We start from the raw sequence: 144,179 nt of genomic DNA, 5'->3' as shown, positions 1-144,179 counted from the left end.
CACCCCACCGCCACCCTCCACACCTGGACCACGGTGACCACCGAAGACACAGCCGCGCGATGAACACCATCCACTCCGGATCTCCGACTGACCCCTGCCCCCACCACGTCTTCAACAAGGCCGACTCCACCATCGCACCCCAACTCCGAGACATCATCAACACCTCCTTCGACACCGCCACCTTCCCGGAGAGCTGGAAGCACGCCGAGCTCAGCGCCCTACTGAAGAAACCAACAGCGGACCCCACCGACCTCAAAAACTTCCGCCCCATCTCGCTCCTCCCTTTTCCTGCCAAAGTCATCGAGAAGATCGCCAACAGACAACTTGCTGCCTTCCTCGAGACAAATGGATCCCTCGACCCTTCGCAGTCCGGTTTCAGAGCCAACCACAGCAACGAGACCGCCCTCATCGCAGCCACCGACGACATCCGAGCCCTTCTCGACAACGGGGAAACAGCGGCACTCATCCTCCTCTTCAACGTCTACATGAGACCTCTCGCCACCATCGCACGCCAACACAACCTCAATATCATCTCCTACGCCGACGACACCCAGCTGATCCTCTCCCTCACCAGAGACCCCGACACCGCCAGAACCAGCCTCCACGAAGGGATGAAAGACGTCGCCGAGTGGATGAAGAACAGCCGCCTGAAACTGAACTCAGACAAGACGGAAGTCCTCATCCTGGGACCATCAACCTCCGCCTGGCACGACTCCTGGTGGCCCCCAGCCCTGGGCACCGCCCCCAAGCCTACAGACCATGCACGCAACCTGGGCTTCATCCTGGACTCCTCCCTCTCGATGACCAGACAAGTCAACGCCGTCTCCTCTTCATGCTTTCACACCCTCCGCATGCTCCGCAAGATCTTCCGATGGATCCCGACTGAAACCAGGAAGACGGTCACCCAGGCCCTCGTCACCAGCTGACTGGACTACGGAAACACCCTCTACGCCGGAACCCCAGCCAAGCTACAGAAAAGACTCCAACGCATCCAGAACGCCTCCGCCCGACTCATCCTGGCCATCCCCCGACGCAACCACATCTCTGGCCACCTGAGGGACCTGCACTGGCTCCCCGTCAACAAGAGGATCACGTTCAGGCTCCTCACCCACGCACACAAGTCTCTCCACGACCTGGGCCCCAAGTACCTCAACGACCGCCTGACCTTCCACACGCCCACCCGCCAGCTACGGTCTGCCAGCCTCGCCCTCGCCGCCGTACCACGCATCCGAAGAGCCACCACCGGAGGCAGATCCTTCTCCTACCTGGCGGCCAAGACATGGAACTCCCTCCCCATCCACCTTCGGCTGACCCAGGACCACCTCGCCTTCAGGAGACAACTCAAAACCTGGCTGTTTGAGCAGTAGCGGACCCCTTCCCCAAGCGCCTTGAGACCCTTCCAGGTGAGTAGCGCGCTATACAAGTGTCATGATTGATTGATTGATTGACACATAGCACACACAAAAATATTACAACACAATTACAACATAGAAGGGCGCATCAAAACAAAACAGTCGAAACAGAGCACAACACAACAATTGCAGTATGAGACAACACAATCAAATGACAGTAACGCAGTATAAAAACACAAGAGCATAAAAAAATACACCTCACCACCACAACTAAAGTCCACACAGAAATTATGCACAACTGTTCTCACCACACATTTCCACCTCGGAATCCTGTTTTCAAAATACTGTGGTAAAAGATGTCTGTAGCAAGCACTGCCTTATCTTATCTCCGAGGACAAGAAAGAGCGCCAGTAAAAAATGTTTGTGAGTTGACCTTGTGTGTTGGGCATCCGGGACTGGATTAAGGATTCTTGACTTTTGTGGACTATTTTCCTTTCACAGCAGGGGGTCATGTAGGTTTAAGTGTCTCTGGTATGAGGGTGAATGAAATCCTCTGCATCTGTGTATAGAAGCTGTGCTGAGAGCTGTGCATCACCCCCATCTGGTAATTATTATTATGAATTAGATAATATTTGTTTATTATATATCTTTTTCAGCATTGAGAAAGCAATCTGTCGGATAGTGACATAGGTGCTGGCTGAAGATATTGTGAGATGTGTTTGTCTATCCCAAACTGATGTTACAAACTCCTCAATGAACTCACTGAAAGTATGAACCTGAATCCCAGCTATCAAGAGGGACGTTGCAAACTAGTACTCTACAATTCTGTTTACTATTTAATTGTGAATATGCTCTGGAGGGAGGGCAGGTGTAGGTGTGCGCTGCACACGCCGTGCCACCTTACCTACACCCCTTGCATTTTAGCTGCAGCTGTGCATATCTTCAAACACTACAATGCTACTGGTTTCAGGTGAGTGGACGGTGCTTGTAATACACAGCATCATAGAACGCTGAAGACCTCAGGACATCACAGTGGGACTGTCTATTTGTCAGTGAAATATGTGTGGAAAAGTACACTATATACAACTTCATTTGATCACCCACCAAAGAAAGAGGTATGAATGGACATTTAAAAGATGGGGGAAATAAATATGAAGAAACATTCACTCAAAGTACAGAAGAGTTTCTGCAATGACATTGTCTAATATAAAACCCCAGCAGGAAAAGGTAGAAGGCTGTTATACACAGCTGTGCCTAGTGACACAAGGGCGGTGTGGGTCCTGATGCAAGCCAGGAAATATTCTCTCCCCCTTCTCCTGATTGGGCAGGAAAAGAGAGACATTATTGGGATTTAGTGGACCCCTTCCTCTCCTGGGTCCAGTGTCACTGCACCTGCCGCACAATTGATAGATACGAGCTGTGCGTGTAAACAGCGGAACTAATGCTGCTTTGTGGTTTCCCAAATGTCCTAGACACAGACCAACAACAGGGAAGAGGGGAAGTGGACTGGTCGTGGGGGGTGGGGCGTGGTCTGCTACTGTGGGGTGGGGCGTGGTCTGCTCCTGTCTTTACACTCTGCCCTGCAGGCTGGAGTAGTTTACTGGAAGGTGTCGAGCTCTTCCCAGAAGCCCTGGAGTTCCCCTTTAGGAGGGCGAGTCTGTAGTAGAGCACAGGACACTTCTCCGATAGTGTGTGGGCGTCGAAGGAGCCAAGAAATTGTTTAATTAAAGGAAAGCACGTGCCACGTCTCAATTTACTTCAATCGACAGTATCTGTGCAACGCAAGGGCGGGTTTGGGAATCTTGTCAGACCACAATCCTGGCCCTCTGACTCAAAGTAATTGTAGAGCCTGCAATGGCTGGAAAAATAAGCACTTTACTACCATCTGCCAACTCAACCTCATTCCAACTAATGTGGAAACATTGGGGGGGGAGGTGAGTACACTGACTCTCATCCCAGCACAGTTCACCCCATTGCATCCTGGTAAATGCAGTACGCTTACTTTCAAAGTTGCTGTTTACTCCCTGATGAGTATGTAAGAAGGGCCGGGATCTGAGATTCTCAGGCAGGAGAGTCTCTGCCTGAAGAGACACCACTGATATGTTATTCCTACTAGGTGAGATTTTTCCGGCAGAGCATCCGCTGATGGTGGTTCACCACCTCCACCAAAAATCTAAGGGCTTGCAGTTACCACCCACCTCTCATTCAGCCCCTCAGGCTCCAGCCTCATCTTTGCTCTGTGACTGTGGTGACTCCCTGCTGCTGTCCTTTTGAATTCTGGCACTGATTTAGGGCAAACGCAGTAGCTTGAATATAGTTCTACACTTCTAATACTTTAATGCATAGTTTATTAAATCCATTACAATGAATGCCACCTTACTGGAACTCTTGAGTTCTGGAGTAGCACAGGAGCAATGCACAAAAAAGTGCAAAAAGCGAACAATCCAACTAGATGGTCCTTAAGGGGTGGATAGCTAAATTTAGAATCAGCCGTGTCCAATCATTTTTAGGTCTCGGCCTGCGTAGGCTGCGCTTACGCAGTCTCGCCAGCGAGATCATATGTCTCTTGGTGTGGGGGCTTGACCCAGCCCCTCTTCTCCATTGGCTGGCTTCCTAAACGGAGGCCAGCCAATGGGAAGAGGAGAGAACAAAAACACGGCCCTCAACCCGAAAATTACGTGCGTTTCTCCGAGGCTTTGCAGCTTCGCCTCAGATAAACATGGTGGTGTTCCCATGTTCATGGCATGGGAGCGGGTGAGTGATCGGAGGACGGGTCTGGTCTTCCCCCCGCCGTACTTCGGCTCTTTCTGGAGCTGCTCGGCTACGCTCGCCTCCCCCTTCCCTCTGCCCGCAGCCCTCCTCCGTCCCGCTCTCGCCTCACCCACACAATATGGGTGCAAACAGGCTTCAGGCTGCACTCTCTGAGCGGGAGATTTCTAGTTTAAGCATACTTGCTTAGCCCTCCAACTTGTGCTACTCGGAGTTTCCTTCCCTCTGTGCCCGTGCAGCATCGGCTGCAATGCCCTGTCCTCTCCTCCCCCGTGTGTATGTGTCTGCGCTCCTGGGCCCTCGGTATTCCGGGACTTGTAGTGCGATTGTGGACCCTGCAGTTTTCCGCCTGCGGCCAGCTGGCGGCACTAAATACATTTCCCGGTAGCGTTCCGGGGCGGCTCTCATACTCTCTCGGCTGCTTCACTGCTATTTCCCAGTGTCTCTGCAAAGCTCCTCTGGCAGTGGCGCCGTCTGACCGGCAGAACCAGGGGCCCTAAACCCTCCTGTAAACCTGCGGCCACCTGGAGCGGTACCCCGCCCCAGGGCCGCCTGACCCCCGGGGTGCAGGAGAAGAACCGGGTACAGGTGCTTACCTCCACCCCGTACGAGTCTCTCAATGCCCCCAGAGTGCCGGGGACCCATACTGCGGTACAAAAGGGGGTGGTGATGGACGGAGCATCTGAATCAATCAAACACTCACACCCAGTCAAAAGATCTGGGTTTAATCCATCACCGTTCTTCAGCCCACTCTGCCACCCCAGTTCAGACATGGCTATATGCAAATCAGTCTGACCCTGTGCCTCATGGGAACAGTCCAGCCCGAAATGCCAAGCCATGTCTTCCCTGGACCGGAAGTGAGCAAGGGACTCACGTCTGAGCATACCCTGCCACACTTACTACTGCCAAAAGCGGTACAAAAGGGGGTGGTGATGGACGGAGCATCTGAATCAATCAAACACTCACACCCAGTCAAAAGATCTGACTGGGTGTGACTGGGTGTGACTGGGTGTGAGTGTTTGATTGATTTAGATGCTCCGTCCATCACCACCCCCTTTTGTTCCGCTTTTGGCCGCCATAAGTGTGGCAGGGTATGCTCAGACGTGAGTCCCTTGCTCACTTTAACACTGGATTTAAGCAAGCCGGGCTGAAGACGGCTGGAATGCCAGAAACCGGTCCTCGGAAGCTTGTTTCCGGTCCAGGGAAGGCATGGCTTGGCAGTTCGGGCTGGACTGTTCCCATGAGGCACAGGGTCAGACTGATTTGCATGTAGCCATGTCTGAACTGGGGTGGCAGAGTGGGCTAAAGAACGGTGATGGATTAAACCCAGATCTTTTGACTGGGTGTGAGTGTTTGATTGATTTAGATGCTCCGTCCATCACCACCCCCTTTTGTTCCGCTTTTGGCCGCCATAAGTGTGGCAGGGTTTGCTCAGACGTGAGTCCCTTGCTCACTTTGCCACTGGATTCAAGCAAGCCAGGCTGAAGATGGCTGGAATGCCAGAAACCGGTCCTCGGAAGCTTGTTTCCGGTCCAGGGAAGGCATGGCTTGGCAGTTTGGGCTGGAATGTTCCCATGAGGCACAGGGTCAGACTGATTTGCATGTAGCCATGTCTGAACTGGGGTGGCAGAGTGGGCTAAAGAACGGCCATGGATTAAACCCAGATCTTTTGACTGGGTGTGAGTGTTTGATTGATTTAGATGCTCTGTCCATCACCACCCCCTTTTGTTCCGCTTTTGGCCGCCATAAGTGTGGCAGGGTATGCTCAGACGTGAGTCCCTTGCTCACTTTGCCACTGGATTCAAGCAAGCCGGGCTGAAGATGGCTGGAATGCCAGAAACCGGTCCTCGGAAGCTTGTTTCCGGTCCAGGGAAGGCATGGCTTGGCAGTTCGGGCTGGACTGTTCCCATGAGGCACAGGGTCAGACTGATTTGCATGTAGCCATGTCTGAACTGGAGTGGCAGAGTGGGCTAAAGAACGGTGATGGATTAAACCCAGATCTTTTGACTGGGTGTGAGTGTTTGATTGATTTAGATGCTCCGTCCATCATCACCCCCTTTTGTTCCGCTTTTGGCCGCCATAAGTGTGGCAGGGTATGCTCAGACGTGAGTCCCTTGCTCACTTTGCCACTGGATTCAAGCAAGCCGGGCTGAAGATGGCTGGAATGCCAGAAACCGGTCCTCGGAAGCTTGTTTCCGGTCCAGGGAAGGCATTGCTTGGCAGTTCGGGCTGGACTGTTCCCATGAGGCACAGGGTCAGACTGATTTGCATGTAGCCATGTCTGAACTGGGGTGGCAGAGTGGGATAAAGAACGGTGATGGATTAAACCCAGATCTTTTGACTGGGTGTGAGTGTTTGATTGATTTAGATGCTCCGTCCATCACCACCCCCTTTTGTTCCACTTTTGGCCGCCATAAGTGTGGCAGGGTATGCTCAGACGTGAGTCCCTTGCTCACTTTGCCACTGGATTCAAGCAAGCCGGGCTGAAGATGGCTGGAATGCCAGAAACCGGTCCTCGGAAGCTTGTTTCCGGTCCAGGGAAGGCATGGCTTGGCAGTTCGGGCTGGACTGTTCCCATGAGGCACAGGGTCAGACTGATTTGCATGTAGCCATGTCTGAACTGGGGTGGCAGAGTGGGCTAAAGAACGGTGATGGATTAAACCCAGATCTTTTGACTGGGTGTGAGTGTTTGATTGATTTAGATGCTCCGTCCATCACCACCCCCTTTTGTTCCGCTTTTGGCCGCCATAAGTGTGGCAGGGTATGCTCAGACGTGAGTCCCTTGCTCACTTTGCCACTGGATTCAAGCAAGCCAGGCTGAAGATGGCTGGAATGCCAGAAACCGGTCCTCGGAAGCTTGTTTCCGGTCCAGGGAAGGCATGGCTTGGCAGTTCGGGCTGGACTGTTCCCATGAGGCACAGGGTCAGACTGATTTGCATGTAGCCATGTCTGAACTGGAGTGGCAGAGTGGGCTAAAGAACGGTGATGGATTAAACCCAGATCTTTTGACTGGGTGTGAGTGTTTGATTGATTTAGATGCTCCGTCCATCATCACCCCCTTTTGTTCCGCTTTTGGCCGCCATAAGTGTGGCAGGGTATGCTCAGACGTGAGTCCCTTGCTCACTTTGCCACTGGATTCAAGCAAGCCGGGCTGAAGATGGCTGGAATGCCAGAAACCGGTCCTCGGAAGCTTGTTTCCGGTCCAGGGAAGGCATGGCTTGGCAGTTCGGGCTGGACTGTTCCCATGAGGCACAGGGTCAGACTGATTTGCATGTAGCCATGTCTGAACTGGGGTGGCAGAGTGGGCTAAAGAACGGTGATGGATTAAACCCAGATCTTTTGACTGGGTGTGAGTGTTTGATTGATTTAGATGCTCCGTCCATCACCACCCCCTTTTGTTCCGCTTTTGGCCGCCATAAGTGTGGCAGGGTATGCTCAGACGTGAGTCCCTTGCTCACTTTGCACTGGATTCAAGGAAGCCGGGCTGAAGATGGCTGGAATGCCAGAAACCGGTCCTCGGAAGCTTGTTTCCGGTCCAGGGAAGGCATGGCTTGGCAGTTCGGGCTGGACTGTTCCCATGAGGCACAGGGTCAGACTGATTTGCATGTAGCCATTTCTGAACTGGGGTGGCAGAGTGGGCTAAAGAACGGTGATGGATTAAACCCAGATCTTTTGACTGGGTGTGAGTGTTTGATTGATTTATATGCTCCGTCCATCACCACCCCCTTTTGTTCCGCTTTTGGCCGCCATAAGTGTGGCAGGGTATGCTCAGACGTGAGTCCCTTGCTCACTTTGCCACTGGATTCAAGCAAGCCGGGCTGAAGATGGCTGGAATGCCAGAAACCGGTCCTCGGAAGCTTGTTTCCGGTCCAGGGAAGGCATTGCTTGGCAGTTCGGGCTGGACTGTACCCATGAGGCACAGGGTCAGACTGATTTGCATGTAGCCATGTCTGAACTGGGGTGGCAGAGTGGGCTAAAGAACGGTGATGGATTAAACCCAGATCTTTTGACTGGGTGTGAGTGTTTGATTGATTTAGATGCTCCGTCCATCACCACCCCCTTTTGTTCCGCTTTTGGCCGCCATAAGTGTGGCAGGGTATGCTCAGACGTGAGTCCCTTGCTCACTTTGCCACTGGATTCAAGCAAGCCGGGCTGAAGATGGCTGGAATGCCAGAAACCGGTCCTCGGAAGCTTGTTTCCGGTCCAGGGAAGGCATGGCTTGGCAGTTCGGGCTGGACTGTTCCCATGAGGCACAGGGTCAGACTGATTTGCATGTAGCCATGTCTGAACTGGGGTGGCAGAGTGGGCTAAAGAACGGTGATGGATTAAACCCAGATCTTTTGACTGGGTGTGAGTGTTTGATTGATTTAGATGCTCCGTCCATCACCACCCCCTTTTGTTCCGCTTTTGGCCGCCATAAGTGTGGCAGGGTATGCTCAGACGTGAGTCCCTTGCTCACTTTGCCACTGGATTCAAGCAAGCCGGGCTGAAGATGGCTGGAATGCCAGAAACCGGTCCTCGGAAGCTTGTTTCCGGTCCAGGGAAGGCATGGCTTGGCAGTTCGGGCTGGACTGTTCCCATGAGGCACAGGGTCAGACTGATTTGCATGTAGCCATGTCTGAACTGGGGTGGCAGAGTGGGCTAAAGAACGGTGATGGATTAAACCCAGATCTTTTGACTGGGTGTGAGTGTTTGATTGATTTAGATGCTCAGTCCATCACCACCCCCTTTTGTTCCGCTTTTGGCCGCCATAAGTGTGGCAGGGTATGCTCAGACGTGAGTCCCTTGCTCACTTTGCCACTGGATTCAAGCAAGCCGGGCTGAAGATGGCTGGAATGCCAGAAACCGGTCCTCGGAAGCTTGTTTCCGGGCCAGGGAAGGCATGGCTTGGCAGTTCGGGCTGGACTGTTCCCATGAGGCACAGGGTCAGACTGATTTGCATGTAGCCATGTCTGAACTGGGGTGGCAGAGTGGGCTAAAGAACGGTGATGGATTAAACCCAGATCTTTTGACTGGGTGTGAGTGTTTGATTGATTTAGATGCTCCGTCCATCACCACCCCCTTTTGTTCCGCTTTTGGCCGCCATAAGTGTGGCAGGGTATGCTCAGACGTGAGTCCCTTGCTCACTTTGCCACTGGATTCAAGCAAGCCGGGCTGAAGATGGTTGGAATGCCAGAAACCGGTCCTCGGAAGCTTGTTTCCTGTCCAGGGAAGGCATGGCTTGGCAGTTCGGGCTGGACTGTTCCTATGAGGCACAGGGTCAGACTGATTTGCATGTAGCCATGTCTGAACTGGGGTGGCAGAGTGGGCTAAAGAACGGTGATCGATTAAACCCAGATCTTTTGACTGGGTGTGAGTGTTTGATTGATTTAGATGCTCCGTCCATCACCACCCCCTTTTGTTCCGCTTTTGGCCGCCATAAGTGTGGCAGGGTATGCTCAGACGTGAGTCCCTTGCTCACTTTGCCACTGGATTCAAGCAAGCCGGGCTGAAGATGGCTGGAATGCCAGAAACCGGTCCTCGGAAGCTTGTTTCCGGTCCAGGGAAGGCATGGCTTGGCAGTTCGGGCTGGACTGTTCCCATGAGGCACAGGGTCAGACTGATTTGCATGTAGCCATGTCTGAACTGGGGTGGCAGAGTGGGCTAAAGAACGGTGATGGATTAAACCCAGATCTTTTGACTGGGTGTGAGTGTTTGATTGATTTAGATGCTCCGTCCATCACCACCCCCTTTTGTTCCGCTTTTGGCCGCCATAAGTGTGGCAGGGTATGCTCAGACGTGAGTCCCTTGCTCACTTTGCCACTGGATTCAAGCAAGCCGGGCTGAAGATGGCTGGAATGCCAGAAACCGGTCCTCGGAAGCTTGTTTCCGGTCCAGGGAAGGCATGGCTTGGCAGTTTGGGCTGGACTGTTCCCATGAGGCACAGGGTCAGACTGATTTGCATGCAGCCATGTCTGAACTGGGGTGGCAGAGTGGGCTAAAGAACGGTGATGGATTAAACCCAGATCTTTTGACTGGGTGTGAGTGTTTGATTGATTTAGATGCTCCGTCCATCACCACCCCCTTTTGTTCCGGGGACCCATACTGGGCGCCTTCACCATGTCCCCTCAGCTCCAGCGCAACCCCCCACCTCCACACCGACCCCCATCACCACCTGAAAACTCTACTCATCGCCCCTCCCCGATCCCTGCCTTGCTTCCGGGTTGGGGGGTCCCTATGGAGACGGTCGGGGCGCAGGGCTCAGCCCACCCGGACGTGCCGCCCAGGCAGGGGAGTCTTGACATCCCGTGCGTGGAGCGCATCCCGAGCCTCACCTGTGCAGGAGTGCACAGAGTCCCTTAGGATGAGGAGCTTGGTACGAGCGGGTGCGGGCTGTAGAGTCATCCGAGTCACGATCTCTGAAGGGACTAGACCAGAGGAAGGGAGCGGGCTAGAACACTCCCGGGAATTAGGCACGGACGGCCATGGATGCGGGGCTGATGGCAGTGGCACTGACAGAACCCACACTGCTAGATGTGTGTTTCTGAGAGGAGTATACAGCTGTGCTGGGTGTACCCGGGACTGTGAAAGGTGTACCAAAGTAAGGTCACGGGCAGCCCTGTGGTATAGGTCTCCTTCAGTTGTAATCTTATGAGGTCTTGGGGATGGCGAAACCTATTTTAATCAGATGATGTCCAAATTGTGATAGGATCTATACTAGGGGATGAACAGTCATATGTTGGGGGTAGCGGTTCTCATTGGGGGAATCTGAATCACTGTATGTGTGGTTACTCAGTTTATTGGCAACATTATGCTGGTTACGGATTACGTGTTTTTTTTACGGCGATACAAAGAAAAATAAAAGGGGCGGGCGCGTTTAGTCTTTACCACCCCCGTCCCGGCTGCTTGGTTGCATCCTCCTCTACGGCTGGCTGGGTTAGATGAGCCGCGTCCGCTGGTGACCCATCTGCGTGGGGGTGACTGCAGGGGCAGCGGCGTTGCCCGGAGAGAGCTTTGTGCCCCCTCCCCATGATTACAGCATGGTAAAGTGACCGCGACCAGTCGACAACCCCGAAAGATGATGTGCGCCACAGCTGCGCCACCGCCACCCCCACCCCCACCGCCCCCAACTGCCACCACCATTGGACCTGGATTCTTCCCCTTGCACCCACATCCTTCCTCTTCTTGTAGCCCCGGGCTAGTCATGGGCTCCAGGGAGGGTGGGAGGGGGGGGGTATCGGGTCACAGGCCACCGACTGCCGGAGTCGTTACCAACTGCTGCTGTCGGGCCGGGCCCTGGCAGATAGGTACCGGCGGATATACACGGCGGCACTCAGCGACAGGGACCAGGGCGGCCACGCCAGCAGGTAAGATGCGCGTCACTCTGGTGGGTGAGGGTAGGGGAAGGAGGTTCCCTCGTTGTGATCGTTTTTTCTTGCCTCTGTTCCCTGTGTGTGGCTCTTTGTGTATGTGTGTGTGTGTGTTAGGCTCTGTGTGTGTGTGGCTCTCTGTGTATGTGTGGCTGTGTGTGTGTGTGTGTGGCTCTGTGTGTGTGGCTCTCTGTGTGCGTGTGGCTCTGTGTGTGTGTGTCTGTGTGTGTGTGTGTGTGTGTGTGTGGCTCTGTGTGTGTGTGTGTGGCTCTCTGTGTGTGGGGGGGTTCTGTGTGTGTGAGTGGGGGCTCTCTGTGTGTGGGGGGGCTCTGTGTGTGTGGCTCTCTGTGTGTGTGTGTGTGGCTCTGTGTGTGTGTGTGGCTCTCTGTTTGTGTGTTTGGCTCTGTGTGTGTGTGTGGGCTGGCTCTCTGTGTGTGTGGAGGGGCTCTGTGTGTGTATGTGTGGGGCTCTGTGTGTGTGTGTGGGGCTCTATGTGTGTGTGGGGGCTCTCTGTTTGTGTGTGGGGCTCTGTGTGTGTGTGTGTGGCTCTGTGTGTGTGTGTGTGTGTGTGGCTGTGTGTGTATGTGTGTGTGTGGCTCTGTGTGTGTGTGGTCAGGGGCGGCCTTAGGCATGTGCAAGTGTGCACCTGCACAGGGCCATCAAACCCCAGGGGCCACCACGCCAATATATATCCTTAATATATCAATCCCCTGAGGATGGAAACATATTTGCGTGGCGGCCCCTGGCAGGGATTTGGCGGCCTCCGGCTCTGTTCCACTTCCAAACACCCTGATCCCCCCCCGCCCCCCTCTTCACTAGCTTCCGTGCTCCGCCCCGCCCGATCCCCCTCTTCCGGGGCCCCCTACCTACGCTCCCTGCCCAGGGCCGCCCTGAGCCTAGAGCCGCCCCTGGTGTGGTTCTCTGTGTGTGTGTGGCTCTGTGTGTGTGTGGGGGGCTCTGTGTGTGTGTGGGGGGGGGGGGCTCTGTGTGTGTGGGGGGCTCTGTGTGTGTGGGGCTCTGTGTCTGCTAATACTCTCTACTACTCTCTAATGATCACCTATTGCCATTGTAAATGACAATACCATTTATTTATGTTTAAAAAACAAAATATGAAAAAATGTCATTTGCAATGCCAATAGCTCTAACTTTAACAAAGCCGAGGCCATTGCATTGTAAGTGCTTGTTGAGGAAGGGACCAGGATATCATTTTTTGGCAACCACTGGGGGGCCCACAAGCCATATTTGAGGACACACTGGAAAAGAACTTAGAAAGTGGTTTCGTGTTACCTTTGACATTAATTACCTCACAGAAAGTGGCCTTATTGGAAGAGCTATCACAGCAAAGGTCATTCAAACTGGTCGAGAGAGAGAGAGAGAGAGAGAGAGAGAGAGAGAGGGATTGTGTGTGTGTGTGTGGGGGGGGGGAGAGTGAGAGATCTGGTTACAAGTTTGAAACATCATAAAATTGCTGAAGGAATCGTGTTTCTGCTGCAGAACATTACATATGTCATGGCTGTCACAGATGTATATTTTGGATGAGGTAGCTCATTGACTTAATAATGTCACTGCAGAGATCCTTGGATCATTTGCAGGTGACCAATTACTTTCCTGGTATAATGGCTGTGAGCGGTGCACTGTTTGCAAACAGGTGTTGGAAGCTGCAAGGTATACTTTGAATTTTGGAGGTTCTATTTCACTCTTTTGGTCTTGTTATGTGGCTAATAAGGGATTCCTTAAGTGATAATAAGTATTTATTTCAGGAGTGTGAGGATCTGATCTGTCTTGAGAGCTTCAGGGAAGAAGCCTTGACTAAAGGGGGCGTTGACAATGGTGAAAAGAAGTGACAAAGCTTCTCTAGAGAGGGCTTTGATGGAGGATGGAGATAAGGGACCCTCCTCATAGGTGTAGGTTTTGAGGGAATGTGGGATGTTAACGAGGCCTTTGAGAGACCAAAGACTGAAGGATGATCATTGGACGGTGCAGCGTGGAGGAGCGTGTTTCAGAGGAGAAGCGCGTTTGACATTATTCGTGTACAATTGGATTAATATATTGTTATTTCTGGTGTGTGGGGTAGGAGGGGTTATGAAAGGTGACGTCATGTCTTGAAGAGCATTCTGCTTCTGATGGCTGCTTTTAGGAATAACAGCGGTAGCACAGACAGGTGGGTGCGTCTACGCACTCAGGTGATGGGATGGTAGAGAACAAACATATGCTTGGGATGCACTGTGGGAAGGGGCTGAGGTGTGGGTGTAAGAGCATCAAAGTGACAACAGTGCTAAGAAGCAAGACAAGAGAGCCCCTATACACTAAAGCCGCGTGCACGATAGAAGCATTTGGTAGGTGCAATAGTATGTGGATTATCACTCAACAGTGGTTGAAATTGCAAACCTTTATACTTCGGGCAGTCTGCATTTGTTCCAGTGCTGCTTGCAGAAGTCAATTTCCACAAACGCTTTTTGTTATAAAAAACATTTTCTCATATAAAAACGTTTTTATGAGATAATTTTCAAGGTACGACGTAGTTGTGTTGCAGTTTTACCCCTGCAAACTTACATTTAGCCATTTATACTTTCGCCCTTTATTTTACATTTGTGAGGTCCATAAACATTACGATTAAAAGAACTCCAAGAAGCAGGGTGTAATGAGGTAAATGCTAGAGTCAGCAGGACTGGCATGAAGGAAGGTGTGCCAGGTGAAGCAATAAAAGGGAATTATAAGTCTGCATCCTGGCTTCTCAAACAGATTGTCTTAGTGTAGGAGAACTTCTGTTAACTCATCATCAAAAATGATTTGTGAAAAATAGCAATGAAATGTGCTAAGCAATGAAAAATATCACAAAGGCACCCGCGGAGCAAAGTTCCCCAATATATGAATTTTGGGTGCCCCTTTAATTTCGATCAACCCAGTAGAAGAAGTTATGGGGCCCATCATAATTATGAATTCAGGGAGAGCAGCACTGCTCAGTTGTATTGCACCGGTAGATATCACCTTCTGCAAGCAGGAGACATCTCTGGGTGGAATACCTAGGGAGAGTATGCAGGGATCGGTACAAGAAGTCTGATTTACGCGTGTTATTGCCCCAAAACTCATATTCCCTGTTATTCCCCCTCAGAAACTCCTGAGACCCTGGTTAATGTGGGAGACGTAAATAGTATATATGGGCCACACGTAAAAAGGGCTTGTGTGCTCTATTTACAGCTGAGATATGTTGTGTCCGCTCCCTGTTGGAGACCAGTCTTCCTACTGAATTCAAGACCATCTCCAGAAAGAGCCAGGGTTTGCAGCCGAGGTCGACCATTTTGTTCAGTGTACAGCCGTTTTGGATTTCATGTGGTGCTAAATTACCAGTGTGCATGTTTAGCTGTTTGCTTATGCATTCTTGTTAGAAGAATGTACCAACTACTTGGGGATTTCACTGTGCGGAGCCCCTAAAGTGTTTATTTTAAAGATGCAGTTGTTAGCATGCGTAATGTTTTAGTTCGGGGGTGGGCAGGGATTCAGCCTTGTTTTAGAGAAAAAACGAATTGTGTCTGGGGCTCAGATTCCCTGTGTGCTAGGGTTATATATATGTGGGGCAGAGCATTGGACACGACACGTGTACCTGTTGCACCAGGGCCCAGACACACCTGTGATGCCAGTCTGAAAGTATTAACTAATGTGGCAGCGACTGGTGAGAATATAGCATGTACCTGGAACAAACATTGCCTGACAGGACGTGCTTTGAGTTTCCTTCCGATCTCACTTTTTAAATGTGAAAGTGAAGTCACAATCATCGGTAATCCATCCAAGGTGATTTGTCTTTCTTTTCACTTACATCTTCCTCCCTCGTAGGCGTCCCTCCTCTTTGTCAGTGCCTGGCACGCTCGAGTTCTGTAGTTCGCCTGCTCCTGTTTTCTTCGGCCAAGGAATGCTCCCGAGCCTGAGGGTTTTCCAGCAGTTGCAAGGGTCCCGTAGACTTCCCTGGCGGAAGGGGGTTTCCCTGTGACTTCATCAGTCCTTAGTGCATTCGATGTCGGATTCCACACATCACAGACGGGAGTGTTGGGCAATGCCCACGTGATCTCCTGAGGGATCCTTGCTCCTTTTAAAAGAACGTGCGCGGGGAGTGGCTCTCTTCAGGGCTGCAGTGACCAGAGGAGAGTCAGCACTGTGGGTGGATGCGACGCTGCGCCTCGATAGCGCCGAGACACTCCCGCGCATTCACGAGGCGCTGCTCACCAGATGAAGGAACTGAAAGAACCTGACGCAGCTCCGGCCCTCGGATGTATCCGGTCACTCCGCAGAGAGCTTCCCTTTCTGCAGTTATCTTATCACAATATTTATTGGTGTGAATAGGGCCGTGGGGATTGTACCTGACTACAAGGCGCCTGTGCCACTTGGGGCAAAACGTAACGCCATGACAACAGGACGAGTTTTTGCCCAACCAAGAGCCCGTTGTTGTTGACGTTTTTAACGCAAGCACAGGACAGCAGTGATGACGTCGCTGGAGACTGGCAGTATGGCTTCGGTTCTGAGCATTTCGGGCAGGGGCCCATGAGCTCAGATATCACTTTAGTTTGTTTAGCATCTTTCTGCGCTGTCAGCAGAGCGGCCTGTAATGTTTACTCCTTATCAATGATGGCACTGTGCTGCATGAGTAGTAAATTAACTTTATTATTTTAAGTGTAATGTGACAGAGGAGCGCCGGCCGGCGCTTCCGATCGTTATCTCCTCTTCGCGCGCTCTGCCTAGGCTGCGCGCGCACCTTCTCACATTGCCGTCGCACGTCACGCCTACGTGACGTGCAACAACTAGACGGCGTATGCTACATATCTCCCCCTTTTTATTAATCAGGAAAGAGTCACTTACAGTTCATCGTCCAATTCAAAATCTCGGTATCTGGAAGGTCTTACCACCTGCCTTCCACTCCTCGTGACCTTGACTGGGTTCCCCATAGACTCTTGACTCAGAGTCCCAGGGTTTACTGTCCCCTCATTCTCAACTCGTCCTTCCTGCGTGCTTCTCTCCTGCCTGTCCCATTCAAATCCTAGACTACCATTTTTCCTTTCTTCTCCGCTTTCCGTTCCGGCTCTCTCTCCAACTTGCTGTTCCGCAGCTGCTTGATCCGTCTCCACTTCGGGGCCCTCCATGTCTTCCCAGTCGGCGCTCTGATGTTCCCAGCCCAAAACTTTGTTGCACCTGGCCATGCGGTCTTGGGACCACACGTTCCCGTCGCTTAGTAGGGCAGCCCGATCATACACTTCTACCACTTGCAACGGCTTGCTGTACTTGCTGTCTCCCTTCTTCTGCAGGGTGGCCAATCTTACTCTTACCCACTCTCCTTGTTCCAGACCTGTGCCTTTGACATTCCTTCGTTTGTTGTAGTGGTTGCTGTATATTGTCTGTGCTTTCTCCAAGTTGGCCCGCACCACCGCGGGGGACCATTCACTGGTGATGAGCTTTTCCTTCCAAATTCTGTTGTCGTGGGTAAAGGGCTCACGTCCTCTCAGTATTTGGAATGGACTATACCCCGTTCCTGTAGGAGTTATTCTGTAGGCCCATACCATGTTCTCTAGCGCCTTCTCCCAGTTCTGTTCGCTTGAGATGGCCGCTTGTATGGCTCCCATCACTACCCTGTTAAATCTTTCCACTAAACCGTTTCCGGCCGGATGGTAGATTGAGGTGTGTTTGACGGTGACGCCATTTCTGTGCATGAACTTATTCCATTTTTCTGACGTGAACTGGGGCCCATTGTCACTCAAGATTGCTTTAGGAATTCCTTCCCTCGTGAAAGTCTCCGACAGAAACTTAAGGATGTTCTCCGTGTCCATGGCTTCATCCACTCTCAGTTCTGGCCACTTTGAATATCGGTCCATAAGCACACACACATATTTCTGTGTGCCTTGGTCGTCTAGGACCGGTCCCAAAATGTCTATGGATAGTTCTTCCCACGGGTTTGAAGGGGGGTCAAACTTTCCTATCGCTGGCCTCAATGGTTTTAATGTCTTGTCCGCCCGTTGACATTGGGGACACTCTCTGACATGCCTTTCAGCCCTTATGTCCATGCCTGGCCACCAGTAGTTTTGTTTAGCGCGTGCATTGAGTTTCCCTATGCCCAGGTGTCCCTCATGTAGCAAGTCCATCAGTTTTGAGGTGAGAGTACTTGGGGGAATCACCTTATCTCCTCTGTATATGAAGATCCCTCTGTCTCCTATCGACAGTTCTTCCCGCACTTCGAAGTACGGCTTGAGGTTTGCTCTCACGTTCCTTTTATCCGGCCATCCATGTACGATGTATTCCTTCACTTCCTTTATGTCGGTGTCTTCTTCATATGACCCTGTCCACTCTTGTAGACTGATCAACTTCTCTTGGTCCTCTATTAGAGCTACCAAATCCCCACTGCCGGCGGGGTCTTCCTCTCCTGGCTCCATGGCGGCTGCCCTGCTCAGATAGTCCGCTACTTTGTTCCGGCTCCCCGGAATGTACTCAACATCATACCTGAACTCGAGCAACTTTAGAGACATCTTGGATATCCGAGGGGTGGCACTGGCATGTCCGCTCGACGTCAGCACCTTCACCAACGGTTTGTGGTCCGTTCTGAGTAAGAAGCGTGTTCCCCACAGAAATTGCCGGAATCTCATCATGGCCCATACGACCGCCAGCATTTCTTTCTCGATTACGCTGTATTTGCTCTCTGTATCCGTCAGTGCTCTGGATGCAAAGCTGATGGTTTCCATCTCCCCTCTGCCTCTGTCTTGCATGAGTACAGCACCCAGGCCTTTGTCACTGGCATCTGTCGTCATTATGGTGGTGCCTTGTGGGTCATATCCCTTGAGGGGAACAGCTCCTGCAACATCCCTTTTGATCAATTCAAACTCTGCTTGGGCTTCCGGTGTCCATTGGAACACTGTGCTGTCTCTGGTCAATAGCCTCAGGTTGTGGGTCTTGGAAGCGAAGTGTACCACGAACTTGCTGTAGTACTCCGCCATTCCCAGGAACGACCTGACCTCTTCCTTGTTCCTGGGCGGCGGTGCTTCAGCGATGGCTTTGACATTTTCCGACTTGGGGGTAACGCCCTGTCGTCCGATCTCGTGACCTAGGTACGTCACCGACTGCAGTCCCAGACGACACTTCGACCACTCCGCTGTGAGGCCTTTGTTCTCTAGTGTCTTCAGCACCTTCCCCAGCTTTTGGTCATGATCTTGCTGGTCTCGCCCCATCACCAAGATGTCATCCTGGAAATACTGGACATCCTTGCAGTCTCTGAAAAGTTGGTGCATCATTTTCTGAAACACCGCGGCCGCTGAGGCCAGCCCAAAAGGCATCCGACAAAATTGGTAACACCCAAACGGGGTGATGAAGGACGTGAGTCGTTTGCTGTCCGGGTGTAGTGCAATTTGGTGATAGGCCGAGGTCAAGTCGATGGTGGAATACCACTGCACCCCCCTGGTCTTGGTCAACATTTCCTCGATTCTGGGAAGGGGAAATTTCTCCACAACGATATTCTTATTCAGTTCTCTCAGGTCCACACAGAGCCGGACCTTCCCATTTGGCTTTGGCTGACATTGTTGAGCCATCCCACCGCGCCACACATAAGTAGACGCTGAAGGATCCAATGTCCCCTTTGGCCAGGGGTTTGGTTTTCAAAATATAATATTGGCACAGGGTTGCAATGACAGTGATTTACTGTTGATGGAATTATAACTGTTGTTATCAGTATGTTTTGGGCTACGTGGGTTATCATTGGACAAGGACTTCATCATACCCCCTCTCTTCAGCTACATTTGAACTTTAAGGTAATGTATCTGAGAGCGATGCCTAGAGGTGGGCGAGTCAACAGATTAACAGGGAGAGCTGAGCTAGAGCCGAGCTAGAGCCAAGTGAATGGTCTGGCTCTGCTCTTAGAGTCTGTGCACAAGCCCAGGCCTGAAAATATTTGGTTTGTAAATCATACAACAAACATCACGTAAAAGATGATAAAGCCTCTTCAAAATTAAAAAAGGGTATTTCTTTAACAGGTGGAAGCTTTGATATTAATAGGGCACATTATAGCAATGGAGTGAAAAGTACTTATTAAGAGTGATTTTTTTTTACTACTGTTTGTCTGAACACACACACATTTGAAAGTGCTTTCATGTGTGATAATGAAGAAAAAAGGTTTTAGTGAAATAAAACACTTGCCTAACCTCACAAAATTTGAGCTGGAAGCTTAGATTTATCTGTTTTCTGGTTTCATTTTCTACAAATCAGTGAGTAAATGGATTTTAATTTGTCTTCCCCTACGTTAGGGCTTTCTTTTTACCTCTTGGTTAATTTTTCTGCAGTTTTCCAAACATAGCCAAACTCCACCCAAAGGAATTGGAGCACTTCAAATGAGCACCAGTCACATAAACAAGGTCACACACATCATTTATGAGGAGATTAAGTGAATTGTCCAAAATCACAGGATGTTGATCTGATGCCAAGACTCAAACCTGGTTCTACAGTAACACAGTCTGCAGCTCTGGGCCGAATGCCACATCCTGGGCAGATAGAGGAAGGCAGGCAGAAACCACGTGAAAGAGCAGCTCATGAAATGTTTGAGGTTCCAACAGAGCCACAAGCTGAACCAGAGCCGGCTTCAGGCTCAAACCTAACTTGAGCTTTCAGCGTCTCCCCCACCTTTAGTAATGCAGCAGCATTGATGACTGAAATAGCTTGCATTAATCTTGAAAATTGCAAAATTAATAGAAATTGTAACAAACATTTTTTTCTGGGAGGACATTACATACATGGAGTTAGCTCGGCAAATTTTTAGTGTTGTGAAAAGAGCCACTGTTGTGGTACAGTGAAAGCACAGGGGTACTGACCAGGCAGGAAAGTGTCTCTAAGTAGGGCAGACTGGTGGACTGCGCTCCAGGGTATAAATCATGGCCACCCACAGGTGCTGCAAAACCCTCAAATAACAAATAATGAAGGTAGAAGCAACCCCAAAGGAAATAGTGTTAAAATAAATTAACAAATTGTAATATTAAAAAAGTATATACATCACATTTTAATGTTAGAAAATAAATGTAAATTATAAATAAATATTAATTTACTTTACATAATATAAATGATAAATAAATATTTTACTTCAAACAATTCAATGACCTTTTGTCAATTTAAAAATAAATGTAAATACATTTTTTTGTAAATTTTAATTACATTAAATGTACACATAACTTTTAGTAAGTTTTATATGTGATAAATAGCTATAACAGTTTACTTTTGGAGGATTACATTATTATACTTATTAAAAATCATAAAAAATAATTGTAGGTTAATTTAATACACTTAAATTGATCAAAAATGAATTTAAAACTAAGGGGGTCATTAGGATAGCGGACGGACCTACATCCGTCCGCCACCCCGAGGTAGATGGACTGTCCGCATGGGCAGCGGCGGTCCCTCCATGCAAATTAGGATGTGACCGCCACCCTGGCGGTCACATCCCGTACCTTTAACCTTGCGGCGGGTGCTGCTTGAAGCAGCACCCGCCGCAAGGTTAAAAATGCATATATTGCATTTACATGCACAAAGCGGTAGGCACCGTGCGGTGCCTGCCGCTTTGTGCATGTAAATGCTGGGGGGTACCATAGGTACCCCCCCCATGTGCATCCCCCACCCCCTGACACCCTGGGGGCCCGCAACGGGCCCCCAAACACCAAAGACCACATGCTTTTCCACGGCGGAAAACCCGCCGTGGAAAAGCATGTTTCCGCAGGCATCCTAATATGGCTGGCGGTGTCTGATAGACACCGCCACGATATTAGAGCTTTCCCACCGCGGGACCGTGGTGGAAAAGCTGCGGACGGTCTTCCCGACCCCCCTGCCATCCTAATCTGGTGGGGGGTCTTTTCAATCACCGCAGCAGTGAATCCACATCCTCCGGGCCGGCGATGGCTTCCGCCGGCCCGGAGGATGCGGATTCACCGCAATCCTAATCGGCCCCATAGTTATTAGTGCAGTATCAATTTTCTAAATTAAAACACGTAGATAAAATAATTTAACATTAAAATGTAACATACAAAAATGTTTCTTTATTTTTATAAACTTTAATACAATGTTTTAATTTCCCTATACTTTACCAATGGGGGAACTCTGTCCTTAATTGCAAATGTGTCCACCAAGTGTGCCAAATTTTAAATACATTTGAAAAATCACTACTAGTGGTAACTTTACAGTCATATTTCATAAAGTCCTTTGCAATCACCCTGGACAAAAACATGTAATTGAAGGACCACATCAACAACTCTGCCAAAGGAGCGCTTTGCACACTAAAATACCTCAAGAAAATCAAACCATTCATTCCCCCTGATAATTTTAATATGGTAGTGCAATCTCTAGTCCTCTGAAAACTGAATTATGGCAATGCCATCTTCACAGGAACTACAAAAATTCACATTGCCCCCCTTAAAACAGTTCCTAACATGGTTGTCCAGCCCCTCACATGTTTTAAATGGTTTGAGCACATCTCACTGGCCCTCAAGAACCTCAATTGGCTTCCCATCAAATAAAGATGTATCTACAAAACTGCTTGCATCACCTGCTTGCATCACCCACAAAGCCCTTCCCACTCATAACCCCAACTATCTAGATACTAAGCTTTCGAAAGCAGGAAGAGCCAGGACACTGAGAAGCGCCAATTCACTTCTTCTCATACCACCCAAACTGAAAAAGAAATCCTCCCAGAAACGCTCATTCTCTGGAAATGCACCCAGGATCTGGAATTCACTCCCTAGAGATCTCCGCTGCAGCCCCTTCTTTTCCTGCTTCAAATGGGACCTTAAATACCTACTGCTCAACAAATACTTTAATACCTACGCAAACTGAGTTAGGTTCCCAAACCACACACCCAATCCGACTAGACCAGTTGCAGTGGTCGATTTATCATTTCAGCTGTCTACTATGCCATTCACTCCATTCACTTATGCTGTTCTAATGTCCTCATATTATAACTATCTTGATTGCCTAACAATTTTCTTTCTCTGCATATATGTATGTACTACAATCAAACGATCTTTGCATTATATGAAAAGTGCTCTGATACCTTCGGCTCTAGCTAGCACTATATACAACCTATAAATAATTACATATTTAATGTCTGCACTGAATACATCCCCTAATTCAGCGGGCAGGAACATGTAAGTCTACACTGGGTATATTTACACTTATTTTTTTTTTAAGTTCAAGAAAAATGTTATTGATAAAAATGCAAAGTACCATAAACAATATAAGAGTAGTAAAGGGGGATTAGAGGAGGGAAAAAACAAAACAAAACAAAAACACTCAGAGAAAATATTACAATAAAGTCAATGGCAAAGAACAAAGCATGGGCAATACAATGAAGCATAAATAATATGATGGTTATACATATATCAAGTAGAATTATTCAAATAACAGGTGAAAACGAAGGTAAGAAGGAATGCGAAGGGTATTCAGGGTGGTTTGAGGACTTCTTGCTGGGTAGTTTTTGGACGAAAAGAACGTAGAGCACAATTGTCTAGGTACAACGTAATAGGAAGGCATAGTTCAGCACGCTTAGCAGCCATGTTAATAGGGAAGACAAAAGTAGTGTCTAACCTATGGTTATGGCAAACATTATACCACCATGCTTTAAAGGAAATGCCGGAGGAAGCCTTCCAATTAATAGTGATCTGCTGAAACGCTACAGCTAGCAATAAGTCAACAATACGAACAACAAAGTCAACATCAGTCCAACAAGATAAGAGGCTTCCCAAGAAGATGTGAGCATAGGAGAGGGGTATGTGAGTACAAAAAATGACATTAATTTGAGCCCACACCTGTATCCAAAACTCGTGAACAGACTTGCAAGTGAACAGCATATGAAATAGGGTAGTATGCAGGGAAGAACAGGACCAACACACATCTGGGATAGCGGTAAACCTCTTACTGAGGGTGAAGGGCGTGTGTAGCAACCTATTGTAAATGAAATATAGAGATTGCGTCAAGGTTGCTGCTCTGGACGATTTACGGATCTTGGTCCATATTTTGTCACACACGGGGATTGCCCAAGTAGTGTCGAAATCCTGTTCCCACTGTTCCTTCACCCTGGACTTGGGTCTAATGGAGCCATGAGCATGAAGATATTTGTAGAGAGCTGAAGCCTTGGGGGCAGTACGGAGAAGAGAATGGAGTAGTGTAACGCATGTGGAGGAGGGGTGAGGTATCTGTGCTTGCAGGAGCTGGGTATAAGAAGTCATCACCGCTGCTTTGAGTAAAAGGTACTTGGGAGCGAATGATGCAGGTAGATCAAAGGAAGAGCACAGAGTCGAGAAAGGGAAAAATGTCGATTGTGAAAATAATTGCGAGACCCAAACTAAGCCTTTTTGTCTCCAGGACTTCCAGTAAAAGGGTTTATCATGAATTAGAAGATGTTTGTTATGCCATATTGTGGAAGAGAGAAGGTCAGCAATAGAATTAGGAGGGGAGGGCTTGGAGGAGAGAAGGAGCTTAGTGGTAAATTTGTGGATAGGAGTAGGAATCGAAGAAGGCTTGCGGGAAAAGGGCAAGTACTCCGCAAACGAGAAGGGAGAAAGAAAAAGGCGCTCCTCCTTAGCCCACAAAGGATAAGGAGAGATAGGGTCCTGTAACCAATGAGAAGCTTGGCGCAGCAGGAATGCTTTTTGATATGCTGGGAAATCTGGGAAGTTTACTCCGCCCTCAGATGCAGGATGAATCAATCTAGAGAGGGACATCCGGGGCTTCTTGTCGTTCCACAGAAAGGAAGACAGGATCTTGTTAATTTTCCTAAAGAATTCAGAGGGAATAGGCACAGGGATATTAGAAATGGTATAAAGGACTATAGGAGACAGCATCATCTTGATGGTGTCGAGACGACCCCACCAAGACAGGTAAAGAGGGTGCCATCTGGTGGTTAAATCCGACAGCTTTTGAATACATTTAGTCAGGCAGAGGGATACCGTATCGGAGATGGAAGGGGTAATGTGGAGACCTAGGTATTTGATATGCGTTGGGCTCCAAGAGAAATTGGAGGCACTGAAGTCGGTCTTAAAGGTAAATTTCGTCAGGGGCAGGTAAATACATTTTTTTGTAAATTTTAATTACATTAAATGTACACATAACTTTTAGTAAGTTTTATATGTGATAAATAGCTATAACAGTTTACTTTTGGAGGATTACATTATTATACTTATTAAAAATCATAAAAAATAATTGTAGGTTAATTTAATACACTTAAATTGATCAAAAATGAATTTAAAACTAAGGGGGTCATTAGGATAGCGGACGGACCTACTCCCCCACAAATCTAGAACACCCCCAAACAGCCCCCAAAAAACATGCAATACTGGTATATTCAAAACATGGCAAATTGCGCTGTTCACAAAACATTGCTGTTTTCAGCACTTCCACTACTTTGATCCTCTTGAAACTCACCTGGACAGTCACTTGTTCCAGCAATTCACAAGCATCTCAGCAAGGCAGAACAAAATCGAACCACTGCGCTCTTTGAAGAAGAAGAAGAAGAAGGTCTACGACTAGTTTTCACTTAGTTTTCACCCAAACACACGCACCCGCAAAACACCCAAAAAGGCCAAAATTCTGCCAATTCTAGACCAAAGAACACCAAACCCCCCTAAAACATTACCAACATCATTATGAACGAGCCTGCATCGGGCCCGAGCCCTAGAATCAGCGTGAACCATACCAACTTAAACCCAAAAACCCTAGTAAATCTCACTGAACCCTAAACCGTAGATATGCTTTGTCTGTCTGTGTCAAAGAGCCTAGGTAAGCTACATCAGGAGGATGGTTCACTCAGTGGTGCCTGCCTTGACCGTCTGCATGGCCCTGCCGCAAGCATGGGCCAAAAATCAGTTCCGCTCAAGAATTTGCTATTTTTCGGTACTTTTGCGAGATTTGCGAAATACCGAAAAACAGCAAATTTTGCAAACATAACGGATGTTTGGCCCAAGCTTGAGGCAGTGCCATGCAGAGGGTCAAGGCAGGCACCACTGAATGAAGCAACCTGATGTAGCATACCTAGGCTCTTTGTCAGACAAAGCATATCTAATTGTATGCAGCAAGCCACATAGCCCCAATTTTACATGAACAGCTGTCTGGAGTGGACTCTGCCTTGCATAACAAGAACAGTACACTGCCTCGCCCTCGACCAATACGTACCACGAATAGACAGACATGTAGTCCTGCTGTAGTAGTTGTTAAAGACTGGTTTACCTATTTGCCACTCAAGAATTGGCCATAGTTCTTCTGTAAATCGACGTTGATGATCCATCCATCCCAGTGAGTGACTGTAAAGAAAAAAGATATATTATTTAATCAATCATCATGGTATATTGGCAAGTGAGTCCGCTCCAAGTACATTTTGCATATTTTGTGAAATGCAATATAGTGGCCCCTGAATTTGAAGTACAATTTTAATTAAACAAGGAAAAAAAAAAGAGTAGTTGACATGAGTTACAATTACTGTGTGAAAGATTAAATAATAACTAAGACAAGACATATGAATCATCATTTCATGCACAAAAAACAAACAGCAATTTGTTTCATCAGAGCCAGACAGCCATTGCTGTCCAGTGCATGCCATCTTCTCAATTATTCATTACCTGTTCTACTTTTTGTCCCCATCTTCTTTCGAAAGTGAGGGCCCACAAGGCAGCCCTCCTGTCAATATCAAAAGTAACTCTGTCAGCAATCAGCAAGCATGTAGTCAGTCAGGTAATTTCAGTCCCACTTGAGGGGACTCGGCGTAATCCATCCATCTGCCTTGAGTGAAATGGATAGGGGGAGTCTGGAGGAGGAGTATAAAGGAGCATGACTGAGTTGTGAACTTGTGAACCTCAGGAATGCAGACTGCGGCACCTTCAAATCAATAAGGAATATAAGATGAAGACAGTGCTGCTGATGGACTTGTTGTGATTAGGTGATTAGAGTTTTGTTGTGGTAAATGTTGCAAAACAAAGAAAAACACACATGAATAAAAGTGAATAAGGACGAAAAAAAGGAAGTCATTTTCAGGGCTCGGTGTCAGGGAAGTAGAGCTCATCCTCCAACTCCATGAATTGAGACGGGAGTAGGTCAGGTAACAGAGAAGAACTTCTGTCACCTAAGTCGGTGTCCTCTTCTTCCTGCGTGCATTCACGTACTTTGTAATCTGGTGGTATCAAGTGCTGATTCATCTTGATCAGTGTTAACCTCTCCACATTTTTGGCAGAGAGGCGGGTCCTTTTTGAAGTTACAATGGCACCAGTAGCACTGAAAACACGTTCAGAAGACACGCTTGCGAGTGGGCAAGACAAATAATTTATAGCCAGGTTGGTGATCAGTGGCCATAGAGCCATTTTCCTGTACCAATACAGCAATGGGTTCGTATTAACAAAGACCTGTGTTGGGTCATCCAGATAGGCCTGCACCATCAACTCAAGGTTCTCCACGGTTGCTCCACTTTGCGTACCATCTGTGGCCTTCTCAGCAGTGGAACGAACAAACCCTTGATGAGTTAGCCAATCCGCTTCCGACAATATTATGGGTGGGCCTGGTGCAGGTGAGGATGATGATAGGGTTGCTGCTGGTGTCGTTAACGGCTATGAGGGAAAGTTACTCCCTTTGCCCACAGATTCAGAAGTGGAACTTGACGCTGGATCGTCTGCTGATTCAGTTGGACTTCTGACGGCTCCTTGAATTTTCTGCTGATCTTTTTTGAACCGACTGGCTGACACAGCTATCCAATGTTTTTACTTTGAAACATCTGCCTCATCAAAAGCAATGAATGCTTTTCTGGCCACTGCCTTTTTGTACCGTGAATACAGAATAGTGGCACAAATATAATGTTGTTCTGTATGTATCTTTTGAAGCCTTTCATTGGCAACTAGGCGTCTCAATAAGTTCTCCGCCAACAGATATGCAGCTTGCTTTCCACCATCATCTCTCAACGTTGAAGACACCGCCTTCAGTTGGTGCTCTAGCATGCACAACAATGGGATAGCTTTGCTCAAAGAACAGTCCTCCCTGCTGACTTCACGGGTGAAGACCTCAAAAGGACGAAGCATGTCTGCATGTCTGTCAGGCTTTTAACTAGCTGCCATTCCTCCAACTCTAGCCTCATGTCATTAATAGCAGAACCTACTGTGAAGATATAGTAATTGATTACCATGCACTGTTCAAACAGACGCTCAGACAGAGGGGCATATTATCAACAAATAGCGATATTTATTGCTAAAGTAGGGTAAGCGGCAATTTTTTTATCGCCGCGCATCACCGGATTTTATCGCTGAGATAACGTGCTATTAGCAACGTTTATCTGAAAAGCGATAACATTTCCGGCGACAGCGGCGAAATCCGTGAATATGGCGATATTCACGCATTATCGCTAACATGGTCTTAGCCATTATATCCACCTCCCATTGGATATATTAGCTAAGAACTGGTCTGAGCAGGCGTTAGTTTTTGGAGATATTCGCGCATAGCGCAAATATTTCCATCGCTACGCCTGTGTTGGTAATAGGCAATAGCGATGTTAGTAACTGCTTTCAGTCGCTAACAGGTTGGGTATGCCCACTTTGCATGTCATTTGCTTTGCGATAAATATCGCTGACATGCAAAGCGGGCCCCAAACCGCTCGCTATCGCCTACAAGCTGTCGCTAACTGCTGTTAGCGACAGCTTGCTAATAGGGCAATAGAATTATCGCGGCTTAGTTGCCGAAAACGGCAGCTAAAGCGGTGATAATTTCCTTGGGATTTCCTTTCAAGGATAACACTTGATTTGCCCTAAACTTTCAAGGATAACACTTGATTTGCCCTAAACGTTGACTCAAAGTAATGCATAGTAACTATATGTACTTCTTAAGTTTTTTTGCATCAATGGCGTTTTATATGGGTGGAACACAAACATTCCAATGCAACCAGCCATGGTTATCAATGCTATCTAGTAGCAATAATGTGAACAAATAACACCTCTTTGATCTGTTGCCATTTAACAGCAATAAAAAGGAGATATGTTTTTATTTTCTGTCTTTATGGGGAAATGTACTAATTCTTGATGCAACACAGCTTTGCTACACTATGTTGCATCAAAGGGAAAGAGATAAAGAGCAGCATATCTACTAAGAAATGGTAAACAGTTAACCACAAAACTTTTTTAGCGCAGGGAATCACAACGCGGTCGTTACAACGACCGCGTTTTGATTCTGCATACCATTACTCCGCAAGTCTGAACAACGACGTGCGGGGGGGTTGGATTTAAAATCCAACACCTTCCCTCGTGCCCGCACAGACTGGAGTTGGAATAGTAAATTATACTATTCCAACATCCAGCGCCCTCCCTCCGCAAGTCGTTGTTCCCACTTACGGAGTAAGGGTATGCGGAATCACAACGTTGTCGTTGTAACGACCGCGTTGTGATTCCCTGCGGTGGAAAAGGCTGCTGAATAACGTCATAGATTCCTAAGAAACGGTGCTATATTCCTCTTCTCTCGCGCTGTCACACTTTAAGCTGCTATGCACCAGCACACACCCTTGCACCATAGTGTGTTATTTGTAGCCTACATTTTGTACTGATAAAGGATCGTCCCAGTACAAAAGCTATGTTTTAATACTTTCCCAACTTCTCTATGTGCTGTACAATGCAGCACATATGCAACGTTTGGAGTACATGGAGAAAGTAAATAATTTCTCCTCCATTACGCCTGCCTTGAGGTGGTGTAAGGTTTTTGAGCAAATTCCTGGTCACAATTGTGAGTATCTAGGAATTTACAATAAATTCCATGGGTGGGTGCATGGTAACGCATGTGCGTCATTGGTGTCTGAGCATAGAACAGTAAGGGGCATATTACCAAGGGCATTATCGTCGCATTAGCGGGACTTTTTCACGCTAATGCGGCGATAATTTTATCGCCCTATTACCAAGCTGTCGCTAACACCAGTTAGCAACAGCTTGTAGGTAATAGCGGGCATTTAGGGGCCCACTTTGCATGTCAGCGATAATTATCGCTAATGACATGCAAAGTTGGCGTGCCAAGATGTTAGCGAGAGCGTGAATATCTCCAAAAGCTAACGCCTGCTAAAAGCAGTTCTTAGCCATGTTATCCAATGGAAGGTGGATAACATGGCTAAGAGCATTGTCACGATAATGCATGAATATCGCTGATTTTTCAGCGATATTCATGCATTTCGTAGGATTTTTACTGCTTTTGAGATAAACCTTGATAATATCAAGGTATCTCAGCGGTAAAAATCCTCGGTGTGCGGCGATATTTTTTTCTCGCTAACCAAGCAATAGCGATAATTATCGATATTGCTTGGTAATATGCCCCTAGGTTTCCTTGACAACAAGTATTAGCAAAGCTCCCCTGAGGTGGCTGCAGAAATCCTCTTTGCACTTCGCTGGCTTGTCTACAACATCCCAATAGAATCATCCAACCTATCGACTTTGCCAATGCTTGTTACTGTTGTTTGCCTATACTTCGTCTTAAATTGTACAGGCAAGTAACTGAGCATTTAAGTAACATATTTTCTTATATGGTTCTACATACAGAGAGATAACTTGGCATTTTAGTAACATTACCTTAAATAACAATTGCAATCACTTGAATTAACATAGAAAGATAAATGACTTAGTCAATCCACCAAGATTTTTATACACTGATCACTGCTGCAAGATAATTACCCCACTGAGCTATCTTGCATGTTACCGAATCTTATCTTAAAGGCCCATTATATTGTGTCTAGTACTCGACTTTGAAATTAGCATGGATTGGTGTGGACAAACACAACCTTCAGACATGCTGCATGTTGAGTTTGGACACTGCCCACTTGCTGTGCTGTCAGCGAATTGCAACATAGATTAGTTTCACTAGAACAGGCTGAGTTGGACAATATTTCACAATGTTCAATTGGCTCCTCAAACACGACCTATGACCCTGGATGTCTATTTATGCCTTCTCTGGTGAGCCCTTTGCAAGTGTGCAGCAACCAGACTCCAGAGCTGAGGTAAGGGGTAAATAGTGCTTATTATACTATATTTATTTGGAAAGGATATGTACAGGAAAGCGTCTAGGCGCTGTAGAACATAACAGATGACCCTTACCAAATAAAAAGAAGAAAGGGTAAAGGTAAAATGGGAGGGACGTCCTCTAGGGTAGAGTGAAGGGCTATTTCTTAAATCGCTAGCCCTTGCAGAATTTTTCCAGCCTAGCTTCTGTATGGAGTTCCACAGAAGGTCATCCCAAGGTCTTGGTTCAGCCACCAAAAAAGCTCTGCTACTGTATGCCACCATTTTTTTTTGTTTTGGGCTTATCTGTGGGAACTGACTTGTAAGAACATAGTAGGATTCTTACTTTGGGCCATTTCAGCTTGGGAGCCCAACATTTGAGCGTAGATTAGTATAAGGTTCAGTGGGAAAGCAACATTGCCTTGAACAAATCTTTGCTCCATACAGACAGCAACTGTCTGTATAGTATAAAGGGAATAATTGAGTCTCTCCAAGACAACCCTGATGAAAGGCAAGAAGCTGCATTCTGGTCAAACAGAATCCAATAGAGTAGTTTGATGAGAAGTTCCTTAGTTGGCATTACCATATTCTAGACTTGACCCCATGAGGGCATTGTGCCCTTTGAAAAACTGGAGATACTGTTTTCAATGTTTTTACTTGTGAGAAACATGTTACTAAGACTCTGGCCATGTTGGGCTCCAGAGACAGGTTGATGTCAATAATGATGCCTATATTTCGAACTTTTTTGAATGAGCCTGGAAAGGGGGGGGGGCTGTACTCCTATGCTAGATGGACGGGTCCTGGGTGCCCTTTCGCCCTTGGTAACAATACGTTTTATTAAGGACAGACTACGGTTAAGGACGTTCGTTGACATCCATGATTGTTGGTAATGTTTTTTAACATAGTTCGGAAATGTTTAGTTGGTTTTTAATTTAATTTAGTTGTTTATTGCTAATTTTAGTGTCATACCGGGTTGCGGGTTTTGTAGCTGCATAGAGTGGGTAGTGCTTTAATCATAATTATTTGACAATTAATATAAAATTCTTAATAAATAATTATGTAACTTGAGTAATTAATTTATTTTTGGTGTTATGTTTTAGGTGTGGGTTTTGAGTTTTGTAGGTGTACAGGGTGGGAATTAAATTAATTGTAAATAATAACAAATGTTTAATTATTAATTATTTCATGCTACTTAATTAGGGATGTGTGGGTTGTGTTTATATGGGTACAGGGTGGGAAGTATTATAGTTAATTATCAATTATTTAAATTATTATTCATTATGTAATTGATAATTAATTATGTAAATTGTGTAATCAAGAGTTTTTTTATGTGTCAGGTGAGGGTTGTGTTTTTTGGGTTACCGGGTGGGAAGTTACTTAAGAAATAATTTATTGATAATTAATTATTGTTTTATCAATAATTATTTAATTGATAATTACGTTAATTGTGAATGTATTATATTTGTTACGTTTATCGAGAAATTTGGTGGAAGCTATTAAGCAATCATAAATTTAAAAATATTCATTTATTTAAAAAACAAATATATTAATATTTAATATGTTAATTGTGTTATACTTTGTTTATTTACGTTACATTTTAATTGCTTGTGGGAATATAGGGGCCTGATTAGGATGTCGGGTGAACCAACAGGCCGTCAGTGGTGGTCGGCTCGACATCCATGCCATCGGTCCGACCACTGCATTTCAATGCAGGCTGTTGGGCCGCAGAGGTCGGGGAGAAAGACCACTTATTCCAACAGGATCCAGGATCCTGTTGATGCAGTGGTGAGAATTGTATCCCTACCATAGGGCGAGGCCTGCGCAGGCACTGTGGTAAGGATTACAATGCCCCTTTCTGACTCCCTTTTCATGGCGGTCCAACCATCATGAAAAGGCAGCCGGAAAGGGACTTTGGGGGCCCCAAACAGGCCTCTGTCACCTAGGGGCCCTGAAGGCACATGTAGTGTCCCCCCACATCCATGAATCGTGTGCCACAAAGAGCATGGATATGCACAAAGTGGTTTTTCCACTGCCGCTTGTGCTGCACCCCTTATCATGGGCTACAGCACAAACCCCAGTGGAAAAAAGAACTTTCCGACTGCCACCCCATTGGTCATATTGTATTAGGGTGGTCAGACCACCAACAACTTGTTTGGTGGTCTCTTGACCGCTGCAACAACGGTCAGCGGTCTGACTGCCCGTTATAGGAATAGGAGTTCAGGTGTTAATTATATCAATAATATTTGTGTTAATTGATTGATAATAATTATTACAAATTTTAATATTTATGTTATTTTAATTTTTTTGTTAAAGTTAAGACATTTAATATTGATATATGGAATTTTAGATTTTTGATATTTAATAGAGTTGTTTAAATACGTTATTTGTTTGAAGTGAAGTACTCTCTATGTACTGCACCAGTGAATGCAGTGGGAATAGTAAATTTTACCCCCACGTTTATTTATTTTTATTTATTTGAAAGATTTCTAATGTGCACAGCTACCCCAGACAATAGAATAACCAGATCTTCAGGTTCTTACGGAAAGCAAGTAAGGAGTTGCAGTTCCTAAGAGCTACCGGGAAAGAATTCCACAGTTTAGGACCTGGGTAGGCAAAGGAGCAGCCTTTCATGCAGGCTTTACTGAACCTGGGTATGGAGAACAGCAAAAGGCTTGAAGATCTCAGCGGTTTGAGAAGCAAATAAAGAGTCACCAGTTTGCGAATGTATGACCACACTAGGCCATGTTTGTCCTTAAACATACAGCACAATGCCCTGAACTCAATGCATTTAGAGACCTTGAGCCAGTGCAGTTCCTAAAGCAGAGGGGAGACTGAGGCACGCCTCAGTAGATGAAAAATCAACCGTTCAGCCACGTTTCGAATAGTCTGCAAGCGTTGGATGGAAGTCTTATCCACGCCGAGGTACAGCACATTGCCATATTGGATGTGAAGAGTGCCTGAATGACAGTTCTCTGACCCGCTAAGGGAATTAAACAAAGGATCTTTTTCGCGCAGGGTGTTGTTTCCTTGACCCCGTTTCCTTGCTCCTGGACGCTTCTGCCCACGTTCGTTTCGTTGCTCCTGGCTGCTTCTGCCCACGCTCCTGTCCTGACTCCGGAGGCTGTTGGTTTAGTGCTCCTACCCGCTTCTGCCCACGCTCCTGTCCGCTTTTGGCATGTAGAAATCCGTGGTCTGTCGGTTTGGCGCTCCTGTCCTGCCCGCTTCTGGTCACGCTCATGTCCGCTCTCCAAGCACTTTACTACTTCACTAACATGGCGGACCCGTGATTGTGATGTCAGCACGCGTTAAACGCACACGCCCACCTCAGACATGGAGCTACTTCCAAGGGACTACTTTCTGAAAGAACGTACTTTTTCCTTCTAAGGTATATTTTTTTATGGTATATCGCCTATGTCCATCTGCTTACCCTGACGTTTCCTATGATGTATTGGGTGTTTTGATTGGCGCTGTGGTTCCCGAGTTTACCTGGCTCAAAGGTGTGTGTTCTCTCTTTATAATAGTACTATAGATTAACATAGTTTTAATTATGTTGTTTACTGTCTTATGTATAATGAAACTAGACAGATTTTACATATTGTTCAGCTTATTTGGTACATTTATTGACTTTTTTGATGTGTAAATAAATAATATATATATATATATATATATATATATATATATATATATAATATATAGTTGTAATAATTTGTTTATTAAAAATAATTAGAAAATTAAAATATAGATCATATTTATTGTTTGAAAATAGTTTTATATTATATATGTGTATATATGTACACATTCATATATATGTGTGTGCTTGTTTAAATAAGTTTGTATTTATATATGTTTTAAATATTACTTAAACATTTATTTACATTATATTAATGTTATATGTCAAATAAATAGTATTTAGTTTTTAACTATATATAGACGAAATATATATATATATATATATATATTTATATATATATAATATATATATATAAAATATATTATAGTTAGGACCTAGTTACCATAGGAAATTCCGAACATTCTATTGGGAATAACTTTGGTGCCGATTGAGGGATCTGCCTGTAATTTTCCTAAAATTTTTCTCGCTGCGCTCCGATCCTTCCCTAGAAGTTGCGGGGGGATTCGTCAAGCGGGGGCCGAGAAAAAAGGGGGGTCCCAAAACGTGTTTTCCCCATGTTAATTTCCATAGAGACATTCTGACAGGACTACAGCTCGAACGGCTGAACAGAATTATACCAGATTTGGCAAAATGGTAGGGACTGGTATGCAGCAGTGCCTTTTGTATGTTTGGTGTAAATCCCTCAAGTAGTTCTTGAGAAAATTGAATTTGAAATTTTTCAAATGGCATTTTCTAAGGGACCTTTAGACATGGCTACAGCCCGAACGGCTGAACGGAATTACACCAAACTTGGCCAAATGGTAGGGACAGGCATGCAGTAGTGCCTTTTCTATATTTGGTGAAAATCCCTCTAGTAGTTGTTGAGAAAATGATTTTGAGCAAATTATATATCTATATGCGCGCAACATTCTATTGGGAATAACGTTGGCGCCGATTGAGGAATCTGTGTGTAATTTTCCAGAATTTTGGCCATCTCCGCTCCGCTCCTTCCCTGAAAGTTTCGGGGGGCTTCGTCAAGCGAGGGCCGAAAGGGGGCTCCCAATACATGTTTTCCCCATGTTAATTTCCATAGGGACCTTTAGACACGGCTACAGCCCGAACGGCTGAATGGAATTACACCAAACTTGGCGAAATGGTAGGGCCTGATATGCAGATGTGCCTTTGCTATGTTTGGTGAAAATCCCTCCAGTAGTTCTTGAGAAAAATGAATTTGAAATTTTTCAAATGGCATTTTCTATGGGACCTTTAGACACGGCTACAGCCCGAACGGCTGAACGGAATTACACCAAACTTGGCAAAATGGTAGGGACAGGTATGCAGTAGTGCCTTTTCTATATTTGGTGAAAATGCCTCCAGTAGTTGTTGACAAAATTGAATTTGATAAAATTATATATCTACATGCGCTCACCGTACGCGTACCGTACGCGTACATGCGCGTACCCTTACGTGCGCGAGCGAGTTTCTGATTGGCTGGCAGTCGACTGTCAACATTCCAAACTGTCCAAACCAGGAAGTGTTGGCCACCATCTTGTTTTTCAGGAGAACTGAGGCACAAGAGAGCCCAAAACAAGAGTGGAAAACATGAAAAGGGGGCAGGGTAGAGACCCCCCAACCCTCTAGCCCTTCTCAGGGGGTCCCAAAAGGACCCCCAAGGGCAATTTTTTTTTTTTTTAAATTGCGGGGTACGCGCACCGTACACGTAGGGTAAGCGTACCGTCCGCGTACCCCGCGATTTAAAAAAAAATATTTTTTTTTGCACTTGGTCCTTCTGGGACCCTCTGAGAAGGGCTAGGGGGTTAGGGGGTCTCAACCCTGCCCCCTTTTCGCGTTTTCCACTCTTGTTTTGTGCTTTCTTGTGCCTCACTTCTCCTGAGAAACAAGATGGCTGCTCAGGTGGTCCCAGAAGGATAATAACATATATAAACGTTATCCGCTAATAGAATTAGCATTTACAAAACCTTTGAAATTTATTGAAAAAAAATATAGGTTTCACGCCTGATATAGTTAGGAATTAGCATTTAAAAAACCTTGCAAATTCACAGAAAAAAACATAGGTTTCAAGCCTTATATAGTTAGGAATTAGCATTTAAAAAACCTTGCAAATTCACTTAAAAAACCATAGGTTTCAGGACTTATATAGTTAGGAATTAGAATTTAAAAAACCTTGCAAATTCACTTAAAAACCATAGGATTCAGGCCTTATTTAGTTAGGAATTAGCATTTAAAAAACTATTGAAATTGCTCCTATATAGTTAGTTGTACTAACTATATTTCGCGCACCCGCAATTCACTGCTGATGATGTCACATATTACATCATTCATGACATGGTGAGTGACATCACTGATGACATCTCAAATGACATCACTGATGACATCACTGATGACATCTCACTTGACATCACTGATCACATCACTGATGATATCATTCATGTTATAATACGATGTACCTCGTCACACTCTAATATAACCTTTGATACACCCAGTGTTAAATACAGACTACCATTCTTGAAACCATTGATACACCAATACCAGTTACTACATACTCACTCACTGATTCCAAGGTCTACACACACATTCACTCATTCACCCATAGAATCACTCATACATACAGTCACTCATAAATACAACACTATCATATGCACTCATACACCTATACAGACACTCACACACTGCCACTCATCCATGGAGTTACTCACACACCTAGTCAGTCATGCAAAGAATCAATCACACTTCCATTTCCTCAACTATACAGTTATACACACAACACCTTACACTACACCAAACATATGCTAACACATATTTACTCTCTTATACAATCACTGATACAAGTACACAATGATCCATATAGCCACTCGCACATTCACTGGCTCTCATGTATAGTCATTTATATATGCCAACTCTCACATGCACTGTGTTTTACATATGTACTTACTTGCACATGTAGCACTGAGATATCCATTCACTCACCAACACACCCATGCACACAGTCAACCACCCATATAGCTGTTTCCACATGCACTCTTGAACGGTATTGCACCGTTACATCGCAACTTTTACAACGGGAGTCTATTACAACGCAACTTTTACAACGCTGGTTCCATTACAATGCATGCCTTTACAACGCATGTCATTACATAGCAGATGCTATTACAACGCATGCCATTACAACGTAAGTATAGGTAAGCATATAATTTTTTTAAATTTTATTTAATATTATTTAATTAATTTAATTAATATTAATTATAAATAATTATATTTATTTATGTTTTTTAATATTATAAATTAAATATATTAATTTAAGTAATTTTTAAAATAAGTATGAGTATAGGAGTATATGTTTTGGGGTACTGAGGTATATGTTTTGGGGTGTTTGGGTATTTTTATGTTTTAGGGTTGGGTTTGTGTTTTGGGGTACAGGGATATTTTTAGGTTTTAGGGCTGGGTTTGGGTTTTGGGGTATAGGGGTATTTTTAGGTTTTAGGGCTGGGTTTGGGTTTTGGGGTACAGGGGTATTTTTAGGTTTTAGGGTTGGGTTTGTGTTTTGGGGTACAGGGGTATTTTTAGGTTTTAGGGCTGGGTTTGGGTTTTGGGGTACAGGGGTATTTTTAGGTTTTAGGGTTGGGTTTGTGTTTTGGGGTACAGGGGTATTTTTAGGTTTTTAGGGCTGGGTTTGGGTTTTGGGGTACAGGGGTATTTTTAGGTTTTAGGGCTGGGTTTGGGTTTTGGGGTACAGGGGTATTTTTAGGTTTTAGGGCTGGGTTTGGGTTTTGGGGTACAGGGGTATTTTTAGGTTTTAGGGCTGGGTTTGGGTTTTGGGGTACTGTGGTATTTTTAGGTTTTAGGGCTGGGTTTGGGTTTTGGGGTACAGGGGTATTTTTAGGTTTTAGGGTTGGGTTTGGGTTTTGGGGTACAGGGGTATTTTTAGGTTTTAGGGCTGTGTTTGGGTTTTGGGGTACAGGGGTATTTTTAGGTTTTAGGGCTGGTTTGGGTTTTGGGGTACAGGGGTATTTTTAGTGTTCAGTTTTTTTTAAAATACGACTTTAAATAAATTAAATTAATTAAATTAAATTAAATTAATTAAATTATATTAATTACAATTTATAAAATAATTCAATTACATTAATTAAATTAAATTAATTAAATTACATTAATTACAATTATAACATTTATTAAATTAAATTAATAAAATTAAATTAAATTAATTAAATTACATTAATTACATTTTTAAATTAAATTAAATTAAATTAATTACAATTTTAAAATTAATTTAATTATATTAGTTAAATTCAGTTAATTAAATTAACTTAATTACATTTTTTTTAAAAGATACACTTACCTATACTTACGTTGTAATGGTATGCGTTGTAATAGCATCTGCTATGTAATGACATGCGTTGTAAAGGCATGCATTGTAATGGTTCCTGCGTTGTAAAAATTGCGATGTTACAGTCTGCGTTGTAAAATAACGCGTTGTAACGTCATAGATCCCTCTTGAACTCATACACCTAGTGAATCAACTGCTCACACATCTATGCACAGAGTCACACACCTTCCAGTCACACACACACACACACTCAGTCTCCCATTCAAATACTTGGGCAACCAATCAATAACCCATATAGCCACTCATATAGCTACTGAGCAACACATGCAGCAGCTTACACAACAACAGACATACTGATGCACACCTTCAGACAGTTTAGTCACTAACCCATGCATTTAGTAGGACACATTTAATCACTCACTCATAGTCAGTCACACACCTACTAAATCCTTCATCCAGACACTTATACATCCACTCATTCTTCAATATGTAAAACATATTTAAACTTTACAGAAACAAACAGTCACTGAATGATCTCATCAGTTATGTCATCAGTGATGTCATCAGTGATGTAATTTGAGATGTCATCAGTGATGTCATCAGTGATGTCACTGACCATGTCATGAATGATGTAATATGTGACATCATCAGCAGTGGATTGTGGGTGCGCGAAATATAGTTAGTACAACTAACTATATAGGAGCAATTTCAATGGTTTTTTAAAAGCTAATTCCTAACTATATAAGGCCTGAAACCTATGGTTTTTAAGTGAATTTGCAAGGTTTTTAAAATGCTAATTCCTAACTACATAAGGCCTGAAACCTATGGTTTTTTAATTGAATATATTATATATATATTTTTAGTGTAAAAGGTTATTTGTTTTTGATATTTGTGAACTTACCATTATGAGTATAGAAGACAATATTTTTGTGATTGATATTTTTGACACAATATTTCTGTATCACAATATTTTTGATTTCAATATTGTATCAGTGATCCTGCAAAAATCCAGTCTTACCCTTATATTGCCAAGGAAGCCGGAAGAATGGGTGAAATCTCAGTCTTTAGAGAAGGATTTTTCGCAGTGACTAAACATTTGCTGATTTCCAAATTGTTGCAAAGAACCCCTGTGTGAACTAAATAATATATATCATTAAGAGTCACAGTACTAAGTAAAGATATAGGAGCCTCATGAATCTTGTGTTTTATAAATTGCTCAGCAATCCGGAGGAGGAACCTTTTGTTACTGGAGCTATTAATTCAATACCTGTAACGGTTGTAAAATGACTCATTGGTGTTGGACTCATTCTTATGTGGTGAACTTGATTTCAGGGTGAGCTCGAACGTCTTCCAGAGTAATACGGTTCCAGACCCTAAGGATCTTCTCACACAATTGCACTAAACCTTACCATAGTTCATTGAAGGGCATGACTGGGGTCTAGGTGCCTGGGGATTGTATAGTTCTTCATTGATTCATTAGCCAAGCTAGGAGCCTCGCTGATGCAGTTGGAATTAAAGTCTTTTTTTATGCTATTGATTTTTGCTATGTATGTTATAATAATAATAGTTATAATAATATTAATTATTATAATAATAATGCGATTTGTAAGGCACTTGGTTACACCTCAACTGTGTACCCCTGCACTGGCTATAGCAGCGTCATATTTAAACTTCAGTTCCACAGTGTATGGTTTTCTCCACTGTCTTTCTGTTTGGTATCCCTCCAACTTTAGCTCTGCTAGATCACCAGTGGACCTATCTTTTGTTTAACTCTGACTCTCATGGATTTTATTGGAGTTTTGAGCCAGAAGAGTTGTGTCTTAAATTTGAGTGAATATGGTGTTAAATGCCTCTATTATTTCATCTGTAATGGGGTCTTTTAACTTTGTGTTACATTTACCAAAGGCTTGAAGTAAGGTGATGGTAGTTGCCTCAAGACAAAATGTTACCCAAAGTTTCTCTCACTGACTCAAACTCCCAGTTGCTTAGCAGCATCTCACACATGGAATTGAAATAACTAAAAGGTGTCCTGCAGTAAATGCGGTTTGTTGGCTAGTGAGTTGAAGGTTGAATGCTCCCAGAGCCTGCTATTTCCATTTTCAGATGCCAACTACATGTACAAGTAATAATAAATATCCAGCAACATTTATACATATTTTATTTGCAGTTGAAATCTACTGTGGGGGAGGCTTGACATGCTGTTGCCAAATAAAACCCAGTTAGCATTGGAGTTACATGAGTAATAGGCGTTTCTGTCACTGAGTGCCATGTTCTGGGAACCCCTTGTTCCGAGTTAGCCAACCAATCTTGGGGGTCCATTACGATGACGGGCGTACAAAGTCCGTCCGCCACCGCAACTGCCAAAGAGACCGCCCGCCATAGGTGCGGCGGTTGCGCCTTACTCATTAGGATGCCCCCGCCACACTGGCGGGCGCATCCTGCATTTCTTACATTGCGGTGGGCGTTGCTGTCAGAGGCACCCGCCGAAATGTAAGAAATGCATGTCGTGCATTTGCATGCACAACGTGACAGGCACTGCGCAGTGCCTTCCACCTTGCGCATGCAAATGGTACCCCCCATGTGCCCCCCCTGCTCACCCCAACACCCTGGGTGCCCGCAATGGGCCCCCAAAAGCAAAGACCGCATGCCTTTCCATGGCGGCAAAGCCCCATGAAAAGGCTGATTTCTGCCATCATCCTAATATGGATGCCGGTGCCTTGCAGACACCGCCACCGTATTAAACATGTTTTCCGCCCGGTTGACGAGTCGACTGGTGGAAACACGGTGGAAGGTCTTTCCATCCGCCGCGGACCCCCAGCCATCCTAATATGGTGGACAGTCTTTTTGGTATGGATGGCGGGCGGATGGCCCTGCCGGGTCAGCGTTGGCTACTGCCGGCCGGGCGATCCGCCCGCCATCCTAATGGGGCCCTAGATGATTACGTTGGATTTCGTGGATTTTTCCTTTTGAACTATCGAGGCAGAATTTACTCACTCTGATTTCTCTCACTCTGCCACTTTCCCACTTTTTGCAAATGTTCTCTAAGCTAGTCAACTTGAGGATTAGCAAGAATGTCCAAAATAAGAGGTTAATTTGCCTTTGTACCGTTTGCCAAGGAAATTGGATGATTCTTAGTGGAGTGGTGTGGCTCACTGGTTAGAGGCGGCAGACCCGAGAGCAGAGAACGGCCCGGGACCAGGGTTCGATTCCCGACGCGGCAGGGTCTCGGACCAGGATCAGCGGACTCGATAATTCTCGCCTCGGTGCCTACTCCAACCAGAGAACACACTCGGCAACTCTGGGCATTAGCTTGCCTCATCTCCACAACGGCCCCTCACAAATGCCCGGGATGCCTGGTTTCACCTTGGAGACTCCCAGGAGGGACTATCTCACAGGGAAAGCCAGGACGGGTTCCCCAGCGGTCTATAGCGCTACGAGGCCTGCGGTACGGGTAGAAGTGCGCTTTATAAGACACTTTCAATTTCAATTTCAATTTCAATTTCTTATGGCTCTTGAAATCTCTATGTTAGGACTAAGTCCAAAATATCTCCAGGACAGACTTACTCTATACCTCCCTGACAGGAATCTAGTATCAAAAAGTCAACTTCTGCTATATCCTCGGCGCATTTGTGCATCAAAATATGGAGGCTGGGGCTTTTCCTATGTCGCCCTCACCACTGGAATAGGTTCCCTCTGTTTATTCTCTGTAATTTGCCCGGGAAGAACACAGCAAGTCACGCTATAGGTGGAAGATGAGGCCTGCACCACTGCCCACCAGCTGTACGGAAAAACCGTGAACGGTGCAGTGCTGGAGAGAGACGTGGTGGCCTGGTGATTGGAGCTTCCCAGCCCACTCACACTGTGGACCAAACTCTCTGCCAGCAGGAGGACTGAGCCCGCACCAGCTCTGCAAGTCTAGACAGGCACTGCCTGCATAACCCTGCCATCCAGCGCTAAGCGGGAAATACTGTCACCATGGAAAAGCAGGAACGGAGGCTGCAGCTACCCCGATCGGCCAAAATAATCTGCTGCCACGTGTCGATCCAGGAGGACTCCATCATAAGTAAGGAGTGTCCAGATGACCCCACAGAGCAGGGAGAAAGCCATAACCCTGCACCCCACCAAGTCTGAGGCACACCAAGAGGTGTGTCAGTCCTCCCACAGCCTCCCAGCCTGACCCGGTCAGCAGCGCTCCGCCCCTGCCTGCTGACCCTCTACCTGCAGCAAAGAAAGGGAACCAGCACCACATACTCACCCCACAACCTCTGCCTCGCTCGCAGCAACCCACTGTGTGACCCTGCTTGACCATGTCTGTCTCCATTAGCGCCCACGAGGTAGTGACGAGGGTGCCCACCGTGCAGCACCCTTGGAGACCGCGGGAGAAATTGCCACCCTGCATCTCTCCAGGACATGGACAGCACAGGAGCAAACGTGTCAAGCACCACCAGCCCCCACAGCATGATGCCTGCAGTGTGAGGAATTTGCTGGGCCTGTGCTGGGATTAGCATTGCACCGCCACCTAGTGTCTCTCTCTCTCTCTCACCTCTGAGGGGAAACTGCCAGCCGTGATCCTGGTAGAAACAAAAAGAGATATGCGGAACACAAGTGGAATCATCAAGCAAGGGACATAGCCTCATCAAGAGCTTTGATTCACCTGTTTTCCCTCCACACCATGGGTACTCACAAACCTTCTCTCGTGGGCCAAATTTACAGTGTGGTTTGTGTCCGAGGGCTGCACCAGTAGGGGTGGGGTCAGTAGGGGAGGGGCGGCGCAAGAGCTACAAAAAAACTGTGACCATGAGGTTGAACACAAGTCCCTGCAGCGGACACCTTCGTCCATTGAGCCACCGGGCCTGGTATACACACAACTCTCTCTCTCTCTCTCTCTCTCTCTCTCTCTCTCTCTCTCTCTCTCCCTCTATCTCCCTCTCTATCCCTCTCTCAACCTCTCTCAACCTCTCTCTCCCTCTCTCCCTCCCTCTCTCCCCCATCTCTCCCTATTTTTCCCTCCGTCTCACTCAGGCTGTCTCACTCCCTCTCACTCCCTCTCACTCCCTTTCTCTCCCACCTCTCTCTCCCTGACTCCCTCTGTCTCACTCACTCTGACTGTCTCACTCTCTCTGTCTCCCTCTCTCTCTCTCTCTGTCTCCCTCTCTCTCTCTCTCTCTTTGTCTCCCTCTCTCTCTGTCTCCCTCTCGCTCTCTGTCTCCCTCTCTCTCCTTCCCTCTCCCTCTCTGTCTCCCTCACTCTGTCTGTCTCCCTTACTCAGTCTGTCTCCGTCTGTCTGCCTCCCTCAGTCTGTCTCCGTCTGTCTCCCTCCCTCTCCCTTTGTCTGTCTCCCTTTCTCTGTCTACCTCTCTCTGTCTCCCTTTCCCTCCCTCCCTCCCACGCTCTCCCTCTGTCTGCCTCCCTTTCCCTCCCTCCTTTCCTTCCCTCCCTCGCTCTGCCTCTGTCTGCCTCCCTTTCTCCTTTCCCTCCCTCCCTCGCTCTCCCTCTGTCTGCCTCCCTCTCCCTCCCTCCCTCCCTCGCTCTCCCTCTGTCTGCATCCCTTTCCCTCCCTCCCTCTTTCTCCCTCTGTCTGCCTCCCTTTCCCTCCCTCCTTTCCCTCACTCCCTCGCTCTCCCTCTGTATGCCTCCCTTTCCCTCCCTCCCTCGCTCTCTCTCCCTCTCGCTCCCTTTCCCTCCCTCGCTCTCTCTTCCCTTCCCTCCCTCCCTCGCTCCCCCTCTGTCTGCCTCCCTTTTCCTCCTCGCTCTCCCTCCCTTTACCTCCCTTGCTCTCCCTCCCCCTCCCTTTCCCTCCTTCCCTGTCTGCCTCCCTCCACCTCCCTCCCTCGTTCTCCCTCGCTCTCCTTCCCTTTCCCTCCCTCCCTTGCTCTCCCTCTCTCTGCCTCCCTTTCCCTCCCTCCCTGGCTCTCCCTCTCCCTGCCTCCCTTTCCCTCCCACCCTCTCCCTCCCTTTCCTCCGTCCCTCACTCTCCCTCTGTCTGTGTCTGCCTCCCTTTTCTTCCCTCCCTCGCTCTCCTTCTGTCTGCCTCCCTTTCCCTCCCTCCCTCGCTCTCCCTCTCTCTGCCTCCCTTTCCCTCCCTTCCTCGCTCTCCCTTTCCCTCCCTTCCTCGCTCTCCTTCCCTCCCTCTGTCACCCTCTTCATCGCACCCTGCCTGTGTGTGCCTGGGCTGAGACAGCTTCCGGGCACACACACACAGAGCTGGGAGAACTTCACAGGTCTTTAAAAGACCATTTGTATGTTAATGAGGCTTTCGTATTTCACCTCTTAGCGCCCCTGCAGCTCCACTCTGACTATCACTGGAATGCCCGGGCCCCCACGGAGCAGGAGAGTCTTGGCGCGCAGTGTTTGCAGACACACTTTAACTTTTTTTTTTTAAACACGGGTAAATTGTCTGAAAGGTCCACGGGCCACCAGGGAAGGCTTGCCGGGCCGCTGGCGGGTCGTACTATGAGTACCCGTGCTCCACACCTACACAGTGTTCCTTCCCAGACCGGCACCTCGAACGCCCACAAGGTCTGCAGCACTCAGGAACAGTTGCAGTGGTCTCCTCAATGCCCGCAGTGCCACCTAGTGGCCAGTATAAGGTACCACGTCTAAAAAAATATACATATATCTAAACGCTTTTGCACAAGACTGTCCAGCAGCACTGATAAGGCTGCAGCGGCCCAGAGTGACAGCCAACTCAACACTGAAAAACCAAAGGGGATGATGGACGGAGCGTTGACAATACAAACACTCACCCTAGTCAACTGATCTAGGTTTAATCCCTCACCATTCTTTAGCTCACTCCGCCACCCCAGTTCAGACATGGCCATATGCAAATCAGTCTGACCCTGTGCCTCATGGGAACAGTCCAGCCCGAACTGCCAAGCTTTGTTCGCCATAAGTTGGCAGGGTATGCTCAGACGTAAGTCCCTTGCTCACTTTGACACTGGATTCAAGCAAGCCGGACTGAAGACGGCTGAAATGCCAGAAACCGGTCCTCAGTAGCTTGTTTCCGGTCCAGGGAAGGCATGGCTTGGCAGTTCGGGCTGGACTGTTCCCATGAGGCACAGGGTCACACTGATTTGCATATGGCCATGTCTGAACTGGGGTGGCAGAGTGGGCTAAAGAACGGTGATGGATTAAACCCAAATCAGTTGACTTGGGGTGAGTGCTTGTATTGTCAATGCTCCATCCATCATTTCCTTTGGTTTTTCTTTGTTTGCCATAAGTTGGCAGGGTATGCTCAGACGTGAGTCCCTTGCTCACTTTCCCACTGGATTCAAGCTAGCCGGGATGAAGACGGCTGAAATGCCAGAAACCGGTTCTCAGTAGCTTGTGTCCGGTCCAGGGAAGGCATGGCTTGGCAGTTCGGGCTGGACTGTTCCCATGAAGCACAAGGTCAGACTGATTTGCATATGGCCATGTCTGAACTGGGGTGGCAGAGTGGGCTAAAGAACGGTGATGGAGATCCCATACATCTCCACAACAGCAACGGAGCACAAAGGGGACAAAGGCACCACAGTGTCCTCCCTCACACTGCCTGAAGAAGGAGTTGTCAGTGACCCAAGGCTGACAAGAGGAGAGTCGCACACCACAAGTGGCCAGCCGCCATTTCAGCTCTCTACTACTCGTGGAAGCCATTCCCTGAAGAGGGCACACACGGAGTAGGAGCTTCAAGAAGCTGCCTGAAGAAGGAGCACCCAAATTGAATGGCTGCTCACCACGCAGCCAAGAAGAGTGGCAACCTGCATGGTCCAGAGACCATTGAAGTTAAAAGGACCTGTTGGCCTTGTTGGAACTTGGTGCCTGTCACTGCACCCGGAGAAGAAGCAAAAAGAAGAGTGACAATCCTGTCACCTGGAAGAGCTGGACATACACAGGCGCGCCCAGGAAACAAGAGGAGAAGCACCAGGACTCGTAGCGCCACCCCGCCAATAGAATTCTCCAAAGACACCAGACAGCCACCAAGGCAGACCAATGGCCCTGGAGACAGCACCAAGGGAGAATCAAGTGTAATTCGTAGCAAGCGCAAACCGCGAAGCTCCCATCGTTTCACAGTGCGACCGTCCAGCCCTGAGCGTCGGCAGTCAGAGTCGAACAGCATCCCTGCTCCTGACCGCAAATGCCAGAGGTGAAAGAACAGATTCAGAAGAGGCAAAGTCACATTGCTACGATGTCCCTCCAGACACCTCCTCTACTAGCTGATCATCGCCACCTGTCGTCCAGGCCCAATGGCAGCTACGTCATCAGTGTCATGTGCATGACACCGCACTCAGCAAGAAATGTGGAAGTGTGACCGGAAGGTCTACACCAAGAATCGGACAACCAACTGAGGTCAGAAGGGGAAGTTGTGAGTGGCAGGGCCGGACAGTGAAGAGAACCTGAGCTACAAAAGGAGTGAGTCCTGACCCAGCGACAGCAAGGGAAGAGGGTGATAACCTGAGTAGGAACTGGCAACCGCACAGCGGAGTCTGAGAGTAAGATGCACAGCCTGCACAAACCGAGTCTCAAGCCTTACGTTTCTCACCGTGTCTATCACTCGCCTGTCATCAACGTCTGAACAGCCCAAGAAGTTCAAGTGATCGGATGCAAGTGCCTCCTCTAAAGGACATGGAGGTACCTGGCTACTCCCTACCTCAGGTGATAGACTCCAGAATGAATGTCTTCAGCCATCAAGACAAGTCATCACTCACCATCGTCCAGATTCACCACAAGGCTGGCAATGCCACCATTCCAGACCTCATCAAGTGTGTCCACCGACACCATCTTGAATAAAAATGGATTGGAACTCTACACTGTTGCCAAACCTGCTGATAAGCAAAACCCTGCGGCAGCGAGAGCATGTCCTGAACAAGACCCATACACCCTTGAGGTTTGTGCAAGAGACTGGCTAGTGGCTCCTCAGCGGTTTTGCAGCCCCCCCCCAGTCGGCACACACACAGCCCCAGCGCAGCCTACCAGCAGTCCTGTGGTAGGCCTGACCCAATGGCCTCCCCAGGCAGGAGAGGTGGAAGAGACAATGCCCCACCGACAGGTCACCAGACCCAGCAAGACAGTCTAACAAAGCCTTCGGTCGACCCTGCAACGATTCAGTGAACTTTCACCAACGGACTCCAATCATAATCTTGACGCACCCAGTCAATGAACTGTTGTTATCCACCACATACCATCCTCCATGTCAGCAAAAGGAAGATACTTGGGAATAAAGGACATGCTAACACCGGCACGTTAATAGTGCGTAGCTTACATCTCCAAGCAAGCGTTTGGAGGAATGTTGTGTCCTGCGAGACATGTTCTAGTGTCTCGACAGGAACAGTTAGTAGCCACTCCCCTATGGGAGTGCGCACACTTGCACCTCCACATGCATACCTCACAGGTGTCACGAGTGACGTAAGCCTGTCAATAAAAGGGCACATGCTCGTGGCCAGTTCCAGCACCTAACCACTGTGTGTCCGTGTACCATTATTTCTCAGCATGTGGGCCTAGGGCCCACGCCAACACAACACCAAGAAATATGACCACACACTATGTGAGTATCATATTTACTAAGAGACTGCTGTCATTTGCAGTTTCCGTGGTCCAAAAAAGCCCCAAACAAAATAATCCAAAATATACAAAAGAGAAGTTACAACTCTTAGAGGACAAGCAAAGATGAATTTTACCTGTTAATTTGACTAATTACAAAGAAATATGGAATTCCACCCGATTCCTTGCCTTCTAAGTCATCGTGCTAGAAATTAGGAATAGCTTAACAGCTAAATTTGAAAGGAATCAACATTTCACTCGTTCAAAAAGAGTAGATTCTAGTAATGAATACATATAAAGAATATTTATGTATCAATACCACAGAGGTGGCGATAGCAACTCAGCATATTTGGATAATTCCAAATTTGTATTGAATTTTTTTTTTCTTACTATCTTTAGCACTGTTCGACGAATGTGCATGAAACATCCATTACGTTTCTTCATCAAGCATGGCCTAAAAATAAAGGGCAGGAGTTCCACGAGTGATATTTGTCATTTTAACTCACGTAAAATTATTTGCTCCTTCTTATAGAAAGAACAGCTGAGTGGAATTACACCAGACTTGACATGTAACTAATACTTTACTCAAGGAAGTGAAGAGAAATTATTGTTTAAAACATGTTCAGGCTTGGACATGAATGGTTACATTTGAGAGATATTTTGTCTTATTATCATGCAGATCCCATGTGAATGCGTGAAACCACGGCGACGCCACTGCAACAAGTGAAAGCACAACATTGGATTTGGGAGCTTTTCTCCCGTCGTCCATCGCAAATTCAAGAATTAAGCTGTGGGTGCAAATCCATTGTGCTCTAATTAGTAGGCCATCAGAGAAAATGTTCTGTTGCAGCTGACATTACCCAACAAAGTGCATTGCTGAAGGCCATGAAGGGGTTGGCCACCCCGTTGACTGCAGGATGGGGCCCTGTGTCAAACCAAAGGGGATGATGGACGGAGTGTTGAACATGGCAAGCACTCACCCCCAGTCAACTGAACTGGGTTAAATCCATCATCATTCTTTAGCTCACTCACTCCGCCACCCCAGTTCAGACATGGCCATATGCAAATTAGACTGACTCTGTGCCTCATGGGAACACTCCAGCCCGAACTGCCAAGCCGTGTCTTCCCTGGACCGGAAACCCCTGCAACTTAAATCTCTCTTTCTTTGTTGTATATTACAGACTTGCTGTCCGCAGAGCTCCGACAACACTTAACTCACTCTCTCTTTCTTTTACGTTACTGTCATAATTGCTAAAGTCACATATGCGAGCGCCCCTAACTTGCACTCTCTTTTGTTTTATATTACAGTATAGTCGTGAGCGCTCTCTACCGGCCAGTGACTGAACTATGCATTCCAGGTCTTTGGCTGTGGCTTTGGTCCTGATTCTTGGGACAACGCTTTCAGGTGAGTTCCGAACATGTTCTAAATGACTGAACTGATGGAGGTGCAGAAGCCTGGAATTGGCCAAACACTACCAATTCGGAGACAACCCAATAAATAAGTACTAATGTCCTGGTTTGCCAAAGTTTTTTTCCTGGCTTAGTGTGCTAAACCAGGAAAAAATGTCCCTCATTAGTCTTAAGACCCTCTGATATCTGAAAGGGAGACCTGTGTGGCGAAGAGTTTTGCCCTGCCTTCAAATGGTCTTAAGACTGCTCCTCCAAGCCTAAAACAGTCTTAATCTGACATTTGAGGCAGAAGAAGGTTTAAAGATTGCTTAATTTAGGAAGTCGTTTTGGTGCCTTAATCCCTAATAGTTGTATGATGTATTATCAATAACAAAATATTTTGGTTCAACTATGTCTTTGTAAAACTAGGGGGCAAGGTTTTGGCGCTGCCCCATGTTTATGTGATATCTTAAATCTAGGGCTGCACCAAGGTCCATGGGTGTTGTGGGGGAACACCCACCACCATGCCCATGGAACTCCTCTTTGACGCAGAGTAAGGGAAGGCATTCACTTGCGCTGCTTTGCTTACTCCATATCTACAAAGCCACGAAAAGTGTTGCAAAGTGACTTTTCGTGGCCTCGTAGATATGGGTAAGCACAGTGTGCTGCCTGAACGTCAAGAAAAGTGACGTTCCGGCAGTTCTAAATAAGCCCCAGAGTGTCCAGATTTTCTAAAGTTGATAGGGCAGAAAGACAGTTGCACATCTTTATTTTAAACTACAAGAAGTGACCAAGGGCCTCATGTACAAAGGGTTTTGAGAGTTTGCAAACCCTTTAATTTGGTAAATTAGAGGGTTTGTGAACCCTAAATTCCTTTTTCAAATGTACCAAACCCATTTAGCAATTTGGAACCGGTTTACTGAATTGCTAAATGGGTTTAGGAAGCCATACTGAATAAGGCGTGTCTAGGACGTCCCTTCCGAAGACCGATTTCCTATGCTCGCAAATTAATTAAGGGACTAATTTATGAGGAATTGGAGTAGGGCAGAGCAACAAGACTTCTTGCTGAGCTGCACTATGCCAATTTGAAAGGGTAGGAATTCACCCTATTTCTGAAAGACAGTGCATTCCTGTCCTTTCTGCCTGTGCTGGTGCACAATTCGCTGCCTAGCACAAACGTAGGCAGCCTTGCGCCATGGTGCAAGGGTGCCTCTTTTGCAGACAGGATTGTTTTGTGCAGAAAGGGGCATTTTACTCTTGCTATGTGGGCTGTAGAATGCAGCACACATGGAAAGAGGAAAAAACTAGCAGAAATAAAAATATTTCCTCTCGTTACGCCTGCTCTGCGGAGGTGTAAGGTTTTGGCGCTACTCCAGGTTTATGTGATTAAGTAAATCTGGGGCAGTGTGTGAAAACCCGGTGCAACGCCCACGGAATGCCTCTCTGATGCAGAGTATATGGACAGTTTTTTATTTCAGTTTCAAAATTTGAAAAGTTGTTTGTAATTAAAGTAGAAAAGGATTATTTATCAACAAAAGTGTTAATTGCGAAACTTCACTAAAAACTTCATTCGGTTGGTATTTCACCCTTGATATAATAGGAAAACATAACAGTAATACGTGTTTATTAATAATGCTGGATTACTTAATTGTACTCTTCACTAACCTTATTTCTAGGCCTCATATCCCTTTAGCAATGAGCTGAACCTTCACTCAGTTATATCTGCTGTTTTTGCCTGTACATATCTTCGCATGTGTTTGTGAAAAATTACAGAGGCTCCATTTTTTTATCAGAAAGGGATTTGAGAACTTCCTGTTTCTCCCCTCTTAAGTTCCTGATAGATAAGCAGGATGTAATTCAATCTCTGATTGCTGCGATTCGTTAGGGAGGTGGGGGAATCAGTGCTTAATCTGTAAAAGAATAAGGTCCACATGCATGAAACAATTTTGCATTCGCAAACGGTTCAAATCGCAAAATTCGGCTGTTTGCGAATGCAAAATAGCCTTTCATAACGTATGAAAGGCTCTGTAGTTGAACTTTTAGGTAATCACAAAAATTGCAATTACCCAAAATTGCGACTACAAATAGGAATCGCAAATTGAGATTCCCTAAGCACATGTACCAAGCATTTTCTAAACGCAAACAAGCGTTTATGAAATACTTTTACCATCGACTTGATGTCTTAGCAGAAGCAGACCTCTGTAGGTGGATGTCGAACACACTAGACGCCGTCCTCCCTATGAGATCGGCAGGAAGAAAGGAAAAAAGACTACACACCGCCCCTTGGTACACACCTGAGCTGAGGGTTATGCGGAGGGCATGCAAAAAATTAGAGCGTGCCTGGAGGAAAAACTGGGAAGTAGCTAGTAAGACGGAATACCGAACGGCAATGAGGAGCTACAAGCTCTCCATCCGGCTAGCTATAATTAGTTTTTTGAAGAGAAAATTAGTAATGCCTCCAACTCCTCAAGAGAAACTTTCTTGGTGGTTAAAGAACTTTTAAAGGTTCCTACACCTTCTGCTCCCAAGGAGAATTTGGAAGACAAATGCAATAATCTGGCACAGTACTTCCATACAAAAATTGAAAAAATTCTGATCTCCCTTCCCCAATCCAGGATAGGACTTGAGCCTTTGGAGGATGAGGGCCTACCTTAGAGGACCTTGGAATCCTTTGGGCCAGTCACTAAGGATGAAGCCCTTAAAGTCTTACGCTCTATTAAGAGTGGCTCTCCCCGGGATGTTGTCCCCATGAGGATTCTTAAACAGGTTGCCCTTCCATTGTGAAGCCCATTACCTCAGTTATCAATGCCTCATTAGGCGCGGGTATAGTCCCACCCAATTGGAAGAGTGCAATAGTAAAAGCCCTCCTAAAAAAACCCAGCCTAGACCCCCTAGATATGGCTAATTACAGGCCCATCTCGCTCCTCCCAGGACTTAGTAAAATCACGGAAAAATTGGTTAACTGTCAGTTATCCAATTTCCTTCAGTCCAACGTGTGCTAAGAAGCTCCCAAACAGGCTGTCGCCCGGGCCAAGGCACTGACACCGCCTTGCTGGCAGTCACGGAGGAGGCACGCTGCATTTTGGATTCGGGAGGATCAGTGGCAGTGATCCTCCTGGACCTTAGTGCAGCGTTCAACACTGTTAACCATCGAGTGTTACTCCAGCGACTGTCAGACGCCGGAGTGAGGGGGACATCGCTGAACTGGCTCAGGTCATTCCTCAGCAAAAGATCTTTCCAGGTCTGGGAAGGGGGCGCACGATCGTCATCCACCCACCTCCATTGTGGTGTGCCCCAGGGCTCTTCCCTGAGTCCTACACTATTTAACGTGTACATGGCCCCCTTGCAGGATGTGGTGGCTCCATTTAACATCAAGATCGTGAGCTACGCCGACGACACCCAACTGGTGTTCGCCCTCTCCCAATCCACGGACAACTCCCAGATACTTCACGCCTGCCTCTCAAAAGTCTATTCTTGGATGGGGGACTCAGCATTAAAACTGAATGGGTCCAAAACGGAGATAATGCTGATGGGACTAAAAACTCCCTCTCTCCCCTGCTCGGCCTGGCCCAGCTGCCTAGGACCCCCTCCCGAACCCAAGGCTGAGATCAAGAGCCTGGGCATTTGGTTGGAACAAGACCTTTCCTTTAGGACCCAGGCCTCCAAACTAGCGGGTGTCTGTTTTGGCCTCCTCCGATTGGTACGCAAAGTACTGCCTTTGATTCCTTTTTTATCTCGGAAGCTCTTAATCCAGGGTCTGATCATGTCCAGGTTGGACTTCAGCAATGCGATCTACCTCGGTGCCCCTGAGATCACTCTGAACAGACTTCAACAAGTTCAGAATGCGGCAGCACAAATGCTATACAACATCCCCATGTCTCGTTCGGCCAAACCAGCACTGAGAGCGTTACACTGGCTGCCAATACGGGAAAGGGTCAAATTTAAATCCCTCTGCCTTGCGCACAAAATCTTGCAAGGCAAAGGCCCTCCCGTCCTTCAAAAGATGGTGATCCCGTATAAAGCCAGCAGAACCTTACGCTCAGACCAGCAACATCTGACCGTTGTCCCCAGGATTAAAAAGGCCCGATCAGGAGGAAGGAGATTCTCCGTTAATGTCGCTACCCTTTGGAATGCTCTCCCCCTAGGTCTACGCGCGGAACCATGTCTTTTGCGTTTTAGAAAACAATTGAAAACTTTCCTCTTCTGCTGATCTTTTCTGCCTCTGCTCTCTGCTAGTAATACTCTGTTGGCAAAGCGCTGGGATGCTCCAGGGTAACCGTGCGCTGTATAAAACCGATCTAATAATAATAATGATAACCATGTGCAATTTTAAAAAATGCACCCAAAAAGCATTGTTTAAAGAGCCATGTAATGCACACATGCGCTCGGGCATGTCTGTGCTTTATATGTGCACATTTGTTTTTTGGATTGCTTCAGGGGGGCCTGGGTCCCGGGGCACCCTTGGGTTTGCAGTACCTAATTTGCTTAATAACACATAGGTAATTGCAAATTTGATAATGCAAAACCATTCGCATCTGTGGGCCTTTAGGCGCATAGGAACTAACGGAGTAGTATTACCTATAAGCGATTACCTATTTGCGATTGCGAATCTTAAAGAATTGGTATTGGGTGATCACTACTTTCTCACATACCATTTTGCATTCCTTAAATAGAAATGTCTTAAAATTCGCTATTTAGGGAACGTGTCCCTAAGTGCTGGGGTCCAACAGTTTGCTCAGAAGCCTGAAGCCAGTGCTTTGAAGGTCAGGGTGACGAATAGCAAGCCTGCATCGTCATGTTTGCATGTCATGCTTCTTTTATCCAACACCAGACACACCCCGCCAATTTATCTGACTGTTTCAAGTTCTTGTTCATCACTGATTTCTTTCTTTGTTACTGTTTTACTGTCTGTTTCTCCCTCCTCCTCCTTCCCCTCTCTTATGTTTTCTCTCTGTCATTTTTTTCTTCATTTAAAATCTTTATTTGATCTATTAAAAAAAGATCATAAAAGCACAAATGCATTATATCAAACCGTTAAAAAGACCGTAACACAATTTACAATAATAACATTTTAGGTAAGCTTTACAGTAATTCAAGTTAGTGTGCCCATTGACTTTTTTTTTCTCATACAAGCCCACAGAAAAGATGCTACTGAGAACCAAAGTTTAGAAATAGGGAGACACTGCCAACATGCGATCAAAGTTTAGAATTAGGGAGACACTGCCAAGAGTTCAGGGTTGAGAATTGCTTGCGCTTCTCAGTTAGGACTGATGCCTCAACTTGGCCTTGCCAAAAATTCCCTAAGAACAGACTTGATCCTCAGCAGACCCACAGGTAGATAAGCGTATATTTATTGTCAGGGTGGCAGGCTAGAAGATGTCGGATTTCAGTGGCCAGCCCTCCTACGAAATATTCACCTAGCTCGGTCATTTTATCTTTTTAAGTTAGAGATATTTTATTTGATTTTGAAAGCGAAATGAGGAAACTTGTCTTATCAAAAATTACAGCAACGGTAAATTGATAGATTTGCACATTTCTAAAATAGTAGTAAAAACATAATTAATGTAAAACCCTTTTATGAATCTTGACTTAAAACTGTCAAAGATATCAGGTTTTTGCCTAATCTGTGCCAGATCCAAAGGAAGTGATGCACTTTTTCTATCGCCACCAAATACAGTGGAGCATGAGAGCTGGTGGTTGAAGCAGGGATCGGAGAAAGAATTAGAGAAAAATAAGAGACACAGGCCTCCACATTGAGTCTCGTCACTTCCGGTGTCAAGGAAGGCTGCAGGCTGCAGTGGATCTCTATAAAATAAAGAGATATCTTAAGTAATTCCTCAACAGAACACTGAATGTACGTGTAATGTTGAAATGATATTGTGTTATGGGGTTACGCTGTGAGAACTGACTGTTTCTTGCCATAAAAGTTTCTTTAATGTAGATGGTTGACATATAAATACGAACCCACGGCAACACAGCAAGCAGGCAGACAAGCGGAGAGTAACTGACTCTCACTCGTCAACCAGAGCTCCAAATTCTATCAACCAGAAAGGTGAGGCATAAGGGTTCGGACGGAATTAAAAGATACAGAAACAATAAACTCATATACATAACCTACATACCACATCACCCCGCTTTCCCTGCAAACAAAAAAACAATTAGTCCAGAATATAATCATCCATCAATTTAGATGGCAGCCTGATGGTGCGATGGCTGCGAGAAAGCCGTCCCTCAACACCAACTTGTGAATTTGGTTGAGAGGGCGAGCCTCCGAACAACACGTCCAACAGGAGCACAAAAAGAATCAGAAGCAGCAGGTACAATGGGATCATTTCCAGAACCAGAAGACTCAAAGGGGATGCCAGGATGAATACCAATTGTTGAAGAAAATTCATTGTTTTCATCTCTATCATCATAAACTTGTTTACAAATCTCAGCTTGTTCATTTGTGAGTTTCACCACTCGATCCTTATTCCACCATCCCCTCCCATCCAACAGAAGAGAAGGTTTACTTATCTCATTACGCGTACAGGAAGAGGAAAGGTAGATTGACCTTTAGACACTAAAGGTTTCTTAATGAGAACCTAATCATTTACTGAAAAGTTCTCAGGTTTGACTCTAGAGTTGCTGTCATAGTACTTTTTTTGCTTGACTTGTTTAGACAAAACTCTACTTCTGATGACATCACGATCATCACTCTCAAACCTCTTACCAATCAAATAGGGACCAGCACTAAGATTAGAAAACCAATCACGGATCAATTTTGAGCTTGCTTCCCTACCTCTGAGAACTTTGAAAGGAGTGACTCCAGTGGTGCAATGATGTGAAGTGAGATAAGCTCAAACTTTCTCTTGCAAGAAATCAGCAACTTCAACATTAGCTGCAACAGCAATCTGAATACCTTCCCTGAGAATGCAATTTGCCCTCTCAACAAATCCATTAGCGGAAGGATTGTACAATGCAACTTGGTAGTGTTTAATATCAAATGTATTCAAGAAATCCGTCATATCCTCAGAGACAAAAGAAACACCATTGTCCGTAACAATGGAACTAGGTGCACCTTCAATTTTGAAAATGTTCTCTAAAAAAGAAATGACAGAAGCGGAGTTAGCCACCTCAACAAAAGAGTAATATAACCAGTAGAGATAAATAGTCTATACCAACAAACAAATATCTAATTCAAGATGGAGGAAGATTGAAAGGCCCAGAAAAATCAAGACCAATTTTCTCTCAATGCATCTCAGGAAAAGGAACTGAAAACTAAGGTTTTTTGTAGAGTTTCTAGTGTTTATCTGAGACAACACACTAGGGACATTTCAAAACAAAATTGACAACCATAAAACCCAAACCTGGCCACCAGTAAACCTGTTTGATTTTCTTTGTAGTAGCAGACATACCCATATGCCCCTCATGAGCAATGGCAGCAATCTTGACCCTTAATAAATGAGGAGGCACAAATAATCTGTTGCAAATGGAAATGCCAATTTTCAGAAGATAGCTCCTCGCTTACCTGTGCAAAAGACCTCAACTCACTAGATTAGGTTTTACTAGTGGGCCACTTGTTTCTAACAAAAAACTTGACTTTCTTCAAAATTTCATCTTTTTCCATTGCTAGGACCCAATCTTCATGTGAACATTTACTACCACTTGCAGGTACTACATCAATGACACCAACAACACAGTAATCATCAAGGTCATCTAAAACACTGAAATTGCAAGGTAAAGGGATATGAGATAAACAGTCAGCACAAACATTCTTTCCACCTTGGATATACTTGACATCTAGATCGTATTTTTGTAATTTGGAAAGAAGCCTGACCAGGGATTGCAGGCGCCTTACCCAAACCATTACCAGCTAAGAGAAACACCAAAGGTTTGTGATCAGTACAAATATCACATTTCGTCCCCCAAATGTAGGTTTGGAATTTTTGCTCAGCCCAAACAACACCCAGGGCTTCCCTCTCAATGGTGCTCTAGTGGCACTCAACTTCAGAAAGAGATTTAGAAGCAAAAGCAATGGTATTCTCTTGCCCATCTGTCCACTGCCCAAAAACAGCTCCTAATCCTTTAAGACTAGCATCAACAGTGATAAATGAATCACCAGAAGGATCAAATGAGCATAAAGCACAGGCATTGACGACAAAAGATTTGAGCTTCTCAAACGCTGTAGACATGGAGTCACTGCAGACAAATTTCACACCTTTTTTAAGTAAATCTCTCAAAGGTTGCCCAGCAAGAGAGTAACCAGGAACAAACCTGGTGTAGTATTTGCAAAGGCCAAGAGAAGAACGTAAAATATTCTTATCAATACGCGCAGGAGCATTTTTAATGGCCTAAAGGTTACAGAATTTTGGCTTGATCCCTTCTGCAGAGATAAGATGTTCCAACCTTATTACCAAAATGTTTGCACTTGTTGGATTTGACTGTCATGCCAGTGGAATTAAGTACATTAAGTACCTTACATAAGGGTTGAACATGTTCATCTTTGGACTCGGTAAAAACAAGAATGTCATCTTGAAATGCCTGAACATACGGCCTATCCCCAAATAACCCATCCATGAGCTTTTGGAAGACACTTGCCGCGGATGAAAGTCCAAATGGAAGTCTGAGATATTTAAAATCACCACATGGAGTTACAAGCACTGAAAGAGGTTGAGATTCTTCAGAGAGTAGAATCTGGTGATATGTCGAATGTAGGTCAATGGTGGAGAAGAATTTGGCATTACCAATATTGGCCAACATCTCCTAGATGTGTGGAAGAGGATGGCAATCCACAAGAATGTTGTGATTAAGAGATCTGAAATCACCACACAATCTGAGATCCCCAGTCTTTTTTGCTGCCTAAATACCCAGAGAAACCCATTCTGAGGCATCAATGGGTGCAATGGTGCACTCCGATTTGAGTTTATTCAACAAATGTTTGAGGTCCTCTCTAATACTAAGGGGAACAGGTCTCACTTTGTGGACAACAGGGGCAGCACCACTGTTAAGTTTGATGCAGTGCTCAAACCCCTTAACAGAACCCACAGCATCTTTGAATACACCATGGAAAGAGTCAACAAGGTGTGAAACAATATCATCTTCTGAGTCTAGGAGCAGAATGTCCTTATTAAGAGGACCTAGAGTGATAGGAGGACCTTGCCCAGGATACAAAATAATTCCTAAACATGCAAGATCTTTCCACCCAACAATATCCCTGACATTAACAGCTATGATGGGTGGGAGGGAGTTCTCCTACAACGCAGCCAAGACCTGGATCCCCTGTCAACCTCAGACGCCCCCCAACATTGCACACATTCAGGAAAGACCTCAAGACCTGGCTTTCCGACTGATCCAGAGCAGATTTCCCCCCCAGCGCTTTGCGACCCTCGCGGTTGAGTAGCTCGCTTTCTAAAACAACGGATTGATTGATAACAGCAACATAGATTTTGGTTTTGGTGAATCTGTCCAAACATTCCACCAGCCCCCAAAAGAACCTAATAAGTTGATAGCCTGCTCACTAAAAGCCTTAGGATTGATGTCAGGGGACAACAGAGAAGTACCAGGTGACCATGATTCATAAAATGTACGGTCAGCAAGAATAGTAATCGGGGCAGCAGAATCAGCCATGACAGAGATAGATCTCTCATCGACAATTGCATCAACAATGGGTCCCTTAACGGAGGTGACATTGGAACAATCAGTGATATCCACAGTGAATAAGACATTTGTAAATTTCTTCTCACATTGTTGTACTTCAAAGTCAGTATCATCCACAGAAACATTTGAAATTTTGACTTTGCTTAAGGAAGAGCTAGCTCCACCTCTACATACACTTTGGAAGTGACTAAACTTGTTGCAACACTAGCACTGCTTACCAATAGCAGGACATGTTGGATTGTTTCCAATGTGGTTCTTAGAACCACAGCGAAAACAAACAAGCTGTTTGCGAGGAGGTTGTCCCCTACGACTAGTTTTTGTCAGAGACTTGTTTGATGCTAACTGCACAAACAACATCATCGTCACACACAACATTGACAGAAGAAGGAGAGGGAGCAGAGTGGCTGGGTAGAACTTTGGAGGTGACAATGGACCTTTCTATGCTCAAGGCAATATCCAATACTTCAGTAAGGGTAGGATTACGACAAGTAAGTAAACGCTCTTGAATTTTTTTAGAAGACTAGTAAAAAACAAATTGGTCTCTAATATGAGTGTCAATGTTAGCACCAAATTTGCACTTTTCAGCTTGAAATCTGAGAGAAGCAACATTGTCTTCTATGGATTCATAGGAGGATTGTTTGCACATAGCAAAGTTGAAATCTTTCTAATAAAACATTTGACACATCAAGATATTGTTTCCTTGTGTGTTCTTTTGGTTCCAAATAAACGTTCCAGCAGAGTCTTCAGAGGTTGGAGCTGGAGAACGAGGAAGATTAGGAAAAATTCTTTGACTAGCAATTCCTAAATGGTTGAACAGCATAGCCATGTTCCTCGAAGGTGTATAACCTTCATCATCAATGGCCGCTAAATAGTTTTCAAAAATACGAAGCCATTCTAGCAATTTAATATCTGGTTTACCCACTTTTTGTAATAAGGGTGGTGGTTAAATGAGACCGTGATTACTAGCCATGAAGCAGAGAATATGAACAAAAATGAGAAAATTGGCACAACAGATGTGATAAAGATGAAAAGAAAAACGTGTAGATAAATATGCAAATTACCAGAAAGTTAGTGTAAAATATGTGCCAATTAGGCGTAAAATAATGTCCCACACAACAGGTGTGCGGATCACCGAAGTAGTAAGCAAACAACTATGAGCACCAATAATGTGCCACACAGCAGTTGTGCGGATCACCGACGTTGTAATGTAGCAGAAATGAATACCTGCACGTAAGGTGTACAGATCATCGAAGTGTAATAAATGCCATTGGAAATTTTAAGGAATAATGAAAGGAAGAAAGAAATGCCAAAACAGATGTGTGGATCACCGATGCTACAACTAGGGTGTAGACGCCAAGAAATCAACAGGTATCGCACAGCAGGTGTGCGAATCACAGAAGAAACTGAGGGGAATATTACCAAGGGCCTCATCGCTGCTTTAGCGGGAATTTTTCCCGCTAAAGTGGCGATAATTTAATCACCCTATTACCTAGCTGTCGCTAACACCAGTTAGCGAGAGCTAATAGGCGATAGCGGGCATTTAGGGGCCCACTTTGCATGTCAGCGATAATTATCGCTAATGACATGCAAAGTGGGCGTGCCAAGATGTTAACAACTGGAAACAGTCGCTAACATCGCTATCCCCTATTACCAACTTTTGAAAATAATCGCGCTAAGCGCGATTATTTCCAAAAGTTAACGCCTGCCCAGAGTAGTTCTTAGCCATGTTATCCAATGGTAGGTGGATAACATGGCTAAGAGCATTTGCTCGGTAATGCATGAATATCGCTGACTTTTCAGGGATATTCATGCATTTTGGCCGATTTTTATCGCTTAGGGGATAAACCTTGATAATATCAAGGCTCCTAAGCGATAAAAATAGGCGAGGCTCGGCGATATAATTTTGGCCGCTAACCAAGCTTAGCGATATTTTTCGCTTATGCTTGGTAATATGCCCCTGAGTGAGAATAACACCAACAGGCTCTTGAAGCTTAACAGTGCGATCCTTACTCAAGATGGCCCCCAACGTGCTGCGATAGCACGCACAGTCAATCAGCCAATGAATTCTCAGAAGCGTAGTGTGCTGGCTCCCACAGCAGTGTGACGAATAGCTGAAGCGAAGAGAGTGGCTGGAATGATGGCAATGCTGTCACAGGAGCGCGAGTAAGCACTTTGAGGCAGAAAAAGGCAGAGCAAGGCCAAGGAAGCAGATTGAGGCACAACAATGCCAAGCAAGGCCAAGTAAGGAGCATGAGGGCTGGCGTGTGTAGGCGTGGGTAGGCATATAAGTACAAACCCACGGCCACGCAGCAAGCAGGCAGACGAGGGGACAGTATCTGACTCTCCCTCGTCAACTCGAGCTCCAATTCCATCAACCAGAACCCTGAGACATAAGGGATCTGACAGAATTAAAGATACTGAAACAATAAACTCATATACATAACCTACATACCACAACAGGTAAACCTTATAAATGTCTCTGCATAACCAACTCTACATGCTTTGACACAGTAATGGGAATTCCTGAAAGTTAAACATAAAGGGGCGGATTTACAAGCCCCATGCTCCACTTTTGCGCCCCCGTTGCGTCACTTCTGTGACGCAGCAGCGGCGTAAAGCCAGCCCCATGCTGCGGTGTATTTACATTGTGAAGCATCTAGGGAGATGCGTCACGTTGTAAAGCCCCGCACCACATGAAACCTGCGCTGGCGCAGAAACGACCCACAAAAGTGGCTCAGTGATATCTACAGGATCTCACTCAGTCACTTTACCGACCCCACTGCATCAAAACGTTGCGCCTGCTTGAAGCAGGCGCAAGGCTTGATGCACCATGTTGGACAGTGCTGGAGTTGCGTTGTGCCCACGACGCAACTCCAGCACTGAGCCAACCTTACGCCTGCAGATGCAACACGCATCTGTTTATGCTTGCGCATTTACAATACGGCGCATCTGTGGTGGCGCAAGGGTAAACTTGCGTGAGGCATCTTTCCTGGCGCATCCCTGCTGATTTGCAGGGATGCGCCAGGAAACGTAAATCTGCCCCAAAGAGTATTGAATATCTTGCAAATCATACATACAGTTGCTCTTCTCCCTATGTTAGAATAACTACCTCAAGCTGCTTCACTATACACCCTCTTTCGAAAGATGTATATAGTTGATACTTGATTACTGTAAACTGAAAACATAAGAAACATCATTAACATTCTGCAATTCCCTTCACTTTGTAATGCATTTGTATACTTGAACTCTAATAGCTTATAAACTGTCTGTGTTAATATTTGTATACATACGAAATGTTCTGTTCCATAATAGGAATTTTAACTAAACAGTTAAGTTCAAACAACAAAATAAATAGCTGAAAGTTAACTTGCAAATTACACACAACTTCAGGATGTTTCTCTGAGAATCAAATTGCCCGTTATCCAATTCGTAGGGGAAAAAAGGCCATGCCTCTTGAAAACCAGCATCCATTTTGTGATGTCTGGCTACTGCACCATTGTAGCACAAATTGAGTAGAAAGGACACAAGCAACACAAGGAAAGCTATACCTGAAAATTCAAGATAGCTGCATCGCTCTAGATAAGGGAGAGACTGTGGTCCAGTGGGAAATGTAGTTCACTGCCGATACACTGTAGCTTGCACGTTCCCTATACACAAGCAGGATCAAATCAGTCAGTGAACATACTCTGTAATGGCTAGAATCTTTGGGGTATATTTACAAGAACGTGTGCTAAACATCACCAAAAAATGCTAATGCACCTTTACACATAGCAGCCAATCGCGTGAAAGTAACCCTGTGTTAACGTGGAATTCACAACAAGGCGGTAGCATGCGATAGTCTGCCGAAACCGCGGTTAATGTCTGCGATACAACCACCTCGGCGGAGATAAAAACACAAACCCCAACGTGTTTAAAAAACTTGATATGCCCAAACGCGATAAGAAAACAGTGACAACCAGCGAGGCGCCAGCAATACCCATGCGTACCGCGGGAAAAAGCACAAGAACAGCATTCGGAAAATGCCACTAAAAAAACAACATCAACTGCGGAGTACCATGGATGCACCCTGACCCACTGCAGAGGACAACATAAACCCCACAAATCCCCACGGAGGAACACCCAGGAATACAGGGCCCGTGGAAGGCAAATGAGAAGAGGAAGAGGGAGATGGGGGTACAGTCGCCAGGAAAAAATGATTATCGCCAAGGATGAGCCAGAACACCACCACCAACTGTCCGTCACCTCCGTTTCATTGGCAACAAAGAGGCAAAGATGGCACACAACCCCGGACCATGTGAATGCCGTTGCATGGCAGAGGAGGACAATGGAAGAGCACAAGAGGCCCTGGACTGATGTGAATGGCAAAACCAAGCAGAAACTCGCTGCCAACATGGAAGCAGCAATGCACCCTGGAGGAGGGGGGCCAGCAGAACACCAGGAGCTGAATGACTTGGAGAAGATGGTGGCCACAGTCACCAGGCGGGAGACAGTGATAGGAGTCGGGGATCCGGACACTGTCCAACGTGAACCAACACCACATCAACAGGGTGCGCACCGATCAGGTAGTGGGTGAATGGGGGAAGACAGGCTCAATGGCACACATGCACAAATGAGCAGAGCACACTGCACACCCACAATGACTCAGGATCATGTCCCTGATACCACGGGAACACTTCAACACACATACAAACACCAAGTAGTCCCACGTACACCATGTGCTCAAAGGGGCACCCACACAACACATCAACAAGCACACAACCAACACATAAACACCCGCGAAACACAGCAAATGCATATAAGTCAGCCACACTGACAATGCAAGAGACACCACATGACGAGTAGCGTGTCTGCAGTCCAATCACCATGACAATGTACACGGCACAACACTGAGGTGGCTGAGTGCGGACCACAACTGAAAAGGAGCAGGTCACACGCGGACACAACCACCTGCACAAACAACCCCGACTTCAATGACACATCTGTGGAAAAACCATGCCTAAGAGTCACAAATCAACAAAGAGCACAAGTTACCCAAGTCTGCAACATCTCAGCACTATGGAAGCACAGAACTGACAGGCACACCGCCTGAAAGGGACCAGTGGCAGACAAATCAAAGCAGCAGGAGTGAATCAACCACTGTGCAGAATACGCACATAGGTATAAGTGCACCTCGTCATTGACAACATTCCGGTACAAACAGCAACACCTCCACAACAGAACACAGGACACTACTGGTGCAGCAAATGTGCACAACATGGAAAATCACATCTGGCACAGCAGGAAACTGTGACATGACAATGTACAAGTACAACCTGTAACCTGCAAATATGTTTTATTTTATGTTTTATTCACGCATGCTGTGTTTTGGGACATTTTGCACTGTCCCATGATTGCCAGGGACGGTCACAATGCCACGTGCTCATGAGAAGTAATTGTCAATGATGGTGTACCTACGGGCCATTCCTGCTGCAGCTGCAGTAGGATGTGAGCCACCTGCCCCATTGTCCCCATCATCGTCCGGTACTTCTGGAACTGGGATCCATGGGGCATTGGTGCGTTCACAGATGTTGTGCAACACACAACATGCAAAGATCATCTTGCAAGCAATCTCCTGGGTGTACAGGAGCTTTCCACCTGTGCCGTCCAGGTACCTGAAACGTGACTTCAACACGCCAAATGTGCATTCAACGGCCATGGTGCGTATGTGGGCTGCATTGTACTGCCTCTGGGCGGGTGTGTTCGGGTCTCAGAGGGGTGTCATCATCCAAGGGCAGAGTCAATATCCTTGATCACCTGTGAAAGTTCAGGGAGAAAAGAGTCAATACTTGGTTCAGCAGGATGTGATGGCAGGCCCACTAATCAAGTGACGCCTGTGCTGGCTGTGTGTGGGGTGAGTTAAGCCAGCCCTCAGGGAGTAGCTGGTGCTGGCAACAACTCCAACAGTCATCAGGCACTCAGGCAAGCAATGGCAGAACAACAAAGAGGGATGACTTGAGTCGCGCAGGGTTAGTGGCCCGGGATGCACAGCGGCCGACACTGGCCCACCGCCACGGGACGCTGACTTGCGGGGCCCTGGGGCAGGGTCACAAGTGCAGAGCAGGTTTCTGTAGATGTAAAAGGAGCTTGTCCCGGAGTGTCTCGGTGAACAGTGGAAGGTGTACCCCCAGGACATGATGCAGAGGGCACATGCCAGCTGAGTCCGGCAACATGGATGATATGAAGGCCACAGACTCATGCCGGACACCAAGTCTGTACCTGCCTGTTGCTGATGACAACCCCCAGGGCACAGGCTCAGACACCAATGATGTTCCGCCGGAGGCCGACGGTCACTCACGGCGCACAGGGTTAATGTCACCACTTGTCGCCGGCTTGCGTTGAACAGGGCTAGTGGCACAACGTGTCGACGGCTTGCGTTGAACAGGGTTAGGGGCACCACATGTCGCCGGCCTGCCATATGGAATTATGCCTCACTGATCGAAGGGAGTCTGGAACTGTGGCCACTGCCACAGTTTTGGGGTCACTGCCATTCAGGACTCAGGACACAGTTCCACCTGTGGGACCTACTGTGACGAAGGGGACACCGGTGGAGTATGTCAATGAGAAAGGAGTAATGTGGACCAGCAGTGGTCTGCGGAGGCTGCAGAGGTTGTGGGACCGGGGCTTGGAACTTGCCCCGGCACATGGTGGACCCTCTTTGACACACAGTGGTGTCGGCAGGTGAGCAGTGCAGCCTTGGGGCGCAGGGGCGGGACGGCCTGGTCTGGGTATCAGCGTCCCGGGGTGCAGCAGGCGCACAGGTTCAGAGGCCTGCTGCTCACGACGTTGGCCTCATGGCAGACTGCGAGGCGCCACCCTGTTAGTGACATTGGCCTTTCCGGGAAACGCCACAGGGTTTTTGTCCACACCCCTGTGCAGACACGGCGTACTTAGGGCCCACCCACTACGCTCACGCACACAAGGGGGGAGGCAGCGAGCGACATTTATTTTATTTTATTTTACTGGCTTGTATAGCGCTGGTATCGACTCCCATGGGAGCATCTCCGCGCTTTTGACATCTGCCACAGTGCAATCGGGAGAACGTAAGCTGTCTAAGAGCTGAAAAGGAAGGTCTTTAACATCTTCCTGAAAGGAAGGTATTCTGTGCAAAGCCTTAAGGAATTAGGAAGGCTGTTCCAAAGAGACGGTCCAGCTATTGAGAGAGCTTTACTGCCCTGTCTTGCCTTCCTCGCCCTAGGCACTACTAAAAGGCCTTGTTCGCTCGAGCGAAGAGGGCGGACGGGCTGATAGGGGATAAATTTGGTGGCCAGGTATGTCGGACCCCTACCATTGAGACTCTTGTGTATGGTACAGCATACCTTGAATTTAGCCCTCTGTCTGATGGGTAGCCAATGAAGCTTTTCCAGTAGGGGCTTAGAAGGGGAGCGAGGGGGTGCATTTAGGACTAGCCGGGCAGCCGTATTCTGGACTACCTGCAGTCTTGCCATGACTCCCTCATTGGCAGCTAGCAACAGGCCGTTACAATAGTCCAGGCGACTTATGACTAGTGCCTGTACCAATGTTCTTCTGCTGGCATCTGGCAGGAGGGGGAAGATTTTGCGTAACATACCAATTATGTGGAGGCAGGATCCCACCACCTGGTTGGCGTGTTGCTTGAGGGAAAGTTCCTGGTCCAGCCGGACCCCCAGATTTTTTACAGATGGTTTCGGTTCTGGTACTGGGCCAAGATCTTGGGGCCACCAGTCCGGAGTCCAGAGTTGTCTTACCCCCCCAAACAACATGACTTCCGTCTTTCCAACATTGCATTGTAAAAAGTTGGAAGACATCCAGTGTGCTACCGCTTTCATTCCCAAGGAGAAGGAGTTCCTGACTTCAGGTGTTAAGGTTTTAAAGGGAAAGAGGAGTTGAGTATCATCAGCATAGGATATAGGAACAAATCCATATGCTCTCAAGATGTTAGCCAGGGGTGCCACATAAATGTTGAAAAGAGTTGGGCTCAAGCATGAGCCCTGTGGCACCCCCTTAGTGATCTCAACTTCCTCTGACCGAAAGTTGCCCATGATTACCTGTTGGGTCCGATTGGTTAGGAAACTCCTTACCCATTCGAGGGCTTCATCTTTTAGGCCGATGTTTTCCAGCCTGGTCATGAGAGCTATCTGAGCCACGGCCTGGTGTGACATGGTTGCGTTCACTGTTCACTACTCTCCAGTCACCAGCAGCTGTGGTCTGCATGGACATATCTGTGGTATTCCTACCCATGTCTGTCCTGAACATCCACACCTCACTTGTCGTTGTGTCCATTGCCATTCACGGGTCACTTGCATCCTTCGCACATGGCTGAATTCCGCATCTACACACATTCAGCTGTTGTGTGGCTGTGGTGCCATGGTATGGCTGTATTGTATGCAGGGGTAGAACAGGATCACCATGGAGTGGTGTTGTTGTGTCTGGTAGGTGGGCATGTTGATTGCCATGTTGTATGTGGTTTGGTCACATGTGCATTCAGACAGTTGTGCGCTGTGTGATGGTGGCTTTGAGGTATGTGGTATGTTGCTTTGGCACTTACCAACGAGCAGTCCAGTTCCATATGATCCCTCCTAGAAGCGCTGGTTGATGATGGACTGTTGGAAGATGTAGGGATCGTGCACACCGCTGGGGTAGTTTGCGACAACATTGGTGGAGAGTCCCCGGGGACTATTGCCTGCACATTGATGGGATGCGTGTGCTTTCTGTTGCGGTATTGGTGTGCTGTATCCGCAGGGGGCACAAGTGGGACATGTGTGCACTCTATTACCTCCAACACGGGAATCCAGCTATGGCGTAGAAGCCTTGTCTCCTGCTGTTCCTGCGCAGTGTGGGGGAAGTGAAGGTACTGGGGTTTGAAGCTGAGGATAGCATCCAGGACAGGTGTGATGAACTTTGATAGGGCTGGCTGTAATACCCCTCTGACTCTGGCAATTGTTGGTTGGAAGGTACCAGAGGCCAACAGGTGCATCACAGCCAGCAGCTTTGTATGCGGAAGGATGCTAGTTCTATGCTGTGTTGGGACCGTCAACCCGTGGGCGATGAGGGTCATGATGCGGATGATGGTTGTCCTTTTTAGCCTGTAATGGGCAATGACTTCCTTGGCGTTAGGTCTGTGAGATTGGTGCGTTTTCAGTAGGTCCGCTGTCTTACTTTGCACTGCCTTTGAGGTGGTCTGGGGGAGAGGGGGGGGGGGCAGGGCGGATCTGGGTCCTGGGTGTGGTGGCGGTCCTGGGGGTTGGTAGCGGTGGGTGTTGTGGCCCTGTTCCGGCTCCGAGATGCATGATGAGTAGCTCTATGGCATCGCTTGTTGTTCGGGTGTGGCTGTGTGCGGGGCTCTGTTGTCTACTGCAGGTAGTCGTTTGGCTTTACACCTGCAGGAGGAAGGTGTTAAATACCTGCTGCTACCGCTGCTTATTGCGTTGTTTTGACTCGCGGATCTGGCATTTCGTTATGAAAGTGGTGTTGTGGTTTTTTGTGTGTTTTTGCACGGGAATGCTTACTCTGCATCTCATTAGGGTTAGTTGGTAGTGTCTACCGTGGAGATACATTTTGGGGCAGTTATCGCGGGAATACAGGCGATGTCTGCAGTTTGCACAAGCTTGTGAATGGGGTGTTAAATCTATCTCCACTTTTGATGCGTTAAGGTGGGGATAAATCGGAGATAAGTACTTGTGAATAGCCCCCTTTGTCTTTGCTGGCAGGACCTCAGTGTAGATAGTTTTAAGGGACTGCTTTCTCGCACATGAACCTGACATGATGGTAAGCACACATCCTGACAAAGGATAAAACCAGCTAGTAGTGGAACACTGTGACCACAAACACCGAGGCTCACACACACACACACAGTCTTTCTCACATGCACACAAGATCATTGTGTGGTGGGCCCTGAGATTCATAGCAGTATATATTGGAAGACCCAGAGTGAGAATGAGGGTTGCACTGTCGAGACCACTGAGAGAAATTCGACCCGATTGAGGACCTGAGAAGACAGTGCTGTTACACAGACAACAGAGAAACTGAATTGGGGAGGGGGAGGGTGGGTTTAAAAGCTATATAGGAGCCATGGGTGTAACTACCAGTGGTGCAGCCAGCGGAATGCCACCGGGCCCCAGAGGTGGGAAGTGGCCCGGTCTGCCCTGCACTAATTGCAGTCAGTTTAGAGCTTTCACTTTCAGAATTTTTTTAACACAGAGCGTGCCTGGGCCTGGTTATTTGTTTACTCTTTGGAGAGGAATGAGTGAGGGGTACAGAGGAATTATAAAATAAGGTAGAAATGTAAAAGAGGAAAGGGATAAAAGAAAACGAGAGGGTGAAAGTGAAGACGGAAAATGTAACAGAATGGGAGAAGATGCTAAGGATCAGACTGAAAGAAGAGCGAAGGAGGCAAGGAAGGGAACCAGAAATAAGTGTGTTTGAAGAGAATTAAGCAGATAAGGAAGATTTGTAGACAGAAGTGAGGGAAGAGAGTGACAGAACGAGAGAGAGAGAGAGAGAGAGAGAGAGAGAGAGAGAGAGAGAGAGAGAGAGAGAGAGAGAGAGAGAGAGATTGAGGTGTAGCATTGGGTAGAGGTCATGAATCGGACAAAAGAGATGAGAAAGGAATGGCAAGAGGGAGGAGAGAAGGAAAGACAGGTATAATGGAGAACCTGGAGACCGGTAAGCAGGCCTGTAGCCATCATTATTGCAGCAAGTGAAGTAACACCAAGGTCAAGGAATGCGATGGGCCCCCTGCACTCCAAATATCATTTTTTAATACTTGCTTGCTTTATACAGTCTGCGCCACTCAGAGGGACAAAACTAGCAACACTGAAGCAGGTAAAGTGGCAGCAGTGCATTGAGGCCCCAAGCTCCCTTTCTACCTCAGTAAAGCTATATGAGCTTCTTCAGTTTTTAAAAACTACAAGGTAAGAGTGGCAGATTTACGAATAAATGACTAAATGCAGCCCAGCAACCAAAGCTGCTACACTGCATTGCATGAGAGGGAGAGAGAAGGACAGTGTACTCTCTTCCCAAGCACTGCCACCCTTTCAGGCTTCCTAGCACCATACACACACATTTGCGTCATGATATTCTTAAGTCCAAAGACACATTAGAAGAGATAACTGAGGGACAAATTACCAACAACTAGCGATAATTATCGCTATGTTGGTTTAGCGGCGATATTTTTATCACCGAGCTGCGGCGATTTTTATCGCTTAGGAACCTTGCTATTATCAAGGTTTATCTCCTAAGCGAAAAATCGGCCGAAATGCATGAATATCGCTGAAAAGTCAGCGATATTCATGCATTTCCGAGCTAATGCTCTTAGCCATGTTATCCACCTCCCATTAGATAACATGGCTAAGAACTGCTCAGGGCAGGTGTTAGCTTTTGGAGATATTCGCGCTTGGCGCGAATATCTCCAAAAGTTGGTAATAGGAGATAGCGATGTTAGCGATTATTTCCAGTCGCTAACATCTTGGCACGCCCACTTTGCATGTCATTAGTGATAAATATCACTGACATGCAAAGCGGGGCCCAAGATGGTCGCTATGTCCTACTAGCTGTCGCTAACTGGTGTTAGCGACAGCTTGGTAATAGGGAGATCATATTATCTCCGCTTTCTTGGCTTTTAAAGCCAAAAAAGCGGAGATAAACCCCCTTGATAATATGCCCCTGAGTATATTAGTGTTCTCTAGCTCCGTTCCAGTGTCAGCAATAATCATAGCAGCAACATTCGAATTAAACTCCCAAAAATAATTGCCTCACCAAAATTTTAATTGCCCTCCCAAAGGGGCAAATCGTTGAAGAGGGTTGAGGAGGGGGCATAAAGAGGAAGAGAATGATCCATCTTACTGAGTACATGAATACAAGACACCTATCTGCAATAAATGGAAGAGGAAGAATTAGAAGGCAGAAAACCTAATAAACAGGTAAAGGCAAAATTGGACAGTTATGCAATAAGATGAAAGAATGCAGTCTCAGTAAATAAAACAAAGAGGTCTACAAATCGAATTTGATAAGGGAGATACAAAATGTAATTAGATATCCTATCAAAGTATAAAGACAACATTTAAGGACAAAGTATTCAAAATTCAATAAAGTCTTTGAGCAATCCTGGCTTCTTTTTGGCTCAATGGTTTTCAATCTTCCTGTTTGTTCTATTCCTGGTGTTTATATGGTCTATTGATATACCATTGTCTGAACTAGGTATCATAGGACATTTGACCGATCTCTCCACACTTCAAGTACGACCATCCTCCTAATCGTTTTAGCTATAAGTGGTTTGGGAAACACAGAACTTTTTCCCTTACAGACTTCAGGCTGATTGGTTGCCACCATGCCTCCAACCTGCCACTCTTGCTCTTTTTCAACATGATCAATATAATAACTATACTTATATTTGTTTTGATGTGCCTTAATTCTCTCATTAGCAATGTTATGCTGTAAACAAATTGGATCACCACCATTTAGCCAGTTAGGAGTCAATTTTATACCTGGTTCCCTTCCTCGTGATAGAAATAATTGGAGAAATATCAGTAACAGAACTGGGCATGATATGATATGACCATAACATGTCCCATAAAGATTTTCAACATAATTGTGAGATGCATTAGCTAGTTGGATATATTCCTTCATCATCTTATTGACCCTTTCCTCCAACCCATTAGCCCTTGGGCAATATAATGCTGTTCTCTGGTGACATTTAGACATGTTTTCCAGGAAATCTTTCATGGAGTCAGAGGTAAATTGATTACCAGTATCAGCACCAGTAATGTGCTAGAAATGCCTTTAGTAGACAAACATTTCAACAAATCCATGTTAGTAATATTGTTCACCATTTTGTATGTGATGTACTGAAAGTAATAATGCACTAAAACAAATATGATTTTTTTTTACAACATTGTGTCTGTATATTGGTCCAATTATGTCCAAACCTACACTGTCCCGCGGCTCAAATTGGACCACCACTGGGGATGAAGCAGGATTTTGAATGGATTTAAATTCATCACTCAACCCACAAGCATAGCAGTCTCTTACTTTATACTCCAACATCACATCCATTTTTGGGAACCAATAGGCAGCACTCACTCTAGCCTTGGTGAGACTTCATGTACCAAGTCTCTCAATATTAAGTCACCTTTTAAAGAAAGCTCAGTTCTGACTTCCCAGAAAGCTTATTAACTTCAAGTAATTCATTCATTCTGTTAGGCCACCGATTCCAAACAAATTCACTCATTCTATTGGGCCACCCATTACAAACAAATTATTTGAGAAGAGAAATTTTGATGTCTTTATCCAGGCTGTCTTTCCACATGGCTTGCATAATAGTTGGAATGTCTATGGACATGACAGACACATTAGGTGGGGAGATAGTTTCACAGGCCCCACCGATAAGAATTGAAGAGGGCCAGGGAGGGGGGCACAACGGGGGCGAGAATGAACCCTCTTACTGAGTACATGAACACAACACATCACTGTCACCACTGCTCGTAGGCAGAGCCATGTGTCAAACACCTGTGGGTTGGAGCATGGGAACACCCATGTCCCACTCATGGAACACTTCTTGATATAAAGTAGGCATGGGCGGAAAATCCGTTACGCTCGCGGATTTTGCGGATTTTCGGGAAATCCGCAATCCGCGAGATTTGCGAATTTCCCGCAAAATCCGCAAATCCGCGAGCAGCGGATTTTGCTCGCGCTGCTCGCACTGTTCGCGTGAGTTCGCGCCCCGCGAATAAGTGCAAAATTGCAGAAATACGATCTTAGCAAAACTGAAAGTAACTACTTACCAGGTTCAAAAGTTCAGGCACATCATTAGTAGCCATTTCCTGTAGTGCTTCCTGAGGGGCCCCTCCAGAGTTCAGTTGCCAGTTGAAACTATTATGTGACCCTGCTCTGAACCTCAGAATAGTTACACATATGCCACAAAGGTCCTGAATTACAGCTAAGGGAGACAAGCAGGAGCCAGGCTGGAAGTTAAAATCCATTAATCAGCCCCTAATTCATTATTGTCAGTTGGGGCAGGGCAGGTGTTGTAACTAATTTTGCAACAATGAAAGCACTTAGCAAGTGCAAAAGATCACTAATCAGGGCGCACTAAGGAAGCAGGTGCCAGCTAAAAAAATATTCTGTGACACATTAATCAGCCCCAAATTAATTCAGGTCACTTGAGGCAGGGAAGGTGTGCTTTGCTTTGCCGAAAATAATGTACACTGGACAACCAGAGGGTGTGGTGATGAAACAGAGGGTGGCATGGGTGGGCCAGAGGGTGGCATGAGTAGTCAGAGAGTGGCAGTGGTGACAGAGAGTGGCAGTGATGAAGAAGAGTGTCCCAAACAGGCTGGACACGTAGAAACAACAAGTTCGCAAAACTTGCGACCCGACAGGTAAGTTCGCAAATTGCGAATTTGTAAAAACCCTCGCGAACTGGCAGAAACACGGGCGAACACAAAAAAAAAAAATTCCGCAAATTCGCGGGAATTCGCGGATTTTGCGGATTGCGAATCCGCAAATCCGCAAAATTCGCGGATTGCCAATCCGCAAAATCCGCTCATGCTTAATATAAAGTAATGCAAAGTGGCTATTTGTGTTACCTTCATCAACCTGTGACCACAACATTTTTTTTCTGCCCCGGAAAGTACATAGGGGCATATTAACAAGGAACAGGGAAAATTAACGCTAAGGGCGCTTAGCGTTAAGTTTTTTAATGCCCGCTATCGCTGGATAATATTGCCTGGTTATCGCGTTATTAACAACGCTAATGGCCTAGGCGATAAAAAATCCAGCGATGGCGGCATTTTGGGAGGTTATCGCTGGTAATTCAGCGATAAAACTACAAGGATAGGGATATACTTGTTGATAGCCAATGGTGGACTTAGCCATGTAATCCACCTCCCATTGGATTACATAGCTAAATCTGAAAATTAGCAGACGTTAAAAAGCAGCGTTAACCGTGGTTAGCGCTGCTTTTTTTGTCCCTAACAGGGTTAGCATGAAGCTTGATAATAGGAGAAATGTCGCTTAGCGACACTTCTCCTATTATTTTGCTCTGGAACGCTCACTTTGCATCTCATTAGAGATGCAAGGAAAGCAAAGTGAAAAAGGGTGCTAACATGCGATTTTGCATGTTAGCACCCTGTTGTTGAGCGGGCGATATATTTTTATCTCCGCTTCTTTGGCTTTTAAAGGCAAAAAAGCGGAGATAAAGCCCTTGTTAATATGCCCCATAGTTTATCAAGACTTTCCACTGGTTTGCATCACTGTTTGTGACATTTCACCGGCACAAAGCCTTGATAAATGTGCCCCAATGTTTTGTTTTTCTCACACAAAGTTGTGGAGATGTGTATAGATGAAAATGAAGTGGATTGATGTCATTGAAGAAGGACCTTGATGTAAGTGCACTCTATTTCCTCGATCTTTACCTCATAACAGCACTCACAACGTTATATTTTACTGCCATATTTCCCAACTGTAAATTGTGAAATGACATGTTTATCTGCAATAAATAAGGTTTTTATTTATGACACTCTTGATCATTTCTAAATTATACTGACCATGTTATCACCCTGTCTTATTTTCTTCCCAATTCCCTCTTTGTATCTATCTCTCTCTCTTCACCTGTCACTCTTTAACTCGCTTTTCATCCCTATCTCATTCTCTGTCTCTTTCTCTTTTCTGTGTATCCCATTCCATCTCATTCAAGTGTTTCCTTCTTCCTCTCATATACTCTCATCTTTCTAAATCTCTTTTTGTTCCTTGCAGTCTCACTGTCACATGCCCTGTTTTCCATTCCTCACTTTGTTTCTCACTCTCCCTTTATCGCACATTCTCTCTTGTTCACTTTATGCCCCTCATATTCTTTCTTTGATAGCCATGAATAAACCAGGATAACAAAGCCATTACAAGTATTATAAACCAAAGGTGCATTAAAGTTGTTGTAAGGAAGCATAGAGAGCAAAAGCATCAACTGCATATCTAACTTACTGGAGTATCCCAGCCACAGTACACATATTTTCATATGTTTTTGGGGAATCTCTCACATTCTTCATCTCACACGTGTCCCCTCAATCTCATTTTTCTCTTCCTTTTACTTTCTGTTTTCCATTCTTCTTTCTACAATTTTTTCTTCCTCTCACCATATCCCTCTGAGAGTTTCTATTTCCTTCTCTCTCTCTCTCTTTGACTCTGCAACATTTGCTCTGTTTATTTAATTAAAAACGTTGTATGGCACGAGCATGACCCTAGAGGGTATCAGCGGGCTTAACAGAGAATTGCGACACATGTAGGGGGAGACATTTGCGGAAAAACAGCAAGACTATACAAGATAAAAACAGGTACCTAAACTCATAATAGTGGAGGGGACCAGTATAGCAACAATACAAGGCATCATAAGTAAGCAGAATAGCATGACAAGGTAGGCAAAAGAACACGTATGTCGAATACAGCAGGAACAGTCATTGTTACTATAGATGAGGTGGATAGCTGACCGTTGGGCCAGGAGGACCTGTGAGAGCTACGCTGACACGACAATAGGCCGTGGCTAAAATTCTAATTCAGAAAAGTACTCATAAGTAAAGCCGTCACCTTTCTGAAGGACACTGTTGATGGATTCAGTTTCGTTTCTGTAGACAGGGAGTTCCAGATTCTTGGGGCAAGACCGAGAAGGACCGATTATAAGTTTTCATTTGTTTTCAAAAGAATTGGGCTTAAGCAACAGGGAGGAGCTCCTGGAGGATCGAGCACCGCCCGAAAGATCTAGCTTTTTTGCAAGGTACAGAGGAGTGTTGAAATGAAGGGCTTTATGGGTCATGCAGGCAATTGTATCCTTGCCTCGAAAGGTAACCAATTCAGAGAATTCAGATCCGGAGATAGCGGACTTGAAGCCAGTGCGGGAAAGGAAGGGTTTTAATTTCCTTAGGATGCTCAATTGGAAGTTTGCTCCTTTGGTAGATGCGCTTATGTGATCCTGCATGTTCAAGTTCTTATCCAGCACTATTCCCAGAGATCTCATAGAGCCTATGATTTGTGGTGTGCAGTTGAGAGAGGATATATTTTTCACCAAGATTGGGGTTGCTTGGGTGGGAGATAAGGAGGAATTCAGTTTTGAAGGTATTAGGTTTGAGATGGTTGGAGGTTAGCTAGTTTTGGGTTTTGTGCAGGCAGTGCTTAATTTGTGAAATAATAAGCGTGAGGCTCAAAGTTTTCTTCAGAAGCTACCGCCAGCACTGCAGAAGGTTGTGGTGCCAAAACCCAAGGCTGGGTAGGCTTGAGCGCCCTTCATGCATCTTTAACCCACCACCAGACACTCCTTGTCCCTCTACCTTACTCCTGCACATTCTTTGTCATCTCTGCTTTATCCCTTTGTCACTGTATTCCATTCTTTCTTTTCGGCCTCCTTTCTCCATTTTGTGCTTTCTCTCTTTTGTTCTTGGTCAAAGTGTGATGAGGCAAAATACGTGCTAGTGCCCACCCCCACCTCGGAGGCGTCTCCCATTGCCCATGAAATCCTATCCTACAGCCATCAGCAAGAGCCCTGTTTCTCTTATAAACATTATTTTATTTATTTAGCCCTAGTTGGGCTTAGAGAATGTGGGTATTTCGTCTGCTACTGACTGACCATCCTTGTAACTCTTAATATTAGCACAGTGACAGGACGGTCCTGCTCAGTGGATGAAGGCAGTGTCGTTACAAAACATGAGCTCCCACTCCCGTAAGATATGCAAATAGGGCCCCCCCCACACTCACATCAGTAGTAGCTCAGGGGCCCACTTCAGTATGAGTGAACCTGGGAGTTGCACAAGCTCGCTGGGTCCTCTCTTACGCCCCTGGCTGATGGAACATCCTCCCATTTCGATCAATATGCATTTTTTGTTTTTTTAACTTTGTCAGCAGCTTGGCACACGTCTACTGCACACAGCACTGTCAGTTAAAGATATAGTGTCAGACAGCCTTGCAGCAACTACACACACAACCCGAAGGGCCCCCCTGAGGATTAAAAGGCTCACCACCTACTGCCCCTCACCCCCACAGTGTGTGGGCTGCGGGGTGCACTTTACATCCCTGACATCGAACATCATCGAGGCATACAACTGTTCCATAAGCTTCCAGTCCTGTACACTCTCCCTCACCTTTAATTTCTCCAGTAAAAGGCACAGACAGTTGTGTTGCACTCCGTCAGGTCTGCATATCACAGGCCTTCATTTTGAGCAACATGTTCTTTCTTTCTGGCCATACCAGTCATTAATATTAGTTTGACTCCTTTACCACTACCACCATAGGACTTCCCTGTGTTTCAATCACACAAGATTAAACAGTAATTCTACCCCGCCAGCGGTCAGGCAGTCACCCACCTAGTTATATTTATTTTTAACCGTTATCAGGATACCAACCGCAGGTGAAGACATTTGCTTTCCCGGCCCTCTGAAATAAGTGCCGGTGCTCAGCACCATAAACCACCGTACAAATTAAGCACTGTGTGCAGGGTTCCGTTGAGATCCTTGATATCATCAGGAGAAGAGATTTTCATGTACAACTGGGTCCCATCCACATACATGTGGTACTGGATGTTAGATGCTTTGAGGATTTCAGTAAGAGGTTCAAGGAATAGGGTGAAAAGTGTGTCTGAGAGAGAGGTCCCCTGGGGAACCCCCAAAGTGCAAGGACTGGAATTGGAGAGGGTTTGATTGATTTTAAATCTCTGTCATCTGTTATAGAGAATCGAGGCAACCCCATTTTAGTACTGAGCCATGTTTGACAGTGTCAAAAGCTGATGGGAGGTCGAGTAGGATTAATAGGCAGGATTTGTTCCTATCAAGCATTGTGAGCGTGTCATCGACTATATGAGCGATGGCTGTTTCGGTGCTGGGCCCCGACGGAAGCCCGATTGGAATTGATCAAGAAGCTGGAATTCCTCAATGTGATTACACAGTTGTACATGAACACATTTCTCAAAGAACTTTGCCAGAGTTGGGATATTTGTAATTGGTTTGAAGTTATTGAGGTCCTCTGGACAGCCATAGGTCTTTTGAGAATAGGCAAAACCTGACCAGACTTTAAGCAGATCTCACCTTGAAGCAGGAAGGCAATAACGATCTTGGGACCTGTAGCATCTCTTTAAAGAACTTGGGGGGAAGGGTACCGTTGAAGTGATTTGAGGGTTTCAGGGTAGAAAGAATGTTGAGAATTGATGTATTGTTGAAGGTTGAAAATTGACTCCAATAAGCACTGTTTGTAGGGGCATGACATACTGTAAAATGGGACTGGGGAAGCAGGTGGGAGGCTGGCAGGAATGATAGATTGATCATGGCAGACCTTAGATCAGATTCAATCTTGTTAGACTTTTCAAGGAAGAAGGAGGGAAAGTCCTCACAGTTTGGTTGTGGACTGGACAGGAATGGGGATTGAATGGTAGTGTTATTGGATTAAAGTTTAATCAGATCAAACAGCATTTTGGGCGATTTCTTTTCCTCTCACTCTCTCACTCTCAATCACAAATCTTTCCTTCCAGGCCTCTATCACCTTCTCCTTTCTCACTCTTTCTGTTCTGTTCTGTTCATTGCTTTCTGTTTTTTCTCTCTGTAACTACCTACATTGCTTCTCACCCTACCTCGTCTTACTTGTATTCCCGTTCTGCAGAAGTGGATGCGAGGGCCATTTCCGACGAAAGTAAAAACTTGCCTTACCCCTTCCCAGACAACATAGCAGCCTGTATTAATGACTATTTTAAAAGCTTCGCCCCAACAATGGCAAAAATGATTGAGGAAATCGGTCACTCGATTTACATTGAAATTTTAAGGTAAAGTATTGAAAAAACTGCAACCTTGATACTTCATTGTGCCTGAATACTTTAAAATGTGTGTTATGTGGTGTACTTAGTAGAGCTATAAGATACTTGTTTCACTTTGCTATGGGAAGCCGTTCATGTCAAAATTACAGATACCCATTTAGGACACCTTCTGAAATCCATAGGCTGCTGCAAAATGAATATGACACACACCAGAATGAATGTAATATGTGTCAACATTAATATGATCCCTGGCAAAGTAAATCTGACTTGAATCGAAAATAAATATGAAACCTAGCAGGTTGAATATGCTACTTAGTGATTGATATGAATAAAACGAAGTCCAAACTGAATAAGAGCAGTACTGAAATATATATCAATTCTACTGAAATAAATACGGCCCTCACCATAAATAATATAGCTATCACTGAAACGTATACAATATGCATCAGACAGAGTGTGACATTTCTTGAAATAACTGACATATGCCAAGAGGTATACGGCATGCATTGAAATGAATATGACAGATTGAAATGAATGTAAGTTACTGAAATGAATATATTGTATCCTGAAAAGAATATAATGCACATTGAAAATAATATAACATAAACTGAAATAAGCATTACACATGTTGCAATGAATATGAATTGTGGTGAAATGAATGTTACCCAGATTGCAATGAATATGAGATATACAGAAATAAATAGAAGATGATTTAAAATTAATATGGCTTGTGTTGAAATGATTATAAACCCCATTGAATTGAAGTTGACATGCCTTAAAAAGAGTATGACCAAAGCTGAAATTCTCATGGTCAAAATGAATATGGCATGCATTGAAATGAATATGACACATATTCAAGTGAATATGATATGTGCTAAAATGGAAAAGTTGCATCTTAAAATTAATATGACAAGAGCTAATATGCATATGGTATCTAATGAAATAAATATAACATTGATTGAAAGGGATATAACACATGTTAAAATGAATACGAAATGTGTTGAAATGAATATGAGCTTCATTGAAATTAATTTGACATGTTTTAAAAGTAATACAAGTAACGTTAAAATGAACATGGTATTTATCAAAATGATGACGGGTTACATTGAAAGTAATATGATACACATTAACATGATTATGATACCTGTTGAAATGGATATGTTTCATGTTAGAATGAATGTAAGATGTGTTAATAGGAATGAGCTATCAATTGAAAGGAGTATAATACATGCTAAGATGACTATGACATGCAATGAAATAAATATGAGCCCCATTGAAATATATTCAACATGTCCTAAAATGAGTATGACCAATGCTGAAATTAAAATGAAACTTGTTAAAATGAATATATTATGCGTTGAAATTAATCTGATGCACATCAAAACAAATATTGCATGTACTAAAATAAATATGACCTATGTTGCAATGGATGTGACCCATGTTAAAATTATTATGGAGGGTGTTAAGGTGACTATGACATCCATTGAAATAAATATGACATTCATGGAAATGAATAGGACACGTGCTAAGATGAATATGAACCAGTTTGAAATGAATATGACACCAGGTGAAATTAATATGGCCAACATCAAAATTAACATGACATTTATTAAAATTAATATGACACCTTTTGAAATAAATATGAAACTATGTGAAATAAATGTGGCATGGTTTGAAAGGAATAAACCACATATCGAAATGAACACAAGCCATGTTTAAATGAGTATGACCCGTGGTTAAATGAATATGACTTGCATTGAACTTATGTTGAGCAGCTGTAAAATTAATGTTACATATTAAAATAATATGACATATTCTGAAAGGATATAATAAGTACTAAAAATGAAGTAACTAAAAATATTATAACACACAGGAACCAGCCTTTACCACGCATCAATTACATGCATCCATTTGCCACACAGTTAAGTATTTCTACATTTGTCACACATTAATTTATCAGGCAGGTATGTATTTTTGTAAATAAGATAATTTTTTATTGGCGCATAGAGATAAAGGGAGGTAAGGATGATTTTAGGGTTTAAAGGTGGTTAGAAGTAAAGGGAGGTGAGGATCATTTTTGGTTGTAGGAAGTGGGTAGAGGTAAAGGGAGGTAAAAAATGAAAAAAGGGGGATGTCCATTAAAAAATAAACACACACACATGTATATATATTTATATATATGCATAGATATATACATATATGTCCCGCGCGCATACGTGCAGACAAAAAGGATTTCTCAGAAATGTTTGCATGGCAGTGCGAAATGGAGTACAAGAGGAGTTATGTCTCCTCTTGCCAACTTGGACTCTCCTCCATTGTGCTCAAAGATATGATGATACCATGGGCAGTACATCATGAGGACTTTAAACATGGAAGATAAACGCTACATAATTTATATGTGACATTTAATTTTTTGAACATTACAGTGCACTCAGACTTTTAAACTGTGATTTGGGACGCTATCCAGCAAGAACACATAACAATCATCCAAGACAGTGAACTTAAATTTACAATTCAAAATTCGCTGCATATGCAATGTAGCACCCTGAATTACATGATTTAATTCATGATAACAACAGCAAAGACCTGTGCAATAGTATTAAATTAATAAAAATTGCTGTGCCATTACGCACGATCGATGCCAGGCAGGATGATGTCTGTCCCCTCATAAAGGAGATCTAAATAGGTGTAAAATACAACAAAATTTGCATATTGTCATTTAGAAAAATTCATTAATATTTTCCTTGTCGCCTTATTGATATGATTGTTGTCCAAGAATAAATAAATACAAAGATGTAACTAGTATAATCAATTTCTGCCCAAGTGGGCCGAAGAAATAAAAGACCAGATGTGTATGATCTGTCGTGTCATAACCCCTGTATGCCAATTGATGCAGCTGGTGAGTATAAGTGAATAGTGGAATTAAAAACATGTGTAGTTAAAATATATACAAGTGGTCTCAACAGCGGAACCAGAGTGATGGTGCTAACAGTCCCAGCCATAAAGGTGCGTTACATAAGTATGGTACTGGGACAACTGGCTCAATGACCCTCCAGAAACTCCACAGATGTATGAGTGTGGCCAAGCTGACAGGAAAATGAAAGCTGACTGTAATTGATTTACAGGCAAGTGTGGAAATCCTCGGTTGCATTGAGGCCAAAGGGGGTCTTACTATCTAATTCCAAGATATACTTGGTTTCTAAGGCTCGTAGGATCGCCTCCCTGTTACTCCCTCTTCTCAGAGGGCTAACGGCATCTATCACGAAATATTGCAGTAACTCGCTTTTATTATCGTGATATTCTCCGAAGTGCCGTGCGACCGGGTACGCGGCATCGTTGGTATTGACAGCCCTTATGTGCTGGAGTATCCGCTTGTGGACCTGCAATTTGGTACTCCCAACATATTGCAGGCCACATGGACACTCCAGCACATACACTGCGTACTCAGTCTTACAGGTAAGTTGTTTAGAGATAGTACGAGGGATGTCAGAAAAGGGTGTGGAAAACATGGTCTTGTTGACACCTTGTTTGCAAGCTTTGCAGCTGGCGCATCTCCTAAAGCCGTTGCTGCCATCCAGCCAATTTTTAGCACTTACGACTTCCGGACTGGATTTTACAAGAGCATTACTCATCGAGCGTGCTTTCCTGAAAGTTTTTGCTGGCTTAGGTGTGAAAAGCGCGCCAATTACTGGATCATTCCGCACGAGGCTCCAGTGTTTATTCACTATTTTGCGGAGTGCCTGTGCTGCTTGTTATACGTCCAGATTAATCTAATAGGCTGTTTGGATAAATGATGTCATGAGTAATGTCACTGACCATGTCATGAGTGATGTAATATGTGACATCATCAGCAGTGCATTGCGGGCGCGCGAGTTATAGTTAGCTGAACTAACTATAACAGGGAATTTCACTGGTTTTGTACGAGTGAAATGTCCAACTAACTATAACGCCCCTGAAACCTATGGTTTTTTCAGTGAATTTCTAAAGTTTTTTAAATGCTAATTTCTAACTGTAACGCTGCTGGAACCTATGGTTTTTTCAGTGAATTTCAAAAGTTTTTTAAATGCTAATTTCTAACTATAACATGCATGAAACCTATGTTTTTTTCAGTGAATTTCAAAGGTTTTTTAAATGCTAATTTCAAACTATAACATGCCTGACACCTATGGTTTTTTAAGTGAATTTCTAAGGTTTTTTAAATACTAGTTTCTAACTATGCCTACAGAGGTAGGACATGTGAAGATAGAAGACAAAACGCATAGTAAGCAGTGAAAGAAATGCAGAAATAAGCAACAGAAGTTCTCAAAGATGAAGAAAAGTGCAGGAAGAAGCAAGACGTGCAGAAAGAACCAACAGAGGAGCAGATGGGGTCAAGCGTGTGGCTGGCAGAGTGGGTGGGTGTAGTGACAAGCTGTCTGAGTCTGAGGTTGGCGAGGTTGTCTAGCAGGGTGGTGGAGGTGGTGTCGTTGTTGTTCTCGAGGTGGAAGTTCAGATCCCCGAGGAGGATGTAGTCCGTGGAGGCGAGGGCGTGTGTGCTGACGAAGTCGGCGATGGCATCGCTGAACTGTGGCGGTGGTCCAGGGGTCTGTAGATGAGGGTTCCTCTGAGGGTGGTGTTGGGATCGGTGTGGATCTGGAAGTGCAGGTGTTCGGCGGTGCTGAGGGTGTCGTCGTGCTGGTCGAGACTCTGAGAGTGTTCCTGTGGACCATGGCGACTCCTCCTCCTATTCCATTGGTGCGGTCCTTGCGGGTGATCTTGTAGCCGTCAGGGATGGCTATGGCGATGTCAGGTGCCGAGGAGGGATTCAGCCAGGTCTCCGTCAGGAAGACGACGTCTGGGGAGGTGGCGTTGAGTAGGTCCCAGATTTCGATGGAGTGTTTCCTGGCTGAGCGGGTGTTGAGAAGACTGCATCTGAGGTGGTTGCGTCTTTTCTCTGTGTGTGGTTTGGTGGTTCAGGGGCTGGTGTAGCTGCAGTTCCAGCAGGAGAAGGGCCCTTGGGTTCGCTTCGGGCAGCCAGGAAGCAGGTGTGTGACCGTCCGGTGTTGAGTGCGTCGAGGGTGCTGGCATTGTAGCGGAAACGGGTGTCATGGTGTTTGCGGGGGCCAGGGGTTCTGGCGCTGGGTGCGGTCCAGGCACAGACGGGCGCATATGGGCTTGCCGCGCAGCACCTGCCATAAGAAGGGGAGGCGAAAGGGAGGGGCAGCTGGGAGGTGGGAGCGGACGAATGGGCGAGCTCAGGGGCAGGGCCGTAGCGGACGCAGCAGTGGGAAAACCGGAGGGGGGAGTGGCGAAGGATACAGGAGGCAAAAAGGGCACAGATATAATACAGAAGGCAAAAAGGGCACAGAAGTGATACAGAAGGCAAAATGGGCACAGAAGTGATACAGAAGGCGAAAAGGGCATGGACACACAGGCGGTGCTGTGGGTCAAGGGTCGCTCTCCTCACAGCGCAGCAGCCGCCATAAGAAGGGGAGGCGGGAGGCAGGAGCAGCTGGGAGGTGGGAGCGGACGAATCGGCGAGCGGGTGGGGTGGGGACGCACGGCGGGAAAACGGGAGGGGGGAACGGTGAGCGGCAAAGGATACAGGAGGCAAAAAGGGCACAGAAATAATACAGAAGGCAAAAAGAGCACAGAAGTGATACAGAAGGCAAAAAGGGCACAGAAATAATACAGAAGGCAAAAAGAGCGCAGAATTAATACAGATGGCAAAAAGGGTGCAGAAATAGTACAAGACGAAAAGGGAGGAAGAAAGCGAAAACAAATAAACAAATAATCCAAAATGTAAAACAATCACAAGGCAAACCTACGGCCAGTCATTGGCTAATAGGCTTTGAATTAGCACGTGAAAGTTGTTTTAAATAACATCGATAAAAAGCATTTTATCTTCAAAAAGTGCGCACTATACTATACTATATATATATGTAAGTCAAAACAGTGGTATTAGCGTACAATACATCACACAAAGGGTTATGTAACTAAAGAGACCAAAAATGAATATTCTTTACAAAATCCTGCAGTCTGCAAAAAAAGTAAAAAAATAGTCCGCAAACAGAGGTAAATATGTGGGACAAATAAAGGTCATAAACAAAACAAAAGCAAGCTTCAACGTACACATACATTTGAATGACTAGCCAGTAGAATGGTTTAAATAAGACACATTTTGCAATTGATATAAATAACAGTGAGGCAAATAACACTGTTCTCGATATGAATAGGGACACTACTGAAATTGGATATGAATCGCATTGTGTTGTATAGAAAAGTGAATGAACTGGATAAGGATATGAATGAATTGGATACGGTGAATTGTGTGTATAACACATACTGAAAAGCACATGACAGTGACAGCCAATCACAGTGGAGTTCAATGCAAGTTGCAGCGCTCCCTTAAGACACTGAACGGGTCAGGTCAGGAAGAGGAGGGATTGTGGGTTGGAACACATTGAAAAACAACATGCAGAAACAGGCAGCATGGAGTCTAGCCACACCCTTTCCTGCTGTGCTGTTTGGATCACAAGGCCGTCAATCTCATAGAGCTCAAAGCCTACCAATGACAGCCATGTATGTTGGCCTGCCCCCGCCCGTACCTTCTTGGGCAGCACTGGTGAAGCACTTCCAGCCGTATGTCCTCGCTAAGGGTGCCTTAGAGGGTTTTGGTGGACAGTGACACTGATTCGGTGCCTGCCATTGCCGAAAAGCTACTCAAGTCAGCAAGTCGAGCCCCCCAGCCTGACCCCGCACCTCCTTCTGAAAACATTGTGTAAGCTGTCCCAAGGCACACATCTATCTAAAGTATTGTGGAAGGTGAGTTGTTAGGTTAGTGGGCAACCTTCAAGCAGGGAGCAGGCAGAAAGCAGAGAATTAACTCTCAAACCGTCAGGACAGGTGAGTGAGGAAGCCGCAGCACGCGCCGGTGTGAGCTGCTGCAGATGGAGGCCCCTAAGCGGCGGTCTCTAGCCCCCGGCCTCCGAAGCATAATCCCATGGCCAGCGCTCAGCTCACCATGGCACTGGTGATGCTGCAGCGCTCGCCCACCTCGAGCGCGGCATCCTCCGCAAGCACCGGCGAGGTAAGCCAGACAGGATGCGGGTAGGGGTGGCTGGGAAAGGACAGGGCTCAGAGGTGCAGGGTAGGCCGCCTTATTCCTATGTACCTACATCAGGGGAGGGGAACTGAACGGCCGCTCCACACTGCCCGGGAATTTAGTTTCTTCTAAAAATGAAGACATTTTTGCATCTAATTTCCTTCTGTCAGTTATGCTTCTACTATCAATGTAGAAAGAAATGAAATACTTTCAGCCCAGGCGGAAGGTGAGGGTTGGACATCCTTTAATTAATCTAACCCCCTGTGCTGCTACCTGGTTGATGTGAACTTTTCTTTGATGCTTAGTTACATCCGTGGCGAATTATGTTTGTCCACCTCTCTCTATTTATTTATTTATTTATTTATGCATTTTTATATAGCGCGGACTTTACCCGAAGGCGTCAGAGCGCTTCACATTAGGAACAGAAATGAAACATAATGAGAAACATTACAAAAGAGCAGATTACTAAAACATACGTTACTTACATAAGGTAATAGTGACAATTGTGAGCAAACAAAAACATGAGGTAGTAAAAATTGTGAGCAACCAAAAAAATACATGAGGTAGTAAAGGTAATAATGACAATTGTGAGCAAACAAAATACTTGAGGTAGTAAAAATTGTGAGCAACCAAAAATACATGAGGTAGTAAAGGTAATAGTGACAATTGTGAGCAAACAAAATACTTGAGGTAGTAAAAATTGTGAACAACCAAAAATACATGAGGTAGTCAAAAGTGCACAAGAGGAAAAGTGACAAGTGTGCAGTTATAAGAGAAAACAGAGTATAATTTGAGGTATAATACTGCAATAAGTGCTAGGCATAAGAACAGGCGTCACGTAGGCAAGGTGGCACTTGTGCAAGTATCAAAGGTAAAAACATGTGAGAGGTAGCAACCGTGTGTTACAAGGGCAAAGTGTTGTGTGCATGTTACAAAAGGGCACCGAACACAAGTACATGGAGAGTCAGTTTTATTTTGCAGCGGAACAGGAACGGATGTACCTGCATTTAATATATTTATACTAGACTGATTTGTGTTTTATTTTCTGCTCTGAGCACCCCTCACATGCATGTCGGCAAGGAGTATGTGTTAGCCACGTGCGCCGAAGGATCCTGGAACATGCTCGCATCTGACTGCATGCCCTCGAGACATATAAAGGTCCCCCCTTTTATCATGCCCCAACCTCATTGTTTACCTGGTGTGCTGCTTTAGCAAAATGTCCGTCTCAACAGCTCCGTTCCAGAAGGAGTCTAATCTGCTTTGCTGCTCCCAAAGACGTGGTCTGCAGAACGCAGCAAAGTGCTCCAGATGTGAGCTCAAGGCATGACCACACAAGTCCAAATATTGTTCCATAAATGCACGAAATACTGTCTCTGCTCGATACAAATGGCCACCATATTTCAAATGTGTAATTAAAGCTGGTCTCCGTGCTGCAGAATTAGAACAGGCCATCATACTCCCGAAGCAGCCTGCAGGAAACAATCATCTAAATGTGGCAGCCACGACTGACTGTCATATGCCAGATGAACACTTAAAGTTAGGACACCATACTCCAGAATGTTAGAAAATGACAAAATACTGCCCTGCGGAACAATGTACAGATTTCCAGATATGGAACCCATGACTAACCCAATATTATAATCAAGATGTTTACTTACATTTGGGAGCCATATGTAATGTAATAATACTCCATAGAATGTTAGAGCAGGACACCATACTCCAAATACGGTCTGCAGAACTGCCCACAGCGCTTTAATGTGTCGCCTATAACTGACCACCCTAATCTAGATGTATGCCATACTCCAGGATATTACTGCAGGACTCCCTACTCCAGGGCTTTAAGTGGGCTGGGTCCTACCAATGCTCATCACCAGCACTTGTTAAAAGCAAGTACCTAGACGGGTCCCTATCGGGCTCTCCATTTTTACGCTTGGGGTGAAAAAAAACTTTGCAATAGTACCATCCGTCACTGCTTTTGATGCAACTTCAAAGAAACTAGTGTTTCAGTTTTATACTGGACAAACATGGAACGCTTTACATGAGCACCAGTTACATTACTCCGGAACATATTCATTTGTTGAATCACAGGATGTTGAGCCAACCGCAAGCTCAAACCTACTTTCTCCGCTTGAAAGTCGACAGCTCTAGCCTTTCGCCACAACCTTGCGCACAAGAACTGAAACATTTTCAAAATGATATACAACAAAGTCATAGTTGTTGCTCATTTATCTTATGCAATTTACAACCATTGACAAAGCCATTAGTCCTGGCTTGTTGTAGGTGTAATTTGGCTTCTTGTGTTGTACATCTGGATGGATGAATGGGCAGAAGTATTAAAATAACAATCTGGCAGCACACTGCTAAGTGCAGATTTTTAGCTTAAGTGTTTTAAGCCACATCCTTTATTACATCGGCCACGCCCCTATGAGAGACCCCCCCCCAGCCAATTTGTTCAGCCCACTTAAAGCCCTGCCCTACTCCCTATGCTGCCGGCAGTACTGGACACAATGATGGCCGCCCTATTGTATATGTTCATTTACAGTTAGGCAACATTCTGTAGAATGTTAAAACAGGATACAATACTCACAAGGTGGCCTGCAGAACTGCCCACAATAATGTGGGTGTGGCCTACAGATCTGGCTCCGTACTCGGGTGTGGCCAACAGAAATGAACGTTATACTCGGGTGCGAGTTGCAGAACTAAACATAATACTTGGGAGTAGACACATGCTCAAGCAACTGGGCACAGTTTTGGCCCTCAGGACTGGATGCAATACTCCAGACTGGACCTAAGTATTCTCATGGAGGGACCTGCAGCGCTAACTACAAAGCGCACTTTGCTGAACTGGACACAAGACTCAAATCTTAGGCAAAGTGTTCGTCTGGGACAGAAAATAGACCCGGGCACCGAAATAAAAGTGGCTCCTTTAGCAGGTAGTTAAAAATGTAACTCAGATTTTCAAATTAGGTTGTTTTGAACATATAAAAAACATTGTATAGCTGTTGTGCAAAGTATGTGTGTCTGCATGCATTTGTCCTTGCTGGAGACAATATTTGGGATATTAGGAGAGTTAACATTAAACCCGGCCCACAAGACTACAAAACAGGCCCACAGACCAGCCTCTCAGACCATCTCTTTAAACATTGCAAGATTTCTCTGTAGGCCAGTCAGACTTTGCTCCGGTGTGGCCTTTAGTTCGCAATACTACTGCGACAGCCTGCAGAACATCTCTTTAAACATTGCAAGATTTCTCTGTAGGCCAGTCAGACTTTGCTCCGGTGTGGCCTTTAGTTCGCAATACTACTGCGACAGCCTGCCGAACTAGACAAGTACCCTGAACTTAGGTATGGCCTACATAACAGCACACAGTACTCAGGTGTGGCCGCAGAACTGAAGACATGATTTCAAGTGTTACTTGTTGTACTGAATATGATGCTCTACTTTGTCTTCCTTCCGGCTTCAGTAACCAGTTGCCTCACATCTGTGTGGTCCTTAATCTTTGGTGTGATTTGCACATTATGGGTTTGACTCTGACAAGGTAATACGGTTTCCATTGCTGGTGAATTCAGTTGTGCTGCCCTCGTGTTTACCTGGTCCAAACCTGAGATTACCAGTGACTCTACACTGCCTTGCATCTCCCTCCCTCCCTAGGTCAGCAGAATGACACACTCTTGCAGCCACCCTCTCTTCATGCACCCCCTCTTTCTTCCACCTCTTGCTGTGCTAAGCTTAATGTATGTATGTGTGTGGCAGGTAGCACAACGTGAGCAGGCAGGCCATATTCACAAATTGCAGTTCTTTGTTTTGTCCGCTGAGGAGTTGTGAAGGGGGTGGTGAGCAGCAAAAATGAGAACCAGTTGTTCCATCACTGCTACAACTTGCTTCACCCTCTACCCTCTACCCCGCCGTCCGTAGGTGTTTCTATGTTAACTGCTGATTACAAAGCTGCACTTTGTAAACTTTAGAGAAATCAATGCTTTTTCTCTCCCTTATCACATCTCTGTGAAAGTCACGTCTGGCCCCAGTCTAAGTATCTGTCCAAGATTAAAACGGGAACCGTGCCCCAAGCAACTCTTTCCACCTGTGCTGATTTTGCGCAGGTGTCTGCGACCAATTTCGCTTTATTTCACGTAGATTTGACTGTTCCTCGCACATTTGCATGTGGATCACGGAAGCAAATTGTCAGTGGGATCAGCATGAGCATTGGGCAGTAGGAATGTAAGATGCTGATACCGGTGGGCAGTACAAGCACCCAGCGCTTACAGCCACTATGAGCAGATGTCCCTAGCAACCAGTGTAAGAAGCTGGCACTGGTAGGAACTAGGAGGTGCCCAGCACTGATGGGCAGTGTACAAAGTTGACACTGTTTAACATTGTAAGATGTAAGCACCAGTGGGCAGTATGCGAAAATGACATTAGTTGCCAGTATAAGAAACTGTTTTATGAGATGAAGAGTGATAGGGCCCGATCACTTACTGGACGTATATTGAGCAAAAATTTGTTTCATTATGATACTTGCCCTTTGACAGGGGGAAACCCCTAACCCCCTAATGTAAACAAGGTTCAACAAGGGTGTCAGGGCAAGATTCGTATCTCGTACTCTTTAAGGAAAAAATTCCAGTCAAACAAAGGTTCATATTGTTAGGTGTTTATAAGGGTGTTGTCACTCTATCCTTGAGAGTGAGTGAAAGAACAGCCAACACGTGTTTCACCCTTTTACACGGCCATCCAGCCTGGGGCTTTCTCAGGGAGTTTTTAAGGGGATTTAATTGGTGAGTTCGTCTGGGTCAATTAAGTTTCCTTGTTACTTCTCTAATATCGGGCGTAATGCTGTTACCGAAGTGCTCTTACTGATAATGTCGGTAACCGAAGCCCCAGGCTGGATGGCCGTGTAAAGGGGTGAAACGCGCATTGGCTGTTCTTTCACTCACTCTCAAGGATAGAGTGACAACACCCTTCTAAACACCTAACAATATGAACCATTGTTTAATTGGAATTTTTTCATTGAAGAGTATGAGATACGAATCTTGCCCTGACAACGTTGTTGAACCCAGTATAAGAAACTGGCATTGATGGTTAATGAGGAAGCTGGCACTGGTTAACCTTTTGAGAAGCTGGATTGGGTAAACAGTGTGTGACAAACTGGTATTTGTTGGCAGTACATGGGCAGAGCAGGAAGCTGGCACTGGCAGTAATTGCAAAAAAAATGCACAGTTAAGCTGCAATAAGGGGGTACTGGTGGTTTTGTGGGGACCAAGCAATGCTAGGAAATATAGAAAATGGTACTTGGGGTACTTTATTCTTCTATAAAACCAGATTACTATGCAACAGGCCAACAAAGCAATCGAAAGAGAAATACATCCAGGTCAACACATTGCGGACATGATCACGCAGCTGAATGGCTGTCAATCCAGCAGAGTTTAAACCTGTGACCATGAAATCAAACACAAATTCCTAGAGCGAATGCATTGAGCTATCAGACCTGCCTTCAGCTCATCATGGTATCTGAATGAAGCAACATGCAGACAGATTATGATGTAGGTATTATCAAAAATAGGCAAGTCATGGTTGATTGGACTATCTAAAATTTTGCAACTTCAAAATATAGTTAAGAGGTATCCTTTCCACACATTTGTGTAAAGAATGTGACTTTTTGCATCCGTTTGTCACAAAAGGTAAACTTACAAACGAAATTCAGTGCATCTTTGCCATCGTAAATAGAAAAAGTCTACAAAATTTAAGCTTGGTGACAGTCTGCTTATATTTTCAAACTTGGTTGCCTTTGATAAGAGTGGCAATTACCTTACTGTATACTCCTTCTATTTAGTTATGTGTCTTTGTTAATTACCTAATTCCTACAGTAAAAAAATATGTATATCCTTTCTATGTAGTTATGTATCTCTATAAATGTATTACTTTACTCCTACTTTAGACGAAGAAAAAAGATACTAAAATAATATAGAAAATAATAAATTCAACCTTTGATTCTTTCGTATGCACTACTGTCTCACCCTATACCTCTCTCAATATATCCTCTACCTCCACACTCTGACTCATCCCAAACCTCATTCTTCTACTGTGATCGCCAAAATAAACCTTTCTAGAACCTCTCCCCTCTATCCTTGCTTGGTTCACCCAAAACCTTATGTTACTACTAGGATTTCCCTAATCCCTTTTAACTACATCCGTGCTGCCCCGATTTACCGCCGGCGCTGGGCCCCAATGTTAATGGGTGTGGTCATGACAGAACGGTTCCGTCATGAGCCCAGGTCAACCGATGCTCATGATGGAACCGTTCCGTCATGAGCATCGAAGGGGTTAAGACTCTTCCCTCCTCCAGCTCTCCTTTTACTCCTCCCGAGGCTCCTCTTACAACTATGAGATCCTAAATAACACTTTCTAGACTCTCTTCTATCTCTCCATTATCCTATTCAATCAAACTAACAGATTGACATGTCCACCACTCAAATTAACACATATTTTTCTGCACTAACCCACCACTAATCATCTTTGGGTTCCGGAGCAGGGTGCTACTCGCTGAAAAGCACTTTGTCTTGCCAGGGGTAGTAAGCGCTATCTAGGTACAATTACAACATATCTTTTTCCATCTGCGTATCACACACCACATCTTTCCTCTTCAGCATCCTATTTTCATTGTTTCCTGAAATACACTTCCATCTCCTTCACTCTATTTCCAACACAACAAACCTACTCACCTGTAACACTGCATTTTCCTTTACTTTCACCTCATCAATATTTTGACAACTGTATACCCCCTTCACACAGTTGCACAGAAACACAATTGGAACTGAAATACGTGCCCATTGCTCTGTGCGCTCTACATGGGGTTAAATGATCATGTACTTTAACACGTTTTGACTCCCTGGCAGGCACTATGAGAAACTTGGAATTCTGAGGGCTGAATCATGACCATTAATACAAATCAGGAGGGTACTCAATTCAATTCAAATTATGCACTGTATAAGTGTAGTACTACGGGGAAAAACATCTATATGGCCCCGCTCACATCCGTCGTTAGAGCACACTGACTCAACATCACATCGTACGCAGACGACACCCAGCTCATCCTTTCCCTATTCAATGAACCCATCCTCCTCAAACGCAACTTTCAAGACAGAATGGAAGCCGTCGCCAGATGGATGAAGAACAGCTGCCTCCAGCTCAACAGGTCCAAACAGAGATACTCATCACGGGCCCACACACCGATGCCTGGAACAACACCTGGTGGCCTTCCGCCCTCGGAGAACCCCATGGACCACACACGCAACCTCAGAATCATTCTGGAATCCAAACTCAAAATGGACCGACCGCCAGGTCAAAGCCCTCACCTCCTCCTTCTACCACACCCTACGCCTCCTTCGCAAGACCTTCAAGTGGATCCCCCCCCCGAACACAGGAAAACCATCACACAAGCCCTCATCTGTAGCAGACTTGACTATGGCAACACACTGTACTCGGGGGTCAGCAAAAAACTCACCTGCAAACTCCAGAATGGCGCCGCCAGACTAGTCCTCATCTACAGTGCCATTGCCATATCAGCCAGCACCTACCGACCCTACACTGGCTCCCCTTTGAGAAGAGAATCACCTTCAAGCTTCTCACTCACGCACACAAGGCCCTACACAATTCCGGACCCGCTAACCTGAACCACCGCCTCGTGTTCCATGCTCCCCGGCGCACTCTCCCCTCGGCCCGTATGTACAACAACTGGATACCTCTGACACCATTAATTAGACAAACAACTCATTGCCCATACAATTTTTTAATTACCGTTGGGATATATGGATTTGTAGTTCTTCTTTTTTCTTATTCAATTTGCAAAACCACCATACCCATCATTGGACATATTCGAACCAATTATTATCAATATGTACAGTTAGACAAAGCAATGTGTTCAGTGATTATGTACAGTGAAAAAAGCTTAAACATATGGTGCATTATACATTCAAAAAAGGTGCGTCAAACAAAGGAAATCAAACAAAGACCAATTCTTCACAGGTACATATATAGATATGAACTTTACGTCCAGAAACAGTCCTATTAAATTCTAGGCAAGGGCAAGGGCAGATTGCTACTTTCTACTGTCCTCATGGTATTAGTGCTCTTTCTCGCCAAGGGGGATGTCAGGGAAGTTTCTCACAACACAAGAGAAAGAAGGACCCTGAGTTTGGGGCTGGTTTAGTCCAGTTGGGGATCTACTTTCTGCCCGGTTCACCCAAGAACCTCTCTCAAAATGGGCCCACGCGTTTCGACCTTCTAAATGGCACTTCTTGTTGTGAAGGTCTTCATCAGGGAAGGTGGATGTTCAAAACAGGACTTGTCTACCGTGATACTTTGTATGTGGCCACGTGGAATCCAAATTATGGAGTCCTGGTACTTCTTAACTGTGGTGTGAGCTCGTTTCTTCGTTGTTATCTGCAGTCCGTTTCTTTCAGCCTCCAGTTGCCTCGGGTGGTCGTGGAAATAGCGCTGATTCTTCAAAGCGTACTGGTGGTTCTCTCCTTCTTTTTCCAGTAGCTTGTGAAGCAGTCCCTCGCAGCTGTACCTAGGATCAAGAAAAGCAGAACAGGAGGGCGTTCCTTCTCCCTCCTCGCGCCCAAGGCTTGGAACTCCCTCCCTCTACACCTCCGACAGATGGGATCACTTCCCAAGTTCCTAAAGGATCTCAAGACCTAGCTCTTTGATGGAACTCAATGAACCTCCATGAACTGCGGACCCCCCCCCCCCCTTTCCTTCAGCACCCTGTGACTCGCTCAGGGTGAGTAGCTAGCGCTTTACAAACCCCTGATTAATTGATTGATTGATCTTGGATGTAGCTAACTCCCCATTAGGGAATGCAAGATTAAGTAAAACATGTGAAATATAAATAGAAACTAAATTGGTGACTTAGTTTGCCTTAACATTATTAGTTAAATGTGGGGAATTCTTTGGTATGTTGATCCAGACTGAAGCCAAATACGTAGTTGACTTAGTATGCAACCAAGTGTAAGTGGTACACGATCCACCTCGATTTGAAATCTGACCAGCGCCAAGTAGATTTTTTAATCAAAAAAGAAAAGGACAAAAATCCCTTTTCTCACCACGCCTAAAATGCAAGCAACTTGAATTTTTCCAAAAGCAAAGCTCCATTCCTTGAAATTGTGTGACAGTGGTAAAGCGGTAACAATACTATAGTCTCTAATGTTTAGCAAAGCAAACAGTAACATCTCCTGCACAATACAAAGTCACAATATATTACCTAATATTAGTTTTACTGCATCATTTGCATGGAATTTGTAATCTACCAACTTCTTATCCACTGCACTGAGTCCTGTCATTTGTGCTCCTTGGCAGCCACTAAACCAGAGCCAATCGGAGTGAATAATCCGCATGCGGAACATGGAAATGTCCCACCTATATATGCTTTTAACTTTGCATGTATGTCAGCTTTCTTAAGATCTTTAAAATCACTGCATGCTTTAAGACGATTAGATTGCACAAAACATAGTAATGTATTTTATTAATTAGGCATAACTGATGCAATCTTCGCCCTATAAAGTGTCACTTATGGGCGATAAGTGACACACAAATGGAGATAATATGTCTAACATGTTGAAATACAGGCAGATGGAAAACTTGGCTGTGTCACTGATGCCATTGACAGCAGCCAACCTGAGCTTTTGAAAATCCATTTCAGTTGGCTCAGGTGAGGACACTCAGAATCTTGTGTTATATGTGCCCATCACAGCACCTCCTCAGCTCTAGTGAGGCCCTTGGGAAGAAAAAGGAGGAGCGTAAGAGAGTGAGTTGCAGCATCTTCAGCCAATCAAGATTTCCCAGCCAAACAGGAACCTTCCCAGCTGCCACACTTCTTGGGAACAGCACTAATCTCTTTTTCCAGACCAAAGTAGCAAACACAATAATGTGAAAAGCAAACCGCCCCCGCATGTGGATTGTGCGAATGCAGTCCTGAGTGGCTGTCTTGGGACTCTCCCATTCTCACTGCCTTTCCAGTTAAATAATTTGCTTTTGTCTATGTTGTCACTCTGCTCACGTGCTCCCTGCCATTGCACCTCTACTTTATGGTCAGTTTCTCTACCATAACACATATTTCAATACTCCAGGTAGACCTTTCAAGTGCATGAGGGAGGGTGTGCTAGCTGGTGGAGTTTATATACACTCTATCCTAAACACTCACCCAACAGTACGTTCTCCTTGTTGGGCTGGTTCCGAAGTATACCTATGATGCCCGTACGTCTGACATGCTTTCCTCAACACCTGCCATGCTCACACCATGTTGAACAGGAGAAGCCTTCTATTAAAGGGAGGGGAAGGCGAGCAGGATTGTGGCGATGGTACATACTTTCACACCAGGACTAGAAGTGTTCTCTGTTGTTAAGCAGATGAACTAAGTTTGATGTGTTTTTTTGTGAAATGATACATAGCAAATCGTCCGGGGTCTTTATTTATGGATCAATCATTACTGTATTCATTTAGCAGATAAAATAAAAACAATCACAATTGTTGCAGTAATTGTTTGACTAAAACCTTTTTTCTTCTTCTTTTAGCGCTTGTATGTGAAGCCAGATTAAGACATTTCTCTGGTACGAGCACAGTTCCACCATTTGGCTTTAATCCTCAACCATCAAAAGAGTTTCTGCATGCATACAAAAGCCACGTCCGAATGTCTGTTTCCAGAAGCAAACACCTGTGGAAATGTGTTCCGCCCCCCCTTTTCAGTATCCTATGAAGCATTTAAAACAAACAACTTTAGGATACTGGATTCACCTGGATTTGGACAGGCCTAATCATCATATTTAGATGATGGGTAGAATGCATGTATATATTACGAAGTAGTTATAGATACAGAATTTTGACCATGCTGTTGTCTAGGAAGGTGTGGTAGTCTTATGGAAGCTCGTGAAATTCAAAGGCCTTAGGCTTCCGGAAAATCATCTAGTAGCATGGTGCAGGTCTCTGTGCCTTTAGAATAGCACATTTCTTTCCCTTCCTCGCTCGTTTATCATGGCATATTAGAAAAGACTACTGAAAAAACGTATTTTTCCTGAAACTTTGTCAATGTTTATTGCTGCAATGATCAAGTTTTTTCCTAAACTACCCATACTAATATATTCTACATCAGTTGTCAATAAATAGATGTTCTTCAGATTGACAGTTCTCGTTTTCATCTTTTTTGTGTTTCTTATGTCAGTGTCAGACCCTGTTTTGGTGGCCACAAGGCAAGCAAGGGCTGCTGGGCCTGCAGTCATTTACCTCTGGTGTACAGGGGTACAGTCGCCTATGGCTCTGCAAACTGGGCTAAGCGCGATCTCTTTAACACTTGACTTCAGTTGTTATAACGCAAACAGTCACATTCTTCTCAGGGAGTAAGTGTGAAGGTGTGAAATCTCCTAACTCAACTGGCCTGCAGCACAGTAACTGATCGTCCAACACATGCTTAGGAAAAAATAATTTTATACACATGCAAAACTTAATGCTTCACAGAACAAGCTATAGGTACACTTATTTTACTGAGCTACTGTGCCCTTCATCCTAGTCCTTCTCTCCCAGGTGTTTCCAATCTCCTGGTTTTGAGCTCTTTAGGGCCAGGTGCTGATCACCTTTTTAAATAGTTTATGCACTAAGTTATCTCAATCAGACCTGTGTGACCTTTCCCATCACAGTGGAATTGGCTCAGCCCACCACGAGTGGTAAGCAGGGACCTACAGCACTGTGTCGTGAACCCCCAAAATGCAGGGCACACCCACAAAGATTCATTTGGGTCCATGGGTCTTAGTTATTACACTACCTTCAGAGAACAGGAAAAAAGGCAGGTGTCTCTCAAACTTCTTTGCAATGAGTTATTCTTGTCTAGATCCAGAGTTTTAAGAGTCAAACAGTCCTACCAGATAAGCTTTTATCTGCAAGTATTATTTGTAGGTGTTTGAACTCTCAACCTGCCCCTGAAAGCAGTCGACATATACAATTATTGGTGTTTTCTGATATGTTATGTCATATGTACAATCGGCACACAAACCTTCTGTATCAGAATAGAGGAATATGTATTATAATATTTCAGCAGTCATACTATAAAATGAAAATTAGAAAAAATCATTTTATATCTCACATCCCTACTATTGGTAATGAATTGGCTTAAGTCATACCTACCGCCAATATGGATAATATTAGCATCTTCGTGTTTATATTGGTGTATGATTAGTATTGTCCATAACTATTTTACTTCAATTCATAACGTACCACTGAATACCTTTAAAACCTTGCAGTTGGTCACCAGCATTTCCCCCAACCAACCAGTCCTCTACTCCTCCAAAACTCATAAGTTTGTTTACATCTTTCTCCTCAATAAATCTCTATAGAAGAGGAAGGGGAAGTTGTAGTTCAGTCTCCGGTATCTTTACCACAGAACAAACAATGCCTCAGTTAGAGGCATGTCTGAATGGTAAGCAAGTGTATCGAAATATGCTATCACATTTGCTCTGTCCGGGGTTGGATGACCTTGTAATGCTGTTCCCTACACATAGCTCTCTGAACAGCTAAATGGACGTTTCCTCTGCTGCATTACTGTTATTTTTGTTGGTGTGAATAATGCCAAACTGATTAAAAAATGATATAACCATCTTGCGTGCTCCGTTAAGTACTAACACAATTCAAAGCATTAGTTTTCAAGACCCCTAAGCCTAGCACGTACACACTTGACCGAGTAACATGCATGCGTCATCAAAGAAAGCCCTGCCACATGTTACTTGCCATGACATGCTGCTTCCTCTTCCAAGAGGTGACATCCTGACAGAAGGTTTTTTCCCACATTTGGGCAGAGGACACAGCAGGTAGCAGCTGTGGCCTCCGCCGCAGTGCTTAGAGGTGTACGGATTCCAGTGAAGATGCTGGCCTCTGGCTTTCTATGAACCTGTTTCTGGACTTGAATGAGACATGGGGATTGGGCCACAGACAGCAGCACAGTCTACCTTGTGTGCAGTCTCTGATGTGGCACATTCTGCCCTGGGCACAGTTTTGCATATTGTAACTTACCACGTTGTACTTCTAGATGCATGGTGGTGCTGAATACACACTTGAAGGTGTATTTCTGTATTTGGTCCTTTTCGGCCAAACTGTGAGTGATACTAAGATGCTGTGCTATCTTTATCTAGTCATGGCTATCTCTGGCACTGGTGTGGTCCGTTCTTAAGGGCGCCCCCCCCCCCCCCCCCCCCCACCACCAACTTTTTCCATCTATGAAGTGTGTCAGGCTGAGCAAAATTCAGTCTGACACTCTTCATGTTCAGGTCAGGCAGCTAGGCGCGGTACATGTGCTAAATGGAGCCTGGCTGCCTGAGATTGAATTTGCCATGATAAAGATTTTAGAGCCTTGTGGGTGTAAGCTCTTCAGCCTGGCAAATCACTGTAGGCCCTTTGTAGTAAATGTCCTCTCTAATGCTCTTCACTAGATAGACTGTTCCATGTCTTCTGTGACATAATAGAATGCCTAGGTGACTCGCTGGCTCACAGTGTCTCCCTCTACCTGGCTGTGGCAGTTGGTTTACTCAGGCTGAGCTGCTAACAGCTAGCTCCTGGTATGGTTCTACTCTTGTACTTATCATCTTGGAAGGAACTTACAATAAAGGAACCTATCTCTACAGTGGAATCTGTATTTTCCTTTACTACATTTTGGCGACGAGGATGGGATGGCCCTACCGGGGCATGGACTACCCACAGACACAACTAGATGGGGCATGGACTACCCGCAAACTACCACTACATGGGGCATAGACTACCCGCAAACCACCACAACATGGGGCATGGACTACCCGCAAACGACCACAACATGGGGCATGGACTACCCACACACACAACCTCCCCTGAAAAGGGTACACCACAGGACAATACCTGGGAACCAAAATGGGGCATGGACTACCTGCACACACCACTACCTCAGAAAACAAAAGAAATGGGCATTGACTACCCCACACAACCTCCCCAAATTAAAGGGTACACACTCTAAGTGAAGACTAAATGAGGACACAAACCAACAGACAGTACACTGCAGTCACGAGCTGTGCAGAACCCTTACTGTCACACAACCCACATGGATTAAAAGAGAGTACACACCCACAACCTCACCAAAGTGTACACTATGTGTTAAGCCACACAACAGTTGCCGTATCCCTTACACAAAAACAAAATGAATAAAGGCATTGCAATGACTGGTGAACAGACTTTACTCTCAACATCCAGACAAAACTTCACGCAGCTGCCAGCACACAAGAAAAAGACTGGAGTCCTTTCAGTGTACAAGCTCACCCACAACATGCAAAGAGAAGCTAAGCATTACGAAGAATAAATAAACAAACAAAAGACTTTAGCTCCGGTGAGCGGTCTCTCACCCGGGGTCTTCGATCCTCGCGGTCACTGCTGAAATATGCCAGGAAAACAAAACACCAACTAGACTATTTGGAAAGTTCCTTCGGTAATGTTGCACCCCACTGTCTCTGATACATGTTCTAACCGGCTCCGCAGTCCCCGCAAAAATTTTAAACATGCTCACACCGGTGTCTCTGCTCCCTGCAGCCACTGCTGAAAAACTGCCAGAAGAACAGTATATCCAGAAAAACCCTTCCAAACCAAACACAGATGCAAGCCGGGAGACGAATATCCGTGACTGCTTGCCTGAAGGGACATGTTCGATGACGCATATTTGACGCTGTACAGGAAGGCTCACAGCAGGAGCGTGCGCCAAAGCGTCAAGAACAGCAAAGTACCTGCGTAGGAGGCAGACGTCACAAGAGGAGATGTACAGGCATCGCGAAGCTGGTAAGTCTGCGTGTGTCGAGTGCCAGCACGCGATGTGAAGACAAGGGCAGTTTTAAATTCAGCTTCCAAACTGCCACGGAGACGGAATGACATGTCGAACCCCAAAATGTTTGAAATCAAGTTACTCACACAGTGGTTCGGACCTAGCTTCTCCACACAGGCGTGTGAGTGCCGCTACTGTGAACACTATTAAGTCCCTTAAAAAAAAAAACGTGAAAACACACAGCATGCGCCGACAGCGCCGCTTCTGTGAAGACTTTTAAATCCTTTCCAGACCCTTTTCCGGTTCTCTCACAGGGAATAAATACACACAGCAGGGCTTATTCAAAAATGTAGCTGGAGAAACTTTGCAGAGACAAGAGGAGGGTGACAGGAGACATCAAGGTGAAGGCACACACCCAGGGTGTAGGCTGTCTAGGTGGAACACGACACTGGTGGGGTCAGCTGGGCATTACCTTTCAGTTTAAGTTCGAAATTTTCCACAATCCTTGATATCTTGGGTTCTTTCCTTTGTAGTTGCTTAATTCCTTGTTGATAACTGCACGCGTAGGTTAAACCAGTTCAAAACGTCGCCAAAATGTAGTAAAGGAAAATACAGAGTCCACTGTAGAGATAGGTTCCTTTATTGTAAGTTCCTTCTAAGATGATAAGTACAAGAGAAGAACCCCACCAGGAGCTAGCTGTTAGCAGCTCAGCCTGAGTAAACCAACTGCCACAGCCAGGTAGAGAGAGACACTGTGAGCCAGAGAGTCACCTAGGCATTCTATTATGTCACAGAAGACATGGAACAGTCTATCTAGTGAAGAGCATTAGAGAGGACATTTACTACACATCCTCTTCCCTTATGGAATGGGGACAGAACAGAGAACACAACAGGCAAAATACCTCAAATGCAACATCAGCAGAAAAGTACATGAAAGAACCAAATGAGATGTTCAGAGATAACATAAGCACGAGGTATTATTAGCAGAAATGTGAACAAGGAAAACTAAAACTAAATCCACATGCCACTAGCTCCTGGTGGGGTTCTACTCTTGTACTTATCATCTTGGAAGGAACTTACAATAAAGGAACCTATCTCTACAGTGGACTCTGTATTTTCCTTTACTACACCCTTCCCTGCATGACGAGCGGTTTCCTCACATATAGACACAGGCGCTTCAGTTTTATGCCCTAAAGTGCCCAGGGCTGACTGTTCATCAGTGAAGCCTCGTCCCTGACTGGGTGGTTTGGAGTTAGCAGTCCTACTGGCCACATCCCACTTTGTGATGAGTAAGGGACTGCCGTTTCCTCTCCTTGGCTGACCCATAATGAGGTTAGCGAATGAAAGGAGGCGGCAGTCTCAATCCGCCAGTAACCATGAGGCCTCCCTCCAGTCAACTAGTGTTAAATATATTATCTGGCTGCACAAGTGTGTTTCTCTCTCATGTCTGCAGTTTGGTCGTTTATTGCATAACTGTGAGCAACCGCGAGTGAGCCTTCGTCCAACTGCCTGACACAGCACACTTTACCGAACCGAGCCATTATGCCTGTATTCTATGGGGCAACTGATGTTAGCTGCAGTGTAGTTAGGACTGGGACTAGCTAAGAGCTCCTGAAACATTTTCTCTCAGGACTGGTTAGAATAGTGTATGGTATGTGGGTATCATCCTAGACAGTATGCAGTGCAATCAACAATAGGATAATGGAAAATTTTAAACTAACAGAGACATGTACAGGAAAACATATTTTTTTATTCTGATTATTGAAATAGATATTTCATAAAAGAATACATATAAAAATCGATTATAAATAATCATCAGATGAAAAAAACACGTAAATACAACCAATTAACCCCTTGCGTGCGGCGGGAATTCCCCGCCCATGCTGACTCCGCCTTGCGTGGGCGGAGTCATGACGGAACGGTTCCGTCATCAGCACAGCTCAGCCGTAGCTGATGACGGAACCGTTCCGTCATCAGCATGCAAGGGGTTAAATAAAAAGGTTGTGGCTGAGCTAGTGTCTCATTCTTCGACGTGCGTTTCGGCGTGTGAGGACGCCTTCGTCTGGAAATTGTTTATGTAGGCCACAATATTCCTAGGTCTGCAAGGATCTATATGATTAGTCAGCACGACATGGAATGCTGAAGGGTTTGATCATTGTGGTCAAAGTTTGAATAGGTAAATGTGCTGCTAGCGGTACAAAAGGGGGTGGTGATGGACGGAGTATCTGAATCAATCAAACACTCACACCCAGTCAAAAGATCTGGGTTTAATCCATTCCCTGAGGCACAGGGTCAGGCTGATTTGCATATAGCCATGTCTGAACTGGGGTGGCAGAGTGGGCTAAAGAACGGTGATGGATTAAACCCAGATCTTTTGACTGGGTGTGAGTGTTTGATTGGTTCAGATGCTCCGTCCATCACCACCCCCGTTTTGTACCAAATGTGCTGCTAGGCCAGTGTAGATGGAAAGGCTTCAGAGTGGGAGCAGTACTTGATAAATTCAAATGGGTAAATGAACAGCCAGGATAGGAAAGGTGGGGATCTTCAATATAGTATTGTGAAGCTGCCAGTGGTAAGACATATCACGTAACCTTGTTAAAAGTGTTCAAGCGGCGCAGCAATACTAACAGACAAGGATAATTGTCTGAAGCTGGCAGAATGCCATGAAAACGATGCTGGTGGCGGCTCCCTGGGCTCTGATCTGCCCTAGAATAGTGTATATTTACAACAAGGGGTGGTGAGGGACAGAGTCTCTGAATTAAACAGAATACTCTCACCCAGTCAAGAGATCAGGGCTAGATCCAACACCGTTTTTTAGCTCACTGCACCATCCCAGTTTCAGAACCTGGCTGTATGCAAATTAGTCTGTTCCTGTCCCAGTGCATGATGGGAACAGGGCAAACCAAACTACAAAAGCCAATTCTTACACTGGGAAGGAAACAAGCTACCGGGGACCGGTTTCTGGCATTTCAGCCGTCTTCGGCCCGGCTTGCTTGAATCCTGATGGTGCAATGAGCAAGGGACTCACATCTGAGTATACCCTTCCACGCTTAGGGTGGACAAAAATATTTACAACAAGGGGTGGTGAGGGACAGAGTCTCTGAATTAAACAGAATACTCTCACCCAGTCAAGAGATCAGGGCTAGATCCAACACCGTTTTTTAGCTCACTGCACCATCCCAGTTTCAGAACCTGGCTGTATGCAAATTAGTCTGTTCCTGTCCCAGTGCATGATGGGAACAGGGCAAACCAAACTACAAAAGCCAATTCTTACACTGGGAAGGAAACAAGCTACCGGGGACCGGTTTCTGGGTAAGAGTGGTCTGCTTAATTCAGACACTCTATTCATCACCACCCCCTTTTCTGAATCGTTTTTGGCCACTATAGGTGTGGCAGGGTATACTCAGACATGAGTCCCTTTCTCACTGCACCATCAGGATTCAAGCAAGCCAGGCCGAAGACGGCTGAAATGCCAGAAACCGGTCCCCGGTAGCTTGTCTCCTTTCTGGTGAAGAATTGGCTTGGTAGTTTAGTCTGCCCTGTTCCCATGATGCACTGGGCCAGGGACAGACTGATTTGCATATAGCCAGGTTCTGAGCTGGGATGGTGCAGTGAGATAAATAACGGTGATGGATCAAGCCCTGATCTTTGGACTGGGTAAGAGTGGTCTGCTTAATTCAGACACTCTGTTCATCACCACCCCCTTTTCTGAATCGTTTTTGGCCACTATAGGTGTGGCAGGGTATACTCAGACATGAGTCCCTTTCTCACTGCACCATCAGGATTCAAGCAAGCCGGGCCGAAGACGGCTGAAATGCCAGAAACCGGTCCCCGGTAGCTTGTCTCCTTTCTGGTGAAGAATTGGCTTGGTAGTTTAGTCTGCCCTGTTCCCATGATGCACTGGGCCAGGGACAGACTGATTTGCATATAGCCAGGTTCTGAGCTGGGATGGTGCAGTGAGATAAATAACGGTGATGGATCAAGCCCTGATCTTTGGACTGGGTAAGAGTGGTCTGCTTAATTCAGACACTCTGTTCATCACCACCCCCTTTTCTGAATCGTTTTTGGCCACTATAGGTGTGGCAGGGTATACTCAGACATGAGTCCCTTTCTCACTGCACCATCAGGATTCAAGCAAGCCGGGCCGAAGACGGCTGAAATGCCAGAAACCGGCCCCCGGTAGCTTGTCTCCTTTCTGGTGAAGAATTGGCTTGGTAGTTTAGTCTGCCCTGTTCCCATGATGCACTGGGCCAGGGACAGACTGATTTGCATATAGCCAGGTTCTGAGCTGGGATGGTGCAGTGAGATAAATAACGGTGATGGATCAAGCCCTGATCTTTGGACTGGGTAAGAGTGGTCTGCTTAATTCAGACACTCTGTTCATCACCACCCCCTTTTCTGAATCTAGAATAGTGTATGGCACATGCAAAGCAATCTCAATTCATTTAATCAGAAATGAGTTTGACAGGCTACTACTCCATGTCATTGACCCATGTGGGCTATTTTGTTAGGGAATCCCTATTTGTACAGTGCACATCCTGAACATACGTATTTCAAGACACTTGTGTCAGTGATCTCACTAGCACATATAAAGCACCTTGAAATACTTAAGCTCAACATATGTGATGTACAACAAATTATCATGTAGTGCAAAGTCAAGAGTGGAGTCTGGCTCAAAGATTCCATGCACGAGCCGAGGCTTCAGAATAACTGCCACGTAAATTATGCCACAAATATTTTATAATATAATGTGTTCAAAATATTAAAAAGTGGATTTTGTTAACTCTCTGAAGCTTCATACCTTAGTACATCACAGAAGTATTAAATATAAGGGTTTTTAAACATACACTGAAAAACATTCCTGATCTTGCCCTCATGACAACACTATCCGTGAACTTAAAGGTAAGTCAGTTATGGATACTCTATATACAGGGTCACTGGAATAATGTAATTCAACGGCTGCAGCTTTAAAAAAAATATTAATGGATTTGCCACATAATCCAACACCTGCTGTATAATCTGCAGATTTGAACGAAAAAAAAAATGTTTTTAGCTCAAAAGGCTGACAAGTTACAACAAACATGGCGACGTGGGTTTATGCGCAGTGCAAGGCCCTTTGCAAAGTTTAACTTGTCATCTTTTGGATATTTTTTTAATGTATTTGTTTGTGGAACTGCTTCTACTGAAGTGAAATCTTTGCCCAGACAATATTACCATGTGTAAAACTTACAAAACAGTGAAGTAAAAATATCAGCATAATTTTCCTTTTCTTGCTGCATAATTTAGTCATCCCTACTGCTTACTTTGATGCTTTTCTTTCTTCGCATTTATTATAATATTGAAAAACACAGAGCACGCACATCCGACACTCTCCGGCAGGACACCAAGCATAGAAGCATAGCCAGTTTCGCCGAGAGTTCCTTGACCGATAGGTACCTGTTAGGTTGCCAGGACAGGAAAAGGTTCAAAACCAAATTGACGTCCCAAAGGACTGAGTACCGGGGCTCTGGTGGTAACGCCAACCGGACGCCCCGCAAAAGTCGGCATACAAAAGGGTGTACTCCGATCGGAGCACCGTCAACTGGGTGGTGTGCCGCAGAAATAGCCGAACTCACAGCATTAATCGTGCGGTAGGCAAAGCCACCCACGGCCAATTCCGCCAAATAATTCAACACGGGTACGAGTCCCGCGACCAAGGGATCCAAACTCCGTCGAAGACACCAATGCACCCACTTAGACCAAGCGGATTTGTAGCGCTTCGACGTACTGACAGCCCAGGCCTTGGATAACAGACCTTCAGCTGATCTCGAAAGGCCCGGGAGCGACCAACGTCTCCTGAAAGCCTCCATGCCATGAGGTGGAGAGAGCCCTGAACGATGAGAGGATGCGGATCCCGATCCGGGTTAAGGAGCAGGTGAGGAAACCGGGGGAGTAGGATTGGAGAATCCCAGGAAAGTTCCAGAAGAACTGGAAACCAGACTTGGTACCTCCAGAGCGGCGTCACCAACACCAGCTCCACTTCCTGCCGGCGAACTTGCGCCGCCGTTCGCATCACCATCGAAAAAGGTGGAAACGCAAAGGGCTTCTCCTTGCCCCAGTCCTGGAGAAACGCATCCGTGGCCTCTGCCAGCGGATCCGGTCTCCAACTGAAGAACCTAGGAAGTTGATGATCCAAGCGGGACGCAAACAGGTCCAGTGAGAAAGGACCCCACAGCCCGTTGAGCCAGCGAAAGACCTGGACATTCAACATCCACAGACTGGAATCCCGGAGGTACCTGGAGTGCCAGTCTGCAACCTGGTTGGCCTGACCCGGCAGGTACTCTGCCGTCACCGATACATGATGTTCTAGACAGTAATCCCAGAACTGTTTTGCCAAATTCGCCAGTGCACGGGACCTCGCGCCCCCTAGGTGGTTCACATACCGCACTGCCGATACATTGTCCATTTTCAATAGGACACACGACTTCACCGAGTCCCTGGTCCAGCAGCGTACTGCAAAGGAACCCGCCAGAAGCTCCAAACAGTTGATATGCAACTTCTGTTCTTCCAAGGACCAAGTGCCGCCTGTTGAAAAATCTCCACAGCGCGCTCCCCAACCGACTCTGCTGGCATCGGATTCGATGACGTGGTCCGGGGAAGATCCGAAAATTGCCCGACCATTCCAGGCCTCCATGTGGGTAAGCCACCACAACATCTCTTCCTTGACCTCTTCCGATAGGGGAACCATTTGGTCGTAGGACACGCCTCTGCGTAGATGATAAGCTTTGTGGCCCTGACTATATAGTATACAGTTAGGTGTGCCACTGAAAACTCAAACCAGGCTCAAGCAGATGATGGCTCTGGCTCAGCTCGACGTCCTCTTGGTCCCTGGAGCCCAAAACTAACCGAGCTTTCATGTGGGTACTTGCTGCCTCTGGCATGTCTTGGTTGAGTGACCAAAGAAAAACAAAAGGTGAAGATGGACGGAGCGTTGACAATACAAACACTCACCCCCAGTCAACTGATCTGTATTTAATCCATCACCGTTCTTTAGCTCACTCCGCCACCTCAGTTCAGACATGGCCATATGCAAATCAGTCTGACCCTGTGCCTCATGGGAACAGCCCAGCCCGAACTGTCAAGCCATGTCTTCCCAGGACCGGAATCAAGCTTCCCAGGACCGGTTTCTGGCATTACAGCAGTCTTCAGCCGGGCTTGCTTGACTCAGGCTGCCACCTCATGCACCAAGAAATGAAGACAAACCTTTGATGTGAAACAGACAAGAGAACAGAAGATACACAGCTAGTGGCTGAAATGTATAATGCAAAACAAGAAATCATGGCTTCCTGCTTGACAAAATTGTGTAATCCCATGCAAATATTATATTTCAGTAAGACTCCTTTTTCTTCATTATGTCATTTGAGAGAGCCTTCAAATCGGAGCAATCAGGAAGAATGCTATCCAGAAAGCACTTGTTTTTTGTTTAATAGACTGTAATGTTGCTCCGTCTTCAATACAAATCTACATCACAAAAATTTGGATACACCTGTTATCTTATGTGTATTTGTAAAGCAAACTATCAGGAAGGCATCCTGGCACTGAGCAGATGAGTGTGCCTCGCCATGCCTAGGACAGGGCAGGATGGTGAGTAGAAAAGCAAGGTTTTCAGATTCTTGCTGGATCCAGGAAGAGAAAAGAAGCCTCTGTCATGTCTTGGTTGAGTGACCAAAGAAAAACAAAAGGTGAAGATGGACGGAGCGTTGACAATACAAACACTCACCCCCAGTCAACTGATCTGTATTTAATCCATCACAGTTCTGTAGCTCACTCCGCCACCTCAGACATGGCCATATGCAAATCAGTCTGACCCTGTGCCTCATGGGAACAGCCCAGCCTGAACTGTCAAGCCATGTCTTCCCTGGACCGGAATCAAGCTTCCCAGGACCGGTTTCTGGCATTACAGCCGTCTTCAGCCGGGCTTGCTTGACTCCAGTGGCAAAGTGAGCAAGGGACTCACGTCTGAGCATACCCTCCCAACTTAGAGCGAACAAAGAAAAACCAAAGGTGAAGATGGACGGAGCGTTGACAATACAAACACTCACCCCCAGTCAACTGATCTGGGTTTAATCCATCACCGTTCTTTAGCTCACTCCGCCACTCCAGTTCAGACATGGCCATATGCAAATCAGTCTGACCCTGTGCCTCATGGGAACAGTCCAGCCCGAACTGCCAAGCCATGTCTTCCCTGGACCGGAATCAAGCTTCCCAGGACCGGTTTCTGGCATTACAGCTGTCTTCAGCCAGGCTTGCTTGACTCCAGTGGCAAAGTGAGCAAGGGACTCACGTCTGAGCATACCCTGCCAACTTAGGGAATAGGATAGCTCAGCCTATATCCAGTGTGGTGGAGCACATGCATAATGGCTGTGCTCAATTTGTGATCAGTGTGAGTACAGCCGATGAGTTCAGGGAGAGCCCTGTTTACAGCCAGTGTGACTGCAGCCAGTAAGTACTTGGAGTTCATGTACCAGGAGACCAGATGAACTAAAAGCAATAGTGGATGTCAGTGGGTTTACAGGCTTTCTGGAAAGGGAGAGCCCAGTTGTTCAAAGAACATGCAGTTCTGTGGAAACTTAACTGTGGTGTCAATGAAGAAGCCCCTCAAGTGGTCTGCAAAACTACATCGTTTGCCCTTACCTTGTGGGTCATGTTGGGAAATTAATTAAATAGCCATGAGGTAACTTTGAAGGTGCTATATGTGAGTCTCTTCAGAAGATCTTCAAAGCTGCCATGAATGAAGGGTGGCAAAAGGAACAAATGATGAACGTAATGCTGAGTAATGCAAACATTCACCCCGGTCACAAGGATCTGGGTTTAATCCATTGTTCTTATGCTCACCACCCCACCCCCAGTTTGGACCCGGCCATATGTAAATCAGTCTTGACACTGTGTCTCATGGGAACAGTCCAACCCGAACTGCCAAGCCAGCTCCTCCCTGGAGCGGACACAAGCATCCTGGGACCAGTTTCGGGCTTCACCCCTCATCAGCCAGGCTAGCTTGAATCCAGTGGTGTAGTGAGCAAGAGACCCACGTCTGGGCATACCCTTGCAACTTAGGGCGACAAAAGCAAAAGGAACAAATGATGGACGGAATGCTTAACAATGCAAGCATTCACCCCCAGTGTTTGTTTCTGGTCCAGGAAGGACCTGACCTAGCAGTTCGGGCTGGACTGTTCCCATGGGGCACAGGGTCAAAACTGATTTGCATATGGCTGGGTTCAAACTGGAAAGGCATGGTGAGCAAAAAAACGATGGATTTAGGCCCAGATCTCTGTACTGGGGTGAATGTATGACATTGTTCTGCATTCTGTCCATCACCTGCTATTTTTGCATTTGTCACCCCAAGTGGGACGGGTATGCTCAGACGTGAGTCCCATGCTCTCCATGCCACTGGAATCAAGCTGTCCAGGCTGATGAGGGCTGAAAGCCCGAAACCGGTCCTTGGATGCTTGTTTCCAGTCCAGGGAGGACCTGGCTTGGCAGTTCGGGCTGGACTGTTCCCATTGGCACAGGGTCAAGACTGATTTGCATATGGCTGGGTTCAAACTGGAAAGGCATGGTGAGCATAAAAACGATGGATTTAGGCCCAGATCTCTATACTGGGGTGAATGTATAACATTGTTCTGCATTCTGTCCATCACCTGTTATTTTTGCATTTGTCACCCTGAATGGGACGGGTATGCTCAGACGTGAGTCCTGTGCTCTCCATGCCACTGGAATCAAGCTATCCAGGCTGATGAGGGCTGAAAGCCTGAAACCGGTCCTTGGATGCTTGTTTCCAGTCCAAGGAGGACCTGACTTGGCAGTTCGGGCTGGATTGTTCCCATGGGGCACAGGGTCAAGACTGATTTGCATATGGCTGGGTTCAAACTGGAAAGGCATGGTGAGCAAAAAAACGATGGATTTAGGCCCAGATCTCTGTAATGGGGTTAATGTATGACATTGTTCTGCATTCTGTCCATCACCTGTTATTTTTGCTTTTGGTTGAGTGACCATGCACGAGAGGGTGGGTTACTGTGTGGTTTGTTAGTGTGAATGTGGGTTTCTGGGTACGGGAGTGGTGAAAGTGGATGGGGGAATGAGGGCTTGAGGGAGGTGCAAGTGAAGACTCCCTTTGTGGAGCGTGGAGCAGTGCGGTCGGTGGGGATAGGGGTTGAGCACGCAGAGGAACATGGTCGGTAAGGGGAGGACCAAGGTTCCTTGCACTGGGCGCAGTCTAGGGACAGACAGGCTTGCCATGGCATACTGAGAGCAGCTCCTTGGATGCCTGTGTTGTGCAGCCTTGTCATGAATGTGTGTGGGAGAGTATATCAAAGGCTGCTGAGAGGCCTAGGAGGATCAGAGATGCAGTCCTTCAGTCGAGTAGGGCTGCAATAAGGGTTATGTTGGTGCTGTGGTATCTGCAGATTCCGTTTGAGAGGAGTCGAGTAGTAAGTTCCATTGCAGATGTGAGGAGAGTTGTTGGTTGATGTTTTTTTAATACTTTGGCCAGAAGCAGGGACATCAGTCAGTAGTTGTTGAGTTCGCTGATTGACCGGTACTTTCAGCCGTTCGTTCCCTCAAGCGTCGGTGTGATATGCACCTGTAATATAAAGGAAAACCATTAAACAACGTTCCATTCCCTTCTGCTGTGCCCCGTGTCTCCAGGCCTTGCTCCTTTAGTATGGATGTCGTGGGCCCCCTGTCTGCCCTTTACCTTGCCCGTCTTCCGTACCATGAGGGGACACCTCCTGCAAGTACACACATGTTAGCACATTGTATTACGCAAACTCCTCCATTACACTAGCAGACAATATTGCCATGGCCAAACTCTCTAAAATTTCAATCCCATCGTGCCTCCAAGCCCTGCTCGAAAGAGGCCTCTCCCGCCCCCTCAAGGGAAGAAAAAAGACACAAGGGAGAAAAACATGCCCTAAGCGTGGATTGCCAAAGCAAGACTCATGCTGAAAAAGTGGTGCCAGCTCATGCGCATTGCCCCTGTCTGAGGATACAAAATAATACAGTCGGAAGCATAATAAGGGAAAAAATCGATCGCCAGGAAGTTGACCTCATCTGGACTCGAGGCTGGGACAGCAGATTCGGAATCGGCTGCCGACAAGCAGAGCTATAAACGGGCTAACCCCCTTGTGCCTGGCGACGGATGCGGGGTAAGGAGGGGAAAATAACGCAGGGGCACAACGCACCCCATGCATAGCCATCGGCAGAGCGGATGCGCTGCTGGCCTGACCGCACAAAACGGGGATGCCGGGAGGGGGGCCCAAGCGTCACCCGGCCCTTCCCGCAGCATGGGAAGTACTGGTTGTTGTTGGCTTCGCCCGAAGTAGGCCCCCGAAACGGTGGCCTCTTGCGTGTAGCGTTGCCGGCGCGGAACGCACAAAGTGGCTACGGGGCCCTCGGTGTGGAATATCCGGGACCTCGAACGCCCCCACTGGCCGAGCGGAAAGGCTCTATCCTTCCCGCATGCAAAGGCCACCACAAAGACCCACACAGGAGACCCCGCTCCCGCTACCTAAAGATACCAGGAAGTGGTCGCGCGCCCCTCACCCCCAGGGCTAGCAGACAACTGGGCCTCAGGGGAAGGGAGTTAATTCGCCCACCGCGGCCCCCAGAGGGGGAAAGCGGGCATGAGGGGAGCACAACACACGGGTCCAACAACACAGCAAAAGCCGAGCCCGAAAACGTGCCTAAACAGAGACACCCAGGATCCTGCTGCTAGGCCCGACAGGCCCAAAACCTATCCCGCCCCCAGCGACTGTGCCCGCATGCATACCCCACCTCAGCGGCCCGCAAGCAGGCCGCCCGGCCCAGCTACGACGCCCAGAAGGAGGGGAGCGGGCACGAGGGGGGTAAACTAAAATTACTCGGAAATCCGGAGCATGCTTGCCACAATCTAACCCTCAGCCTCAGCGGCCCGCAAGCAGGCCGCCCGGCCCAGCTACGACCCCCAGAAGAGGGGGACCGGGCACGAGGTGGGTACTACAACAAGCTCACCGAGAATCGCAGCTCGTGGGCACGTCCAAACATCGAGGGAGAGCGGCCAAAGAGACCGCCAGTAGGGGGGGGAACCTTAGATACTTATTCCCCGCCCCCCACCCGGCCGGACGTGACGCGCCTTCCGGAGGGGTTACCATGGCTCTTGGGCTGTCCTGCGTGCCATCTTGGGGGCACTAAGGGGGCTGCCCTCTTATGAGGGTCCCCTGCGGGGACAAGTCGGTCAGCCCGCATAACTTCTGCAGGTTTTCAGTCCCCAGGGAAGGTGGCCATGGTAATTGAGGAGTTGATCAAGGTGGTGAGTATGTGGTTGAAGATGTGGTGAGGGCATGGGTCAGTTGGGGCCCCTGAGTGGACCGAGCTCATGATGGAGGTGATGTCCTATGGGGCAAGCTGGCTCCATTCAATCATAGCAATCATTTATCGTGATAAATACACAATCAAAACTGAAATTTTGACTCTCCAGTTTGTGAAGCATTAATTTTTTCTATTACACTTTCAAACACCCATTCTTTTAAAGGAACCTTATTCTATCGACCCCCAAGCTTGCGAACTGATTTTCTAGCAAAATGCCATACTTTATTAGAATCAATAGCAGAAATATCAGATTATACTATCCTGGGAGATTTCAACTTTCATTTAGAATCTACCAGTGATAAGGAATCTTCCTCCCTCATTAATGACCTTTTATCATTAGGCCTAAATCAGTTAGTTACTTCACCTCTCACAGGGCAGGACACACACTGGATGGTCTCTTTACCAATAATCACAACATCTCCTTACTATTGGTTACTCCTTTGATCTGGACTGACCATTCTGCAATTACCTGCACTATTCGGACCTAGAAATCTAACACTACGAATACAGGTCCTCGCACACCTAAATACATTTGTGCATGGAATAACATTGATACTCAGCTTTTGCAAACTACCCTCTCCTCTCGCCATTATACCCCTTCAGAAGACCCTGAAATAGCATCCAATAACTACTCAACCTGGTTAGACGATACCTTCTCCATGCTAGTGCCATCCAAAGGGGTCTCCACGAACCGAAGGGTTCATTCCGCACCTTGGTTCTCAGAGGAGTTAAGACTAGAGAGACAACGCTGTAGGAATTTGGAGAGACACTGGCGCAAAGACTACAATAACAATGCTAAAACATTATATAAAGAGGCAATGACAAAATATAAATATCTGATTATTTTGGAAAAAAGTAAATATTACCTAACCCAAATTGAATCTGCCCAAAACACCACCAAGGAACTATTCCAAGTGGTAACTAAACTATCTATACCTCCAACTGGCTCAGTAATGGAAGCATCGCAAGATTTATGTAACTCTCTTGCTAACTTCTTTGAAGAGATGGTCACTCATATTTATTCAAATGTTATTACCCAGGCTAATTCAGATTCGTTTATCCCCTATGATTCAACTAATACCTCTCTCTCCACTGTATTTTCTGAATTCGCTCATGTCCCTCTCGAGCAGGGACATGAGCTTGTTCTAGCCATTAAATCTGGTTCCCCTCTGGATCCCTCTCCCCCCTCTATTCTCAAATTGATCCCGGATCCTATCGCCAATATTCTTGCAGACATATGCAATTCAATGTTTAGCACTGGTGTTTACCCTTCAGTATGGAAAAAGGCCACCATTAAACCCCTACTTAAGAAACGCAACCTTGACCCGCTAGAACCAAAAAACTGTAGACCTATAGCCTGTCTTCCATTTTCCATCAAAGCTCATTGAAAAATTAATGAATAGGCAATTATCTCAATTCATCGACAATAATAATCTGCTTGATGATACTCAATTCGGGTTCAGGAAGGGTCACGGGACTGAGACATCCCTCATCAAGGCCTCTGACGAGATCAGGATGATCCTGGACAGAGGTGGAGTGGCTGTCCTTATCCTGTTGGATTTGTCTGCGGCTTTTGACACGGTCGATCATACCATCTTGATCGACCGTGTCGCCGCCATTGGCATTGAACAAAAAGCCAGGGTCCTACTAACATCATTTCTGGACGACCCCACTCAGTCAGCCAAGCTGGGTGAATTTTACTCTCCGGTCTTTTCCCTCCCATGTGGAGTGCCTCAGGGATCTTCCTTAAGTCTGACCTTATTCAATATCTATGTGTCGGACTTGGCAAGGACCATCAAAACTCATGGGATGAGGCTAACATCGCATGCCGATGACACCCAACTTATGCTGGCAGTCCACAACAATGGATTAGAAGTGGCAGTTAATTTTCAAGACGGCATGCGAGACATCAGCCTCAGGATGTCACGCAACTGCTTGAAGTTAAATTCTGACAAAACGGAAGTAATGACCTTCGGTAGTTTATCCCCCAGCTAGTCCCCAACTTGGTGGCCAACTGAGATGGGAGCCCCTCCGCAGCCTGTTACTAAGGTCAGGAATTTGGGAGTGATGTTTGACGATAAGCTCTCTTTCATCCACCATGCAAATGCGGTTGTCTCATCATCTTTCTTCGCCCTCTAAATGATTAAGAAACTCCTCCCTTTCCTTCCTCTGAGCGCAGGAAAAACTCTCATGTGCACACTGGTCTCATCCAAGATCGATTACTGCAATGGCCTCGTCCTAAATGCCCAGGAAAAAGTCTTGAACAAATTGCAGTCAGCCCAAAACGCAGCATAAAGAATATTGTCAGGCACCCCCAAGTACAAATCTATTTCTTCGGTAAGCTCCACTGGTTGTCAATTAGGAGCCGAATTAAATTTAAGGCACTATGAGCCAGATGTAGGTATCCAAATACCGGTCGGTAAACGGCCGAAAATACAGATTTTCGTCCGTTACCAACTGGTATTTGGATACTGAGATGTAGGGCATTAAAAAACACAGATTCGGTAAATTTACCGAATCGGTAATTTTACCGAATCAGTAATTTTACCGAATCGGTTCTGTGTTTTGAGATATAGGTAGCACTGTAAACAGTGCTACAGGGCTTTAAGAATTCGTTATTTACCACCAACTACTAGTTTGTGGTAAATAAAGAATTCCTATGTAAATGTAAATATGTGCATTTACACCTGTGCCATGTGTGTCACACATACATGCCCTAATGGCATGTATGTGTGCCACATGGCACACAAACACTAATCAGGGGTGCAACAGGGTGTCAAAGTGACACCCTGCCACCCTTGAATTTTTCGGTATTTACCGAATCGGTAAATACCGATTCGGTAATTGACATTCAATCCCATGGCAAATACCGAATCGGTAAATACGAATCTTACAGATTCAGTAAAAAATACCGAATTATTACCTACATCTAATTTACTGATTCTAAAATACCGAATCGGTAAAATTCGGTATTTTAGAATCGGTAAAAAAGATTTACCTACATCTAGCCCTATGTATTGCATACAGGGCAATAAACAACTCTGGGCCTGCATTCCTAAGGAACTTATTATGCCTGTACTCCCCTAAAAGAACACTGGGTTCCTCCTCAAACCGACTTTTAACTGTCTTATGGACTAAGAAATCATCATGGAGAGACAGATATTTCTCAGTCGCCACGGCAAAATTGTGGAATACCTTGCCCTCTTACATCATGGCCAGTCCCTCCCTTCTTACTTTTAGGAAGCTAGTAAAAACATGGCTCTTTAACCAGTAATCAACTATTCCATCAGCTCTGCTCTCTGTCTTTCAGCGCCCAGACGCCTCCGGGTATTTGCGCGCTATAGAAATTGCACAAATAAAAAAATACATTCAGTTAGTCAGATGTCTGTGGTGGTAGCTGGGTCCTCGTGCTGCTTGAAGAAGTCGGTGTCCTTGGGATTGGGTTTGAAGTTTCTGTAGCTGTTGGGGATCTTGTTGTGGAAGAAGTCTGCACTGTTGTCTCAGAGTTCCCGTGAGGGGGTAATGTTGTTTGTTGTGGCTGAGAGGTTGGATAATTCTTTGATAATGTTGAAGAGTTCTTTGCTGTTATTGGAGCTTGAATCAATGCTTGAGGCTAAGGACTTTTTCTTTGATTCTCTCAACTTTCTGTGGTAGAGGTTGAGGGCTGTCTTGAAGTCGGTTCTGTCCTTACTGTTGTGCGATCTCCTTTCCAGTTGTTTACATTGTCGTATAGTGGTTCTTACGTTTTCAGTGTACCAGGTAGCCTTCTTGGTGGACCTTCTGTGGGTGTTGTTGCCAATGGGAGTGACACTGTCAGCGCAGTCGGTGATCTAATCGTTGAAGTTTCTGGCATTCTGGTCCAGGTTGTTGGAGGAGATGGGTGGGTGGTGTTGATGGTGTTGATTCATTTGTCCTATGAGAGTTAGATCCAGCTGCGGTAGGGGGCATTGGGCAGACTATTGGTGGAGGTTTGTGAGTTGGTGAAGTTGAAGTGAACGAAGGAGTTGTCGTCCAGGTGAGTTCTGTGGTGTGGCTGTGCCTGATGCAGTCGCTTGAGATCTATATGGGGTCTAGCGTGTGGTCTGTGGTGTTCGTGGGGCCATGGACAAGTTGGGTGAGTCCGATGTTGTTCATGCTGTCGATGAGGTATGTAGTGATTGTCATTGTGGTCGTCGAGATGGAAGTTGAGGTCACCGAAGAAAATGTAGTTGTTGGAGTCTATGGCGAGGGGGGCGATGAAGTTGCAGAAGGCTGGACGTGGTCCTGGAGGATGATAACATGGGAATACATAACAAAATAATGCAATAATAATATGTGCTGCATTATGCTGCATAATTTGCCTTTCTTGTCTCATAATTTAGTCAACCCTGCCATACAATTTGGCCTTCCTCTGCTTCATAATTCCAGTGGCCCTGTGTATTATATATAAACAGTCCAGAAGTGTCCCCCTTGTCACAGAAATCCTTTCTGCACATCAAGATGGCACCTGTATAGTACAGTGGCATTAATCACAGCTAAAATGGGGCTGGAAGAGTGCTTCAGGTACCATGCCATTTGGAGCTGTTGTCCAGGGACTAGTCTGTATACACATTCCCATCATTCTCACATCCCTCCCCCATTCTGCATGTTTAGCACAAGCTTTAACCGGTTGATGCAGTTTCTATCATGAATTAACCGATATTCTTTCAAGGGGCCCCAAATGTTCTTAGGCCACAGAACCTGGGAAATGGTGGAATAATTCCAGTTGGTTGTTGCAGTATATCATACAGCCAGGTCATCACTATAGGTTTACAATCCCATGTTCCACAACACAACCCTCTCCACATCCTTTACTCCTCATGTATCCCTTCTCACTCCTCAGCCCTTGCTCATCAGTCCTGATCCATTATTTATCCTTCTCTTCTGTCACGCTTAGGGCCCGGTATACATTTTTGATGGAGATGGAACTATGGTACCTGCCAATCCTTGAAATGTCCATCAGGTCAATGGATATTTCAAAATGTGGCGGTCTGCACCTCCATCAGGGTGATGTGGTAATTTACTCTGTCACTCTGGTGGAGGACAGGCTGACCGACAAAATATAAACGAGGACCTAAATGTCCTACTTCCTCCTCTACCCTCACTGCTCATTTCTCACCATCCATCAGCCATCCTCTATTATAAACAAGTCATCTCTAACTTCTGAATTCCAATAATCACTTCACATCATTCACTGGACTTTTTATGTTTCATCCCTCACACCTGACTTGTCCCTTCACATCCCTCATCCCTTATTCCATCTCTTTATCTCCCGCTCTTTTTTACTCACTTTTCATTCTCTTATTTGTCATTTTCCTTTCAATGAAGGTCATATTCATTTCAATAATGTCTTATTCACCTTAACAATTGTCATAATTTTAAAATGGGCCATATTCGTTTCAACATAGGTTATATTCATTTCAATACATGCAATATTTATTTTGATGTATATCATAATAATTTCAAAACATAACATTCATTCTGACAAGTTTCATTTTAATTTCAGCATTGGTCATATTCATTTTAAGGCATGTTGCATTGTTACAATGTGGCTCATATTCATTTTAAAGCACGTCGTATTCATCTTAGCACATGCCATATTCCTTTCAAGAGATGTCTCATTCACATTAACACATCTTATATTCATTTTAACATGAATAATAACCATTTCAACACATATCATAATCATGTCAATGTGTATCACATTACCTTAAATGCAACCCGTATTCATTTTGATAAATGTCATATTAATTTCAACCCATGTCATATTCCTTTTTACATATTATATATTCCTTTCAATCAATGTTATATTTATTTCAATGAATGTCACATTCATAATAATACTTGTCTTATTAATTTTAAGATGCAACATATCTATTTTAACATATATCATATTCATTTGAATATGTATCATATTCGGTTCAAAGCATGTTGTATTCATCTTAGCACATGCCATATTCCTTTCAAGAGATGTCTCATTCACATTAACACATCTTATATTCATTTTAACATGAATCATAACCATTTCAACACGTATCGTATTCATGTCAATGTGTATATTACATTAAATGCAACCCGTATTCATTTTGATAAATGTCATATTCATTTCAACGCATGTCATATTCCTTTTAACATATTATATATTCCTTTCAATCAATGTTATATTTATTTCAATGGATGTCATATTCATATTAATACTTGTCTTATTAATTTTAAGATGCAACGTATCTATTTTAACATATATCGTATTAATTTTAATGCATGCCATATTCATTTTGACGAATGTGAGAATTTCAGCGTTGGTCATACTTATTTTAAGACATGTCAAATACAGTTCAATTGGTATTACATTAATGTCAACACTAGCCATATTCATTTTAAATCAACTTCTATTCATTTCTGCATTTCTCATATTCATTGCAATCTGGGTAACATTCATTTCAACGCAATTCATGTTCTTGTAACAAGTGTAATGTTCATTTTAGTGTAAGTTATGATATTTTCAATGTGCATTGCTTTCTTTTCAGAATATAATATATTTATTTCAATCTATTACATTAATTTCAATGTATGTCATACACCTTTTGGCATATGTCAGTCATTTCAAGAAATGTCCCATTCTGTTTGAAGCAGATTGTATTTGTGTCAGTGATTGCTATATTGTTTATAGTGAGGGCCATATTAATTTCAGTATGATTGATATATATTTAGGTATATCTCTTATTTAATTCGGAGTGTGTGTTGTTCATATTAATCACCAAGTACCATATTCACTCTGCCAGGTTTCATATTTGTTTTGATTCAAGTCAGATACACTCTGCCAGGTATCATCATTATTTAAACACATATTACATTCATTCTGGTGTCTGTCATATTCATTTTGCAGCATACTATGCATTTCAGGAGGTGGCTTATATGGGGATCTGTAATTTTGACACGAACGGCTTCCCATACTTTGCTTAGTCACAATGTGTGCTCCCAAGCTATGGCACACCCATTGCAATGACCACCTTTACTTAATAGTACCTACATGAGAAAGTACAGCGGAGAAACTGCCTACACATCTAAAGCGGATACCAACTACAGATCTGCTGCAATTAATTGCTTTACACCGAATATGTGTTTCACCCACCCTTTTTGACCTCTCTTTACGTTAAAACTAGACTCTATCATTAACTCTGAACCCTATCATACTGAGTGTAAAAGCCAACCGTAACATTCTTTCCAAGCCTGACCTGTACTAAAAACCATAACCTTTCCCTTTCCATTTTACCCTCTCTATTATTCTTAATCCCGTGAAAGTTTTCGACTAAAATGCACTTCGTTTGGAACAATCTTTCTCTGTAGAGTATTCATGTCTTTCGCTCACTGTTGCATATTACCGTGTGCTTAGAGCCCACCTATTGCTTACCACTGGGTTGGTTTATTATCAATCTCATTTACTTACTTCTCATTCATCAGCTTCCATGGGCTTTATTTCCTCTTCTTGTGTTTGTTCCTACCCTGGCCTAAGGACCCATTCATTCTGTCTGCACACTGCTCCATTTTCAGGCACTACGTTTTTGTTTTTGGTTAAGCATTTTGGTTAGGCATCTCGCAAGAGTGCATGCGTTGTCCAGCCATCTCCCATGTGAACTTCCTGTTCCACTTTTTCAACCTTGTGCTTCTTGGCGTATCTTTTCTCAGTTACCATTGTTGCTTGCTCCCAACCTGCCCACCTCCTGTTGCCATTCCTGCTTCTCCACCCACTGTCCATTGTCTGTGTTCTTCCCCACCTGCCATGCTCTGTTGTCTGTTTGCACCACCATCCCTTCCCCCATCCATTGTTTGCATGCTTCCTCCTCTCTGCCAGCCCTCTGTTGTCCGTATGCTTCCCCATCCCCACCCTCTGTTGCCTGTGTGCTTCCCCCCTCTGTTGTTCAGGCACTTCCTAACCCCATCCTTCATCGCTTGGGTGCTTCCTATCCCCCACTCTCCGTTGTCGGTGTGCTTTCCCATTGCTATCTCTTGCTTCTCCGTACTGCCCTCACCCCAATCCATCTCACCTGCCCTTCTTCTGTGTTTCTTTGTCCTTTGCCTGCTCTTCTCACGCTCAACCCACTCCCGTTTTTTTTTTAAGTGTGTTAGCGCTACATAAAACAAAACGCATTAGCACTATATAAAAAAAACACATTTCAGGCAACTTTTTCTGTACTAATCCATCTCGAATCGGTAGTTGTAAAGAAGAAAATTACCCAACGGCCACGTCATAGTGCCTTTTTTTACTTTATCATCATCCATGCTGCACAGTAGCCCCACTGCTGTACAGCATGGCCATGAAGTTATTGCCAAAGCCGATAGATCTCATAGGCCTGGCAGTTTGGCCTGGTCTGTTCCCACTGAAGCAGGGTCAGGACTGACTTTCATATATTTGGGTCCTAACTGAGGTGTCATGGTGTGCAAAATATCAATGGATTGGGATATAGCCTCGAGTAATCAGCAGTGACTGAAATCAATATAAGCCTTCCATCCTTCATCACTTTTGTGTATACTTTAGTGTCACTCATTGTGTAGCCAGGTGAGTCTGTCTTGGTGTGCACATACAAAATGTTGCGATGCAACGTCATAGTATTGCATTGTATTGTATATTGGATTTATATAGCCGCTTATCACCCAGGGGTCTCTAAGCGCTTGCCTTGGGACCCCGTACTGGCTTTTCCCTGTGAGATAGCCCCTACAGGGGATCCCCAAGGTGAAAGCCAGGCATCCCGCCGCGGGGGGGCCGTTGTGGAGATTAAGCAAGCTTAATGCCCAGAGTTGCAGAGTGTGAATCCATGAGTAGGTCAGGCACCGAAGCAAGAATTATCGAGTCCGTGGACATTTGAGCTTAAGACCCTGCCGCGTCGGGAATTGAACCCTGGTCCCGGGTCTGACCTCTGCTTCAGGGTCTGCCTGCTCTAGCCAGTGAGCCACACTTCTCCACTACATAGTGCTCTTATTTTTTTACATTATTTTCAGCTATAGGTGAGCCCCGACTGAAAGGCAAAGGGAGCTGGCATTCAAACAAACAATGTAATACTTGTGTAACCCATTTGCCCACACAATAAGAACTAGGATTGAAATCTAAAGTTAAGTGGGTTTATTATAAATTAGTAATCAATCCAATAGTTGTAAAAATGAAGAACATGCTGTAAATGTAAAGAAACACGACCAGCAAACAAGCCGTTGAAGCAGATTCCGTCTTGTCAGTGTGAAACATAAAGTAATGACAGTCAAAACAACACACCAAGAATATAGATTTGGAGGGCTCTCCATTTACTAAGCTCCTCCCTCCAAGACATGAAGAGATTCTAAAACCATCTAATTTGGCTCTAAGTCTAAATAAGGAAGGTTTAAAAAGGGAAAGGACTACGGGGAATTTAGAAAGGCAGGAAGGTGTCAGCATTGTGAAAACTCCAGTAGAACTCTTCTAAACAGGAAAATACGTGTTAGCATAAAGCCACAGTTATGCAAGAACAGGGGAAGCAGAGAGTCCAAAGGATTGCTCCTTCTGCAACACCTAACAGAAGACTACTAAGCACTAATTAAAACACACATATACTTCATCAGTCCCACAGTCTCACCACCCCTCAAAGGACCAAAGGTGTTGCACTTCACTGGCACAGTTGCAATATCTTCAACTTTTCTCATCCCATAAAACCTGTACATTCACACGACCTTGGGTAGTACACAATTGTTTAACTCATGAAGAGACTACAGTTTATACAGAACTCAGCGGCTAGACTCATCCTCAACCTGCCCAAACTGACCCACATCACCCCACACCTCAGTAACCTCCACTGGCTCCCCACTCAGAAACATGCCAATTTAAGATACTGACACATGCCTGCAAAGCCATCCACTACCTAGGACCAGCATACATCAACCACTGCATGAACCTTCACCAACTACCCAGACACCTTCGCTCAGCCACCACCACCCTGGCACAGATACTGAGTATCCACCAAAACCGCATCAGAGGCCGTTCCTTCCCCTACCTCACTGCCAAGTCCTGGAACATCCTTCCCCTCCTCCTCCGGACATCACCCTCAGTGGCGTAGTTCAGGAAGAGACTCAAGACCTGACTTTTCAACTGAGCTCTGCAACCTAGCACCTGGAGGCCCTCACTGGTGGTTAGCTGTGCTATACAAATAAGTTGATTGATTTATTGATAAATAGGATGCTTCTTCTGTCCGTTAGCTTAAAAAACTCTGCCAAGATTTTCTTCTCAGTCCTCTCTGTCGGTAATAGACTATTCTCCATTTTCTAACTAAGGAAATCTTGAAATAATGCCTGAAAAGGAGAGAACGGGCAAGGCCAGCACAAAAATATGTTTCAAAATTCAGGCCTAGTTGAATTCGTTTGGTTAAACACTAGATTGTGCACTTTGGTTACATGAATATTTGTGCATGTATAGCTTAAAAATACCAACAGCAATATAGATGTACTTAAGTAAATGAATCATGAACAATGCACTTTCAAATACATTTAGCATAACTTGAATCATAAATGTAAATGTGTGTGAGAACAACATTTCTTCATGGCTAGGTTAAACGATAATATGCACACATTTATGAATGTCTGATGTTCTACAGTGAAAACATCACAACAGTACAGGTGAATACTTCACTGCATAGTAAGAAAGTTGAGGCACGCATAGTGCTAAGTGCAGGTAAAGATTGCATATCTGTGACGTGTAAGGATGGAGTTAATGTTACGCTGGTCCAGTGTGCTTCCTGAGTGCTGTCTCTTGCTTGTCTGTCCTGCCCCCACCCCATCCTTATCTCCTCCCTTCTTCTGTGTTTCCTTGTCTCTGCCTGCACCCCACTCTCAACCTACTCCCCTGTTTGTTTGTTTACTTAAAAAGTACTTTAGCGCTAAATACTCAAATATGCTTTAGCGCTATATCAAATAAGCACATTTCGGGCCATTTTTTCACTACTAATCCATCTCGGAGTGATAAATGTAAAGAAAAAAATGACCCGACGCCACATCATCCAGCTTTTTTTTACATTATTATCAGCCATGCTGCATAGCAGCTCCACTGCTGAACAGCATGGCTAAAAAGTAAATGCCAAAGTCTATAGATATCATGGGCCTGGCAGTTTGGCTGGGACTGTTCCCACGGGAGTAGGGTCAGGACTGATTTGCTTATAGCTAGGTCGTAACTGAGGTGTCATGGGGGATCTGCCATGTAAGCGAACTGCTGCTGGAAAACCCTTTGCTGTTTAGAGGAGAACAAATACCTCAGTAACCTGTGCCCTCGCCCACCCGCCTCCCGCCGCCTGACCCCTGCTCCATCTTCGGGTCTGGCCGCCGAGCGGAGCACGGTGCTGGGTCAAGAAAAAACTACACTACCCAGCATTCCCCGCGACGCATTCCGCGTCAATCGCGCGCCAGGAGGCGCATACATTTGCTGTCACCCCGGTCGAGGGGGGGATCTGCCATGTAAGCGATCTGCTGCTGGAAAACCCTTTGCTGCTTAGAGGAGAACAAATACCTCAGTAACCTGTGCCCTCGCCCACCCGCCTCCCGCCGCCTGACCCCTGCTCCATCTTCGGGTGTGGCCGCCGAGCGGAGCGCGGTGCTGGGTCAAGAAAAAACTACACTACCCAGCATTCCCGGCGACGCATTTCACGTCAATCGCGCACCAGGAGGCGCATAAATTTGCTGTCACCCCCGTCTCGCGGGACGCCGGGCGAAGCCCGGACCAAGGGCGGGCCCGTTTAAGCCCGTTCAAGACCGGGTAAGACTGGACTGGGCCACCCCATTGACTCTTCATTTTTACTGTCTCTCACATTTAATCTCAACATCAAGCAATATAAACTGGCTAACCCGGACTCAGTGTATTTTACCTTGCAACTGTGTTTATTGAATCTGATAACATGTCACCCAGAATCACCAGAAATAGCAAACTCTCGCATGCTGCCCAGGTCATAGGCCCAATAGACCAATTTATTGCTAAAGCAAATGACGCCATAAACCAAGGTGTCCTGCTACTAGAAAGGAGGGTCTCTCAGGACCTAGCTGCAGCCAAGCGCTCCTCTTTGGGTCTATTGGCAGCAGCCAAAACTCCACAACGTAATTTAGACCCTGACCTACAACAAGAGATCCTAACGGTTCCAGGCACCGTGGATTTATCAGTGTCGATAGACCTTTCAACAACACAAATTTCACATTCTCCCACTTCCCATCTCTCCCCATCTATTGAGAGAACCCCGACTCTCTTTATAAATCCTCCAGAGGAGAATTTTTCTTCTCCCAACACGAGGGGTCAGAGGGAAGGTGCTATCCCAAAAAAGAGGAAGGGAAAAAAAGGAAACAAGAAATCTCCCCAAAATAATCCTGACATTCGCCAGGACTCCTTGACACAATTTACTGTTCAATCTCCTATTTCCCAACCGATCATGCCTCAACAGCAGAATACCATTACAACGTCAGATATAATAAATCTTTCATCTGACATATTTAATCCTATTTCGAGTGGTAACACATGTAGTGGGCGGGATCCTACTACTCTCGATACTCCCACACTGGCCTCCATAGAGGCATTAATTAAATTGCACCTGAAGCCTATCGAGTTATCACTGTCTAACATCGAAAAATCACTAGCATCATTAACATCTGACCTAAAAGCTAAGAAAAGTTTGATCCCTACACCCTCACTTCCCGTGATTCAGTCACATAATCCAAAACCAAAAAATGTGGGGGGAACAATGCCCCATCACACACCCCAAGTTCACAAAACGGTGACGACTACAGCCGTAGTCCACCAAAAACCAGCTAGTAAAACTGTGCAAAAATCAGCACCTAACACTGCTGCGAATAAGTCTGCCACTTCCTCCCTTCGTGTCCCTCCCCTATCAACGGCCCAACCCACCATTCTACCTATTGCATCGACCACAGCATAAACACCAGCATCTAAAAATGCAGCTTACAACACGAGACAAAATGTAGCTTATAACACGAGACGTAATGGAGCTCGCTCTGCACATCTCCCCCCTGAAACCACTCCATTTGTCATCATTATGACTGGGGTCCCAGCGCTGCACATTAATTCCGATGAACCTGGATGGTCCCTAAAAAACAAGGTACTCCACTGGTTATCAACGAATCGGCCACTTCCTCCTTACGCTAATAATAGAGATGTCTCAGTCCGCAGAGTCCCCTGGGTTGGGAAGGAGCCAAAAACGATCCCAGGAGACTGTATAATAATACACTTTGAAGACCCTCAAACAGTTGAACACATCTCCTCATGGGGCTCCCAAACATCTCCAGAAGGAATTGGTACGAGAAGACTAGCCTTTTTCTATCCTCCAGCCAAATCCCTGCCACCAGGCCCTGAGTGGAACTGGACCCAGGTAGGAAGCTGGAATAGAAATCCGGACTGGTCAAACTGGACAGGTCAAGGAGGTAGAGACACTACGGCATTTCTTGATTGGAGGGGTGTTCCTACATTCAACAGGTTTGACTGCTTGGAGATGGTGGATTGACCATCATCGTCCACCGTCCTGGACGACAGGAACCCACCCCTAGTTGGTTTACCAACATCAACGCCACCAAGTTCTTCCCAATCTCCAATTTTATTATCCATAATGGCGTCTTTACCAACTTCAGTAGTCTCAACTGAGTCAGTGGACGTACACTCCCAACAATGTGTTGATATGCAGCCCTGTCTTCCCACTACACGTGACAGTCGAGGTGATACCATGCCCTGTTCTCTTAATAAAGATCATTGTTTATCCTTAAAAATCCCATCCCAAAAAGGAAGTTCAGCGCTTACCAATAAAACCTTGTCGACCCTGCTAGTACCTATACTATTCTGGAACGTAGCAGGTCTTCGAACAAAGATCCTACTGAAACCCTGGTTGGAATTTGTAACCACACACCAGATAATTTGTCTACAAGAGACCTGGACAATTGACCCACTGCACATACAGGGCTATAAAACTTTCCATTCTCCAGCTTGCCCATCAATACACGGCAGACCTATGGGGGGTCTCGCAATATACATTTCCAATACCCTCGTAGTAAAGGAAATCTCTATCCTCTGTTCCACCTTAAACTATCAAATTCTACTGATAACTTTTAAAAATGGTACGTCATATAGTCTCATTAATTTTTATAACAATTTATCTCCAGTAGATTGTGTAAAAACTGTGTCTGCAATTTCTCTGTCTATAAATGAACAGCGTACTAAGCATTTACCAGCTTTGTGTAACGTAATATGGGGAGGGGACTTTAATGTTCAACTGTGTCCAAATTATAAGAAAACTAACTGTGGCCTCATAGATGAAAATGATTGCCCGCTGACACATTTTACCCACTCCCTTGTAGGAGACTCCCTCAATGATAGCTTAATGTCTCTAGAATTGACATATGCCAACGAACTTGCAAACCATCCTGTGGAGTTTAAACCTACCTTTCATGGTAGGGGTTGTTTTAGCACTATAGATTTTATATTGTGTTCTTATTCTTTAAAGGGTACTCTCTCTCAGTTTTCTACAGGATCAGAAATCTCTGGTGATCATTTCCCCAATAGTATTGTCCTTAACCTACCCACGAAGGTTCCCCTTATTAACAAGAAGAGCTTACTGACCCAAAAAACACTGAGCATGGATAGAACCAACGGTTATTCCGTGAAATGGTCAAGGATAGATCCTTTAGTAACAACGAGAAAGGTCATATCCAAGGCACTCCCTTGGATAAATATTTGCCTCGAGGGGGATTCTCCCCCCGAGCAAATTATTTCCAGTTTCGGGGAAATCCTGAAAGTTATCCAGAATGAATTATTTCGAACCCACAAATTAGGTAACCAATCTGAGCCAAGATGGTTCAACACGGCCTGCCGGAAAGCTCTAACCGCTTTAAAAAAAGAACTACACAATCCAGCTAGAGACAAAATTAAAGTAGCCAAACTAAGATCCGAGTACAAACAAGCCCAAATTAGTTGTAAAAGAGACCATAAGAACAAGTTGTGGGCCCAATTACATGAAAGCTGCTACAGTAAGGACAGCTCCCAATTCTGGCAGGTAGTTAAATCTCCTTTCCTACTGGAGGCAAATTCCCATCAACACCTGGACGTAGCAGTGACCGCGGACGAGTGGGTGACTCACTTCTCCAAAATCTTCAGTGACTCCCACCAGGTAACCGCAGTACAGCCTAACTTAACAACCACGTCCTCTAAAAGAGGGGTTTATCCCATAGACCTTCATTTTACACATGGGGAGGTCATTAGTGCACTATCCTCCTCAAAAACCGGAAAGGCTCCCGGCCCAGATGGTGCCCCACTTGATATATTTGTCTCTAACATTGATTTATGGTCCCCAATTGTCACCCAGCTAATGGCGGCAGTTTTAAATACTGGCCTTTTGGAATCCTGGTCCTCCTCCATACTTCTTCCAATTTTTAAAAAGGGGGAAAGAAACAACCCCGCCTGCTACAGGCCCATCTCCCTCCTGGATTCACTGTGGAAAGTCGCAGGTTGCCTAATCCTGGATCATCTCCAGGACTGGGCGGCAGAAAATAACATCATCACCGACCTCCAGTACGGATTCCGGGAGGGACTGGGTACTGTCGAACAGGCCCTAAACCTGACACTTTTAGTTGGAAAGTATGTGGGAGCAAAACAGGGCAACTTATTTATGGTCTACGTCGACCTCAGCGCGGCGTTTGACTGTGTAATCCACGCCAAGCTGTGGCTCATTTTGGAGGAGTTGGGTGTCGATCCTCCCCTCATCAAATTCCTACGCGAGCTTTACTCCGACGCCTCGGCATGCGTAAGGTATGGCGTGGGTGGAGAATTAACATCCTCCTTTCCAATAACTCGTGGAGTTAGACAGGGCTGTGTCCTGGCTCCCTTCCTGTTTAACCTTTACACCAACGGCCTGGAAGCAGCCATGTTAGAAGGGAGCCAGGATTTACCTACCATCAATCATCGCCCTATTCCAGCATTACTCTACGCTGACGATTCCGTAATTTTTGCAAGGACCTTAGTACAGCTCCAAAAACAGTTGGATAAATATTGTAATTTCATGCTCTCACTTGGGTTAAAAGTGAACAAGACCAAGACCTTCATCATGCAAACAGGGCCCAAGGTAAAAAGTTCCAAAAACCTTTACATTGAGCAATCCAAATTGGAACGTGTCAGAGAATACCCCTACTTGGGTATTCTAATAGATGATCAGTTAACTTGGAAAAGGGCCAGTGGCGTCACTAGGGGGGTGCGGGGGGTGCAGACCGCACCAGGTGTCACCCCATCTGGGGGTGACACCAATCTTAGTTACCTGCTGCAGCAGCTTTAGACAGCGCGCCACTCACACACCGCACCGCAGCGCACCACCAGACCACCTCCCCGATCATACTGTGTATGCGTGGGTGATGATCGTCACTGGGTCTGGCGTGGTGGTGCGATGCCTGCGGATGCGCGCAGCGTACCCACTGGACAAGCTGGCACTGGCAGTCACTGTCTGGCAGAAGCAGTGGGCAGAAGAACTGAATTTAGTGTAGTGTGAATTATTGCACGCACTGCCGGCTACCGCTATTCTAAACAGTACGACCCAGCAGCAGCAGTTTGGGTCCCAGCTGGCCTAAACACTCTCATTGTCTCTTTTACTATGCCACACTGATTTTCTTCACAATTGCCCAGCACGCATCATGTAACATTTAAGAAAAAAAACGTGCCTTTAATTCACGGTTTGGGCAGCAGCGGCCGTGCACGCGATCTCTACAGGTCTTCACAACAACTGAGACCTTCGCCCTGCTTCAACCCCCCTCCCCCGCACATGTCCAGGATAGGCTGAGTTATATATGCATTTGGGTGGCACTTAATTTGTTGGAAGAGAGTTGACAAAAACTGCGTCGCTAGCTTAAAGCTGCAGTAGAGTCTTTTCAAAACATACCTTTGGAAAAGAAAACTGACTATTACACGCTCTGTTCATATACTTTTTTCCAATTAGCATAAGCCCAACCCAATGAAGACACGCTGGCACTCATTCTGGCAGTGAGTTACTGAGGCAGCACTTGTCACAGGTGAGGTGTGATGTGAATGAGATAAGATGGTGAGGGATAGGCCAGTGCGGCTGTCACCTTACCCAGGGAATATTACCGGCACTTTCTCATGTTTGAAGATTCTTCAAAAGCCGAGACATGATAAACAGGACTTTATACAAATAGTCCTTATACCTTTTTAACACCGACTTTCAGACTTTTATTACGTTATCAGTCATGGACCATCGAGGCAGCCCCTCCACACTTGTTAAAGAGCATTTGCTCTTATGTTTGCTGTTTTAAATGTGTGCTGGTAAGAGGGAAACAGTGCCAGCTTTGGGTCATTTTTGTGCTGAGACATTAAAATAGTAGTCAAGCAGATTAAAAAACAGCCACGTGCCAACTCTATAGGCTTGTTCTGCTTTGCGTATCTGGGGCCAGATTGGCTTGGACTGACTGGTTTGCAAAGATATGGTGTTAGCATGCACCAACTGGGCAGGGACAGGATGTTTCTATTGAGGGTTAAACGATTTAAAATGGACTGGGCAGGGTCACACTGGTTCTGGTGGATACGAGTGGAACTAGAATTACATTCAGCTGACTGGGATGGTTTGGATGGAAGTAGGGGGGGTTAGAGTGCATTGAGCCAAGGTAGATTTGCTGGAAATGTGCAGGGTTCCAACACGCTGGACTGGCCTGGCTGTTGCTGATCCTATCAATGGAGTTAGGATGCACTGAGTGGGTCAGGCTACTTCTGATTGGCTGTTAATGGTGTTAAAATGGACAATATTGCCTGGTTAGTTCTCCTCATTGCTCAAAATATGGTAATTTGTGATATTTAACTCTCAATATGGACTTCATTGCTTATTTCTTCTGGTGAGAAAGTGCCACTCATTTTACCACACATTAGGCAGTAGAATGTCACTCAAAAGTACACTAAAACCATGGACATCTTACACATAAGCAATCCGAAAATTTTGTATGCTATAAAATCAGCTTTTTATGCTAGCGTATGGTCCTGAATGATCAGATCAATGAGATCATCTTGTGAGCACTGTAGTGCCTTCCTGCCCTCTGTTATTGCGAACAGCAGTCACGCAGTCTGTCTCCCAGTTAGTGCTCTTCCATTTCTGGTGCGGATCATTATATGTCTCCCTCATCTTCATTGCTTGATTTTGCTTGCGATAAAGTGTCACTCATATTCGTTGAAATGTCACTCATAATCACACCGATTTTAAGAAAATGTCACACATAAGCAATCTGAAACCTTGGCAGCAATGACTGTGAAGATCTCTAGCATGGCAGGTGCTTAGGACCCCTGCAGCTCCACTCTGCTTTTTGCTTGAAGAATCAGCCACCCTCCCCCCCAATGTTTTCTTGGGACCCCCCCCCCCCCCTCCCGGTTGAGACAGTCCACTTCATCACTTCATGCTTGCTACAAAGGATGGTGTACTGGGAAGACCTCTAGCATACTAATAAAGCAAAAGGGAACCCCTGAGGAAACTATAACTAGGCAGAGTAGCAGGGAATAAAAAACACTTAAGACAGACGAGAGATCTGCCTAGGTGGGATAAATCTATGGGCTCATATAGAGTCCCACATTTGTACACACAGTCCGAAGCCCAGTATATTCACCAGTGTCATAACATCAGATGGTGCAGGCGGAGGGGAGATGGTGCAGGCAGAAGGGAGATGGTGCAGGCAGAGGGGGAGAAGATGCAGGCAGAGGGGAGATGGTGCATGCAGAGGGTGAGATGATGCAGGCATAGGGGAGATGGTGCCGGCAGGGGGAGATGGTGCAGGCAGAGGGAGAGATGGCGCAGGCGGAGGGAGAGATGGTGGATGCAGAGGGAGAGATGGTGCAGGCAGAGGGAGAGTTGGTGCAGGCAGAGGGAGAGATGGTGCAGGCAGAGGGAGAGATGATGGATGCAGTGGGGAGAGAGGGTGCAGGCGGAGGGGAGATGGTGCAGGCAGAAGGGAGATGGTGCAGGCAGAGGGGGAGAGGATGCAGGCAGAGGGGAGATGGTGCAGGCAGAGGGGAGATGGTGTAGGCAAAGGGAGAGATGGCGCAGGCAGAGGGAGAGATGGTGCAGGCGGAGGGAGAGATGGCGGATGCAGAGGGAGAGATGGTGCAGGCGGAGGGAGAGATGGAGCAGGTTGAGGGGAGATGGTGTAGGCAGAGGGAGAGATGGTGCAGGCGAAGGTAGAGATGGTGCAGGCGGAGGGGAGATGGTGCAGACAAAGGGAGAGATGGTGCAGGCAGAGGGAGAGATGGTGCAGGCAGAGGGGAGATGGTGCAGGCAGAGGGGAGATGGTGCAGGCAGGGGGTGAGATGGGGCAGGCGGACGGGAGATGGTGCAGGCAGAGGGGACATGGTGCAGGCAGAGGGTGAGATGGTCCATCTGGTAAGTTGTGAGGGGGTGACACCATGAGTTACCCGCACCGGGTGACACCAGCCCTAGTGACGCCACTGAAAAGGGCGTTGGTAACTAGAAAACTGCTTTACCAGCGAGCAACATCTGCCCTTGTCTCATTTTCTAGAAAAACGGGCAAGCCCTCCCCACCTGTATTGCTTAAAATCCATCAAGCCAAATGCCAGAGCATCGCCACACACGGAGACGGTGTATGGGGCTATGTAAATACGGCGGATTTGCAAAAAATTCAAAATGGCTTTGCTAAATATTTGTTGGCACTCCCACAGAGTGCCCCCACTTACGGCTGCCATATCGAGCTTGGGATTGACTATCTGGCAGATTACATTAAATGTCAACCAATACTGCTATGGCACCGTATCTGGACTAAACGACAATGCCATCTTACACGTGCCCTGATTTTAGAATGCCTAGATCTGACTTCCTGGAAAAACATCCCATGGTTGGTGTATGTGACCAACGTCCTGAAAGACCTGGACCTCACTCAGTATGTTATTGAGCCATCATCCATCAATGAGATAAGCAGGAAAGCCCTGAAACATCAATGTCTCAACCATCTAAGGGAATTGCGTTTGTCTGGCGAAATATCCAAGCAATCAAACGCTCATATTTTGATGGCCCAAGTGTCTCCGGGTATACAGCCTTATCTCACATTCTATTTATCTAATTACGAAAAATACCTATTAATCAGGTTCCGTTTTAATTTGTTTTTTCGACTGGTCACCTTTCCAAACACGTCAAACTGGTCACACGAATTGGTTAAATGTCCATGCGATAAGGTATCCCCTCAAACGACTATGCATGTGGTATTCTTTTGTCATTATTATGTCGAACCGCGGAAACGCTGGGTTATACCAGTGTTGCGCCAGATGGGGTTGAGGACCTGTCGCCCTTCATTTCTAGCACTACAACAGCTAGAAACACAATACGTGGCAAAGAATGTAGCTTTGTTCCTGAAATCATGCTTAACAATTCGTAAAGCCATTGAAGTGATGCCTAGCTGAATTTTTTTGATCTTCTGTATTAAGCCTGCTAATGTACCAAAGAGTATTCCTTTTTTTATAACTTTTTTAACTTGTAATGTAATAATGTAATATTAATAATGTGTTTTTTTTATGATGATGTATTTAATTATATGATGTACTTTTTATGATTATCAACACGATTAATCGAATAAAAGATTTTGAAGTGAACTGAGGTGTCATGGTGTGCAAAATATCAGTGGATTGGGATGTAGCCTAGAATAATCTGTGAATGAGATTAATATAAACCTTCCAACCATCCATCACTTTTTTGTAGACTTTAGTGTGCCTCATTATGTAGCCAGGTGCATCTGCTTTGGCCCACACCTACAATATGACGTGATGGCAAAGTAATAGCGTTCTTTTTTTTACATTAATTTCAGGTATAGATGAGCCCTATTATCTTGCCAATGCTAGTCTGGTTCGACATTTCTATGCAATAGCTTTTCTCCATCATGGTTTCTTTGGACTAAGCACCTTGGTGCACACATCTATATGTGAAGTCACAGCCAAATGGAATTAAGAGACATCATATTCCTGTCCTTGCTATCTGTTGGAAATGTGCCAAGATGGCAGACCCTGTCTCTTTAAGTATTACAAATTCTGGTTGCATTGCTGAAAAGGCACTGTAAGAAATGCTCAGCTATGCCTCATATAAGAGAAGCTGCCCACCGTGGACTTTGTGAACAATTACCTCTTTCCCTTAACAGTTGGTAGTCATTCAATGCTCTGCTACCAGAACTGCAGTCAAAAAACATTGCTATATTCAAATGTGAGTTTTGAGGAATGGTAAAAGCCCCATTACTACCACCCACTGCTCCTTGCAGAGAACGCACTGAATGCATTCTCATTGCAGTATTAATTGATCATAATGATGTGCATAATCGAACCTTGCATTTTCTTGCTTTGAATCTGCTTTCTTGATAACTCCATAAGTTCGCTCAAGGAAGGCAGATAGCTCAGCACGAAACACGGGGGCTTATTTACAAGCCACTTGCGCCAATTGCTGCATCACTTTTTTTGATGCAGCGCACTTAGTGTGCCACATTGCGCCATATCTACAAACTGACACATTATATCAAATGCATCCGTTTCTAGAGCCCTGCACCAGGTGTATTGTACGCATGGTAGGGGTTCCATGCAAAAAGCCACATAGAAGTGGCACACTGAAATGTACAACCTTTCACTGTGTCACCCTGCGACCTGACTGCGTCAAAAAATCTCTGCTTCTGTTCAGACCCGGTGTAAGGATTGAAGCAGGGCTTTTACAATGGGACTCATCTATGTGTTCTGACGCATTGCTGGAGTTGCGTCAGTTTTACAACCAACTCCAGCAATTTGTCACTTTTGCGCCAATATATGGGTCAGAATTTCTGACGTGTCTGTGGTACCCTGTATTGTAAATACAGCGCAAGACATTTGACGCTGGTGCAAGGAACTGACGCATCAATGCTGAAGCTTGAGTCTCTTGTGAATGAGTTCCATGGAGCGGTGGATATGTGGAATTTTCAAATAAAGTAATAGTGGATGCTTAATATAAACTTTACGTGAGAATTCTTAGGGCAGATTTACAAGCCCCTTGCGCCCCTTTTACGCCGCTGTTGCGTCATTTTTGTGATGCAGCGGCGGCGCAAAAAAGCGCCATGGTGCGGGATACTTACAACGTGACGCATCTGGGAGATACGTCAAGTTGTAAAGCCCTGCGTCAGAAGGAGGCGTTCCTGCGCAGGGGCGCGTCCTAGCGCAGGAACGCCTCCTAAAAGTGGCTGAGCGAAATCTACAAGATTTCACTCAGTCACTTTGGGGCCCATGCTGCGTCAAAACCATGCGCCTGCTTGAAGCAGGCGTAAGGATTGACACAGCATTAACAAGATAGGGCACCCCCGAGCCTTGCTGGAGCTGCATCGCAATTGCGACGCACCTCCAGCAATGCGTCGCTTTTACGACACAGATGCGTCACGCATCTGTTTCGTTTTTGCCCATTGGTGCGCCGCATTGTAAATGCGGCGCATCAATGGTGGCGGAGGCATGGCGCACAATCAGTGGCGCATCCCTGCATATCAGCAGGGATGCGCCACTTATTGTAAATCTGCCCCTTAGTCTTCTCCCTATGCAAAGACAGACAATTTTTTTCAACTTTTCTCGAGGTGAAGTAAACTTCATCTGTTCCCTACTCCCCAAAGCAAAATGTCGTAGAACTTTTTGAGTGGACATCAAGCTCCAGGTAACTGGCTGGTGGTGGGGTGGGTGGGTGGAGGGAGGGAGGTGGAGGTGTTCCCTGATGTCTCTCAAGACTTTTCTGACCCCTCAATGGCAGTCGTGAAGCATAATAACCACTTCACTGTGTACCTTCCTACTCTCAGAAGCCCCACTCAGCATTCAGCACCAGCAGGGTCAGACTGGGGCAGAAAATTGGCCTGGGCACCAAAATTACAGCGGTCCCATTACTGAAATAGAAAGCTAAAACAACTTGTAAAGACATAGTAGACTGCATGGATGCCAGCAACGTTTGTTTTATTATCAGGGAAATCAGCAGTAAAAGATGACCCTCCGGACCATACATCGGACACAGAAAAAGACATTTGCAATGCAATAGGTCCCGCATTCATGCAAGTTTGAGCTATTGGCATTGTAAATGACAATGTCTTTTATTTATGTTTCGTGTTTTAAAACATAAATAAAAGGCATTGTCATTTACATTACTAATAGCTTAAACTCTCGCAAATGCGAGACCTACTGCATTATAAATGCTTGTTCTTTTTCTGTGTCTGTTTTATGGTCTGGAGGGCCGGTTTTTACTGCTGATTTCCTGATAATAAAAAAACATTGCTGGCATCCATGCTGACTACCATGTCTTTACAAGTTTTTTTAGCTTTCTAATTGGTGGTGGGGATATTGGAATTGGTGGTGGTATGGGTATTAGTGGTGGTGGTTGGATTGGATTAGTGATGGTGGTATTGGATCGGTGGTGGTATTTGTGGTGGTGGTTGTATTGGTGGTGGTGGTGGTATGTGTGTTGGTGGTAGTATTGGTAGTGGTGGTATTGGTGGTGGTATTATTGGTGGTGGTATTGGTGGTGGTGTTGGTGGTTATGGTGGTGGTATTGGTGGTGGTGGTATTGGTGGTGGTGGTATTCGCTGTGATGGTGTTTTTGTTGTTAATAAAACAGGCTTTTGAAATCCGTCCTATATAGAGTTATTTTTTACATAATCTGTTAAGAGGTCTATAGGTCAAAAGGTCTTTCTTATAATCTAATACACACCATAGTAGTTGGTTGTTCAATTAGACCCGTGGATACTGTGGTTTGTATACAGCTTTAGTACAGATGACATGTAACACAGATGTGCTGTTGTCAGCGTCAGTGGATTAGCACAAGATTATATGCTACTTGGAATTCACATGGCGTAATACGCTAATCATTTCTAAATCCATTTTACTTGAGGGGGAGTTGAAACAGACATGAGACAATAACGGGTTGAAGTGATTGAAAGCGGGCGCCATTGTTCTGGGGCCGCCGCACTGGTTAAAAAACACAAGCCGTTTCAGATGAATCAGCACATGTCTGGTCTGCAGTAAGAAAAACTCAATAAAGTAAATAGTGCTTACAGACCAAATAACAGGTCCCGTGTAACAACCAAAGTAAAAGTGCCAGTAGCCATGGGAGGTTACAAATGAAGACAAGGCCATACTAAGGAGGGACTAACAAGCCTATTAACAAATCCGAAGGCAGCATTTACGAAATACAATGACCCAAGCCAATGAAAAATATGGGCGGAGAGTGGGTGCCGCTTCTCTCCCATAGTCTACTACAGCAGTCTCGCCGAGCGAGCAGTGTATGCGGCCTGCTGCTAGGCTCGACCTTAAAAACCAGCCCTCACACTGATCTGTCAGACCAGCACATCGTGCACTGCCTGATTGCCCTATAATCCAGTCCGTCTCTAGAAGCCAGTTACTGGATTGAAAGTATCAAGTGACATCTCTCTACTATGGTGCAGGGGTGTGTGTATTGGCGCAAAGTAGGCTTGTCAAATGGCCGATAGGGACATAGTCGACATTGCTAAGTTAGCATGAGCTCTGCTGCCATGATGCCGCGTTTGCGCACTTTACCACATGACTTTATTTTTGCAAGACTCTGTTTGTAACTTTCACATGAGAACCGTCTACTTTGTGCATTCTCTGTCTGTTTCTGGGATTTAGTCTGAAGACGGTGAGCAAGGTCGATAAACACTGCCCTTGTTATTCTGTTCTGGTCAGTCCCTACGACCTAGACAAAACACGCTAACAAAGCTGCGGCTGCTGAAGACTTGTGCTTTGATATTATGGGAATGCATGTTTGATGAACAGGCCCTTAGAGAGAGATCTTTCCAGGGAGAAGAGACATGCTGTTCCTATAATGTAGATATTCCATCTAGTCACTAAGGTATGGGGTCTGCTGGCAAACCCCATTTATATTTCTATTATATATTAAAACTTCTTCCTACCAAGGGAAGGGGGGTTAGGCCTTATAGCCCTTTATCCACTGCCTATATAAGAAGACATTTCCCTTTATAATACATGGACTTGCTACAATGCTACCTGTTTTAGGTTTCTGCGTTTTGCTGCTGGAAGTGGCTCCTATACTGCATTATAGAGCACGATAGTTAAAATTAACATTTTAAACTATAACAGAGTCTCTGTCAATACTTATTGTGGACAAGCACGAGTGAGTAAGTGAAAGGGTACGTCTTGTAACAGCGATTCCTGAGAGAGTTGGGAGTGTTGTGTTCTGGGGTGTGTAATCATTTGCATCTCCGTGATTGTTTAGGAGAGCTAGCGAGACACTATAGCTAGTCAGTCCTGGGATTGTGCGTACTGAGGCGGTAGGAAGGCTTAGCCCTTATACACCGAGGTCCCGTATTCCTTCGCATAGTTCTGTGTTTGTGCAGAATCCCTGCAACAGCCTTAAGTGGGACGTTGCAGGGCACAAGAGAAATAGCATCAGACCTTAATAGCTTTGGTTCTGTTCTGCTTTCTCCCTTTCACACAGCACAGCAGGGCAATTTTGTGTACTGCATTGCGTGAAAACATAAATCTGCTCATAAGCCTCTATCTTCATGCCGGCTCTAACTACTGCCTCTTTTCCAGATCTGAGCTGTATGGCCTGGCCAAACCTGTCATTAGTGCTCTATCAGAAGTTGATAAAGAACTAGCTAAGGAGATGGAGAAGGATGAGCAGAAGAAGAAGAAGAAGAAGCAACAGCATCATAAGGAGTTGCAGCAGGAGGCGCAGTAGAGTTTATCCAGTGACCCTTCCCAAGCTTTGTTTTGTCGTCCTAGTCACCAAAGAGGGCTCAAGTCCTTTGCCATTCAACAGGCATAGATGGCCTAGCTTTACACAATACAAGCACAGAAAGTGAAAGCTCAGAACATCTGACACAGGCCTTCACAGAGGCTGACAAGCGAAAGCTGATGAACTTATTAATGTTGCTGATTGATGATTGTAGTGCACACCTCTTCCATATGAGGCTTCAATGCACTACCCGAACACTAATTACAAGTGAAAATATTAAAGTTTGCAGAAAATAAGCCATTAAATAAAAATGATACAAATTTTTGTACCTCTCTATGAATCTTGAAAATAATGTACCTTATATTTATTTATTTATTCATTATTTTCAGTGCTTACATAGTGCAACCCTAGTCACACGGGCAAAAGATCACTTTATAGGTAAGTAGAAATACAATGTAGAGAGGGAAAATAACATGTTTGGCCATACTAGGTAATCAGAAAAGCAAAGAAGAGAAAGCACATTACAAGGGTAGGGAATAGGGTAACATTCATTCCATGTGTTATGCATAGTTGAGCCTAGATGTGGCCTCATAACAAATTATGTTAATCAGAGAAAAGTTTAGGAGATATTGTAAAGGAAAATGTCTGTCTTGTATTTGATGCCAGGATTACTATTCATTACTCTGAAGCTTCCTCTCCACACTTGTACTTTGCGAAGAATTACAAAGTTCTCTGACTTTTCCGATCCTATTCTCTGCATTGTAGACTCCTCAATAAAAGTGCTAAAATTAGTCAATCCATATGAGAATACAGCCAGAGCCGAAGGTACAGCACTATTGCCACTCAGGTTTGTTGACGAGCTTAACTGACAGATAGATAAAACTGCATGAGCTTGGATCTCACAAATTAGCCTTACCATACTCTGAACATTGAATTTTTGATATGCAATGCAGTGACTAGTAAATTGCTCCCCAAAAGTAAGTTTAACTGCTTCAGCGCTGCGCAAATTTTCACGCAGTGCTGAAGATTCGAAAACGGGCGTGGTCGTGAAGAAACGGTTCCGTCACCAGCACAGCCCAACCGACGCTCGTGACTGAACCGTTTCGTCACGAGCGTCGAAGGGGTTAAGGTCACCCACCTGAGTGAGGAGGTGTAGGAAGCTGGCTCTCTATACAGTGTACTAAAACAAAGTACACTGTGCAGAGAGTCCACTGGGTCTCAGATTGGTATACAGAGAAAAAGTAGATAATACAAACACTTTATTTGTGGTGCTGTGGACGAGCAGTTAGGCTAATCAGAGGGCAGTGCTAACCATTTGTTGTACTCACAGAGGCAATACATGAGACACACACTTAAAGAATCAATCTGAGACCTCATTAGAAAAAAATACTTCTTTATATATATTTTGTAAAACCAAGAACTTCACTCAAAAGTAAGTATTGTTTAAAATAGCAACTTTGAAGTAAACAGTTGTTTGATACTTTCATGTATCATTAAAAACACATTCGCAGTGATGTTAAGCTATGGAGAAATCATATGCTGCATACGGTAATTTAACAACGACTTACGGGACCCTTCCCCCACACTTGAGATAAATATTGGGCAAGGCCCAAGGGCGCACCAACATGTCACCTAGGGAGAAACTGGGGTGTCCAGGTGCAGAGGTGTGTTTTTCAGCATAGGGAGAGTTTGAGTAAGTTTTGATAATTTAAATTGGAATTGAAAGTCTTCTGCATAATGTTAAACTATGCAGGAAAAACACACGCAGCATACAGGTTCTTAGGAGTGACTTAAGGGACCAATCTTCTGGACTTAAGGTGAGTATGCGGCATGGTCCAAGGCAGCATCAACAGTTCACTTTCGTAGGCTCTGGGACATCTGAATGCGGAGATGCATTACCAGGTCAGGTGCCCACTTCACTTCAAAAGACAAATAAACCAGTTACAAAGAGACTTCAGGCTTGAACTTGGGGACCAGTTGAGATGAACTAGCAAGGGGGCACAACTCTTGAGGCATTAATTCATGACTAGCCACATTTCTCATAAAACATAGAAAGCATTCTAAACTCACTAATTCCTTAAAAAAACCGAACACTAGTTAAAATATCAATAAAAAAAACAGAATTAAATTCATTAAATATATTAATTCACGACAATCCATTTTTCTCAATGATTGTAAAAAATGCCCAAATCCCACAATCACATCTAAATAGTGAATACTCACTAGAGTATCAATTGCAAAAAGGTAAAAAAAAAGGTTCTTTCTTAAAAATGTCTGATGCCTAACGAAAGAAAACAAGAGGGCAATGCTTTAGTACATTAGTAGTACATTTTATTTATAAAGTGCATATACAATATACTTAGGGGAATATTCACAATGAGCTATCGTGAAATTAACTGCACTTTATCGATAGCAGCCGCAAAAAACATCGCCACAGAGGACCCCCATAACTATCGTTAATGAGATGCAGAGTAGGCGTTTCTGTGCAAAAACCCGCGACAACACCACACCTCAACATTCACAACAACAAGACAGCAATAAGAACACAAAACACGCGCTAAGGCGCATTAGCTGCAGGAATGTTACACCTGCTCTGACCTGGTGTAAAGTTCGACGGCAGTCTGCACCAGAAAAAGGAAGCCTTGCCCAGGGCCTCATCGGAAGGGGAACAGATGCCATGGAGCAATTGAAGATGCAGCACGGACACCCAAGAGGGCCACAACACTCCCCCAGCAGCCCCCCGGACCACCACAGGGGCAGCACAGACAATTACAGCAGCCCCCAGGAAACGCAGCTGCCTCACAGGCCCAACATCTGACAATATCACTCTCCACCACAGCCTGAAAGAGACAACCATCCTACGCATCCTGGCCATCATCGCCTAACAGGCCTTCGGCACCAACACAGTGAACAACCAACATCCCACCCTACACCAAGCTGCTGGCTGTGCACCACCTGTTGGCCCCTGGCAACACCCGCCAGAGTCGGTGGAGTCTTATAGCCAGCCACATCCACGTCCCCCACACCTGTCCCAGACATCACCATCAGCCTGGCACCCCAGTCCCTGTACGGCCAACACAATGCTCAGGACCCACTGGTGACCAAGCAAGAACCATACGCCATAGCCGGATGCACGCATGTGTTGGGGGCAATCCACTGCACACATGTCCCACCTGTGCCCCCTGGTGACACAGTACACAATCAGCGCAGCAGGAAGCACACGTCACACATCAATGTGCAGGCAACATCTGAACATCATGGGACCCTCACCAATGTCGCCTCCAAATACACCGCCAGTGTGGATGATACCTTCACCCTCCGGCAGTCCAATAGCAACCAGGCGTCCCAAGATCGCACAAAGGGAAATGCACAGCTTCTTGTCAACGTCCCAATTACCACCCCACTCACCTCTACTCCACAACCATGCAATCCTCAACTCTGGCAATGCACATGTCACAAAATCACAACCAACATGAACCATAACATGCCCACACACCAGACACGACAGAACAACTCACAATGGTAACATGAGCAAGCAGTGAATATGAGCCATCAACAGCAAGGCTCCTCAGCCACACAATAGCCGAATGTGGGGAGAGGTGTCAACCAGGCATGTGTGAAGGCTGCAGTCGAAACATGATTGTGAGAGTACACAATGCCAAGAGTGGTGGCGAAATACTGAACAAACGCAGTATGCAGATCACACCCATATCCACGGCGACATGCACCTCTGGTGAATGGAGTGTAGTGGACAGTGGGCGCAACCATGTCCCCCCAGTCAGTGGGGGTCCATGCGGAAATGTTGCCTGTTACGCCCCACCCATAAGCGTGAGCAGAGTGGTAAGGGCCGGCGTACGCCAGGCCAGCGTAGGGGTATGAATAAGAAGCACGTAGCCCTGTGCATGTCCTCTTCTGGAAAGCCCAACATCTCTGCCAGGGCGGCACCTTCCACCAGGCCATGAGGCTGATGACATTCTCGTAAGCCGAGTTGCCTGAGATCCCGTGCGCCTGACATACCCCGGCTCACTGGACCACAAACCCGTCAGGCCCGTCCCTACGCAGCCAGGCCACACTGATCAGCATCCGACACTGGCGTGTGTCATGGAGGGCCCACCACATGCCAGTGTAAGCTACAAGCCTGAGACTCCCTTCGATCAGTGAGGCATAGTGCCATATGCGCTTCTTGCGACACAACCTGCCACACACCCTGTCCAACGCCATCCGGCGAGCCGTGCTGCCACAAAGTCTGTCCAACACCACCTGACAAACCGTGGATAAGGGACCAGGACAACCCTGCAGACCAGTAGGTCTCACATCCAGTACCTAGTCACGAATCAAGATTGGCTGAGTCCACACCAGTAGACGCACAAAGAGGAATAAGAGGAAGATGCAGCTCAGTCCAGACAAAGGGCAGGTCACAGTCACGGAGGTGAACAAACACGTGATGCCACTGAACCTGAACCACGCAGACCGGTGGGGCCACCAACCAATGCCGGCGACAATCGGTGAATGACCCGTACTGGGCGCTGCCTCTGGCCTAACTGCTCTCGGCCTAGGCTGTGCTCGAGTAGGCCACGGATTTGGAACTGAAATTTGAGTGTGCTAAGGCTGATTACACATCGTTGCATGAAAGGGGAGGCCTAAGAGGATGTCGCCTTGCATCTTGGATCATCGTTACGAGGTGTTCGTACACTACCGACAACTGCCCTGGTGTCACTAGCGCTGTGCATCGCGAGGCAAAGACACGTGGCTGTGGGCCACTGCTGACCACTGCCTATGGCCTACACTGCAGTCCAGTAGGTCACAGAGTCATGATTCAGCACTGGCGGAGTCCATATCAGTGTACCGGCATCATCGCAGTCTGCATCCCCACTCAGCCCCAGTGCCAATAGGTCTGTTCCGCGACATTTATGGACACTCCCTGGTCCAACTGGGGTGGTGTCTGAGCCTATGGACTAGGGGGCAGTTTTCACCCCCATGTAGCTGATACGGAATTGGTGGTGGCAACGGGCTGTCGCATTCCACTCCTCCATTTGCTGCTTACAGAGAAAATCAAACCTTTCTGCGTCTTAACCCGGAGGACTCCTTTCACTGTCCCCCGAAACATACACCTCGGACAATGATAGTTACTCGCTCAGGTCGCATGGCCCATCTGACTGCACCGCAAGACACCGTCCCGTGGCTGGGTGCCTGTGCTGGCCGCAGGGCATCGGGGGCCACTAACTCTGTGCTGGTCAAGTCCGGAACCGAGTGGATAACGAACAACCGCCTGAAACTGAATTCAGACAAGACGGAAGTACTCATCCTGGGATCATCACCCTCCACCTGGGACGACTCCTGGTGGCCTCCTGCCCGGGGCAGCGCACCCAAACCGACGGACCACACACGCAACCTGGGC

General features: G+C 45.6%; 1 protein-coding gene across 2 annotated transcripts; it reads left to right on the top strand.

The window, feature by feature from the left end:
- Positions 1–30,363: 30,363 nt before the first annotated feature.
- LOC147698897 (apovitellenin-1-like) lies at positions 30,364–138,931 on the top strand. 2 transcript variants are annotated; one of them, XM_086935518.1, is made up of 4 exons: positions 30,364–30,461; positions 49,242–49,338; positions 78,603–78,762; positions 138,637–138,931. In XM_086935518.1, exons 2-4 carry the CDS (start codon positions 49,281–49,283, stop codon positions 138,782–138,784), a joined length of 366 nt encoding a protein of 121 aa, XP_086791644.1. In that variant the 5' UTR covers positions 30,364–30,461; positions 49,242–49,280; the 3' UTR covers positions 138,785–138,931. The 2 variants fall into 2 exon arrangements, with proteins under 2 accessions (XP_086791644.1, XP_086791645.1); XM_086935519.1 differs by having other exon boundaries at positions 30,428–30,468.
- Positions 138,932–144,179: the final 5,248 nt, after the last annotated feature.

This window comes from Lissotriton vulgaris, chromosome 8 (genome assembly GCF_964263255.1).
Source record: "Lissotriton vulgaris chromosome 8, aLisVul1.2, whole genome shotgun sequence".
Taxonomy (NCBI): Eukaryota; Metazoa; Chordata; class Amphibia; order Caudata; family Salamandridae; genus Lissotriton; species Lissotriton vulgaris.
Note: the sequence above shows the minus strand (reverse complement) of the source record. Positions and strands in the feature narration are given on the sequence as shown.

What these genes read in the sequence shown, in the direction of transcription:
- LOC147698897 (XM_086935518.1), top strand. Translation starts at nt 49,281, where the DNA reads ATGCATTCCAGGTCTTTGGCTGTGGCTTTGGTCCTGATTCTTGGGACA. An exon ending in TCTTGGGACAACGCTTTCAG is followed by an intron (nt 49,339 to 78,602) that starts GTGAGTTCCGAA and finishes CCCGTTCTGCAG; the next exon opens with AAGTGGATGCGAGGGCCATT. An exon ending in ATTTACATTGAAATTTTAAG is followed by an intron (nt 78,763 to 138,636) that starts GTAAAGTATTGA and finishes CCTCTTTTCCAG; the next exon opens with ATCTGAGCTGTATGGCCTGG.